The sequence below is a fragment of the Parasteatoda tepidariorum genome, chromosome 10 (assembly GCF_982258835.1).
Source record: "Parasteatoda tepidariorum strain Cologne lab strain chromosome 10, Ptep-v5.0, whole genome shotgun sequence".
Taxonomy (NCBI): Eukaryota; Metazoa; Arthropoda; class Arachnida; order Araneae; family Theridiidae; genus Parasteatoda; species Parasteatoda tepidariorum.
In genome coordinates, this window is record NC_141764.1 from 98,887,029 (window position 1) to 99,031,207 (window position 144,179).

General features: G+C 30.6%; 2 protein-coding genes and 3 long non-coding RNA genes across 10 annotated transcripts; 2 read left to right on the forward strand and 3 right to left on the reverse strand.

Annotated features, from left to right (window-relative positions):
- Positions 1 to 7,337: 7,337 nt before the first annotated feature.
- On the reverse strand, positions 7,338 to 22,700 carry LOC107449686 (uncharacterized). 2 transcript variants are annotated; one of them, XR_011637476.2, is made up of 5 exons: positions 22,538 to 22,700; positions 19,204 to 19,525; positions 11,857 to 12,005; positions 10,144 to 10,234; positions 7,338 to 7,449 (listed from the first exon to the last, which is right to left on the reverse strand). It is a non-coding gene; the product is annotated as an uncharacterized LOC107449686 (long non-coding RNA). The 2 variants fall into 2 exon arrangements; XR_011637475.2 differs by lacking the exon at positions 10,144 to 10,234 and having other exon boundaries at positions 22,538 to 22,697.
- A 6,569-nt stretch (positions 22,701 to 29,269) lies between these two features.
- On the forward strand, positions 29,270 to 30,852 carry LOC147803140 (uncharacterized). Its single transcript, XR_015429796.1, has 2 exons — positions 29,270 to 29,686; positions 30,069 to 30,852. It is a non-coding gene; the product is annotated as an uncharacterized LOC147803140 (long non-coding RNA).
- A 2,993-nt stretch (positions 30,853 to 33,845) lies between these two features.
- On the forward strand, positions 33,846 to 93,456 carry LOC107447646 (sterol O-acyltransferase 1). 2 transcript variants are annotated; one of them, XM_087153468.1, is made up of 14 exons: positions 33,846 to 34,033; positions 59,795 to 59,893; positions 64,470 to 64,600; positions 73,077 to 73,136; positions 73,219 to 73,326; positions 74,460 to 74,611; positions 77,027 to 77,154; positions 78,111 to 78,186; positions 83,154 to 83,250; positions 84,652 to 84,925; positions 87,734 to 87,832; positions 89,236 to 89,368; positions 91,210 to 91,352; positions 92,907 to 93,456. In XM_087153468.1, exons 2-14 carry the CDS (start codon positions 59,822 to 59,824, stop codon positions 92,970 to 92,972), a joined length of 1,539 nt encoding a protein of 512 aa, XP_087009594.1. In that variant the 5' UTR covers positions 33,846 to 34,033; positions 59,795 to 59,821; the 3' UTR covers positions 92,973 to 93,456. The 2 variants fall into 2 exon arrangements, with proteins under 2 accessions (XP_087009594.1, XP_087009595.1); XM_087153469.1 differs by having other exon boundaries at positions 34,004 to 34,177.
- A 5,724-nt stretch (positions 93,457 to 99,180) lies between these two features.
- LOC107439455 (uncharacterized) lies at positions 99,181 to 122,242 on the reverse strand. 3 transcript variants are annotated; one of them, XM_071184331.2, is made up of 5 exons: positions 122,065 to 122,242; positions 115,067 to 115,131; positions 107,890 to 109,444; positions 102,415 to 103,835; positions 99,181 to 99,403 (listed from the first exon to the last, which is right to left on the reverse strand). In XM_071184331.2, exons 3-5 carry the CDS (start codon positions 109,439 to 109,441, stop codon positions 99,359 to 99,361), a joined length of 3,018 nt encoding a protein of 1,005 aa, XP_071040432.2. In that variant the 5' UTR covers positions 109,442 to 109,444; positions 115,067 to 115,131; positions 122,065 to 122,242; the 3' UTR covers positions 99,181 to 99,358. The 3 variants fall into 3 exon arrangements, with proteins under 3 accessions (XP_071040432.2, XP_071040434.2, XP_071040433.2); XM_071184333.2 differs by lacking the exon at positions 115,067 to 115,131; XM_071184332.2 differs by lacking the exons at positions 115,067 to 115,131; positions 122,065 to 122,242 and adding an exon at positions 112,419 to 112,556.
- Positions 122,243 to 124,475: 2,233 nt separating this feature from the next.
- On the reverse strand, positions 124,476 to 134,872 carry LOC139426245 (uncharacterized). 2 transcript variants are annotated; one of them, XR_015429798.1, is made up of 3 exons: positions 134,721 to 134,872; positions 127,535 to 127,582; positions 124,476 to 124,742 (listed from the first exon to the last, which is right to left on the reverse strand). It is a non-coding gene; the product is annotated as an uncharacterized LOC139426245 (long non-coding RNA). The 2 variants fall into 2 exon arrangements; XR_011637479.2 differs by lacking the exon at positions 127,535 to 127,582.
- Positions 134,873 to 144,179: the final 9,307 nt, after the last annotated feature.

Here is a 144,179-nt window from a genome sequence, read left to right on the forward strand (position 1 = left end):
TCTTAATTTTTTTTTCTCCTTGTGTTTAATATATTTTTCAACAAAAAAAAATTATAAGAGGATGTTTTCCGTTCTTTTGTCATTAAAAAGAAAAAAAAAAAACTCTTTTTGTAGCACAAACAACAAATTTTTTGACCTCAGTTTTTTTTCTCATTATGTTAAATATTATATTTTTCCGCATAAAAAATCTAAGGGATGTTTTTTTTTTCGATCATTAAAAAATAAAATACTTTTGGGTTTTTGTAACACAAAAACAGTTTCTTGATCATATATATTTTTTTTTCCTGACATATTTCAATACAAAAAATATTAAGAGGGTGTATTTTGTTTTGATTGAATTACTTTATTTATAGAACGAATCTCTTGAAATACTTTAGCTAAAAACCACAATACATTTTTCTTAAGGCAGCCTTTCGAAGATTCCGCCGTAATATGAAATGCCTTCTTGCGAATAATATGCTACTTTTATAACTGCTTTGAGTTTGCTTTTGTTACTCATGACTGCTATGTCAAGTTAAACCTATCCAAAGCCAGCTTTTATTTTGAAAAAGCCATAGTTTTGTGAAAAGGAAAAACGTTTGTGGTCTAATTTTTTGCTATTTAAAAACTTACTCCAATGCTGCATTTCCTGGGCTCATATAACAATTTGCAAAAACTGAGAATAAGACAGTGGTTTTGATAATTTTCATGTAGGAGGAAAAATATCGCCAAATTGGCGATTTTTAAAAAAGTTTAATAACTTTTAAGACAGATAATTCTTCATGACAAGATTATACATATAGTTTAAAATCATAGCATTGCTTCAAGTGCCATAAGTTCAGTGGTACTTAAAATATGACTTGTTTTTTTCCCTTGGTGACAGAGCTTCGAAAAACACAATGACCAAAAACAAAAAAACACCCTTTTGTCTTATTTATGCTGAAAGTTATAGCATTTAACATTGTGCGTAAAAATTGAGATCAAGGAACTTTGTTTTTGTGCTATAGAAAAAAAAATTTAAATATTTTTATTAAAAACCACTTTTTGTTTTTTTAATGATGCAAAACACCCTCTTGATTTTTTTTTATGTTGACAAGTATGACTTATAGTGAGTCACCATCTGTACTTACTCCATTTTGTTAAACTGAGTAAGATTTCAAAATGGTCCCCTAATCGTAATTTGGTCTAAAATATTTGAAATTTTTTTAATTGCTAGTGATAACTAAAATATTGCACAAATGTTTTAATAAATTAGATTTAAAAGAATGTTGGTCACCAGTACATATAAATTATGTGAACAGTTGTATAAAAGACTAGATGGTCAAACTCTGATAAACGTCTTAAATTTTTTTTATGTATTTCAAAATTTTTGCTAAGATTAGAAAAATATTGCGCCCAAACCTGAAATGTTGGCGAGTATGGGATATGTGTGGATTTACCAACTTTAAAAAAAAAATAAAAAATTGAATCCAGCTTTGTTTTTCTTTCCATTAATCAATTTAATTTTTCAATTAATCATTCGGACATCAGATGATTAATTGACGCTTATATTTCCCTTTCATATTTCTCCCCGATTTTGATATTTTCTTCAAAAACTAGTTCATTGTTTCTATTACTGTGTTTACAATAAGAAAAATAATTTATAATTTTTTTTTAAATATTTTAATTACCTAGTTCCGATTGAGGTTTGGCGAGAAAGAATTCATGAAATTGGCAACCTTTAGTACCAGTCTCGGGCTTACGTTTGTTGTGTGTCACCTCAGGTTTTTCCCGTTAACGCGCCAACAGTGACAGAGGGCGCCGGTCTTCTGTTTTTGTTTAAAAAGTGAAACTAATACTTCACCGTCTAGAATTGTTTCAAGAATTAGCAGGTGTTTTGATTCCTTTTTTTTTCTACCTCTCATTTCGTGATAAACTTGACACTGATTTGCGTCTACTGGCATCCATAAAACTAAATAGCCTATAAGGTTAATATAATCAGTCATTTATGTGTAAGTCTTACACGCGATGAGAAATATTAACATCAAAATACAAATGAAAAACTAGCTACGTGAGATGCTGTCCAGTTACTTTTACAGGGTGCGTAGCCAAATTATTCAACAAAAAATAAGCACCTTTTAAGCACTCAAAAAATATTTTTAAGCACTTTAAAAAATTTAAAAATTATAATTAGGCATGGTTGAAGGTTTTTGACAATCGACGGTTTTATCTTCTTTTAACCGTCATGTCAAAATAAAGAAAACCTTTTGATATTGTTTCTGACAATTGTCAAAAACCATGAAATTTTGAATCATGTAAAACGAATGGCGCTTTCATACGCTACGAACTGACTATACGCCGAAATAAATTGGGGTTGAATTAATTATGAAAACGTTGAATAGAACAATGTGAACTGTGTCTTTTTGCATGATTCGAAGCGAAAATCAACATAGTAAAGAAAAAATCTCATTTTGAAAAAGGTAAAATTAAGCACTTTTTAAAAAACACCTGAATACGCACCTTTAAGGGCTTTTAAAAAACGAAAATAAGCACTCTTTAAAAACGCTACGCACCCTGCTTTTAAGAGGGAATATGCCACGTGATATGGATGGGGGGGGGGAGCAACTCTTAATAAAAATGTGAAATATATTTATAGAACATTAATAAATTAAAATGTATAATTTAGAAATTTATTCATTGCGAATTATATGAGACTACTTTTTTTAAAAAATCTTATTTCAAAATATCAGGCATTGTTCAAATATTACGTATGCATGGTTTTGGCAATTTTAGACTCCCCCCCCCCCCTCTTGTCAGCAAAAATAAACCAATCTCACTCCCCCTGTGATGCATGTTTACACAAGAAAGTTGCAGTATCCTCTCTTTGTTTTTTGCTATAACATTTACTGTCAGGGCCTGACTTAGCCTAATCGGGCCCCCCTCTGCTTCATTACTTCAGTAATAAAGAACCAAACTTTATGGAGGTATTTAAATTTTTAAACTCATTATAGATAACAAGATTGACCAGAACCTAAAATAGCTATAAAGTCCTCCCCCCCCCCTCCAATGGTCAGACTAAATATCGTTCTGTCCATTTTATTGATTTTCTGACAATACTATGTCCATCATGACGGATGCAGTTTTCTGATACTTAACTTAGTCATTTAGCCGCGAAAAATTCATATCTTTGCTGACATAAGGGCGGAATTCAGCCTAAATTTTCGGAATTACGATGGCTCTATCAAAGTTAATCAAAAGTCTGTATTTTTATAAACATATCGCATTTTGCGATATGCAAAAAATACAGGCTTTTGATTGACCCAATTTGTCCATGGTAATTGCGAAAATTTAGCTGAATTCCGCCTTAGAAAGTCATATATTTTGAAATATAGATTGTGTTCATACGATAGATTAATGAAGAAGCTAACATAAAACTGACGAATTTTACACTACATTGATTTTTTTTTTTTTAAAAAAAAAGTTCATTAGAGAAGGATACGTAAAATAAACTTTCTACTCGATTTGGGGGCGGGCCCCCTCTGATGTGGGGCAACTGCCCCTGCCTTAGTCAGGCTCTATTTATTGTAGTAATATAATTAGAGTTTTGAATTCAAGTAAAAGAAGTAACTTTGTCCAAAACAAAATTTATGTTTTCATTCATTTCATAAAATTTGGAGTCTAATATTCATTTTTGTTTCTTCTCCTGTGGTTCTTGACCTCCGAAACTACTATTTCGCAACTCTTTCTTTACCCCCGAATTTAATTCGAAATTTTTCTAAAGGTAGGTTTAGAATAAGCCAATCACGAACTCCATTATATGCTTATGTAATTTTGAAGGGCTCTTAAGTAAATTTCAGTTGTTTTGAGGAGATTATATTATAAACGGCCAAATGAAGAATAATAAACCTTGTTCATTTTTTTCTTAGTAGCAACTTGTTTGAATTTTTTCTTCTACATCTCTCTGTTTCCCTCCTTTCATTGTGTTTCGATACTGAGGAAGGTTCGTGATTATGGAAGCAAAACTAGAGTTCTTCTGTTTTTGTGGCTTCATTCGCGTTGCCTAGCTTCATTTTTATTATTATAAATCTCTTTTAAATTATGCATAATTTAACAACCATTGATAATAGATTGGCTCGTTATTGAAAACCTGTTGCAATGCTACTTGTTTTATTAAGTAAACAGTATATCAAAGTAAAGAAGAAATATTTTTTTAACAAAACACTGAATTTATCTGAGTGGAGAAAAAAAAAATTTCTTTTTCTTTTTAAAGTTAATATAAATGAACTAGGAGGCTACGCCCCCTGCTCGCCAACCCCCGGAACTGCTTTAGCAGTTCATTTCGGATTGCTTCGCAATCCAATGCTCGCGCATTGGATACGTTCTTAACGTCTACCTTTGTATACTTTTTTGAATACTGAAGTTCCGAAAACTTTTCACTGTAGAAAATTCTAAACCTGTACATTTCAATATTATCTGGGCATTTGGCGACACAACACTTACAGAATTGAAGGATTTGTTACGTCAAGCACTCAGGTATCATAATTTTGATCTAGTTGCGCTTCTATGTCATTTTGATTTATGTTGCTAAGTTAACTTTCAAAAAATTCTATAGCTGGCAACAGCATTTTTATTTCTTTTAGAATTGGGTATAATATGAAAAAAACACAACTACTTCCACTCCGAAAATTTTACTAGGAATAATATTTACCTTTTAGTTTAATTAATAAGCTGAGTTTTAAATATGTTTACTAAATTCATAAACTTAGATAAAACAACAAAATAAATTATTTCAAAAGGAACTAGACTAATACATTTCCAACCTGACGAGTAGCGACTCATAACAACACATTTCGTTTAATGTTAGAAATCAGGTTCACAGTAAATGCTGTTTACTAGTTAAATTTAGTAGGAATAGAGCCCCTGAATTAGACTATAGTATACCCAATTCGTTATTTTTTTAGCGAAATGTTTTTTAACCTAACAGAATTCTTTGCCGACTGTTCTCTGTATATATGAAGAAAATAAAGTAAATATTTAAGTGTTGTGAAAAGAATCTTATTTAGTTGTACAAAGTACTTCTTTAAAAATTAAAACTGTTGCCACCGGCGGAAAAGAAATACAGCCACGTAAGAGAATTAAATATATTAGATTATAAGTCTTACCATAGTAAAACTTTTAGCACACATTAAAGTGGTAAATTTAGAAAGGAAAAAAATACTCAATTTACTGTTCAAAATTTATTTTCAGGTTGTCAATTCTCACTGTTTTCCAACTTCATAATGAAAGATAACATTATCTGAATAATGTTTTTCATGAATGTATGACTGAACGACTTTATTGTAAATATACTAATATTAAGTAAATAAAATACAAAAAAAAAAAAAAAATTACAATAATTCTCCTCTCAAAAAGCCACTTTGTTAAGTGTTACAAAAAAATAAATAAATAAATATTATATTTCATTATAGTATGTTTACAGCTTTAATTTTTTGTTATTTGTAGACATTAACATGTCACGCCAGTGGATATAAGGTAGAATTAACAGTTCCACTGGCCACAAGGTGACTAAATATAACAAATGGCGATTCGAAAATTGTCATCGCCACTTTTTGACCAAAAATTTTCCCCTTGTGCTTTCGATTATTATTTTTTTCAATAAATATGGAATTATTCGGAATATTTTTTGATATTAAAAAATTACTTTATTTCACGTTTTTCTTTTTTAATAAAGTTTTTCTTTGTTTTAGAAATGGACATAGTAATGTTTACCATGTTTTGAGAAAGGCTTAAAAAGTTCTTCAAACTTTCTCAAGTTCTTCATTGGATACCCGCAAGTGACTTGGTATGGGTATCTCGATCCTGATGGGTTGTTGAAACGCGACATTTGTTTACATTAGCAACTGTTCTTTCCATTCGAGTACTTTCATTATATATTTACACTGAGAGTTAACACAAAGACAGATACAAAGCCATGTGGAACATAAACTAACTAATTATGCAAAGTTGCCAGGTACACAAAACAAAAATATATCATGTTTACAAAAAAAAAAATCCAAAAAGAAATAATAAATCTTAAGTAAACTAGACCTGAAAACATTTAATACATGTTTTTGCTGACATAGACAGTTGATTGTGTTTTAATGTAAATATTTTTGTAAAAACTAACCGAAATTGAATTTTATAAAAAGTTTTAATGCTTGGTTAATTTGGTACAGCTGGGTCACAGGCCCCATCATACCTTGACTGTATTCAATTTCTTTATGATAGGCGTTGCCATGCAACCACAATTTTGTCGACAAATAAGTACTGTGTACAGCAGTGAGATATAACACAATAAAGACAAAAAGGATAAAAGAAAAATCAGATTCATTAACAAAGAAAATTAAGAAAAATAATAAGTTTTATTTACTGGGATAAGCTGCAAGTACATAAAACTCGTAAAATAATTTAAAAATATGTGCATAAAAAAAACATGAAAAAATATAAAGAGTCTTTAAAAGAGAAGAAACAATTATTAAAATAAAGTATATTTAAAAAATTTTTTAAAAAGCTGGAGAACAAAATAAGGAAAATATATAATCTTGTCTAAGTCTTCAAATTCTTGATTACCCTTTTAGTGTTTTTTCCAGGAGTATTTATAATGTTATGTTTCCCAAATGGGAAACTTCTACTTTTAACTTTTTTAGAGTATAATCTAATAGCCGGAGGATGCTCTTCTTAGAGATTGTCGAATAAGCAGCTTCAGAAATTTTTCCTTAATTTCTAAAAAAAAACATTAGGTCCAACTTTTCTAGCTTGCAATTTTAATGCTTCACCTTTCTTAAAAGGAACAGGCATTGATGTTAATTTAACTAAACAAGAAGGCCATCTAAATAGAAAAGAGCTAATGTAAAATTCTTTTAAATAATCAAAAGCTACTTTTTCAGAAAACGAGAAAAAAGGAAGAGAAGATATTATAATCAGAGGAGGAAAGAGCCTCACACCAAAATCAAAACAAAACCAGTCATTCGGCACCCCTGCTCAAAGGGTCTTGTTCTTCGTAGTCATATTAACTGGAAACCATGCAAGCCTAGACGAGTTCTCATAAAAGCCAAACATTATTCATACGTTATTAAATTTTATTTGTGTCTTAAACTAATGTTTTAAATACACTATAAGAAATTAGAATGCATTATGACATTGGGATTATGATCCTAGGCTTTAAAACCAGTTTTTGGCATTTAATATGACAAAAAGAAGCTCATGACTATAACAATCAAACGCTAATTTTTACGATACAATAATTTGCGAAAAGTCAGTTATTGAATTCAAAATACTTTTCCATGTTTATACTTTTAATAGGTTGAAAGGATTAATGGGACAAGGATTAAAACATCACCTAAAAAAGCATATATTTTATTCAAAGTAGATATAAATTTCAGAATAAGAAAAATGATGAGAAATTAAAATAACTTCACAAGATGCACTTTTGTCTTCATTAACACACAACACCTATGCATGAAGAAAAAAAAACAGAATTAAAATGAAATAAATAGTCAAACAAATATCAAGAATTTTAAAAGTTAATGAAATAAAACAATATACTCATTGCCTAAAAGTAATAGTTAGGTTTTTTACCACATTGAGGCACTGAATTCATTCAGTCGGAAGATGTCGTCATTTACCACTAAATTAAAAATTCTATAGATATTCTTCTGTGATATAAATATGTGTATAAATAAATTGTATAATAGATAAATAAGTGTGTAAATAAGTTTAATTTCGGGGATTGTTTAGATATTTGCCATTAAAGTTTGTTTTAAAAACACAAGGATTTTTTATTTTATTTAGACTATATATACTACTATAGCAGATTTGTATTGGAGCTTTGCATGTTCTTACAAAATGGCACGCATGACATCGCATCATTAAAATGGTTAAATCAAAGGTATTATTTATAACAATTTTCATGAAAGTTTTTGCTGTAATTATTGGCAGATCAACAAAATTTCTTTGGCATACATAAATCTAATATTAAAATAAAAAATTTAAAATACATACTCCCAAATTTTTTTTTATCACCCATAGAAAGTTGAGTCTATGACATTTTTTTATTATTACTAATATCAGATTCACTTTGTCTATATCAATAAAATAGTAATAACAGATAAATTAATTTTCAAATATTATTAAAACATATATAATTTAATTAAAATAGGTACCCGAATGTCCGGCTCGTAGTTATACGGCTGAGTAAATATGAGAAAAATTGGAACTGGCAGTTCGTAAAACTCGTTGTTGGAGGCGGAAGAGAAAAAAATATGGAGTAAAGGGCAAAAGGACAAAAACAGTCATCTCTTGATGAATTCTCCTCAAAGTACTTTTTGACACTTTTTATTGTCAAAACATTTCACGTTCTAAAAAGTTTCGCAAAGAAATCATTTGTTAAAAATACTTTTACCATTCTAAATTTATAAAAGTACGCTAAGAATTATAGTGAATTAAAAAAAAAAAAAAAAAAAGAGCAGTCATCACAAAATGTCATGTGATATCTATTTCTTAAAGTGTTTTGGCAACACCAAGTATGCAAACACCCAATTTGTGAATTGAAGATTAGTTTATCCATCATCATCAATAAAGATATGTTTTAACATACTTATTATTTAATAATTGTTTAAAATATAGTGTTCAAGTCTGTAATTGTCACAACAAATAATATTACACAAAACATTGCTGCTTGTTATAAAAGACATAATCATTTAGATTAATTTCTTATTAAAATATTTCAAAATAATTAAAGCACGAATATTATACTCTATTACTTTTCTAAAAATTATCGATTATTTTTAAAATAATAAAATAATTCAGCATTTTGATAAATTTTGTTTTTAGGTTCAAATCCTTTCTATAATCTTTAAAGCAGTTTTTCAATAATTTTGAAATGAAAAATCATCAAGTATGTGGCAACTATTTTTGTGCAAAAGTAATTTTGAAGGCACTTGAAGCTCTTCATTCAGAAGATTATAAAATTCTTGATTTAAACCAATTCCTTTTAATCGAATGAAAGAAAGTCTGACACTTAAATTTCTCATTTTAAAAATCTCCCAACATAAAATTGTTCAGTAAGTTAATCCTTGGGGGGGGGGGGGAATTCAAAGTTTTCCTTGGTTATCTCGAGTAATATTGCCCTCTGGGCGTGCTTTTGCCCCGAATATGCAATGAAGGCTTTTAGGGGAATCTATATGGGAATTTAAGGTGTGTTAGGGATTTCTAAAAAGTTTTTGACAAATTATAGATAAAATTAGTATTAGACACTAAAATTCATAAATCTTTTGGTTTTGGCATTGAAGAATAATTAATAATTCTAACTTAGCACATTTGATATTAAAACAGTTAGGTTATTAAAATAGTTTATCGTTCGAAAAAAATACTTTTTTACAATGACATGAAAATACTGTAGCACCCATTTTACAATATTAACATTAAACCAAACTGTGTTCTTCGTATGAATTTGAAAATTTTGTACCCCAGTGCCTTCCCTATATTTTGTATTTACATATTCTTTAACTTAAACTTGATTTAAAAAAAGCATAAAAATTAATCTTTTGAAGTGTTTACATTTTTGTTCATTTTCCCTTCACTTTCGACTCTTTTTATAGAAGAACTTTAGTGCATTAAGTTAGTTTATTTGTATAATTGGTATATTTTCTTCTTTGTTTTATAAATCAAAGGCACATTATTGAAATATAACTACTTTTGAATTTCTAATTGTTTATTTATAAAACATTACTAACTGATAAAATTTTTCTGTATTCACTCAATATTAGCTGTACTAAAAAACAAAGGCAATGTGTTACAAGTTGATCTGATTACATTTTAAAATGAAATTACTTGTGCCATATAAGAAAATTTTTATTTAATTATTTCATTCAAACCATAATGTGATTTGTTAATTTTATTTTCATGCAAACACTTTTAAATTTTACATATGAAAAATTTTCAACAAAATTTGTGTAATAAAAGTTTCCGATATAACAGTAGTCGTTAGGTGTATTTTCAATAACAAGGCATTATAACAGATGTATAACAACAAAATAAATTCTAAAAATGGCACAAATAAAATAATTATTATTTTATAGGGGACGCTAAAAATATTTTGATGAGTAAAGTGGACAGTGATTAGGAGGGGAAAAAAAGGTCACGCACCAATGACAGAGTACAGCGGTTCTAAAATGATGTTCTGCTGAACCTTCAAGAGTTCTAAGAGTTAGCATTTTTTCTTAACGTGAAAAGTGTTCTGAAATATGTAGTTATATTAATGTCTAATTATAATAATCCCTTATCTACATAATACATATTTTGGTTATTTTAAGAAATTATACAATCAAAATGTCAGTTAAAAAATGAAAATACATTTATAAAAAGTGGTATTATTTGTAATTGAAGTAAAATTAAAAAGAAATATGTTTTTCTGAAAATCATTCTTAATGTTTAAAATAGGTTTTTTTTTCTCATTTCACAAAAACAATAAATCATGTTATTTGTTTCAGCTTATACATATATCCAGGAACAAATTCAGAAATGGCCTAGATGCTGCTTAGACCTGAGAATTCAATTGTTGAACATAAAATAAAAAACAGTAATTAATAAAAAGATGAAAAAAAATTTCATTCTTTACGGCTAGTTTTTTCAAAATAATTTGTAAATCTTTTTTTGGTTAAAGTGTTCACACTTGGGAATGAACGTTATTTATCGAGCTCTGCTAAAAGAAGGTCGATCGTTTAATGTTCATTAACCAAAATAAATTAGGAGCAACTGATTTAGAACAACAATTCTAAAAAATAATGTACACAGAAATGCAATACATGAGTCAAAAAAACACGAGATTACCATTGGTAAGCAAAAGACACCAATAAAATTGAAAAAGGGGGAAAAATTAAAAAGTTATGTGCCAGTATTGTTACAAAATCATCATCATTCTTACATATTATCTGATTCTATTATACAGTATGGTACACCCATACATAAATCAAACTTTTAAATCTATTCCCACCATTTAAAAGAATTTCAACCAAGAGACAAACCGCATCCTTAATCATTTACAAAAAATATATATATTTTTACAAATACTGTTATGCAAATTTAAAAAAACAACCCGAGTGCTTTGTGATAGATTTCGAGAAAAGTGGATTGGCAACGATTTACCTTTATCTTGCAGTCAACACTATAATAAAATTCAAGATATTTGATTTTTTTTTTGGTGCCAGAATATATAAATCTCAATATTGAATTTTTTGTGTCACTTAAATAGATTTTCTGATTACACAGCAAAAGGTTTCAAAAAGACAATTGAAAATTACAAGTAAATTTTTAATAAAAGCTTTTTGTTAAACTAAAATTGCTATAGTAAGTAAATTTTCATTAAGTATACATAAAAGCTCTTTGTTAACCTAAAATTACTGCATTAAATAACTTTTCTTAAGTTCAATTTAAAATTTTAATAAAACATTTTGAATCTTGATATTGTTGCAATAAAGTAAATTTTTAAAAAAATTCCAGCAAAAGCTTTTCATTAACCTCAAATTGCTGTGTCAACAGAAATGACCAAAGTTGTAAAACATACAATTTTATCCGTAAGATATAAATAAAAAATTCATTGAAAAAGCAAAGTAAATCAAATTTAAATATTTACAGGTTGAAAACAAAAGTTCTTTCTTTTTTGTAATCTCAAAGATTTTTAAGTTAATTTTAAATTCCCTGAATTTTCAGCTTTTCCTTAAGAAGTATGAATGAATTTATGAATTTATTTTAAATGAATGTTTAGTTCGTAATTAATTAATCATAATATTCATACAAAAATTACTATTCATAAAATATATAGTATCAAATTTTAAGAAATTATAAACAGTCACAAATTACCTATGTTTGTAAAGATGAATTCAAATAAGTTAAAATATTGTGGAATACTTAAAATTTCATTTATATATTCTCCATTCTTGTGGCTAATCTTACATTAATTCTGTTTCCAGCTAGAGTATTTCTAATCTTCCAACTGTTCTATCTGGCATCTGAAAAAATATAAAAATTTCACTTATTGTAAGGCAATTAATCAAGCTACAATTATTCTAATGAAACTAAATAAAAAATTCAATAAAACTAAATCGAATATTTAAAAACGTGCCAGGAGCTTAACTAGTTCTGAACTATTTTGAGGCATTTTTCGCTATCAAAGTCCCCTCTAAGGAAAGCAGATCTGAAAGTAACAAAACCTGTTACATTACCAACATAAAATGAGGGAGGTTGAAAAAGGGTCCGAGAAACAGCTTCAAGTTTGGTCAGGCATTTAAACTGTATTTTGCTTTTTTAGTCCCATATTCCTCAATAGTGAATTGATAAGTGTTTAATTTTTAAGAAACCCCTAATGTTGTGTATATTTTTTTGACTTCCCAATTGGCTAATACTCTAATATTATAGTATACTGAAAGCAATTATTTTCGAACACCATGTGCAGGCTATAAAAAAAAGTAATGGTTGTTATATTGCATATATCTTTGATGTAACAAAAAAAAAAAACTTGCCCAAGAATTTTGAATAGAGCAGTTCAAACTTATTTTGCTCATTAATTGACATTAAAATATGTAAAACATTGCAAAATTACTTACATTCATTTTTAAATACAAAATCTAATTTTGAAATTCAATTCTAATTTTAATGATAATAATAAATAATAATATAATAAAAATTATCAAGTACAAAATATAAAAGATTTAATTTTTCTAAGATTTAGAAGTTAGAAAATATTTAAATCTTTTTTTTTTAAATGTAAAAATCAAATTAGTGCAATAACACTTTAATTATTTCGTTTTCAATGACAGTAATTGAAATTTTAAAATTTAGGACCCATTTGGAAGTTATTAACTTATAATTGTAAATTTTCTTACCCACAGTGTATAAAATTTTAAAATTAAGAGATTAATTAAGAATATGGTACCTTTAAAGCATTGTTATTTAAAAATATGTTTTTTATATACAATTCTTGATATTTTACTAATTTTTGTTTTAATTTTCACAACTTCTGCCTCATTAAGGGACGAGAAGATAACAATTTAGAATTTTAAAATTTTGCATACTTCTTAATAATGATAGTTATCAACTTTTCCACAGAGCTGCTGAAAGATTTTTTGTTTTTTGAATAAATTGACAATGACAACTAAATAAAATAGTATGTTTACGAAAATTTTAAAAAGTAATTACATACAATTTAAAGATAGTTTAAATATTGCTTACAAGGGAAAATGATATTTCTCTACTTGTTTGTAATGGCTCTATATCACAAACAAGTTGTTTGTTTATTTGACGTATCAAAATTAAAAATTTAACTTTAGACCAAAAACATAAATTTTAAAAAATATAGTTGTAAATGTAAATGAAATCGAAAATTTTTCTTTTATAACAAATAAAGCATTTCCTAATTTATAATAATAAATAAAAATATATTTTTATAAATTTTCAGTTTTAAAAATGATTATTAATAATATACTAATTACGTACACACATCTTTTATAAATGACAATTATTTAATGTTAAAAAAAAATAAATTCATAATTATAAGTGAGGCTTTTCCTTTAGAAATAAATAATGATTGTTTATTTAGTTTTTATAAATAAAAAACATTTAAAACACTTGTTTTTTATAAAGACGAAAACATAAAAACTTTGTTTGCATTATAAACAAAAGGGCATATAACGAGATATGTGACATATACGTGAAAACATCTCTTATATAAATTAAATATTCAATTAAAAATAATAGGTCAAACACATCGTTATTTAATAGAATTTGATGTATATGATATTAATATATGAATATGAAATTAATATTTATATAAAATTATTAATAAAATAAGAAAATATAACAATTAATAAGAACAGAAAATAACATGTTTTAACATTAAAAATGTTTTAGTTATTAAAACATGCTTTAATTATTAAAAAATAGTTTTGAAGTAGACGTTTGGCTTATCTATAACACAGTGTAATTCAAAATGAATATAGCAATTACAAACAGCTATAACTATTTAATGAAAAATAATTTATCGATAAGATAACAAAGAATGCAGATGAAACTTCAAAATTTCTTTAAGTAAGAAATTAACAGACGCAACTCCCTTATGTTTGATCAAAAGCGTAAAATATTTCAGAGCACAGAATAAAAAATTATCAAATAAAAGAAGGTTTAGAATTGAAAAAGGGACGAAAGGGGAACATAATTCTAATTCAGCTTGTAGACAGCTAAAACATTAAAATATTTCAATTCAGACATACATATATAACATCATTGCCGAGAGGAAGGATTAAAACAGGTTTTAGGCCGGGAAGGAGGGTACAAAATTTATTTATTAATTATAAGACAGAGCAGTCATGAAAGTGTGTACGAAAAGTTGTGTTTCTTCATTATATGTTAGGGAAAATCTTGCAAAGTAAAATCCGTAAAATGTTTCAATTTAGGGAAAGAAGGAAATCTTAGTAATTGTAATTGGTTTATCAAATAGGTCGAATGATTCCCATAGAGTGCAAAGGGAAAAATATCCTGCTTTTAATTAATGCATAGTTGAGCCAAAAATACATTTAAGGACAGGATGCGAATTTAAAAGTGTGAGAAAGTATTTCGATTAGAATAATAAAAGAAAAGGATTTAACATAAAAGTTTAATTGATGCTTTTTATGTTACATATATATATATATATGGGTCATTCTCACAAAAACAGTCATTTTCATGTCCCCAGTATATTTTATGTTTGTTTTACAGCTTACGAAAAAAAAAAATTCAGGGAAAGTGTCCTTCGGCATGCAAGCTAACAAAAGAATAAAAATAAAATTATCAATTTTTATTTTTTATTTATTTTAGGTAATTAAAATATACCAACCCAGAAGCAGAAAGTGCCTAAAATTGCGACGTACGTCGCAGAACAAACGAAGTCCTGCAGAACAATTTCTATCTTGATAACTATCCCTCCTCCTCCCACCTGCCCCCCCTCCCGTAGTCTTGCAGAACTATCCCCTATCTCATACATTCTTCTGTAGACCATAATGACCTTGAAGGCTTAAAAGCTCAATTCCCCCCACTTTCCCCTCTAGTGATGAATAGATAAGGATATGACACTTTCCCATTGGCTCTTGTTATATGGGAATGTCCTAACTGGTCATCTGCTCAATGTATCACACACAACTTGTTAACACCAGCTACTACAATCTTCAATAAAATGTCTGCACGTGAGCGTGATAGAGTTGCTTGCTTTGAATGCGACGCGCATATTATTTTGAAAAATTTAAAAATTCATTTCCAGAGACAACACCCTGGGAAAACTGTAAAATACAATTCGGTTAGCGAAAAAAATTTATTTACTCTTATTCAGTTGTCAAACAAAAGAAAATTGAACAATGAAAGCGGAGATATTTCTACAAAAAAAGCACATGTGAATGACTCTGCATTGTCGGAAGCTTGTACGAGCAATGAAATATCCGTAATTAATTCGGCTGGTGTTGAAAGTGAAAAAAGGGAAGAAATCAATCTTGCAACACAGCAAAAAGAAGTCACATCATCTAGAAGCAATTCAACCATTGCCATGGATAAAGATATAATAAGTCAACTTATGAATTCCATAAATGGTAAGTAAACATTTTATCTTTAGTTTTTAAATATTTAGAAGAAGTTTTCAACACTTTCATCAATGATTACAAAGCCCTTGTTGCTGCCTGTGAAACAAGTGGAAATGATAGCCTCAGAGACAAATTGTTGTGTAAAAGAAACTTATTCCGTATTCTTTTATTTTCAGATGTAATTTCATTATTAGCATGTACATCAAAACTGGTTCAGACTTCTGATCTTTTACCATGGGAATATGCAGACCACATCACTAACCTGAAATCTTCATTGCAGATTGTAAAAGAGCATTTTATCCTCATTGCAAATGCAGAAAGCAAGAAAGAATTCCAAGATATGGTGAAGTCATTGCCTTCTTCATTGTTTAAAAATACAAAGAGTGCATCAGAAATGTTTGGCCAAAAAAGTATGTTTCAAGGAGTTCCTCTGCCAGATTTGCCTGTTAGCTCCAAAAAATTACGCTCCGTCTCAAATAATTCTGAGCTTTCTATATTTTCCTCAGATGCAATGCAAATCATAATCTACATTGATTCCTTGTTGGAGCAGCATAAAATATATTTTGGAAAAGAGGAAAATGTGGATATTGTCATTAAACAAATGAAAATTCTCTTTAGCTTTGACCACTTGCTGTTTCCCAAGAATGATGTTGCTTTTGAACAGGAACATTTCAGCACATTTATAAGTAATGTCCCTCTCCCATATCTTTGCCATTCTGAGGAGGATATTAATGAATTAGCTTTTGGCTATACTATTTTTCTAAAATGGGTACATAAATTTTCAGCTGACAGCAGAAAAAATCAATTACAATTTTCATCAAGTGAGCTTCTAAAGCAAGCAGTAAAAGAATTGAAATCAGAAATTCCCAATTTTATAAAGTTTATCATTTTAATATTTTCAATTCCTATTTCAGAAGCGATCTGTGAATCGTGGGGATCCATGATTGACAGAATTGTTTCAAAAAGACCAAATGCTTATGATGGAGATGAAGAAGTTGTTGGTACAACAGATCAGCGAATGTTTGTCTTCACAAATGGTGCACCACCTGGACACTTGTCACTGCGAAAGATTTTCAAGGCAGCCCTAATCTTAATGTTTGGACCCTCTTATCATAAGCATTTTATCAATAACTCATCATTGTCATTATCAAAATTTTGTACATCAAAAGTAATTGAAAAAGTCACAAATCAAGAATGTTTGCCTTGGTTCAAAAAATAATGTAACTGTTTTAAATCCTTTATTTAAATAAATGATGATCCTGTGTTTAAATAAATGAAAATTAAGTACTTTAAAACGTGAATTTTTTTGCAATACTTGCAGAACATTTACATAAATTAATAAGTCCTGTTGCAGAACGTTTGAAAATATTCTGCTTCTGGGTATACCAATATGTCATTCCCTCACTTGTCCTCACTGCTGATTTAAAAAAAGAAAAAAATTGTTTCTGAAATAATTTTTTTTTTTACAAATTCGTGTTTTTTATTTCAGAATACTGAAATATAGAATTCAGAAAATCAATTTTATATTTAATTTCTGATAAAAATATTAACACAGCACTATTTTAAACTTTGTCCCCAGTGTTTCGCATCATTCCCTCACAACAATGTTCTTATCACCTGCAATCTTCTTAGAATAAAAATATTTTAATAAAAGCTTCAGAAGTTAACAACTGGCATCATAGAACAAAATTGCAGTATGTTTCCATCTTCAACTTAAAGAAGCTTTGCTGTGGAATAAATTTGAATGAATCAAACCAGGTAAAATTTTTTACATTTGTCACTCACTCATGTCATTTTTTAGAGTAAAATAAAATACAACTTCATCGAGAAAGTGGATAATTATATGTTGCTTTCTTGTATGAATATAATTGTATGTGATTGACTTCAGAAATTAATTAGGCCTAATTGTTATTTTTAAATTTCATTGAATTCGTCATTCCCTCACTAGTGTATAAAGTGAGGGAATGACGCTGAAGTGAGGGAATGATTTAAGATGAGTATATTATCAAATTTTTTTTTGTTCAATCGTGCCAGCCAATTTTATTTCCCAAACCTGTAAAAACTAAAAACTATTAAATATATAAGACTAAATTATAATAAATATTAGATATACTTAGTATGTTATCATTTTCAAACTTTAGGTTGATGTAACTTAGATAAAAACATGTATTAAAATAAAATATCATTCCCTCACTATTAGTGTCATTCCCTCACTTTTTAAACAGTGAAAATAATTAATTTGAAAAATAAATTAAAAAATTAATAAATTAATTTATTAAATTAATTAATTTATTTATTAAATTAATTAATTAATTATTATAAATTAATTAATTTTAAATTAATTATTTAAAAATTAATTAATTTAAATATTAAGTATTATTAAGTAATATTAAGTATAGGATATATACTTTCTTTATAATGCCATTACATATTTCTATTAATATAAAAAGTTTCAGAGCTTTTTATTCACTTTACTTTTTTGAGATTTTATGAACTGAAAAATGACAGTTTTCGTGAGAATGACCCATATATATACACAGTAGAGTCTTAATAGTTTGAGTTTCCCTTAGATCAGAGCTAATGAAAAAAAATCACTCTTTCTCCCAAATAATGGCCAGCATGCACACAAGTAGAACGATTACTACGCCTGAATGCTGAAAAATGAAATTACAGTTAGCGATCTCGTCATTGATGCAGACTATTCCAGGTTCCAGATTTCACATGATAAAAAAAATTTCAGATTGTGAAAACACAGACAAGACAGTGGTAAACCAATGGCTAAATAGTGATAAACAATTAGAATTTACAGATGGTGACAGTGTAGAAATGATAGAAACTCTGGCAATAAGAGAGGACAGTAAAAAGGAGAATCTGGCAAATTCCACGGAATGAATGAGTTATGGCGAGGATCTCACTGCTCTAGAATTTGCAATGCGATTAGTATGTAGCAACAGCTCGAGGCAACTCCAGGCGGCATTGTGCTACTTCGACGATGAAGGGAAGCAATAACATTATCACCATTTATTTAAATGTTTAATAAGTTTTATATTTGCGATAATTTTACTCTCAGAAAATTCGAGGAAGCTACAGTCCCGTCCACCTTAACTTATCAACACTCTACTGTACATATAAAACAAAGTAAAATTTGTTCTGCAATGTCCTGAAACTCGACATTTAATTTTTGAAGTAACAATCTAAATTTAAAATGAAATTTAATTTATTAGATAAACAAAAAGTTAAAAATATAAATAGCAGTCTTATTTTTCTGAGATTAACAAGTTGGAAGAAAAGTTAAAAATCTTATCAAAAGTAAAAACTAATTAAAAAGCAATATGTAAAAATAAAATCTTTATTTATTTAAATTTTTCAATGACAACAATTATTTAAAATAATAAAAAAAGAAATCTTAAACCATTTTTCCTAGGAAATAGCTTTTTAATAAACAACTTTTCTTAATTAGAACTAAAATATAATGGACATTTTAAAACTTCTCATCAAAAGAATAATGCAAGAAAGCATATCTGGATTCATACAGGTTTACAGCCTAACTTTATTTAGTACATGTGCAAATTTTACTCTATGATATTTAGCAAAACATTTTTCAAACCTTAGTTTCATTTTTGTACTTTGGTCTCCAAAAGCCAACGAGCTTGGCTTTGGTTAATTTTCCTGATGAATCATCTAATTCTTCTTCATCCTCATAAAGATACCACCCATAATTTCAGTATGCATCCAATCTCCAATCTGACAGAATATTAGGTAGTTGTGTTCCAAGTCTTTGAGCCATCTAACTTAGTTATTTCTTTAGTTTTGTTACCAAATTCCTGAATTTCAGGTAAACAAAGACATTGCTCAAACTATCATGAATCTCAATGAAATAGCCACAAACCTAGTCTTCCTTGCAGTCACATTTTCAACTTCTTTTGGAACTGTAAAAAAAATACTAAATAAATAAATAAAATTTAATACCAAAAACTTTAAATAAGAAACATGATTTAATAAGCATTTTATTAAAATGTAAGACTGAAAATTTTTTTTAGTGAGTCAAGAACAGAATTATATCAAACTAGTGGGCTGTGCCCCCTGCTCGCTAACGCTCGCCAACCCCCAAAAATTGCTACACAATCTTATATGGTTTGCTTCGCAAACCAAGCTCGCTTCGCTCGCTACTAACTTAGGTACATTGCAAATGCACAAAAATTTAAGAATTCAAAACAATCATTCAAATCCATATCACAACTTTTTTTAAAAAAAAAATTACATCTTTTTAGTAAATACTTAATATTTTATATTATTATTTTAATAAAGTCATTAAAATAAATTTGAATTCAAATAAATGTCATGTAATTCGCTAAACCTATTAGAAATGTGCTATAGTATAAAATCTTAAGATAAAATTTCTAAAACTAATATCTCTTTAAAAAGGTTAAAATTTTGGCTATAATTAAGCCTATTAAAAATTGAAATAAGTGAATTGCAATGGAAAAACATTGAATTTCGGAAGAAATCTCATTTGGTGAGAATGCTCTCTCTTGTAAAAAAATACAAAATAAACTGACCTCAAATAAAACTCCAAGGACTTCGAATCAAATAATTAATGAAACTACTATCACGTTTAATATAAAAGAAAGATTTATTATCTAAACAATAAAATTACAGCATCGCAGTTCCAAAAAACAAATCTCACACTCTCTCAAAAAAACAATTTACATTCTAATTAGTCACCATAGCAACCACAAAACTCTTCTCGTTAACATCTATAAACTGATATATAATAAATTATTTAACAAAAAATACGATGCGCATAAGCACATAATATTTTACACTCTGGTTATTTCAGTTTCCGTTTTTATAAGCGCTATATGTTGAGCCATCGCATCGATTTAGCATGTGACATTTTTAGCTGATTTTCTAGCGTTGCCATTCGGGGAGTTGTAATGAGGCTATTTTTTATCGCCGTGTAAGAGAAATATATATATAGATGTTCTACAACAAGGGAGAACACTCCTATGTAGTGTAGTTAGGGAGAACACTCCTATGGAAACGAAACAAACTCAGTTTTTGAGTCCCTTAGGTGCAACTTGGTGTCAGATTTAAATGGCTATTTTTTTTTTTTGGAATCCCTTTAATTTTTCAATGTACAAACTTAAAACAACTGCACTTGGTATTTTTTTACTAAATTTTAATTTGCAACTTTAAATAATAATTATAACATAACTTCATAAACTTCCATTCGATTCAGTATAAATTTTAACAGTATATGTTACTAATGTAGTTTCGTTTACAATTCAATATTTTATTGAATAACAAACGTTTTTGTTACATTTTTCATTCAACATCTCGGCAAATTTGTAAAAAATAAGGAAAAAAAAAAAGATGTGCAAAAAAATACAATAGTAAGACATCTTTCTCCATTTTAAATTAACTAAAATAAATTAATAAATATATGTTATTCAATTTATCCAAAAATTTTGGGGGCTACAATTAGCAATTGAAACTCGGAGTATTGAAAAGCATCTTTTAAATATTTTACCCAGAATAGATGTTCCTTTTTGCTCCCCGCTAGCAACACACAACTAACAATACTTGATCACTACAGATGATCCGCACCGCAGACATTGTCGAAAATTGTCAATTGAAAAATTATTAAATTAAACAATATCAAATTAACAATTACTTCCACAAAATATGGCTAGTTTAAATATTTATAAATTTTTAAATGGTGAATAAATTTATTTTTCAAACTAAAAAACAAATCAAGTGCTTTTATTAGTTTAATTTCTTTCAAATTTATGAATAAATGCCCACAAAATATACAACAAAAATTATTAATAGCATACACAACTTTCATTACTATTTGAACATAAAATGCCTTTGGAGTAATTTTGATATGTGACACATGTTGCAATTTTGAGCATTTTTTTTATTTTTCATATTAGTGATAGAAGATGGCTTGAAACATGGTGTAAGTAAGATATATGTTGCAGAAATTAGTGAACCATTTTCAACTGCAATAAAAATTATAAGTATCTATAAGATTATCACTAAACAACATGGAACATAGAATAAAAATTATAAATATCTATAAGATTATCATGAAACAATACAATATAGAATAAAAATATCGATAAGATTAAAATTAAACAACAATGAATACAGTAGGTAAGGATGAACAGTGTAATTTAGCAATCAAAGCTATTGCAACAGTGAAAGAGTAATGGAAATTTTTTTTCATTGTTATGCTTAAAATGTTCTCATTAAAGAAAAGAATAATGAGTCCTGTTCTCACTTAACTACTTATACAAAAATTGCATTACAACTTTATGGAAGCGACTGTAGTAAAAATAATACATTTTTAGAAAGCAGTAATAAGCATTTATTAATTTACAAAATAGAGAATTTTTAGATCTTCAAATAAAATAGTTACAACAGGAGAGGACATGCAAACAGCTTAATACTAAAGAATTTTTTTTTCAGGTTTTTTCCTAATTTCATTAGAAAACAAAATTTATTTTAAAATAATATGAGAATAATAACAATAAAACTATTAACTCCTAGGTACATAAAAAGAGATTTCTAAGAGAACTTCTAAGACTTGTAATCACTATTCTGAAAAATTACTAGCTGCATAGCTAAAGAAAAACATTACAATTTGCCAGTGCTTATAATGCAAACTTTTACATTATCCTTTCATCATAACAAAGGGCTTAGCTCTTAGATACTTTTAATTTAAACATTTTTTTTGTTCCTTAAATTATGGGAAATTATTGGCGATTATGGGGAATTACTGCCACAAATCAGGATACGGAAATCTCCCCCACACTTTTAGATAGTTTACATAAATTTTAATATTGTTTCTGTAACTCATATTTTGTTTCATAATTATTTCGTTATCTAAAATTCAAATAGATGCAAGTGAGTTTATCAGTGAAAATGCATACAGACTAGTGACAACTTGACAGAATTATCATAATTTCTGAATCTCAGCCAAAATAATACAAAAATCTTATGAAGATATTTTAATATTTATATTTGACGCATAAATATCAGATAAAAAGTAGATTTCGAAAAGTTCGCGGAGTTTGCCAACTGCTGCCATTATTAATTTACTATAAAATAGTTCTGAAAAACTTATACAGACTAGTTACGTATGACGTCATGCAAAAGCTAGGGGCCATTTTTGCTGCATGCTGAAATTTCGTAGAGGTCAATTAGGGGATGCAAGTGAAAGCCTAGTCGGCACAATATATTTGCCAGAACCAGCTAAAAATTCGCTAATTAAGTTCATATTCGTTTCTATGAATTTTTCGCATGTAGTGAGAATGGTCAGTTCCAGACTGATTTCATTTCCTCCGATTTGAGTACGGGATAGCACATGAATGTAATTCGCACACGTGTTAGCAAATGAAACGCACATCAGGGGACCATTCTCACTGTATACCATTAAAATATGCGAATGGTCTACATAACCTGGTTTGTAGAGCGTTGGGCCCTTGTCCAAGATTAGAGTTTTATCTCCGTCGGCCGAAAACATCCCTTGCAGTAAAAGGTAACTGGTGCACGTTAACTCTGTTGGGTCACAAAGCACGTTGGGTCCCACAACAAAAACGAAATCAATACCCATGGGGGTACTGAATTTGAGATTGATCATTCTCTGAGGTCAAATTTTGATCTGCGGATGAATGGATGTATGAATGAGTAAACGCTCTTAGCCAGGCTGTGACGAGTGTTTGGCGGAAGTCATATTCTTGATCATAGATGGCACCACTGAAAAAGAAGAAGCGCACCCTCTGCCTCAAATTCGCTGTCCCGCAGTGGACTGATTGTTAAGTCACGGTTCCCATCAGATCATCGAAGTCAGGCATCACTGCTTGCGGTCAGTGTGCGGGTGGGTGACCACTTGGATTAGTCTGCGTAGGGACCGAGGATGTGCGGTATTGGTCCTCGTTAAACTGTGCTACCGTAAAGTGCTCGACTTTGCGTGCTGGTCGTCGGGCTACCGAAGAGGGGGTGCCATCCCTCTGCAGTGGATCAAAATTGTGATGGCATGTCTTCGGATCATTCTCAGGGATGTTTCCCATACCGTCCCCAATAGACCCTTAAGAAGCTCTAGTGCGACGTAAATGAACAGCAACAACAACAACTTAAATTCGCTTGATTTCACCAAGCTTACCGGTTAGTATTGGACCGTAGCATTAGTAAACAACAGCAGCAGAATATGTGATCACACTTATTATACGACTTTGCGCATTGTGAACATTTCGTCTCCCTGCATACTATTCACATATACGATCACATGCGCTCATTATAACTACATTCACATGCACGTCTAAATTGAGTACAGTGTGAATGCTCACTAAAATAATGTTTCTAACAAGAGCATGAGCTATTTCAGCCCACACAGAAACAAACAGCTCTGAGGGCTCACAGGGGTTGCGAGAGTTTAAATTTTTCAAACCAGTAATGATTTTTGAAATCTTTCACTATATAATACCCACGGATACTCGCTGATAGTTTATAAGCAAAATGGCATGTTAAAGTTGAATTATGTTTCACCACATAAATTGAAATGTTAATTAGCGTGAAGTTAATTATATAGAGGGCCGTATTGCACATTGAATTTATTGAAATATAATTCTTTCTCAGCTACGACGTCTTTTACTTAATTTTGATTTATTATTTATGTATTTTCCTGTAGACTTGATATATGTTTGTTTTCAGCGTCTCTTTCAACTTCGATGCATAATTAGTTTGCTTATATTCTTCATGGCTTCATGCCCGTATGTTAAGTAAGAAATATATTGTGAAAGAATTGGAATCTTTGTAAAAGAATTTTTTTGTAAGAATATGGACTGTATCATTTAAGAGAATTGATGCTTGACGGGCTTGGCTTACTCGAAATAGAAGGGAAGAAACAGTTGCTAACGTAAGCAAATGCCACGTTTCAACAACCAATCAGGATCGAGATACCCACAATACGTCACTTACAGGTATCACATTGTTAAAAAAAAAATCATAAAAAAAACTTTGTTCTATGTATCAAATAGTTTTGTAAGTTTCGTGACTCCTTTTCTCTGCGAGAAATTGTATCTTAATAACTAAATTAATTCAACAAAAGCTGCTGAAATTAAAAAAAATTGAAGAATTTATTCTTTTAAAAGTATTATAGAGAATAAATAAATACAACGTAAGTAAACGGAAATGGAAAGAAGCAACAGTGTCTCCAAAATTTAGTCTACTCCATTTTAGCACTAAAATAAATAAATAAAATATGTCTTAATGCAAAAAATTCTATGTAATCATTACTTTATGGTTGCGTTCTTATTCGTTTATATTAACTTGTAAGATAGTTTTAAAAGTATAAATTTGTATTTTAGAATGAATAAAAAGAATACTCTCTCTAAATATGTTTTAAAGAAAACAACAACATTCTAAAAGTTCATTTATCTCATATAGCAGGAAATCATTCAGTGGATATCCACTAGAAGTCATCGCAAACATCCACGAAGATCCATGTGGTCGCCAATTGATCTACGGAAGGTCGAGTAGAAGTCTAAAAGCCATCCATAAACGGATATACCATAACTTTTACATGAATGGCATATGAATAACCTGATCCATAGCTTATCCTGGGATGGACGTCTCAGAGACAACCACAGGAATTGTTCCTGATCTGTTGGAAGACGTGTAACGAACATACTCTTTGTATATCGTTCGTATATGAACTCTATTATTTAGAATTTCGAATTTTTATATCCTCAATACATCTAAGAGTGTAAAAAAAACCAAATTGTTATTTCACTCTCACATTTATTGAGACCTAAAAATGCGAAATACTAAATTACTGAGTTTGTATATGAACGATATACAAAGGACAAGTTTGTTACACGTCTTCACTTACGTTTTTAAAAACTTTTCAGTTATACCTAAGCAAATGCTCTCGGTTTTTTTTTTATATATAAAATTTTAAAAGAATCGAATGTTTAAGATGATTTATAAAATTTTTCACCCACCTTACTGCTCAACGAATAAAAAAAAAATTGTCCCAATTACTAGATTTTTGGAATAAAAATGTGCATTTAAAGCATAAATGTAATGTAATTAGCATTAAATTTTTTTTTTTAAATCATGAATTCTCTTTGAGTTAATACTATGAACATGAAAAGATTTATCTATGATTTGAGTCAAATCAGTAAAAATCGCTTGTATGGTGATATTGACCATTTCATTAATGACTATTTGTTTATTTATTGACAATTTGATTTAATGAATAAATGCATAAACTGATAAACATTTTTAATGTTTGGTCAATTATCTAGACTAAATTTAATATAATTAGTGAATATAACTTAATGTAATCATACCTAGAGAAGTACTAATGTGTTTAAAAATTAAATTACAAATCAGAAGCATACAAAACTTCCTGATTTTATCCCTAAATGTTATTCACAATAAAATGATTACAAAATGAAATATTTCATTATAAGAAATGCACAATAGTGAGTTGAACTTTCATAGATTCTTATTTTCACATTATAATGGGGAACAACATGGGTGCATAATTACCTCTTGCTAAGCCAGGTTCTCTACCTCACGTAAATTAGTCTCTAACAAAATCATAGAGCTCTTTTACTGATTTTCTTTGATCGCAATCTTTTTGGAGAACGACAGAAAGTAGATGTCTTTTAAGAACTTGAATGAATAGCTTCCCTCTTCCTAATCTACTTTTAAGTTGGCCTATAAGCCTTTTCTATACCTATCTCCATTTGGAAAAAAACTTTTAATCAACTCCTCAGCAATTTTTCCTGTCACATTGTATAGCTTGTGATAGAAACGAAAATTTATCATGATTCTCCAAATTGAGATATTTATCAATTTTTTGAAATTTTCCCCAAAATCTAACCAGTTTTTGTTATCTTCAATAAAAACTGGGCGTTGGATTTTAGGATAACGTAACAATGTATTTGTTGTTGTTGTTAATTTACGTCGCACTAGAGCTGCACAATGGGCTATTGGCGACTGTCTAGGAAACATCCCAGAGAATGATCCGAAGACATGCCATCACAATTTTGATCCTCTGCGGAGGTGATGGCACCCCCGCTTCGGTAGCCCGACGACCTGCGCGTGAAGTCGAGCACTTTACGGTAGCAGAGTTTCACGAGGACCAATATCGCACACCCTCGGTCCCCAAGCAGACTGATCCAAGTGGTCAACCACCCGCACACGGACTGTAGCCAGTGATGCTTGACTTCGGTGATCTGCTGGGAACTGTGTCTTAACGATCAGTCCACTACGGGACACAATGTATTTGTAACAATGTAATGTTGACAAAGCTTTCTCACCAAATACAGATTCTTCTTCCGCAGAAGTCGCGAATATTATAAGTTTGTTCTAAAAATCGCCAACGATCCATAAGTGTTTCCGATTCATCAAATTCAGCCTCGTATGTTGTTTCATCAACTTCATTAGCATTAAGATTACCTCTGTTTTTTATTTCAGTGTCTATCAATAAGTTCGCTGTTTGTTCAATAAGTTTAAGTTTAATTAAATTGTCATTAGTTTCTTCTTCATCAAAATCATTGAAATTCTTAAAGAATAATCTTCGATATTGTGTTGAATTGAAGACTTCTTTAATCCGTCAGTATTTTTAGAAGCTACATTAATGAAAAACAAATTTTTACTCTAATAAATAGTTTAAAAATGTAGATTTGACGGTACTGCAAAGACGCCAGCAAATGTTTCTAAATTAGGTAGACATCAAAGCAAAATATCAAGAAGTAATCATAAAACACTTTATTTGACTACAAATACAGAATATAAACGAACAATGACGAACAGACGATAGACACTTAACAAATATAATTTCGTGTAAATAACTTAATAAAATGGTATATATTAGCTTAAAAATCATGCTTCTCAAATAAATTATAATAGTAAATTACTCATTTATCATATTAAACTCGGAAAAGTACAATAGTAAATTACTACTATTACACTTTTATAACAGTAGTATAATAACAGTATAACTTATAACAGTAGTACTCTAAACTTTGAAGCTTTTAGAACACCAAAAACAATTGTTCTTATAGGTACAAATAAATGAGGTTGGTTTATTGATACAATATACATTTGCAGGCTTGTGTGCTCAATTAAGGCTTATAAACCTTTGTCAAGTGGAAGGACAGATAGCACAATACAGAGAAGGACATCACAAAGAATACATCCAGGGTTACGGCGGGATTCGAACCCGCCACCTCCACGCTTAACAGAGCGTTTGGCGTTCGATACCGCTCGGCCAGGGAGGTCCCTAAAAAAATGAGCTAAAGCGAGCCGTTTGCACTTACGTGAAAAGTAAATATTGTTTATGCTAACCTAGAAAAGAAGGTCTCAATTTTCTGCTGCCATGTTTCTTCTGATAATTAACCAAGATTGTCTGAAAAAACATCTATGTCGCATCAACGTGGTTCATGATCCCTTTTGCACATTGTGTTACCTCCACGAGGTTGTCTTCGGAAATCTATCTGGGAACGCTACTGAATTGCATCGCTCTTATTTATAGATTTATTCTTATTTTTTTGAAGCTCAATTGTCTTTTAATGTGCTATTAGAAACTTTCATTCGTAAATTTTGAAAGTTTTTCTTGTTGTTCTTTTTATTGTGTTTTTGTATTATAAATATTTATCGTAAATATTTGATGCCAAATTAAACTGAAATGCATTATGTATAAATTGCAAATAAATTTAAATAGTACTAGGAGGCTCCGCCCCCTACTCGCTAACGCTCGCCAACACCCAAGAATTGCTACGCAATCCTATGTGGTTCACAACGTGAACCATGGCTCGCTGCGCTCACTCGCCAATGAACACAATGTTCTAGCACAAAGACATAATATATTATCATCAAAGACATAGTATTTTATCATCAAAGACATAGTATTGTACTTATGTAGAAGAATTCTACCAATGTTCTTATTGGCTTTTAAAAAAGTATATTAGCTATTTAGATTGTACATGGTGGAAAAATCAAAACATTAGCTAAATAAGAAACATATTAACAAAATAAATTATCAAATATTGCTTCACTAATATTCTGCATTTTAAAGCGTGAAAATTCAATGCATAAATAAACGCGAAATATAAAAAAAATTCAATGCATTCAATACAAACACTTAAATGTTTTTTAGACGTTTAAGTAGCTCCCAGTAGAAAAATATCAATTCAACAGCCGCCTTTTAAAGCATTCTCACTTCAATTAATTAATTAATTCCTAATTGAGTTTAAATTAAATATTGTCATGTTTTTAGTGCATGAATCTGAATTGAACAACCTGATAATGCTCACTCTGGTTATTGTTATCTGGTTGCTCACTACGTGCTCTTGCGCGCCGAATGCAATAAATTAAAAATGAAAACTGTTGCCAGCGCGAGAAAAGAAATATCATCGGTTTTATTGATACATACATACGTACGTATTAGCGTTTTATATAATAAGATAGATTCTCTAAATGTGTTTATTCCTCAAGCTATTCATTTCACTTCAATCCTACGTCCGATTTTCAACTACGAGAAACATTCTAAATGACGTTTTTTGATAGTTGCTTCTTAGACGTCTCCCACGATACACAGCGTGTTTTATCAATACCTCCTAGAAAGGAATCAAGCCTCACGACGGGTTACTATAGGCGATGATGACGTAGTAGAGTTAGGCCCAGAGGGAAACCAGTCAGGGTAGCTATTTTTACGAAAAACTCCGAATCTGATCAAACGAGCCATTGGCGATATTCTCAAGTATTATAACCTGTGTCGGCATTCAGCCAATTGGCGAATATTTTTGATTTGAATTTGTAAACAACCGTGTGTGTTCTGGTGTCAACGTTCTTCGTAAAATTTATATTTATTCAACAAATGTTGTAAATGTCAGCATTAATTTAATTCTTAGTGTTATGGATAATTGCCAATGAGTGCTGTGTACCAAACTGCAGAGGATTTTACAAAGTTGATGGTACAAAAGCATTAAATTTTGGATTTCCCAATACGTAAGAAATGGCTTGCCGCCATGCCAAGAGATTTTGAAGTTGCAAAGAATTCTAAAGTGAGTAATATTTGTTCTTATTTTTAAAAATTTAATTATGCTTCTTTATTATATTTTTACTAAGAGTAAATTATTTTAAATTGTGGATAAATTATTTATAATAATTAAGTTGTTCTTATCAATCATATCGCAAACTATTGTAATATATAGTTATTTTTATAGAGTTTTATTTTATAAAAATATTAATAATTTTAGTATTTTATTAAATTTTTGCTCAAACTTTAAACATTTTTGTTTGACCATAATATATTGTAATTTATTTGATTATGAAATTTAAATCTATTAATTTTTCTACAAAAATCTATTAATTTTTCATACATGAATATAGTATGTACTATTTATTTTAAATGCACATTTAAATATTGTATTCATTTTGTTATAGGTATGTGAGATGCATTTCAAGGAAAATGACATTAGAAAAGAGATATTAAATGACATTAGAATTATTTTTAAATGCTACTGAAAGTTAAACATATATCAGTAAAATTTATGTTTACATTTTATTTATCATTTTTTGAATTTGCTATTTAATAAAATATTTATTATCTAAGGTTGCTTACTTTATTTTAGTTTATCAGTGTGACGGGTAAAAATTATACTTTTTTAAATGTTACTGAAAGTTTAACATATTTCAGTAAAATTTGTGTTTACATTTTATTTATCGTTTTTTGAATTTGCTATTTAATAAAATATTTGTTATCTAAGGTTGCTTACTTTATTTTAGTTTATCAGTGTGATGGTAAAAATTATACTTTTTTAAATGTTACTGAAAGTTTTAACATATTTCAGTAAAATTTGTGTTTACATTTTATTTATCGTTTTTTGAATTTGCTATTTAATAAAATATTTGTTATCTACGGTTGCTTACTTTATTTTAGTTTATCAGTGTGATGGTAAAAATTATACTTTTTTAAATGTTACTGAAAGTTTTAACATATTTCAGTAAAATTTGTGTTTACATTTTATTTATCGTTTTTTGAATTTGCTATTTAATAAAATATTTGTTATCTACGGTTGCTTACTTTATTTTAGTTTATCAGTGTGATGGTAAAAATTATACTTTTTTAAATGTTACTGAAAGTTTTAACATATTTCAGTAAAATTTGTGTTTACATTTTATTTATCGTTTTTTGAATTTGCTATTTAATAAAATATTTGTTATCTAAGGTTGCTTACTTTAATTTTAGTTTATCACTTCTAACAATCACACTTCCACAGGAAAAAAATACAAATTATAATCATGCTTTTGATATGTTTTTTTTTACTAGCTAAACCTTGTTTGAAGACTGCATTTGATTTTCTAAATTTTTTTAAGCTCATTTTATGTCATTGTTTATAAACAATTTCTATTTTATTTCGTATGCTCTAGTTCTAATAACATGCAAAACATAATCATTAAAATCCAAAATAATCATCTACTAAAAATGTAAGTATCATATTATAAAAATTAGACCCCTTTCTTAGTTTTATGTCAAAACTATAATAATAATAAATGTGTAAAATCCCTTTAAAAATATATTTCTTTGTTTTTAATCCATACATTTTATAACAAAAAGTTAGATAAAATTTTCCAATTTATAAAATAAAACTGATATTTAATGCTTAAAAATATATTTTTTTTCATTCACACAACAGTTATTTTTGTTAGAATTGATTTATTGTTAATCATTTCTGAAAACAAATAAATATATTAAGCATTTTTACACAATTTAAGAACATTTAATCTAGACAAAAAAAAAAATAATAATAATTTGTAGAAAGTAAAAAATTAGTAGAAGAGTAACGAAAAAGTGTCGAGAAACAGAAGGGAAAAAGAGAAGCTTCGTCAGAAGTGATCAGCAAATCTGGGCCTAACTGTATGAGTCATCGTTTTCCGTCCTTCGGCTTTCTTCAATCTAGGAGGTATTGGTTTTATCCGCATTACGTCTACAGAGTTATCTATAAGACGTCTACACTTAAGCCATTGTGGATTATCCCTAAATAAGCTATAAGAAAACGTCTAGTAGACGTCGGTATTCGATCCACGATGGGAAATTAATTCTGGACGTCTACTGGATAAATTGTGCTCTATGGGATATAATAAATAAAACAACTGTTATTCAAAAATATGATAAACTAACCTACCTATGAAATGTCCTTCCAGGGCTCGAAAAACAGTCCGTCCGCCCGTCCTCGACGGTCAAAAATTATCCGCGAACAACGAATTTCTCTAATCCGACGTCCGCGTGGACGGCCATTTTCCCGTTAATGTTCGTGATACATTTTCAATTTTTGTTATCTTACAAGAGTCTTGTAAGTTACAAGGCAGCAAAATGACCCACAATACAGCAACATACTGCGCATATATTGATGTTTTCTCTGTCTGGGATTACTGCAGCGGTTGAAAGGGGCTTTGCAGTAATAAACTTACAAAAAAACACAATACGTACTGGTCTTAAACAAGAAGCTTTAAAAGCAATTATGAACATCTAACTAAATGAAAAACCCCTTTCAGATTTCTGTTCAGAAACCTCTGTAAATCATAGGCTTGATTGTGGAACTGGCAAACGTCATATTTGATTCATTTAAAAAACGCAGTACCCTCGGATAACTTGACATTCCATATAACTTGACCATTGTCATTTAAATTATTACTGTATAATGTAATCCTGGAAACGACTAATTCATTGTGCAATTTATATAAATGTTTGTAATAAATAGGAGAAAATTATATTTTTATTTATTTAAAAGCGATGAGTCAGTTTCAACGGAGGACGAGTGCATTGTTGGACAAGCCGTCCTCGGGGACGGGTAAAATTTCTGAGTTTTTTCGAGCCCTGTGTCCTTCCATGGCCATCCTTTAAAAAATGTTACTGTACAATCATATGCAGCACAGTAATTAATATTTTTTATTTTTACTAATTTTAATATTTACATATTTTAATATTTTTACTAAAAAATTTCTGCATCGATTTTCTTCCATTGAAATAACAAGGGAAAACAGAAGGTCTTACATTTCCCTTTTTATTGGAATCCATTGTTGCAGAAAATTTTATTTATCTCTCTCGAAATCTTTGTTTTTTGTGCTCATGCCCTAAGTTGATGTTTAAAGTAAAATTAAAAAAAAGTATATAAATATGTAAAAATAAGATAGAGAGAGATTAGTATAGCATCTTATTATTTATCAGTTTAACCAGTTAGCATCTTAACATTTTTAAAGTAGGTAAAACATAATGAAAGAGTTCAGTAGTCATTCACAATTTGAATTGATATAAGGAAAGAAGGTTATGATTAACTAGTAAAATGGCTTCTCTTTTATATATTCTTATTCTATAAAACATTCTAATTTTCAAAAATAAATTTTTAAAGTAAAGTTTATTGTTTTTCATATCCAGAACATCATTTATATTGTTGTGATAAAAATTGTACTTTTAAAATTATAACAAAATGTGCTTACATGAAATTAGGTATAATAATTGCATATTTTATTAAGTGTTCTTTGCTTTATTGGAAAAATATATTTATAATAATATTGTAATATATAATTTATAAGAAACATTGATAAATTAGTAACATTTATGAGGGTTAATGAGCAAATTCTTCTAATTTTTTTTACTTAATTTAGTTTTAGAGAGAGAGAGAGAGAGAGAGAGAGAGAAAGAGAGAAGAGAGAGATAGAGAGAGCGAAAGAAAATATAAGTAAGAAATATGTAAAGAGTAATCTTTTTTAAAAAAATTTTAAAATAAGTTTCTCCCCCACTTTTAAAAAATTTTTTTTTGTAAAGGTATTTTTATTCAAGTCATGCTCTTCATCTAGTTTGATTACAACAAGTTACAAAAATATAGAATAGATCAATTAGAAGTCGTCAATGGGTTAAAAATAATATGACAATTAATGCAAAATTTAAATTTCCCACATGTTTTTAAATTTTTAATAGCATCTATAATTAATTTCAATAATGATTTGAAAACACTAAACATTAAGAAAAATTGAAAAATTTTCAAACACTTTTTAAAAAATAATTTAAATCATATAATGGGTTATGTTATTTGGAATATTGTATTTTAAAAATAAGATAAGAATATTAATCATGAAGAAGCAAAGCTAGATAAAAAAGAAGAAAGAAAGAGGTGATTTTGGCGTCTTGGCAACATTTATCAATTCCCATCCGCCAACCCTGTTCGCCGAGTGCAAAGGTACCCGACTGTGGATGACCTGAAGTTTCCAAACATAAACACGTCAACTTCATATGAGTTCGAAGCGTGCGGTAAAATTAAAAATGACATCCTATGTTTTATTCAGTTTCTAGTGCTTTAAGTCAACAACCCAAATCCTTATTTTATAGTGACTTTTGAGTACATTTGGTGGTAAGTCATCCTATCTTTTCAGTATTTATTAAACTAGTTTAATGTTATCTTTGATCGCTTTCTTTATCTCATTCTTCAAATCTCAGCACAAAAAGTTTGTATGTAAACAAAACACTGAATAGCAGTATTAATTTTTTTTAAATTGTAAGTATTTCTTTAATATTTATTAAAAATTTCTTTAATATTTATTAAGTATTTCTTTAATATTTATTAAATATAAGTATTTCTTTAATATTTATTATTAAAAAAATGATTCGTACTTCACTGATTGAGGTACTTTATTACTATATTGGCCGATAGTTATTATTTGTTGGCTTTTTACTGCTTGCTTAATTTGGTACTTTAAGTATCTGTATACAAATCTTACGTATAAACAAAACACTGAATATAGATATTTTCTACATTTTTAATTAAATTATAAGGTTTTTCTTTTCGTTAATATTATTATTATTAAATCGAAGTTAATTAAAATACTTTACTGATTGGTTTATTTTATTGTTCGATAATTTGCTTTCATTTGTGGGATTTTACTGTCTTCGTAATTTGGTGCATTCATAAAAATGTTATATATAAATAGAATACTGGATAACAGTATTAATTTCGACATGAATTTGCTGCATATAAATCGAGGCATTAATTTTTGATGAAACAGAAAATCTTAATTTTGTTTAAAATATAAGAAAAAAACACTTTAAATTTTTTAAAAGATATATTTTTCCAATATTTATATTTTAAATTATAAAGATTTTAGTTCTTTAATATTATTATTATATTTAAAAAATATTGATTGATACTTTATTGATTAAGGTACTTAAATATTTTATTGGCCGATAATTATTACTTGTTTTCTTCCATTTTCTCCTTTTAATTTAAGAGATTTTTTTTCTTAAATATTATGATAATTTAATCAGTAACTAATATTTAACTGATTATGTTAATTCTTCACGAAGTGTAACCCTTTTAAGTCATCTGAGGAGATAGTTAAATGTAATTTTTTTATTATATTATATTATTAGAATTGAAGCCACATTTTTAAGCTGTTTCATTTCTCAAGAACTAGACGATCGATTTTGCGTTTTATAATTTAAAATTACATTAGTTTAAAATTTTTTAGTATCTTACAATTCTTAAATGTATCGATCATTATCAAATAAAATAGGAAATAAATATATTTATAAGAAGTCTATATTGTTTAAACGAATGCATATAAAAATATATATTGTATAAATAAATTTAATGATTGTGTTAAAAAAATGTTTTCGATTCTCTTAAAAACTGCCCGAAATGCAGAAAAAGTGGAATTTATATTAAGGGCTCGAACTGTCGATCGTTTCCTTTACTATGTTAGGATTGCATTTTACAGCTAACTTCCATGTTTTGATGAACTAAAATCAAAAGGTGTCTTAAAAAAGTATGTTTAATAAGAGAAGGCATATTTTTTATATGATTTCTTAACTTAATAGTTAGATCTACTTAATTGCATATTTGAGGTTCAACCTTTCAAGTTCGAACCTAGTTCTTGAAAATCTGATCATTTGAGCAAAAGTTATTCTGGATGATATTTATTTTTCGTACTATCAATTAATTTAAACTGAAATAAGTAGTTATATTAGTTTACACTGTATTGGTTGGTTGTTAGATATATTCAGTTAGTCCTTCATTTTATAAAACTCTAAAATGAAAGATAGTACAGTATACTCTCGATATAAAGTTGAAGGGACGTTAAAAAAAATTTCGAGATAGCGAGTTTCCGCGAGAACAAGTTCAGAACTAAATATGTTCTAAAAAGTAAAAAAAAAAAAAAAATCCAAAACATTGCTCTAAAAGTCTTGAAACATAAGAATAATAACTATTAAATATGTAAATGATAGTTGACTATAAGTCTAAATAGAACAATGATAATTTTGTTTTAAAAAGTAAGGCAAGAACAATTATGCATTAAATTGTGATTTTTCCGAAAAATTCCTTTTCAAATTCCTTTAAAACTTCGTCATATCAAGGTTTTGAGAAAAATCCTTCGACATAGGAATTCAAATTAACATTAGGTGGATATATAATGGGAAAATATTTTTTAACATAACAAGGATTCCGAGATATCGAGAGTAGCAATTGAATTCTATCAAATGTAGGTAAAAGTGCTTTTTAAATAATTTAAATTTTAGTTTGAAACTCGATACTCTATTTATACTTTTAAAGATGAATAGAATACTGTGAATTTATAGTCAAATATTATTTTAAATGTCACGAAAACATTATTTTATAATATAAATCCCCGGTATATTGTAAATACCGGATAAATATCTAGTGAAAACTATTATCAACATCGATTATCGAAAACCAAATATTGAAACCCAATTTAATTTGAAGTTCACTTGTCATTTTTAAAAGACATGCATTTAATGAATAAAAAACTGCAGATCTAAATCAAACTATCTCTCCCCAGACAACAGTTTTGTTACTCACCTGCTGCAAATTTTACAAAAATATATCAATAGACACACACAAAATTATTATTTTACTACGCTAAAAATATTTTGTAAGATTTCTGATGTGCCGGCCTGGTGGCCGAGCGGTTAGCGTGCCTGACTGCGAAGCCATAGGCTGCAGGTTCGAATCCCGCTCTGGGCATGGATGTTTCTCTCTCTCTTTGTGCTGTCCTCTGTTGCGTGTGTGTATGATGTGTGAATGTGGCCCACCCTATAAATGGGTTTGTGGCAGTGTGGCGTGGGTAATGTTGCTCGCCTCCGTGACTTTGGTACGCAGGTGCCCACTGGGTAACGCGAAATGAGCAACAATTCTGGCATAGTATAGCAAAGATTCAAATTCAGTGCCTGCCATTGGAAAAAAAAAAGATTTCTGATGCAGGTTTTTAAAAATATCGTAAACCGGGAGTAGGTAGTTGCCAAATTTAGTTAACTTACAAAAGTTTAAAATTTTACTATCTATTCCTACGTTTACAAAACAATATTTTAAATCCCTAAATAGCTTTTGACTATCTGTTGTATTGTTAAGTTATTAACCAAATGATTTTTAAATTAAAGTTTAGTTTTCGTTCAAATCCTTTCAAAGCAATTTTAAAAATTTGTTTTTAAAAAATTGAAAATGTTTAAATTAAATAATAAAAAAGACACAGTGAACTGTCTTTTTTTCTTTGAATCATCTTAAATAGGTAAGTTTTAAAAATAGGTTTTTGGGTTTTCGACTCTCAATGTTCAACTCAGTAGCCCTGTAATTTTGAACTGACTCAGAAGATAAGGGAACTCCTATAGGTTTTTAATGGAACTTTTTAGACTTTGTTGATTGAACTATATAACTCGCATTTACGTTGCAGGGAGAGGAAAACCAAGAGGGCAAGAGGATTCTATCCTATGATCCGTCTATCACTGTGAATGTTCACCGTGGTTGGCCAACACCTCCTAGAAAAGAGCAGTCCTCAGCACGGGTTACCATAAATATCCTTTAGTAGTCCAAACGTGTAATGACATATTTCGTATTTTCAACCACTGCGCAGCTTAGTACCCCGAACGTAATGACATCTTTCGTATTTTTCATCTACTGTGCAGTTAACTTCGTCACATCGGACTACTAAACTGATCCGTGCTGAGGCCTTCCTACTTCTAGAAGGTGTTGGGTTGGCGCGAGCTGAAGGCAGAATTCATATCGACTAGTAAATGATGGGATTCGAACCTGAGTCAGTGTTAGACGGTAATAAGCACCCATTTACTGAACACATTACAGGGTCAGAAACTTTACAAAATGATGAATTATAGGACGCAACAGAACATTCCTAAAATAGGAATTTAATAAGTTTAAAAAAAATTTAAATCCTGTTTTTTTTCGGAAAAAAAGACAAAAAAGTATATAAATTACAAGATTTATTAATTAATGTTAAATCCATCTATAGAAAGGTCACTTGAATGTAAAGTTCATTAATAAAATATTTAAGTGATTACTAGTTGACGTTATATTATTTTAAATCCGGTAGATTATGAAATTATTTCACTCTTTTAGAGTAGTTATAATGCTTTGAAGTTGCGATTGAAGTTACTTTAATGTTTATCCTCACCAATGTATTTTAAGTGCAAAAATCATATCAGGGGTCTGTCCAGACATTTTGTGAAAGGTCCTGTTTTTGTAAAATTGTGAAAAAATAAGTGGTAATTTGTCAATATAAAATAAACGTTAAGTTGCATTCTCTCAACCAGGGTTCGACTTTTGTAAATTTGTGAAAATAGTCCTGTTATTGTGAAAAAAAATTTCAGAGTTTTTTAATTGTAAATAGATACAAGATTATACCCAACACTGTAAAATTATAATTAAAAAAAAATTTAATTTTCAAAAATAAACAGCAATTGCTGCTACTAAATTAGAGGTGCAACATATACAAATAGTATTTGATATTTAGCCTAATATTGCTGAACGCGGGATATTCATTTCGGACGAATAAAGGAAGAAGCGTCTGCCGAAGACAAAACTTAGTTCGTTTACATCTGTCTTTCACTCCCCCCCCCCCTTGGGAAGGGTTTATTCAATTAACAAAACAATAATGAAGATAAACAAATCTGTGACCGGTCCGATTAAAAAATTAATTATTTTTCGAAGGGTCCGTTTTTAAGTTAAAATAGTTTGTGTAGGGTCAGTTTTTATTAAAAGATATTTTGTGAAGGGTCCGTTAACGGACCCAAATTTCTTGTAAACAGACCCCTGCATGTAAAAAAAATCACTTAGCGGACATGTGTGAAATTTGTGATATTTATTGCAGAATAAATTTGCGTTTTTACAAATACTTTTTTACTCTTAAAACTTAATCGCAGTAAGCAATTGATAACTTGTATATTTATATCAAGCTCTTAATGGAGAGAATGCCTGAGGCAAAATGCATACTATTTATGTTTAACCTTTATTGACTCTAGGAGAGTTTATAATCCCACCTTGCCTTTGTAAGGAATCTTATCTTAGAAAAGTATCTCGTAGAGATAATTTCATTTTTATCAGCCATTTTCCTAAATTCAGACAACTTTTAGCAATTGTTTATGTTTTTAAATCAAGATTATTACAGTTCTAAAAGCGTTTTTACAGACTGTCGTGACTGTTTTATAAAAAGGTATAAAGAAACTATTGATAGATTGATATCTTTTATTTATTTCAGGTAAAACTATGAGTTAGACAAATTCAGTTGCGTAGAAGTGCCATTTACTAATATATGATATAGTCATTATTATTTTAATGAAAAACACAAATTATTAGTAAAATATTTATTAGATACTATACAAATTTGTTATAATTACATTTTTCTAACTAAAAACGGATAACGTTTACTAAGAAATGGCGGGAAAGGCTCAAATGTGTACTGTGAAAAAAGTTAAATGAGACTGACGACATTATTATTTTCGGAAATGTGAACAGTGGTTATTCCTGATTTTTTGTAAAGGGTCCTTTTTTTGTGAAAAATCTATTCATAAATTTGTGAATCTGTGAAAGAAAGATCCAAATTTTGTGAAAATTCACAACAACCAGACTCAAACTTTCTGTGAAGGGTCGGTTTTTGTGAAATAGTGAAAAATCAAATTTTTTTGTGAATCTACTAAATTTAAGGTCCCATTTTGCGAAAAAAACACAAAAAATAAATAAATAAATAAATAAAAAAAAAACACTTTTTTTCAATGAGTTTAATTTTAAAATTATGAATTAAAGATGTCATTGACTCCGTTTTTCAAAAGAAAAATTTTGTGAAAGGTCCCTTTCTTCGTTTAAATATTTTGTGAAGTGTCAGTTAACGGTCATAAATGTCGCTTTATTGAATCACCCATTCTAATTGGAACTTTTTATAAACTTTAAATTTGTCATTGTGATTCATTATAAAAGTAGTCAGTTAGAGGAAGCTCATCAACTTATTGTCAATTGGAATACCGTGAAATGACCTTCGATGAAATTCATTATCTACCTGAAAAAAGTTCGTATTGCCTTCGGAATTATTCGTCACATGCTAGGTCACAATTATTGCCTTCATGATGAAATACGTGTCGAAACTGAAAGTGGAACTGCCACTTTTTTTAACATGTATGATAATTTTGTACTTTTACAAAACTATGAAGTTTCATTTTTCCTTCAAAGCTTAGGGTAAATATTTTTTTAAATAAATTATCCGATAAATGCAATTTTTAATTGTCTTACATTTGATTGATAAAATAATACATATGTCATATAATATTGTGTACAAATGACTTTCAAAAATTGTTTTAGACATTGTCAACAGATTGGTTTGAAGTTTCCAGTAAAAGTTTACATTGTTAAAAACAACTAATTTATAAAATTTCAGAAAAGTTTTTTAAAATTTAAAAAAAATTAAAATTTGAATTATTTTGTTTTTATATTATTCCTCTCGTCAGAAGTTTTGTTAAAACGACAAAATTCTTTCAAAATGCTATAGGTAGGATAAAAAAAAACTGTTGGGAGTAGTTTTTCTATTTTTTGCTATCGAAACAAATAACAGTAAAGAAGTAGTTAAGAAACAGCATTTTCGGAAGAAAATCATCAGATCGCAATAAAAGATTCATAAATAAATGTAATACTAATCACTAAAGTAAAAAAAAAAAAAAACTTTTCGAGCAACGTGTTAATAACATTCATTCATAAGTATGTAGTATCAAATTCTTTGCTCAATAGAATAAAAATTCATTTCGCTGGATCAGTTTGAAATTCAGAAATTTTCAACAAATGACATTTTGAAAAAAAAAAATTTTTTTCCCTATATATTGCAAATTCTACTTTTGAACAAATATTTCCTTTTTTTAATATAAATAACTGTAAATATGATTTTATGAACTATTTAAATAATTAGATGCAGTAAAATTTACACAAGTAAACACAATTTTCAAAAACGAGCAAGAATGTACCTAGCTGCAGGCAAGGTGATGTGAACAAAAAGGCGTCGTTGAAGCAAAAATCGCCAAAACTTTGTTAATTTTGCTTCGATTCAAAAAGTATTCGTTTTAAAATGTTCAGATAAATGCCTAGATATCGACAATATAAAAAATAGAAAATGATTTTTGTGATGAATTTTCGTTCATTTGAAAGTTCGTGACCTAATACTAACTTCAACTGAATGCGAAGAACTATGAAGTTCAATTTTTTTTTCTTTCAAAATGTGAAAGTTTCTATAATTTCTTTCGCTTGAAAATCCATTTTAATTTCTATCTTTTATTTTTTATATAAATTCAATTATCTTATAAGTTTAAAAATTACATAAGTATAAAATGCATTTGGTAATTCAGCGTTTCGGTCCATGCGTGACACATGAAATTAATAAGTATCAAAATAAAAAAAACTAATTTAAAAGCATGTCAGTATGTATTTATGCCTAAAATTTCTTATTATCAAATACGTTTGCATTAAACTAATTTTGTTAAACATTCACAAAAATACTCATTCTAATTGCCCCTACATTTCTGTCTAAATAATTACTATTTTGTTATTTATCCCTATTTGTTCTTAAAGAATATATTTTTAGTGTAAATTAGTTTGGTAAATACTTCCAAAAAAATGGCAGCATAAAATATTGAATTTACATTAGCTGTTATTATTTTAGTGATTTTTTAAATTGTTACTGAGTTCAATACAATGAGCTTAATTGATTTACAGAGTAAGCTTTAACTGCCCTACTGGTATTTTTCATATCATACAAATGTCTGATTGTAACTAGGGTTGTAAGTTTATCGCAAGAAGAAAAAAATTCGCATAAGATTCCTCAGAAATTCTAAAACTTTCTCTGGAACTCATACAAAAATATATAGAGTGTTAATAGTTTGGAAACGGTCAAATATCTCGTGAAATATACATCGGATCGAAAAAGTGAAAATTGAAGCAACCAATAATTTTTTTAAAAGCTATTCAATGATACCATGAGCTAAAAAATGAATAAATAAATTAAAATAAAAATTTTCAATATTTTCATTTTTTTTTTTTTTTTTTTTAAAATAGCCTATAAAAAAATTAAAACCTGTCGATTTTATGTGTGTATTCTATTTTAGTTCTTCTCGGTTGCAGTGCCATCTGTGAAGCAAAATGCATTAACCCACAGGTCAAATAGTTACTTTTTTTCTGGAGAATCCGAATCAACAATATGAAATATGGATTCATATTTAAGATTTTATAGTCCCCTTCCCTACACTTTCTCTTCCGGGAGGGAATGGAAGATCGAGTTAGATATCATTGGATATATATATATATATATATATATATATATATATATATATATATATATATATATATATATATATATATATATATATATATATATATATATATATATATATATATAATATATATTAAGCGCTTTATTTTCTCTTTTTTGTTCCGATATATATTTCTCAAGATATTTGTCCTTTTCTAAACCTTTTTCTTTTATTTTTTTTTTTTACACTCTATATGTGCTGAAAGACTTGCCCATGCATAAAATAAAAGCATGTAAGAGCTGAAAAAATTGTATAAATTAAAATACATTTTCTTTTTGTTTTCTTATGGCATTTTAAGAAGGCATGGTATCTTTATTTATTTATAATCAAGAGAATGAAAGACCACCTTACGTTATAGAATTTGGGCTAATTCAAAACTATTTTCTTGTCTTTTTGTTATTCATCAGTTTTGAAGCTTCAAAAATGTACTAATTGTTTTTAAAATCTTAACAAGACTAAATAAATAAAATAAATAAATAAAAATAAACAACCAAAAAATCTTAAATGTTTAATTTTTGTATAAATCGTAAAATTTCGAACAATTCGCTTTTTTTTTTTAAATTTTGAATTTTAGAATGAATATTAGTAGAAGTAATATGATAGAAATTCGCGACGTGACACTATTGCAACCCTAATTATAATTCCCATTCCAAGTGTGAATTAAGGGCGTGACTTATCATTGTCTTATTGTCATTAAAGATCTCTTAGTGACACACAGGTTTTCCGAACTTATCTAAATAAAGTTATCTACTATCTGAAATACTCCAGTGTCTGATCATGTTGACTAGATGTTAACTGATAATGCGTTCTTGAAAAGTCCTTTATTTGACTTGAGAACTGTGAAAATGCATCCCGTCGGTAACAACGTTTTTCAGTTAAGAAATTTGTACACTGAAGATAATATTTGCATAAAATGTTTGATGTTGAAACTTCGTTTTTATGTCAGCGGCAGTTTTTAGAAAAGAAAAAAAAAATATTAATTTACACATTTACGAGTACTTTTAGAACAATTTTTATTGTTTTTTTACTAATTTCAATCTAACACTTATGGTAAGATTTAATCATCAAAAGGAATTTCAACAGTCTCAAAGCAGTCGTAATAATTTCAAAACTGTCTTAACAGTCTCAAAACAGTCTAAGAAACTTTATATTAGTGGCATTTATCTTAACCTTTTAAGGACGGGATAGTCATAAATGTATTCGCACGGAGTCAGAATCAAGATAGTAAAAAATAAAAAGTGGTAGCTACAATGGGTGTTAGCTAATTTGACAGACTTATTTTTGCTTTCACTTGAAATCTGACACATCCAATCCTTGTGTGTTAAAAGTGTAACTCATACCTGCCAACCTTTACGTATTTTACATAAAATTTTATTTCTGTATTTAAAGTGGTAGTAAAATGTATGCTTCCGTGCATTTATAACCCTATTTTATAACCTTTTTTATGCACCACTATTTTTTTAAAAATTAATCATTTATGTTAATATGTAGTACTGTTTTGATAATCCGCATAAGCTAGTTCAAAATACTGTGTATGTTTCTGCCTAAAATTGTAATTTAAATTCCATTTTACTACCACTGGGGAAAATCATCCTCGAAATGATTAAAAGTTGGCAGGTATGGTAACTATACATTTTTTAATTCGCACTAAGTAGTGGTGATTTAAAAAAAAAAAGCAAACTATTATTATCCCTCCCACAAATAAACTGCTATAAAAATAGTTTGCTACCAGTTTAATATTTTTTTATCCTGATTATCGACACCCTGAGAATGACTCACCCGTCTCGAAACATATATGACCCGTCTGTCTCGAAAAGGTTAAAGTAGTAAACAACCCGTAAAATAATAGAGCTCTCTAGGCAGACAATTCCCCGAAAAACGCATTTGAAAATTTAAGCATACTTAAAATACTAGTTAAATTTTTGCTTCTTTATTGGCGCGGTAATCGGCAGACAAAGAACTTGCCTAACAACGAGACGTGCAGGTATTAAATCTTGCATTGGGACTGTTTTTTTTCTTCTGTTAACAAACAGAATTAATTTACTTTTAATTATTTATTTTTTAATTAAAGATTACTTGACTCTGAAATTACGGTATTTTTTCCCTTTTTTCAACGAAGATTCTTCTATATACAAATGGTAATAATTTAAAAATAAATTATTCTGTTTTTATTTTAATTAAATAGATATTACTTGACATTTATATTCCACTAATAGTAATAATTTTTCACTAAACGGACACCGGTTGAAATAATATTTGTAAACAGTGGCTATAATAATTACTGATAAGTTAGGTTTTAAAGCGATTCCTCCGAAGTGTTCTAATCTGGTACAACTTTGTGGAGTTTATTTTTATAGACAGGAACATGACGAAAAATTCACAGCCCATGTAAAACTGAAATGCAGGCATTTTATGCAAATTCATAATCATCTTTTAACTTCATTTTAGTTATAATATTAAAACATTAAAAAAATTTTTTTTTAAATATTTTGTGGGGAAAAAAATATTTTCGAAAAAAGGTGTAATCTTTTAAAATATCGCGCTTTGGAAATTAAAATAATAAGAAAAGAAAAGCCCTGCTGAAGTAATATATATTCTCACGAATTGTCGTGACAGAAAAGGAAGCATAAATCATTGAGAGAACAAAGTGAGTTATAAAACGTCAAACACCGTTATTCGATTTGAAATCTCATAAATATGTCTAACAAATGAGGCCTTTTCCTCGAATATTACAGGAATAGGAAACAAAAATTTGTCTGAGGGGGAAAAAAACCTATAAAGCAATCTCGTCCTATTGGATTTTAGGTAATATTTTTTAGAACAGTTCTGGATGAGCAGTAATTTAATTTTGTGCATCGCCCATTTCCAGATTTTTTTTTTACTAATCAAAAATTTACTTTCGATTTAGTTGATCAGGATCCGAAGCACAAAAATCTAATAATTTTATTTTTTTAAATTTTATTACTATTACAGGGAGCTTATAAAATAAAGATGTTGAGAGGCTCGCCTGAGTGGTATGTAAGAAATTTGGATTCGATGCTCAGAGCACTTCCCATTTCTAAATAAAATAAAATAACTACTAAGGAACGAAAAATGAGTAAAATTTGGTGCTTGAAACATAATATTGTAACTGCCTTGTATTTGTACTAGAATTTCGATTATATTGAGCTACACACACCACCCAATCATAGGACAGGTACCTGTTTTAAGTGCTATATCTCTTAAGGGCCATGGTAAGAATATCACGTTTTTGGCCCCTGTCAAAAGAAAGTGCATAAAGTTGCCCCTCTCTCCAAACTTCTACGGTCGGAAATAATGCACTGCAAGTAGTGAAACTGTCGCTACTTTTTGTTGTAGTTTGTAGTGTAGTATAGCGCTACTATCTAAAAAAATAGTGTCGTGAGTAATGTGATATAAAAAAAAAACAGTACGTAGTTTGTAGTGATTTCTGGCAACTACTTTTAACGTTAGTTTAGAATAGTAACACGGCGTAGTAGTAGTAATAGTAACACGGCGAAAAATTTCCTCTAACGTAGGAAATTTTTCAAATTTGATAGTTACAAATCTTCGCGGGTCTGTATGACCCCGTGGCTGAAGCTGAGCGTTAACATGAATCATGTATAACTAATATTTAAACTTTTTTTCTTTCCAACGCCCACTTGTGTTAACATTCGTCAATTCAGGCATATACAGGACAGTTTTGTTGGCCTCTCTTTCAGGGGCACCCTATTAGGTGGGCCAGCGTCACTCCCACAGTGAGGGCAGATAGTACAAAGAAGAAAGAACATCCATGCCTTGCCCGGGATTTGAACCCAGAACCTTTCTGATGCAAGGACAGTTCCCTGACCCCAACACTGGCCGGTCGGCATATTTAAACTAGCTAATACGAAAAATAGATAAACTGTCATTTTAGTCACACTTTCACGTGCGAATGTACAATCTTAAAACATGGATGCTATTTTAAAGGAAGGGAACGTTCTTTCGACGTTTTCTTAATTTCTTAGAGGAAATAAGAGAGCATTAAACAATTAAAAACTTTCAAGTATTGGATCATTTTGCATTTCTTAAATTAAAAATTCGCTGTCGAGAAAGGTACAAAAAGTTGAAGGTTATAGGAACGAATTCGAATAAAAAATGTTTTGTAATAACAAATTAGGTCATGTAAACATGAATAAATATTTCTTGAGTATTCCCTCACATTGAATGTAAGTTGGTTTCCATAAAGTAGTGAAGTAGTCACTACAATTCCAAATTAGTTTGTAGTCCCTACATTAAAAAATGTAATCGTGGTTAACTACATTTGTAACAGAGTAGTTGTAGTAAACTACAAAAATAATGTAGTTTTTCTAACCACTACCCACAACACATATGAGGACTTAACATATGGGGATAGATTTAATGTGCATATATAGGCCGCCGGTTGTTCAGCCAGGATCGAACTCATATCGAGCCAACTTGGCAAATTCTATTAGATACTATCAAATAAAAAAAGCTATTTAAATCGTCAACTTTTTCAGTGTCGTACATTTAAAGAGTTTAGAAATAGAACCCGCATATTCAACAATCTGCCTGTACGATAAATTGTTTTACATTTCGCCTTGTATATAACATGTTATAGGATTCTAAACACCTCACGTTAATTTATGTGCACCCTCTAATATTAAAAAATTATGTTACTAACATATATACGCATATATGTTACTGTGAATGACCGAAATCAAGAGAATGTCGACTTTCACTAGGGGATGCCACCCATCACATAGTCGCTTTGGTGAATGTCCGAAATATTTGTTATATACGATTTAATATTAACTTATTTGTTGATATTATTATATTTATTCGATATTTTATTATCTGCTGAGGATTGATTAGGACAGTTCGGAGTACCGGTTAAGTGCATAGTAGGCAGTGTCACTTAACTAGACCTAGTATATATTTTGTACATTTACCAAAGCGACTATGTGATTGTCAACATTCACCGTTGGAAGTCAACAACCGCCCATTTCTGTCATTTACAGTAACATATGTTATCAAAATTTCTTTATCAAGTAATTACCTTTTATAAAAAAAAGTATCTCAATTTTAATGCAAAATGAATTTTCCTTTCTCCCCTGTATTTGAACTTCAAAGAATTGAAGAAAGCTTTTTTCTGTGATTGTTTTTTCCAGACTTCAAAACGATGCATTCTCCAAATTCGGTTTTAAACATACTTTATTTCAATAATTTAATGTGTCTCAAGGAAAACTTGAATTTATATTTCACATTTCAGTACTTAAATTTATAAAATTGATAAATCTGCCTTATAAATTTAAGAAAATCTTCTTATTTTTTTTTTGTTAATCTAAGAGTCAAATTATAGATATTTTTATTTAACACAGTGTTTCTCAAACTTTTGTGTACTCTTTCTGAATTTTTCGTTACGCTGTGTATCACTAATAAAAAAATGAATGTATTTTTTACTATAAAAAAATTGCCCAAAAGTTAAAAATCACAACTGGCTGTAGGCACCACTATTTATTAACTATTAACTCTACAAAAAATTGCCAATTGAAAAATAAGTAATCGTAAATTTTCATGGCTAGCTTTATTTTTAAATAAAATTTTTTGAAATTTTCGTTTGTTGCAAGATATTTCGCATAAAAACGCGTACCCCCGCTAAACTGTTCCCATATCCCTGGGGGTACGCGTACCTTACTTTGGGAAACACTGATTTAACATAACAAACAAATTAACGGACAAACTGACAGGTTAGATATTTTTATTTAACATAAATTGAAATTATTAGTTTTAAGGCATTTTATTTTTAGCAGCATCGCAGTTTAGATGCGTCAAATATTTAAACATTTTTAAATAGTTAATAAAGCATTTTTAGAACATTTTAGTGTGCATATTAAAAGATACAAGAGACTCACAATAATTTAAATAAAAATACCGATTACATAATATGAGGTTCAAATATCACTTAAGAATGTTTTTGAAAATTTAGGACTGCCTCCCTTTGACCCCATCTCCACATGAATAAGAAATTTCCAAATTTCTCTCCTGATTTTTCCTAAAAAAGTTACAACATTCATCTCCTACCTTTTTTTTTAAATTTTTTTTTTAAAAAAGTTTGGTGTTTACTGTAGTTGTTACTGTGAATGACCGGGTGGTTGTTGATTTCTACCGGTGAATGTTGACAATCACATAGTTGCTTTGATAAATGTACAAAATATATACTAGGTCTGCTTAAGTGCCTCTGCTCGGTATACATTTTTCCGGTATGCCCTACATCGATGTTTTTTTTTTAAGGTCAAGTGCCACTGTTTGGTATGCATTTAACCGGTACTCCGAACACTGATGTTTCTCCTAATCTACAATCTCAACAGTTGTTAAAATATCGAATAAATGTAATAATATCGACGAATAAATTAATATCAAATAGGATATAACAAATATTTCGGACATTTCACCAAAGCGATTATGCGATCATTGACCAGTGAAAGTCGACATTCTCTTGATTTCGGTCAAGCATGGTAACTTAGTAATGATTTAAGGATTAAATTCAAATAAAAGACATAACTTTGCAAGAAGAAAAAAATTACGTTTTCATCCATTTTATAAAAGGTTGCGTAGAATATTCAAAAAAACTTTCGTGTTTTCTCCCTATTGTTAAATCTCTTGACTTGAAAAATATTTTCCCAATATCTTATTAATAAATTCAACTTTTTTTATAAATGTGAGATTTTTTTCGTCTTCAATTTGGATTTTTTGTAACTTTTTTTTCATTGTCTTTTAAAAGATGTTGGAAACTAACGGATTTTAGTGCCTTGATAAGTAGTGCTCATACCCCTCCTTCCCCCCTTATCAAAAGCTAAGCGAATCATAACTCCTTTTTTAGGCGCTTACATAATATTATTGAATATCATGTCTTTCGATAAATATCGAATATAAGATAATAAACGCAAACATTATCGACAAATATTTATATCCGATCCGTAGTGGTTCGGGGGTTAGAGCGTTTGAGAACCCAGCCCCATCGATACGAACTCCACACCAGGCACGAACCGACCACAGTGCGATGTGAAAGATCCTCAGTTTTAGTGGTTGACGACGGATCATGGTTTAGAGTTCTCTTGCCGTCACGCTAACCGTGGGAGGTTTTCGTCGTTTTCCACACCATGTAACACAAATGTGGGTTGGTTCCATCAAAAAGACAAATTTCTTTTCAAATAAATTTCACTTGGTAATTAAAATATTGACTAAATTAAAAATGATACAAAATAGTCTAACTGGGAAAATACAGCGATACACCGTGAAATATTGATATTTCTTGGGAATATATCGTGATATTAAATTTCCGATATTGTACAGCACTTTCCTTTCAATAAAATAATAAAATAAGTAAAATAATACTATATGGCAGACAACATCGTAAATAACTTTCCCTATGGTTATACAGTCAAACCCCGCTATAGTGAACCTTCAAGGAACCGAAATTTAGATTCACTATAACCGGGAGTTCACTATATCCGTTACGCAGGCAATTTCACTAATGGTTCCCAAACTCCTCCCTTTTATTACACATTATTCATATAAATGACTGAAAAATATTATGTAATAGCAAAAAATTTGTTATTTTTCATCACTCTTCGTCTTGCGTACTAATAAAAATTAGCTGATGAGCAATCCTCAACATAATTTACCAGATAATTTTTCCTGAATTTCTGTTATTCCGCTTTTTAAACCTGTCTAACCAGCCATTTGAGCACATAAAAGTAGTTTCTATAGATGGTTTTAAAAATCGGTATATGTATTCATTTTGAAACAGAAATTTTAAAATTATTGCAAAGAAAATGGGGGGGGGGGGAAACAGTGGCGTAGCGAGCTTAACTCGCGCCCGGGGCACAATATCCTTTTAGCGCCCCCCATTCGAAAACCACATAATCTTATATGTAAAATATACTCTCAAATTAATAAATAAATAAAGTAAAATAAATAAAGTCATAGACTCTAGCTAGGTTTTAAATTTGAGACAAAAAATGTAGTTGAGAGAACAAGACTAGATTTTGAAATGTATATGATCATCTAGAATTAGTTCAAAAGATACCTATTATTTATTTTACATATTTATAAAGAAATATTTTAAAAACACGCAGTTTTAAAACAATAAAAGAATAAATATTTATTATCTCTAAGGAGATACATATATTTAATGATCATATGATTATAATACATTAATAAAACTAATTACTATGTCTAAATTTTCCATGCTTTTGATGAAGCAAATGTATCAATAATATCATCAAAATTGATCATTTAAACTTTTACTCTTTCCATACTTAAAAATGCTAGGTCACTTAGGCGATCTGTCAAAATTAATTTTAATTTGCTGAATGAACGTTCGCAGCTAGCAATTGATACTGAGATAGTCAGGAGTATTTGAAATGCCACTCTCAGATTTGGAGAAACATATTCTCCATTCGAGATTGATTATAAAAGTAAGAAATTCTAATGGAGTTTTAGGTTTAATTTCTTTTCTACCGCGGAGTAACATTTTGCTGTCACATATTTTGATAATAAGTTCGATTACATTGAAATCTGTATTATAAAATTCACCCAGATTTTTACAAATTTTTTTCAAGGTCGTTATCAACATTATCCTTGTTTAATAAATTTTCAACGTCCAGCAGAAATCCAATTTGAAATTAAGGTCACTTAATGGTGTACACATTTCTTGTTGGAGACAATCAAGAGTGCTTTTCATAACGCGAGAAATTTCACTTTCTGCGGAAAGCCCACCATAGCCAATTCTCCAGGCACGTATTGTTGTATCCATATCCCATTTTTCACAAAGAGACTCTGCTTTTTCTATTGCCTCTTTACAGAGCTTGTCTCAAATTTCGGCTAGTTCAGTCGCTAATGATTCAAGATCATGGAACACTTCTTTAAAATTCATTCTAGGATCTTGTAATCTGAGCTGCACACGATCAATCCTTCTTAAGATTTCATACCAGAAATGAACTAAAGTTATAAAACTAAAGGTTAGTATATTTTGCAACAGAATTGTAGCTTCACTTCTGTTGTCACTTGTAGTGGTAGTGTGCTCTGCTAATTTTTCTATTAGTTCTTTTATATTCTCTAGCTCATAGATGATAACGATAACCGCTTGTATTCTGGCGCTCCATCGCGTTTCAGATGTGTGACCTGCCATCACGGCAGCATTATCGTAACATTGTGATCTGCAGTTTGTTAATGAAATTTCATCGTAATTTAATTTCTCTAAAATTGTATTTTCGATCGAGGCTGCATCTTTAGCATGTATTTCAATAAAACTCAAAAAAGATTCTTTGATGGAAACTTTTTTATTGATAAAATCAGCATCTACATACCTAGCGACTTGGGACATTTGTTCTCGATGAGAGATATCAGGAGTTGAATCAAATAAAAGTCCATAATATTTATTTCTTTTGATATCGTTTATTAGTTGATTTTGAACTGTAGATGCCAGAAGATGAATGAATTCATTTTGAATCTGTAGTGACAAGTATGAGAACAGAACAACAAATTTTTCTGTTAACAAGTTTTTTCATACTCTATTCACTTAATAATAGAATCGTCGAGTAGATGTAGTAAGCAATCTTATTTGATTTATTACTTACCAAGAATGCCTTGAACTTGAAAGGTTGTAACATAGTGAAATATGCAATATAATTTATGCTGACATTAAACTTATATATAACATTTAATATTTATTAACATTTCATTTTTATTCTAAGCAGAGCTCGATGACAAGGACGTGAATTCAATATTGAAATATATTTAATATGAATATGAATTTAATATAATATTTAATATGAATTAAATATTAATTATTATGAATAATATTTATGAATTGACATTTATTATATTACACTGGCACTAAGTTAAAATATATTTTCCAGAAATCAATTATAATAAAAAAAAAATTATTCAGCAATTTTTTGTTTTGCGGACCATTTGGCGCCCCTTTGTGAGTAGCGCCCGGGGCATGATGCCCCCCCTTGCCCACCCCTCTCTACGCCACTGGGGGGGAATCAGTCGAAGACAGAAAAAAGTTCATTATATCCAACTTCCTCACATTTTTGGTTCACTATATCCCCTAAAAATAACATTATACGTGTATAGCAAGGCACGGGACCGAGCATTTCGTTCACTATAAGCCGTGTTCACTATAGCGGGGTTTGATTTTTTTTTCCCTTTGTATTAGATACATGCAATGTAGTTATACTCCGTTTCAAGTTAAGAAAAGACCAAAGGCTGTATTGGATTTAAGTAATCATCCGCGACGGCATATAGTTCCGTTTTATTTAGCTATCAAATTATATAATGATGCTTTCAAAACAACATAAGAACTTTTAAAAGTAAACTCATCGGACAGATATTCAATTCGTACTATTTTTTTTGTAAGCAAAAAGGAGGCCGTTTTACGTCGTTTTTAAGAGTTGGTGATGTTGATATTCGCTCGCGCTGAGAGCTTGGCATCCATTTAGATGCAAACTGGCTCTCTCCATGTTTTCTTCTTCTTTTTTTCTTATTAAACTTGCAACAGAGTATAGAAAATATTAAACTTTTTGTAACGTTGGGTCAAAAACATAAAAGAATAATCACCTGCAGTTCAAAGCATTCTCAAATTATTGAACTGTATTATTATTATTATTTATTTTTTGTATCTGGGACGGTAGACTAATATAAGTTTTCTCTCTTAGTCGATAATTGAGAGAAAGAGGTCAATTTCTTTGCATCCATGTTAAACGGTAATTTCTGAAGAAATATTTAATCTTTCTGTTTAAAAGGCTTTGACCATCCCGCTGCGAAATATGCTTCCGCCAATGAATCACGCTTTCAGATTCCAAAATAATGAATCAATAATTTGCGAAACAATTTTTCTTTTACTTCCGCTTGTTGATAACATCAATATTAAAGAGGATTTAAGATTAGCATAATTTGTTAAAAATAAATTTCCTTTTCAAACTTCACAATTAAAAAAAAAAAAAAAAACTAAAAACTGAACTTAAAACTGAATGCACTTTCTTAAAAGATAAATAAATAATTATTTGTTCTTGTCTACACTAATTATATTTTTATACAAACTAATATTTGTTTTTGTTTTTTAATAACCTTTTATTTTATTTTTTTAACAAAATGAAGCACGAAGTAAAATAATGCAATCGTCTTTTTAATTGTGTGTTAAATTTTTAGTTCATATCATCATGAAATATTTCGTTTACATCATGACAGAAAATTATTGTATACTAATGTTTTTTGTTTTTTAATGACTTTTTATTCTTCTAACAAAAATGAAACACGCAAGAGAATAATATAGAATAATGTAATCGACTTTTTAATGATGTGCTAAATTCATAATAAAATATTTCGTTTATATCATGAGTGAAAATTTAAAAAGTTGAAGAGTATTTACGTTGTCTATAGATAAATTCTTTTTACTTAAAAAGTTCTATTGATAAGTAATAAAAAATTTAAAACTTTTTCCGAACAGTAATTTTTATTCCTTACTTCGTTAGATATTAATAAACACTATTTCTACCTCTCCCTTTAATTTTATGCTTCACTTACTGTCATAACGTGTGTGGTAATAAAAAAAAAAATGCGAAATAATTTTAAAAGTAGAACGTAACTCGGATATGTCTGCTATTAACAGAGGTTACAAGACTGTTGCAAGCAACAAGTGGTATGGTGTAATTTGTCTTTTAAGAACGAGTTTCCATGTCACTTTAAATATAATTCTTTGCTTTAATAATAAAACTTAGAAATCGATTACTCTTAAATATGGTAGATATGTTATCGCTAAAGTGTAGGAATCAGATACCCTACACATTATCTAGATCAGTGGTTTCCAACTGGCGGCCCGCGAATTAAAATATATTAGTTGTCATTTTTTTTGCTGACAAATTTCGAAAAAAATCTATATGGGTTTCAAATACTTTTCTCGTTAATAAAAACCTAATTTCTTCGTTTCTGTGAAATTTATCATACCACGGTGCAAAAAAAAAAAAATTATTTCTCAGGTTTTGCATCCAAGAAAATATTTATTCAAATACAAAAATAATCGTGTATGTAGCTCATTTTTATTTAATTTTTTTGTATTTTGTGAATATAATTTAGCATGTGTGTATCAGAAATTTTCTCGAAGAAATTCTCCGATTTAACTTTTTGAAACCACTCGTTTTAGACGAAAATATTTACACACACATTTGTAAATTTAAAATGTAAATATCTATTCTCTGGTGGTTGCAGCAGACAAACCTCAATTTTCTCATTGAACATTTTGTGTGCTACTATGTAAGCTTTAATACCAACGTTTATAAAGTTGTACATCTTAACAATTAGATATCTGTTGCACATTAATTGTCTAATACATGGGTGCACATTAAAGTTATTGTAGCCAGAATTTTTTAATATGCAATTAAATATTTTCTAAAATCTACTTCTTATTTTAATTTTTAATTCAATACTTTTGTTTTGAACAACATGGTAAAAATCTGACTGTGATATTTAATGTTCCTTCAAACATAGAATAGACTTATATAAAATTTTGATAAAGTTGCGGCCCGCCATTTGATTTGTGTTTTTAATTGTGGCCCCCGGCCTCATGTAAGTTGGAAACCCCTGATCTAGATTATGTAGCTCACCATCTAGTAAATTCGTTAAAGTGTCAAAAATTATTTTATTACTCAAATTACATAGGTAATCTGTAAAGTAACTATATAAATCTGCACATTACACTCAAAAGGCACTCGTTCAATTGAAAATAAGATCTTTGCAGGATTAATAGTAACGTTTCTGTACGTTTAAATCAATATACAAAAAATATAAACAAAATATTCGAAAAATAAAAAATGTTGTTTATTTTTCGCAGTCTGAAAAATCCAGTTATTGCAGTCTAAGAATCTACACTTTAGCAGTGGAACTCAATCATCAATTACTTTAAAAACTATAATTCAAGGAATCAAACGGTTTGAAATATTATTACAATTAAAAAAAGTAGCGCTTCATTTTTTTTTTTCGATATCTGAAAAATCGAGTCAAAACAAATAGTCAACAAATTAGTTGATTGAAGGGGAGAAAAACCGTTAATGTGGTTCCCGTTAATGCGTTCGGAAACCGTTTATGTGCACATTACCTAGGTGAATTAACGGAAAACGTTTGATTCCGCTCTTTAACGAATTACACTAGTAAATCTGCAGATTACCTAGTAATGTGCTTTCTAACAACTTTCGAGTTTAACGATAGTGGATATATCGTAATTATGCTCATTTTGTGTCCTATATTTTACTGGGCCATACATTTTTTATTATATTTTCATTTTGCAAAAAAGAATTTTTGTCAAAATTTTTTTCACTTTATGTCAAAAAATTTTTTTTTTACTTCTTTCCCTAATAAAACCCTAACCTACAATACCAACATAAAAGTCAGCTGATTTATATAATATTTTAAAATTTAGCAACCATAAATTGTGTACATCGCTTAAGATTTCTATTAAAATTGATTTACGCTATTTATCTCGTATATTTTTTTAAAATATAATTTACTAAAATTTAATCTTTGTGACACAATGAGCTTTTATAAAATTTATTTCATTGCATGTATTGGACCTATTGTTAAAGTTTGAGTAATAGTAAATATACCATTTATTTAACTTACAAAATTAAAATATTTATCTGTTTTTATCTTATTTAATTTGCGAAGATAAGTGAAAAGAAAGATAAAGAATCGTTCTTGTGGTAAAGTGTGCTTTTATATAAATTACTTGTATCTATATGTTTGATCTGACTTAACCGATTGACTCACTTAACCCTTTTATAAATTTTTTTCTGAATCTCTGATTACAATCAAAAATATATTTTGGTATTTTTTAATTACAGTCTAATAGTTACTAAAAAACTATTAGATTATCGGAATTCGTACGAAAATCAAAAATCCAAAAAAAGTAGTTTAAAACTCATATTCAAAACTTTATAAATTTTAATATTTTGTAAATTAAAGAAATTTCAATAATAAATGTTTCGCTTCTATCTGAATAACTGGGAAAATATGAAAAATTATTTTTTAGAAGTGAGCCGTGTTTGGAAAATTTTATTAAGGCAGAAAGAGAGACTGGTGTTTCATGCTCTATTTCAAAACCATACATTTTTAAAATGCTCAGTGTAATAATTTATCACATATTTTGACCTAAATGAATACAAAATAACAAAAAGGTTTCGAAAAATGTGTTAAATAAAAATTCTGCATCAAAAGTTTATAGTAGTCTAAAAAAAGGAATATTCAGCAGTGTTTAGGGAAGAAACTTAACAAAAAATTTCGTTGCTTAGTAAACATGGGGGAAAATGAGAAAACATTAGAAATTAACTAAGAGGATTTTAATAACATTTTCTCTGAACAGTTCGAGGCAGTTTCTCCTAAACACTGCAGAGAGTTGATTTTGAATTACCATGATTCAAGCATGATTCATGATAGCATGAATATTGTCTTAATCACTGTTTATGTTTCTTTGCTCAATTTCTGTATAAACATGTCCTTTTTTTTTCAATTTTCATTATTATTACTTTAGCATTTTAAAAACAAGTTATTTAATACCGTGATTCACAACAAGTTATGAAATTTTAGTTTCTTTATTTTTCATTTATGAAACAATCAGTTATTTTGTGTCTGGACTACGCTTACATTTAGCTCCAAACTTACGAAATTAACATTTTCGAACCTTAACTGATTACCGAAATTCGAATGCTAGTCATTAAAAGGAAATGAAAATGGAGTTTTAAACCAAGTCAAGTTTATATCATTACAGGTAATTGAATATCCTGTTATTTAAAACCTTTTTATCAGTGGATTAAAAACGAAGTTAGTTTAAAAATTAATTTGCGATGTAGGAAACTGGTAAAATGCGTAATCCGGTAGTAATTTTTTTTTGTCTTAGTTATCAGTTTTCTAATCTAACTTTAAAAAGATTAGTCATGCGAATTTCCGCGTGATAATATAAATTCTCGGAATAAGATAAAATAGCAATTTTATACCTTTATGAACAGATAAATTACGGAAATAAAGTATTATATCAGTCTTTACCTCAGCTGTAACCTTTATTTTTAGGATTTTTTTTAACATTGGGATAATAATAAATGTTGTTCTAATTAATTAGTTCTGCTCATATATTTTTTCTTAAGTATGTTAGAAATATTTAATGCTTTCATTGTTTGATTCCTTCTAGACAGCCGCCTAAAAGGTAGACCTAATTGCGCCCCCATGCAAGAACTTTAATAGCGTTCTATTTTAGGCATAGTACAATTAGTTTTAAGTTATAAGATAAGAACACTATGAAAAGACATTCGGGTATTTATAATCATTCATTTTTATTTATATTAATTTATGGACTTTAATTTAAATTATTTTAATATGAATTAATAAAGAATTAATAATCGCGATGAAAAGGTGGAATTTACAAAAAGTAATAAATTGGAACATTGTATACACTTACAGATTGAAAACATTGAAATGAAATTTACCTTAATAATACAAGGAAATAACTCACAATATTTATATAAAAAGAAGATTGTGAAATAACATGGGTGGACGATGAACTCAGCAGAAATGAATGATTAAAATGCCTGATTCAAAAACCCCAAGTTATTTTAATACCGGATTAAAGATATCAGGACCTTAGAAACCGCGTGGAAAAGCCTAGTAATATCTGTTGAAAGAACGATAAGAAAAATCTCTCAGATTTACAATTAAATAGACAAATAAAGCGCATACATTTAAATGCACGTTTCGAGTGTCGTATTAATACATATTTAAAATATCGGTATTTCCAAAGCCATGTGGAAATGCGTAGTGCCGAAAACAAACAATAGAAAAATAGCTTAGATTACGGATAAAATTGACACAAATAAACCACGTTGAAGGTTTATTACTATTTGCACGATTCGAAAGTCGCGAATCGTTATAATATCGTATTAAAAAGATCTGGATTTTAAGAAACACAAGGAAATCCCTCAAAATCGCAATCGAACTTGGATTAACTATGAAATGGACTCAAAGAGCTTTCAAAGTGATTACTAAAATTCGAAATTCACGAATCATCATTTTGTCGTATTAAAATTGTTAGGATTTTTAAAACTTTGGAAATTCGTTGTGATAACCACCGAAAGAAGCTATCAAAAAACAACATTGATTTGGAATTGACGCGTTCAAAAACTTAAATGCGATATTCAAAATTTTTGATTTCATTTTTTTTGGGGGGGGGGATTATAATAGTTTTTTTAATGTGTTCAGATGATACCGTGGGCTGCAGGTTGTGCACCCCTATAAATTTCTGCATTTGCGCCCTCAAACTTCATGCTATCCTCTACGCAGCGGGAGTATTATTTATGTCACTGCCTATAGACACTTTGATTCAAAAAGCATGTGAAATTAGGATTTAATATGCAGTTCAGAAAAACTGTACGCAATCTTGAAGAAAATTCTTGATTAGAGATCAATATTTTTCGTGACATACGATGATGCGTGGACGTTATGCATGAACTCTGGTAAAATAAATACTGAGTTCTACCTATTTGCGTTCTTTTTTTTTCTTTTTCTTGATTGACTTATTCTCGGAGACTCTATTCTTCCGTCACATGAAATTATGTTTTTTAGCGAATAATATACTACTTTTTAATTGCTGTGAGTTTTTAAGTTATTTATGACTGTTTAGCTGATCTTTAGCCAGCGGCATTTTCAAAAATAGCATAGCATCTTTAGCCTGCGTTCTCTATGCTGTTTTTGAAAACTGCGCAAGACGGTTAATGTGGTCAATAAAAAAAATTAAAAATAAAATAAAATATAGTAAAAGTCACAATGAAAATGAAAAACATTTGATAAATAATTTTTTAACATTTGATAACACACTTAAACGCTACATTATTTAGACTCACAAAACGTGACAAAATTCAGAATTATCAATTTCGATGATTATTCAAAATTATTAATTTTCATCTAGGTAGCAAAATCTCACTAAATTGGCTATTTTTAATAAGGCTTAATTGCTTTTTACATAAATACATTATTTGTTCGTTGTGAAGCTAAGATAATTCTTTACGACAAAATGTCTATTAATAAATTTATAGCTTTGATTTGAAAGTAAGGACTTTTAATTTCCTTGTCAACGAGCTTAAGAAAACATCCTTAAGAACATTGTTGCCAAATTATACAATAATCAGAAACTATTTTTCAAAGTGTTAAGGGATTAAAGCGGGGCGAGTTTTTTTTTCTAAGCTACCTTGCCAATGTCTAAAAGAATTAAAAACGAAACTGCATGATTATAGGTCTTTCAATACATATGTTTGAATTATTGGCTTGATTTGGTGGGTATGAATTCGAATTCTTCCGAAAATTTTAAACAATGAATATATTATTACATAAATGTAGTTCTACGATCTTACTAGCTACAAATGTATAAATATGCTTTGAATTGTGTTGCGTTTCTAAGTATTTTTGTTTTTCTATCTTTCAGAAATTCGTCTTTTGATGAAATTAGAAGATGCCTCACGGAACAATGGACGCCAACCAGCCGCTGAGTCTTCACACTGGAGAGCTCAAAGTTTTCCTCCAGGTCCGTAATTTGTACTAAACTACATTTTATGTAAACGCCTTTTGTTCAAACAGTTTGATTATCATAAAAATGTAATTTTTTTTTGTTACTGTGGAATAGTAGAATAATTCCTTACGTTCCAAAGGACAATGGGATAAATGCAAGTGTCGTAGTGTGGGTATCCTGATTCTGGTAGAAACTGGTAGGTTTGTTTACGTTTGCAACTATTCCTTCCATTCTATTTCGAGTAAGCCAAGTCTGCCAACTATCAGTTTTCTAGAGCGACGCATTCTATATTCATTCATAAAGATTTCAATTCCTTCACAATATATTTCTTAACACACAGAGACAGACACGAAGCCATGTAGGACACAAACTAATTATGCATAGTTGCCAGGTACCCGAAATAAAAATATATCACGGTTGCTATAAAATGCATAAACAAATAATAAATCTTAAGTAAAAGATGTAAACAAGAACGAATTATACTTTAACGAATTCGATGTGCGATGCGGCTTTGTATTTAATTAACTTCACGTTAATAAACATTTTAACTTGTTTGGAGAAAAATAGCTCGGATTTAACTCCCCATATTACTCGTCTTCTTGTTTATAAACGATCAGCTGGCGCGTGTCTGTATATCAGTGATCATCTTCTCGAGTGGCAAGTACCCAATTCAGATACCGTTTTTACAACTTTGCACTTTCAGCTGTATTTTCTCCCTATTATTAATTTTTCATTGGAAGTCGTTTTAATAATTAAGCAGGGTGGTAAAAATAGTTTTGACATTTAGATTCCTTGGTCACTGAGACTCTTTGGAAACTAAAAATGTGACTTCCAACAGGATACCACTCCAGCAAACACTTCTTAACACTCTCAGAAATGATACGAGACATTTCTGACATTTTTCTGACTTTTTATAGCACTAAAATGACCACCTGTTGTTTTATGCCACTTGCCAACCAATACCAGTAAGCCTATTTTAAACCGGGGCGACTGCGTTGCTATTTTTTCGCCAGTTGCGCCAGGCCAGTACCCGTAGAGGTATTGTTTTTTATAGGAACTTAAAGGACTTTGTGACCCCGACAGATTTAGCGTGCACCAATCAAAATTTTACTTTTTACTCACTGAGAGTCTTCAGATGGCGGGATTCGAACTCACGAACATATGGGCTCCACGACATACCAGCCAGGGTACCCTGGACCTAAAAATAGCCACTTTTTAATCACATTTTATCCAATGGATTTTTCCATTTGATTCATTTTAGGTAACATATGTCTTACAATTCTTAAGATGTAGGCATTCCTAAAAAATTCTTTATGCAAGAACAGTGGAAAATGTAAATATCGGGTAGTGAGTAGCTGTTTTACAGCAGAAAGTTTTGTGAGTACAATTCTGCATTAACGCTGAATTTGGTCACTTTATAAAATTTTATATCTCTGTTACGGTGGTGGTGTTCATGTTTATTTGAAAATTTGGTTACGATGCGTTTAAAGAGCATTAAAATTTGTTAGATGTGAACAAGTTATTTCTCCTAGCTTTGTATGCTTCAATTGGTCTGTCAAAATCTCTTTCTGAACATATAATTGTTTCAGAAAATTGTTTACAAAATACATTCAATTGCGATGAAATTATTCAATTGAAGTCCTCAGTTGAAGGTAAAATAGCATTTTGAAAAATGAAATCAGAATACAAGCTTGCATGTATTGATACATCAGAAAGCAGTTGACAAATCATTTTTTCTCGTTAAAAAAACGTTTTACTTGAAGATTGGTAGGAATGAAGTCATATTCTTTGCTTGCTATCGACCATAAAATAATTACTTGTGACAACATATTAATAAGTCACATTGTTTTCAAATGTTTTGAAAGGTGAAAGCATTAAATAAAGGTGAGCCATTCAATATATGATGTATATGAAAACAATAGTAAGGAACAGTTCAATTCCAAACTGCTCCTTACTATGGTTTCCAGAAAGGTATTTTGCGAGATTTAAAGAATATCCGAATTTTTATTAGATAATAGCGCAATATACAGAGAAATATCTTATTGATAATCGTGGAATTTGTCAAAAAAAATGGACGAGTTGAAAATGTGCCCTATAATAATATACTGTCTCAAGCGTTTCAAACGATCTGTTGTCCAGAAATCAATGTTTGAAAAGTGTTAAAAAAAATTTCCAATCAGTTCACTCTGCCCCTTTACAGAGAAAATAAGCAATTTGACTGATTTATTGGAATTATTAACAGTGACGATCTGATTACGTTTTCTTGCGTAATTACGTCATCTTATCGTTATCTCTTAACAGTCTTTTATCTCAAGCTGACTTGTCAGATTTTAAACATTTTAATCGTCATTTAGATTTGCTTAAACAATGTTTCTGCCTTCATTTAATTTATCTCGTTATTTTCCATGCACAAGTAAGATTTATTTTTGCTGTTTTATTGCTCTTCTCTAAGTAAGCAAAATGTTGTTTTAATTTATTTTCTTTGTTCTGAGCTAAAGAACGTTCAAAGAACTATATAATTTAAAAACCAAATGATAAGTGTTATCAATGTCATTTTATTTTAAACACTAGCGAATGAAATTTTGTTTAAAAATGGTTTTATACAAATGAGCGGAATCTCCGCAGATACGCATCACACTTTCGCAGGTCCCGATCTCTAGGAACTATTTTTTCCCCCTCTCATTAATCATTAGTCATACATGTGTCGTAAGTGCGTTCAAAACTAGAGCTATTTAATTTTAGTTTAAATTAAAAACTAAACGATATTTGTTATCAATATGATATTTTATCAATGTGTCGGATCTATTTGTTATCTAAACATTGGATGTGAATTTAAATACTGGCACACATCATTAAACCTTCCTGTCTCACGCTACAGATCATTATATGTGGTCCAATATAATAGTTTGTATATCCCTCAAATAGTGTTCGTAAGAGTTATATTCAAATTAGAGGAAACACAAATAAAAGTATTATAATGTCAATAAATCATATCCATTATAGTGACCCTCCATAAGCATTGCTTTAATAATAGGCTTATTTTTAACAGTTTTTAGTGTGGTGCAGTTGGTTAGGGTGCCAGGTTATATATCCAAAGGTACCTGGTTCGAAACCCGGAGTGCTCTGGTCGTAACATAAGTTAAAACAAAGTTTCTTTTTGACAAAATTAAGCAGTAGAGCAGTGGTAGCTCAGGGGATAGAGCCTATGAAGTGAACTGGTTTTGAATCCCAGTGATGGCTGGTCGTTATGAATTCTACACCTGGCTCGCATTGACCACAGTGCTGACGTCAAGATATCCTCAGTGGTAGATGGATCTTGGGTTAGAGTCCCCTTCTCGTCAGATTAACCGTGGGAGATTTTTGTGGTTTTCCTCTCCATATAAAGCAAATGCGTGTTAGATCCATCAAAAAGTCTGCCACGAAGGCAAATTTCTCCCATTACTTCATCTAGGTCTTGACCCTTGTCTTCTGAATTGGGTTTAAAATCACAAGGCAACGAACAAAATTACAATGTTCAACATTAGTAGTCGTAAACAAAAAAAATTAGGTTGCCTGTTCAACGACGGTAATAAAATAAAAACTAAAGCAGTAGAAGTATCGATGGGAGTAAAATTTAATAAATAATTTTAAAATTTTTTTTGATTATTTAATTTTTTAAAAATGAATTCAAACAAATGACCACCTCTGTTTTTTATTCAATTTTCAACCTCCAAATTCTACATAAAATTGCTCAAATTTTACATAAAAATGCACTTATTTAAAAAATTACGTGAATTAATTTGATTTTAATGTCATAAATTGTTTGTGCTTAGCTGAAATAAAGCAATGATTTTGATTTATCATATCCTTAATAGAAACAAAATGTCCAATGGAGTTATATATATTGCATAGTCTGGTTGCCCGGTTTGGATCAGCATTTCCGTATTATTATATTTAATAACCGTCGTTGAACAACTGACCCAATTTTGGGTTTATGACTACTACTGTTCAACCACGTAGTTTTGTAATTTTGAACCCAAACCAGAAGACAAGGGAAATCCTGGATTAAGCATTGAGTGAAATTTTTCTTAATGGAGAATCGTTTTGATGGAACTAATTCCGGTTTGCGTTACATAGGGAGGAAAACCACAAAAACCTTTCACGGATAGCCTGATGGTAAGGGGATTCTAATCCATGATCCGTGTGCCGCTGAGGATATTTCTACTTCAGCACTGGGGTCGATGCGAGCCGGGTTCGAAATTCGTATCAACCAGCCTCGCTGGGATTCGAACCCGGTTCACCTCATTGGAAGGTGAACGCTCTATCTCCTGAGACACCACAACTCTGTGTCAGTACATCGGAAATTATATATATATATATATATATATATATATATATATATATATATATATATATATATATATATATATATATATATATATATATATATATATATATATATATATATATATATATATATATATATATATATATAAATAATTTCATTTCCCTTTTAATTTTACCTCCGACTTATATTATAACACGGCTTTTTCTATTTCGCTCAGTATTTAAAATAGTTGTTTGTTTGGCTAATTTCAGTTATTTTTTTCAGTCCCTTCGTAGTGATATATTAAAAGACGTAGACAATCACATTTTCAAAGCTATTGACAGATTAATTATGGATCTGGAGTTAAAGCAAAGAAAACCACAAAATGGAACAACCAAAGAAAAACCTCCTACCAAGTAAGATTTATCAATTTTTCATCCTATTTATAAAGGCTATTATGATGTGCATCCTACGGTACCGATTGCGAAATGGAAGATTCAGTTAGTATAAAAAAAAGACATTTATTTAGAGGTAAGGAAAATTTTCATTTCTAACGAAAACAAGATAACACTTCCATAGGTTCAGACGATTTTTTATACGTTGACAGAATTAATTCAACATCAGAATATTCTTTAGGTGATGATATTAATCAAAAACTTTTATTCTCTTATCGCGTAACGACTAGTTCACATTTTTCAGCAAACACTTTGACTTATTTTTTCCCGTAACAGATTTACTACCATTCTTCACTACAATTAGTCCCAGAATCTGTTAACTCTGGAACAATGGGATACTTGTAAGTCAGTGTTTCCCGAACTTATGATTTTTGTGTACCCCTTCTGAATTTTTCGTAACGCTGTGTACCACTAATAAGAAAATTAATGAATTTTTTACTACAAAAAAATTGCACAAAAATTAAAAAGCACAACTGACTGTTGACACCACTAATTATTAACTGTTAACTCAGCTAAAAGTAGCCATGAAAAAATACGTAATCGTAAATTTTCATGACTAACTTTGTTTTTAAATACATTTTTTTAAAAATTTCGTTTGTTGCAAGATATTTCGCATAGGAACGCGTACCCCCTCTAAAATGTTCCCGTACCCCTGGGGGTACGCGTACCACACTTTGGGAAACACTGTTGTAAGTGATATAGTTTGGGTATCTCTATCCTGATAGGTTGTTGAAACGTGGCATTTGTTTACGTTAGCAACCGTTTTTTCTATTCTATTTCGAGTAAGCCAAGCCCATCAAATATTAATTCCCTTAAGTGACACATTCTATATTCTATCACAAATATTTTAATTCTTTCAGTATATATTTCTTACTTTATATTAAAGATAGGCACGAAGCCATGTAGTACATAAAGAAAATAATTATGCATCGAAGTTAACAGATACAGAGAACAAAAATATATTACGGTTTCAATAAAATAAATCAAAGCTCAGTAAAAGACGAGAAAGAATTATATTCCAGCAATTTCGATGAGCGTTACGGCTCTGCACGTCAATTAGTATTCTAATTTATGCAAAGAAACTTAGCTCCACCTTAACACGCCATTATGCTTATAAAAGATCAGCTAGTACTGACGTCATAGGTCACATGTGTGGGTATCCTTGATCCTCTTCTTCTTGAAGTGCAAGTACCCAATTCCAAAAATGTCATCTGCTTTTTTAATCTACTTTGTTGTACCGCCCTTCGTAGTTGCTGACGTCAGCCTTTGTTTTTCTTGATGACTCTTATAGTGCATACTAACTTCAATGTTAGGTGAGAATTTTGCTGTTAATTTATAAGGATTGAAGGTTCCTCTCTGCATCCCTTATGCATATAAAATATAAGGGAGACCAGGATCAGTTTAACTGGATTCAATCATTCCATGATTAGTATTAACGGGGCCAACTACATAATTATACTCTAGAGTTGGCAAGATAAAGAATTATGTTTATAGTACGAAACAGATGCTTGCTTTTACTTTTTTTCTTCTTTTTCTTCTAATGCATCACCCATCCATGTCCAAGCACTTATCTTGTCTTTCAGGGTTCTATCTTTTAATGGCCATGCTAGGAATTCCACGCAATAGGGCACTTGCGCTTCAAGAAGATCACAGATACCCACACAAGAGTTTTCTTGTTGACTCTTATAGTGCATACTAACTTCAATGTTAGGTGAGAATTTTGCTGTTAATTTATAAGGATTGAAGGTTCCTCTCTGCATCCCTTATGCATATAAAATATAAGGGAGACCAGGATCAGTTTAACTGGATTCAATCATTCCATGATTAGTATTAACGGGGCCAACTACATAATTATACTCTAGAGTTGGCAAGATAAAGAATTATGTTTATAGTACGAAACAGATGCTTGCTTTTACTTTTTTTCTTCTTTTTCTTCTAATGCATCACCCATCCATGTCCAAGCACTTATCTTGTCTTTCAGGGTTCTATCTTTTAATGGCCATGCTAGGAATTCCACGCAATAGGGCACTTGCGCTTCAAGAAGATCACAGATACCCACACATGAGACCTTCGTAGTCAGCTCCTTTGATAATCTTATTTCTGAGCAAAATGACATGTTAAAGTTGAGCTAAGTTTCTCCACATAAGTTAGAATGTTAATTAATTTGAAGATGATTAAATACGGTACCGTATCGCACATCGGATTTGTTGAAATATAATTCTTTTTAGTCTGCGTCTTTTACTCATTGTGACTTAGATTTATTATAACCGTGATACATTTTTGTTCGCTGTACTTGGAAACTTCGATGCGAAATTAGATTGTCTATGTTCTATATATCTTCGCTCCTGTCTTTGTGTTAAGCTAGAAATATATAGTGAAAGAATTAAAATCTTTATGAAAGAATCAAAGAATGTGTCACTTAAGAGAATTGGTACTTGACGGACGGACTTTGCCTACTCGAAATACTATGAGAAGAACAGCTGCTAACGTATACAAATGCTACATTTTAACAACCAATCAGGATTGAGATAACCACACTACGTCACTTGCAAGTATCCAATTCCAAATGTTTAAATTATAACTTCAATGCGTGACATCACACTTTTAACCTTCCCCTCTTCCTTGTCACAAAATAGATATTAGCAGATATTAGGTACAGTCCGCAAAAAAAAAAACGAATCACTCTGAATAACTTTCGTTCTAATGATTGGATTTTCACGAACTAAGTGTCAATCTTAATGGTTCCTGGGGGTGACCTCAAATATGCTAATTAATTAGTGCTAACTATTAATTTAGTTACGAAATCAGACACAAAAACGTACTTTCTCTGAATAAACATATATTTTTTTTTACATATTTGGATTTTTAACCTTCAAAATATAGGGGGTAGCCGCAATCTGGGAAATATGGTCCCCATAGTTTGGTCAGGAGAGCGATCCAAAGTTCGTACCCCTTAATGTTAATTTCACTTTTTACGTTTTTAGTCATATTTTGAAAACTATTAAAGCAATTCAAAGAAAATTGCACCCACTCATAAAACTCAATTACCCAAAGATAATTTCATGAAAAAAATAATTTTTAATAATTATTAATTATTTTTTATTATTTAATTAAATTGAGGATGAAAAATTTTTGAATTATAAGGTATGAATTTTTTTATACCATATTAATCTACATATTTTTCAATTCAAAAATCTAAAGTTTCAACTGATTTCATTTATTAGAAGCTGAGAAAAATTAAAACTAATTATTTTTAAAAAAATAATTTGGCGACAGTAAAGAAATAATTAAATGGGGCGATTAATATTAAAATGTGATAAACTTGAGAGGAACTTGACTTCGCGCGCGTAGCGTAAAATTTCATTCATATTTTTTCGCTAATAATCGTTTGCTAATCGTTTATTTCTTTCAAACTATAAAATAGGATATTTCTTTTTTAGTCGTTTAATATTTTATTTTTCTATTTAGTAAAGAAATTTGAATGAAAAATACTTTATTAAACGAATGTCTAGTTTTATAAAAGCGTGCTTCTGATAGAATATGATTGATTATACACCAGATTGTGCTAATTTAATGTGATTATTTTTTAATTTTGTTTTTCAATAACTGATACAATTTCAATAATATACATACGTATGCATAGATTTGGAGTAATATATTTATCAATTTCTTGATTATATATTTCATAAATATTAATAAAAATATGTAGTCAACATTTTTTAGCACCTCTCACAACATCGCAAATTTCTCAACATATTATAGGGTAAACTAACCAATGAAGGAACACTTAAGCTTAGCTTGCCTTTAAAAAAAATTATAAAAGTTTCTAAATTTGTTATTAAATGCAAATTATGTAAAAAAAAAATTAGAGAACTTACATAATATTGTTTTAAGCTTTTGGTAGTTTAAATAATAAGTAGTAAGATAACCAAGTGAAGGAACAGCTCTTACCAGTGAATAAACACTAAATTTTCAAGTGAATGAACACTTAATTTTGAGAATGTTTGATGCTCGTTAGGAATCCATTGGCCACACAAATGTCTAAAAACAAGATTTTTCTTGGAATTGCAACATATAACCACAGTTAACGTGGAAAATGTTACTTTTTTTTTCAGTCATGAAAAGGAAAGTAAAATATGTTTGAATACATAATTTTAAAAAAAAAGTTCATCTTTTTCCACACAGTTTAATAGTCAATTCTAAATTATGAATGTTTATTAATGTGTAATCCGATGATGCTTTTATTATTATTATTATAATTAGATCACTTTTTTGTTTACTCTTTTCCCCATATTTTTTGAACTTCTTTTTTATCTTAAGTATTTTTTTTCTCTTCGTTATACTTTCTACTTTAACTTTTTTTCAGCTCTTTCAATCTCTTAAAATTTTCGTTCTTTTTCTGAAGTCAATGCAAAAAAGTAATTTATTTCTTTTTCTTTTAATTTAACCTTCCTCTTTTTTCCAAATTGTTGGCCAATGTAAATGTATCTTCGAAATTTCTTTTGATTTTCTAGTACCATTTCTAGAATTCCTCACTGGATAATAAATGAGAAAAAGGAGTTTCGAAGTTTGAGTAAAATCCATCTCTCATTGATTTATATCTAGTGAGTCATCAGCAGTACTTACCATTTACTTATGGAACCGATTGTTTTTGCAACTAACAATGCCTCAAGAGGACTTATTTAAAAATCAGTTTTCAAGATACTTTCATTATCAATGTTAGTTGTATCAGCTTCAGTGCCAAAATTTGATTAACCAAATGTTCTTTTTGAAATAAATTCTTCAATATTGAGAAAAGCACAGGCTACTGGATATTTGGGAGATTAAATTTTTCTGTCAGTGTTCCTTTAAAAATTTGCAGCATAACTTGTGAGATTTCCATCTCAAGCTTCTGAAGAAATAGTGCATCTTTACTCTCAAAGCATGTGTTTTGTTGATAAGCTGTCTTGCTCATTAACTCTTGGTGTCTGTTTTACATGCATTTGTTCAACGTTTTCTACATCGAATGGAAAAATATCACATTTCATAAAGGCATTTTAACTTCATCAGTTGATGCCTCAAAATCTTATTTAAAAATGGATGTAAAATTTTCTCGACATATTGTTTTACAATTCTTTTGTTTTCAAGATCTAACGGGAGACTTCAATGAATTAAGTAGAAAAGTAAACCAGAAAATTTGCTTTGATGAACAAAACTTGCTCAGTTTCAAATTGATATGAGATTTATACCTATCCATAACAAGCAAAATAGGGAATTTGATAGCATTTTTAATTAGCCATGGGTAGAAACATATGCAATATATTTGTAAAATGTTGCTGCGATCATCGTTTCATTTCATGAATCGCTTTTTCCAATGAAATATATAGCAGGGACTGATTCTGTAATATCTAAAAGAATTCTTCAGTAAGGAAAAACTACCAAGGGAGGTACTTTTTCTTTCCTGGGTACTTTGGAATATAAATCCTTATAATTTTTAGGGAGAAAATTTTTTCCCGTTTAAGGGCAGTATTCAACTCTTGCTTCATCCGCATTGTAAATGCAATCACTTTCTAAAAGGATGCCAGGGCTACTTCCCTCCTAAAGATTCTTCTAAAGTTCTTAAAATCAGTATTTCGAATATTATTCTCTAAGGAAAGTTTTGCTTTTTGAAATTATCTTCGCATTGCACTGAGTCATCGGTGGAAGTCGCCTAAAAAAAAACTTCACCCATTTTTACCTGGATGATTGTCTTTAAATGGATTGATCCTATCAGTTTCCGTCAGGACATTAAAGACCGCAATAAGATAAAAATTTAGCTAATTATTGGCACAAAAGCCTGCAAAGAAATTTTCCATTCAAGCTTTTATTATTATATTTAGTCAGTATACATAGTTTATTAAGGTGTCTAAGGTATGATGTAATAACTGATCACTATGTTTATAAAGATAATAAATAATATAAAGATAAATTTCAATTGTAAACGGAATTTTTTGATGTCCTTAAATTAAAATGTTAAGGCTTGTAGCAAAAAAAAAAAAAAAAAATTACTGCATTGATTATTTTTACAAAGTAGTGAATTATTATTTTTTCAATCTAAGAACCTGTGCCTATAACTTATGTAAAACTTATTTTAATATAGTGTGAAATAATTTAATATGCTGTGTAACTAAATGGATAATCCCAAGAAACTGAATCGAAAATATAATAACGTCAATGATTTAAAAAAATAATGGATGATAGTAAAAATAGACATGTTTTGAGCGTCCAATAATAAAAGTCACAAGTTATTCAAGTCTGACAAGTCTTGAGAATGGGCGGTAATATTTGAACGCTCGAAACATGTTGACTTTTGTTTCCCTCTTCATATGTTTCTAAGCCAGTTGATTTTTTATCGTCAATCATACTGTTTTGAATTTGGGTCTTGATCATTATTTTGATAAGGATTTTACACTCGTTAAAGTAAACATATGCATTTTAATATTATAACAGGATTTATGTGGTCTTTAAAAACGTAATAGAATCCATATTGTAAAAGTTATATTTAACTTAAAAGTTAAAATTTTGAGACCAGATATTTTGAGTTAATGAAATTAAATATTTTATCTTTTAAGTTTTTGTGCCCCCATTTCAGTATCTTAAAGATCTTACGATCTCTGTTTAAAAAGAAAGTATCAGATATATATAAGAAAGCAAATTAATCATAGTAGCAGTATTTGATGGTAAATGTAGCGTATCTTAATTGAAGAATATGCTGTGCGACATTTTATGGTCAATTTGCGAACGTAAGTTTCAGAATATATCGAAACATGAGGATGCTATTTGCTAATCATTTTTATCCGAAGAAAGCCATGTAATCTAATTATCTAACAGAATGAAGCGATTTTTTAAGCAATGAATGTGCAACATTTTATTTCAATATCTTATTCTTAAACATAACATATTTCAATGTTTTTAAAATGGCACGAAACATTCAGCAATTCCTTGAGTTATAGAAAAAAGAAATCTCGTAAATTATATAAAACCTTGTGAATTTGCATTAGAATTACAAAACAATTTTTTTTCTTTATTTAAAACTTTCTTGCCTAGAAGACTCGATTAAAGCTGTAAAAATGATTATCCCTAAAATTTTGTATATAGCTATAATAAGTTATGTTAATTTAATTTTAGTATGAAATCCTCGAATAAATATAGCAAAAACAGCATAATCTATATAATATCAGATGAAAAGTTCATGTATTTAAATTCTAAAAACTTAGAAAATCATAAATAATTTATAAATCGATACAAATTTTCTTTTCAAAGGGGATTAAAATAATTTTTTTTCCTTTGCTTTTTGGACAGAAATCAGCTTAAAAATTGTCTATTGCTTAGAAACTTTGAGATATTTACTGCTAATAATTAATTAAACCTCTCCCAGCAATCACAAACATTATTTCAATTGTTTTTACAGTCAGAGCGTGGTTGCCTGGCAACCTAGTAAAATGAAGAATTCCTCTTTTGAATTAGTCAATGGGTTATCTTAAAATATTAATTTGCACAGGCGACTTTTTTTGGCGGTTTTCTGGACTATCGCCAAATATATAAACCTTTATTGCTGCCCAATTTACCACCCAATTTTTTTAAAATTTTGTCTACCCCCCCTAATTCAAGTATCTAGATTCCAAATATGTAAAAAAAAATATATGTTTATTCAGAGAAAGTACGTTTTTGTGTCTGATTTCGCAACTTAATTAATAGTTAGCACTAATTAATTAGCATATTTGAGGTCACCCCCAGGAACCATTAAGATTGACACTTAGTTCGTGAAAATCCGATCATTAGAACGAAAGTTATTCAGGGTGATTCGTTTTTTTTTTTGCGGACTGTACATTTTCCGGTGTGTTTTTTTCACTCTGATTTGAATGAGATAAAATTCGAGTCAATAGAAGAAGTATGTTTAACGTTATAAGTCTAATTCAAAAGTATAATTTTTTTTTTTTTTTTTACAAAACGAATTTAAACTTTTTTAGGTGTTTTCTGTCATGTTTTGTCTGATTGAATTCTGAATGTTGAAATACATTGGAAGCAATGCCTCACTTGCTTAGATATATCAGATGCGTAAATAAAGATTAAGTGCAATATTGTACTTCGAATGCATAAGTGCAACATTGAACTTCTTAAATAATAGTCCGATCTTCTCGAAATTTTTTTCATTCGGTTACATGAGAAACAATACCTCAGTTACCTGTCTAGAAAAAATTCAATTCGTCTTTTTAAAACCACCGCCATTTTTTAAAAGGGTACAGAAGAGAAGTGGGCTAGTTTTCAGGCATCATTTACAAGTATATAAACAAAGCTTTCTATGAAAAAAAATCTTGGGTATTACTTTTTCCAATGAAAATCGTCCTATTTTGTTGAACTAATTACTGTTTGACGTATAATTTTGTTTTTATGTACAATTTTTGTTTTGTATTTTCAGAAAAGAGAATCCCAAAGAATTACCACCGAAGGAATTTGAGTTTCGAAATTCCACACTAACGTAAGGCACTGATATTAATTATTCTATAGAGTCTTGTACTTTGCACCTTGTCATTGAGACTTATTTATTTATTTATTCTTAGGAACCTTTGGGAAGTATCTCATGTAAGATCTGTCTATAACATTTGTCTCGCACTCTTCGTACTTTTATACTTGAATATCATTACTTTCTACTTTATTAATCCACAAAAGTAAGTACAATTTAAAGCTTGTATTTCATATGTATATGTTACCCTGAATGAACGAAATCAATGTCGACTTTCACCGGTGAGTGTAAACAATCACATAGTCGCTTTGGTGAATGTCCGAAATATTTGTTTTATCCAAATTTGATATTAATTTATTCGGTAATATTATATTCATTCGATATTTTAATATCTGTGGAGGATAGATTAGGAGAAACATCAGTGTTCGGAGTATCGGTCCAATGCATTCTGGGCCGTGACACTGAACCTTTAAAAAAAAGCATTGATGTAAGATATACCGGGCAGTGGCACTTAACTAGACCTGTTATGTATTTCGGACATTCACCAAAGTCACTATGTGATTGTTGACATTCACCGGTGAAGGTCGACATTCTCTTGACTTCGGGTATTCGCGATAACATAGATATATATATTCATTCTAAATTTACTGTTCTATCAATTGTATCGCTAAAATAACTTTACTGACTGTTACGTGTATCAAATTTTACTGTATAATACTGTAAGAAATTTTACTACAGTAGGGAACCGATTATCCGGAACGAACGGGACCATCGCTATTCCGGATAACTGATTTTTCCGGTTTTCTGAATCGTTACAAAGAGCCGTTTTTTTATTGTTAAACCCAACTAAAAAAAAAAAAAAAATATTTGGAAATAATCTTAAAAAGAAGAAAAAACGATGAAGTAATACACTAATGATTATTTCCAAAATGATGGTAAGGTAAACATCTTTCAAAAAAGAAAGAAAAATCCTAAAATCTTATGAAGAAAAAAACATTTTTTTAAAAAAATGGCGGGAAAATGTATCGAATTTTGTTCCGGTTTTTTGGTTTTCCGGTTTTCTGATTTCCGGATAACGGGTTCTGTACTGTATTATAAACTTAACTCTATATTAACACCAAAAATGATGTTAAGATATACCATTTTCTGACGCTTCTGCGCTAAACTTTTAAGTGCGGTGTTTAACGAAACATACATGTTAGATCGCTGTATAATATCTATGGAATTTCTTTTATCTTTTGTAATAGTCACATGTTAAGAAAAGTAATTAATTCGATCATTTTTTTTTATATGACATATACAAAAAAAAATTTTGTTAATTTATTTTTTTCATGGAAGGTTATTTCAAGATTTGTCTGTGGTGTCATGGACGTTTGGGAAGTTCCACATAGTGACTGCCTATTGGTTTGGAATCAATGCCTCCATTCTTTTCATATTATATCCCACTCTCAAATACTGGGCAACATCTAGAATTACTACAAGAAGAAAAGGTAAATGAGTTTGTAATCAATGAAAACTATTTTGTTCTATTGCAAACAATATTCCTTTTTTAGTGTTTCACTGGTGTAAGAAGTTAAGAGAATTTGCAGACTGCGGCGATTATCTCTAGAACTACTAGACCGATTTTAATCAAATTTGATATGTAGGTACATACATTCATACAATACACAACAAATAACTCTACAATTGTAATACACACGCATGATCATGCGTAACACTCATTTAAGTTGGAAGGTAGGAAACAGTGGTTGCAGAATTATAAAAAAAGTTGGTTAATAGGGGGTACAGGCCTTGCAGCGTGATTTCATACTTGAAATAAGGCAGTTTATCATTTCCTGTGGCAATGGGTCCCATTCTTTCTGCAACACGGTTTTCATTCCCTGGAGGGTTCTCGAAGGGGGTAGCAAGTTGCAATTGCCCTCTCCAGAGCATCCCATATATGAGGTATGAGGTCTTGAGATCGATAATTTAATATGCCCCGCCATAATGGTTGATTTCGCGAACATTGGAGGGTAGGTGGTAGGTCCCTGGTTCTTTGAAATAGGAACGTACAGCGACAATCGGTGTTTATGCTGAACCGGAACTCATCAATGAAGAGAATGGTCGTCCATTAATCCACACTCCAATCTCTATGCACCATGCTGAACGGACTCTCCTGTTCGTAGAAGTGGGCGGGAGACAATCAGCAGGTCTTCTTGTAAACAACGCTCTCTCATGAATTCGTTTGGAAACAGTCACCCTTGACACAGGGGCTCCTGTGGCTGCATACAAGTCATTAGAGGTTTTAGGCATTGCTATAATGGACAAATGACCATCAACTCTGGACGTCGTGGCTCTTGGACTACCTTGTCCAGGCATTCTCTCGATGGATTCGTTATCCTGGAACTGTTTTCATAAGTTGCACACGACGCTGGGCGTTAAATTGAACTCTTTATAAATCTGGACCTGAGATTGGCTTGCTTCTACTTTAAAATGATGTGAAAAATTTAATACCTTACAATTCATTTTTTCTACTGTTATTGAGTAAAATAATAAAAAATAATAAATACTTACTGAATTTGTTTTTTGCATGGAATTATCTTTACCTAAAAGAATTTTACAAATGTGAGAACAAAAATTTTCTGTTCGCTTCAAACTTTATTAAGATCGAAATGGCGAAATACGCAAAAAGTGAAATTAATTTAAGGGGTCCAAACTTCGAAACGCTCTCTTGACTGAACCATATTTCCCAGATTTCGGCTCACCCCCTATATTTTTAGGGGGGTGGGGAGAGGTCAGAAATCCAAATACCTCGAAAAAAAGTATGTTTATTAAGAGAAAGTACGTTTTTGTTATCTAAATCTAAATAACAAAAACGTATATTAAAGTCTAAAAAAATCGCTTGCACTTATTAATTAGCATTAATTGATGTCATCCCTTCGAGACATTGAGATTGAGTCCTAGAACGTGAGTATCCGATCATTACATCAAAAGTTATTTGCTTTTTATTTTGCGCACTTAACACGAAACAGTGCAAGGAATTTAAAACAGATCACGTCAATAAATGTAATTTTTTTATTTAATTTTCGTTTCTGTAGTACGATTCAATCAATTCGTTAAAATTTTGGATTTTACTATTGAAAATTACATACTTTAAAAAGACGTAAAACTTTATGTCCCTCAAAATTCAGAAGTTTTGGATGATCAATATATTTAAATTACAAATAATCATAAAAATTTAAATTTTGCATGATATCACGTTTGGTTGAACAAGCTTTAAGTGCAAAAATAATAATAATGAATAAATAAATAATGTTTTTTGATTAATGGCTCTGGAGATTCTGAGAAATACACAAAAATTTAAATTAACATTGAAGGATCCAAACTTTCGAGCGGTTAGCGTGCGAAGCCAATGGCTGCTGGTTAGAATCCGCTTAGGGCATGGATGATACTGTCTTTATGTTGTTCTGTATTGTGTGAATGTGGTAAACGGGTACCTGTGATAGTACGGCGTGTTTAATGTCGCTTGCCTCCACAGGCGCCCCCTGGGTAACGTTAAATGAGCAACACTGAGATGAGAACCGAAGTTTAGTACCTGCTGTTTGAAAAAAAAAGATTTTTTTTTAGGGAACATATTCTCAGGTACTCCTTACATTTTGAGTTTTACAAATCTAAATTCTTCAGGAGGGGGTTATGTTTATTCAGAGATAGTACGTGTTTGTGTCTGACTTAAAATACCGTCTGCGTTTATTAATTAATATATAAATTGTTAACCTTGTATCATTAAAATGTCACCTTAATATCTAAAAATACGATCAGTGAATCAAAAGTTATTGAGTTGTTCAATTTTTTTTTTATGTTGCGCACTGTATACCTTATTGTTTGGCGGAAAATAGAATACTTATTATTAATATTTCTTTTTTTAGGACTGTACGACACCATATTCTGCTTGTTATTTATTGTTTATCAGCTATCGATCTTAATTATTCCTGCTAGAATAGTTGTTGTCTTCAATTTGCCGCCAGTGTCTTCATTCGTGGTGTTGGCTGAACAAGTAAGTTAGGTCTAACTTTCGAAATGGTGGGTGAAAACTCTTACAGTCTTTCTATGGAAAGAACTCCCCTTACCATTCGTTATGAGCAGTAGCAGTGACTATAATTACGAGGTTTAACAGTTTTGTGGGGGTGTTAGGTTAAGACAGATTTATACTCTGATCGGTGTAAGAAAGGGAAGAGAGAGTAGATCCTCTCTTTGAAATGCGCTATTCCATGTTTCTTGTTTCCATACGAGCAGACGACCTGAAACTTTGTGGGAAGGGAGTTCTTTGCACAGACAAACTATAACTGTTTTCTCTGTAAATATTTTCTTTTATTGAAAGGGGTTTAGCCAGTGCTGTTACTCAACGAGGTATATTTGTTTCTTTGTGGTGAAAGGAAAAAACAACTTTCAAAACTGGTATTTATTAAAACAAAATTGCGGCAAATATATTTACATTTTGGCTGTTTGCTCGGTACACAGAACAAAGGTAACGGAACGCTGTTGAAATTTTTAAAAGATTAAAACATTAGATCACAAACTTTTTTTAAATATTTTTTAAACTGTGGTTTTGCTTCACTTTGTCGTTTTGCGTCATTGCAGTGACGTTTTGTGTTCGCAGTGACGTTCAGCGTCAGAATGCGCTTTGAGGGTGCTGCTGAAAGATAGGCTAAACTTGGCCTAACTGCCATGAATAACTATTGCAGACTCGCATGAGCTATAAAATTTGAAAATCATTCCCTGAACAACGGTATTTCATATGAGCGCAGAAACAGCAGTAGCATTAAATAATTAAAACAGCATTAAAGAATTAAAACTGAACAAATAATAATGATAATAATTGTTTTTCAATCATCTTTTGAATTCTTTTAAAAGTAAAACACTATCTGAAAGTGTGTAACTAGTTTACTTTTGTTTAATCTATTTATTTTTGTGTATTGTGCCAAAACTTCATTCTTGGAATTTTCAATCTAGGCTAGGCTTATTATGAAAACCCATGCTTTTGTTCGAGAGAATGTCGCAAGAGCTTTAAGATACAAACCTCACCAAGGTAAAAAAAACCTTTTTTTTCTCTTTTTTTTATTCATTTGATTTAGCCACCAATTTCACCAATGTTAACAATTTACTTCATGAAATAATTTCATTTAATGTGATTAAGAAAATTTTTTTTGTCAGAAATATTGTAAAATTGCAGTAAATTATGAACAGAGACATGGTTAATAATATTAGGTTCTTTTTGTGCTATTTTTTGATTTATTTCGAACAAAAATCATCAGACTTTAACTTTCCTTTATTTTTTCCTATTAGCGTTAAAAAAAATTTTCTAAATTAAAATTTAATTTTTTATTGGGAAAAGTATGAATCAAAATCATAACACGATTTATGAATCTCAAATAATTAAAATAAAATTACCAAAATATGTAAGCTACAAATTTCCTGTAGTAATCTAGTTTTGAGTTATTAAGTTTTTAAATTTGAAAAAAAAAAAAAAAAAAAAAAAGAAAACCTGCTTGAATTATCAAGGAGAAAAGTCGACATGAAAAGATTTAATAATAATAGTAGAAAAATGAATGTGAAAGATAAATAATTTCAATATTTTTTCAGCAATAACAGAAAATTACAAATTTTCATTTTTATTTTTATCATGTATCTTAGTAAAGGTAAAGTAAAGATAGCAAAGGTAAAGACATTTCAGTAAAGATAACTCATAGATATGAAAAATTATGATGTATACTTGTTACTGTGAATGACAGAAATGGGTTGTTGACTTCCTCCGGTGAATGATGTCATCGCATAGTCAATTTGGTCAATGCCCGAAATATATATTAGGTCTAGTTAAGTGCATACATTTGCCCGGTATGCCCTACATCAATGTTTAAGGTCAAGTGCCACTGCCCATTATGCGTGTTACCGATACTCCGAACATTATCTATTCTCAGATATTAAAATATCGAATAATTATAATAATATCCACAAATAAATTAATATCATATACAAGAAATATTTTGGACATTCCCCAAAGCGACTAGGTGGTGGTTGACATTCACCGGTGAAAGTCGACATTCGGTCTTGATTTCGGTCATTCACGGTAACATACTCATTGGAACCGGAAATAAAATTCGACATGTTTCAAGCGCTTGATAATTAGGAGCTCATTTTCAGGACTTGCCAGGCGTGAATGAGAAGAAACAAAAGTGATTTGAAATATAAAACGTAAAGTTAACAAAAATGGAAAAATAAAGGGGAGAAAACAAAACTAGAAAAAACCACAGTAGCCGAGAGAGGAAAAAAGCAATAAAAAACACAGTGCCTGATTTTGGACGTAATTTCAATTTTGACATTGCCAAGAATATTTGCACTCCATTCACATCAGAACCCATATTGATGCCCTGGAATCTTGTTTTATTCATCTGAATGCTGATTCCATGACGATTCCATTCCACCTCTCCATGACGCTTGGATATGCCTTTTATCCTGATTTGTCCTCTCGACCACTGTGATTTTTCCTGTTCTATTTCCCAGCTTTTTTCCCACAAGACTACTGTGATTTTTCCAGTTTTTTTTCTCGCCTTCATTTTTCAATTTTTCGTTGGCAACTTGACCTTTTATATTTCAAATCACTTTTGTTCCTTCTCAATCTGACGAGTTTTGAAAATGGGCGCCTATTTTTTGAGCTTTAGAAACATGTCAACTGTTATTTCCAATCTGTAATTTTTTGAAGCGAAGTTTTTAATCGAGACTATTGTTTTGATAAAAACCTACTGTAGCTCAGAACCCTAGAATTCCACGGAATGCCATCCCATCACAGCTGCATTAGATTGCATTAAATATACAAAAGGGAGAAAAATCAATTTATAATTTTGGCTGCCACACTGTGAAGCAAAAATAATTTTTCGCGGTCAAAAATAAAAAAAAATGGAGTTATAAGGAAAAAAATCTCAATATGGTTTTTTGTAGTAAAATGTCCAAGGAATATGACGGTGTATTTTTTTTTAGGTTTATTAATGAAAACAGCAATTAAATGAAAACAAAGTCAAAATAAAAATAATTAAATTTTTCAGCTAAATTTTTATTAATATGATAAATCCTTATTGTAAATAAAAATATTAAAACTATGCATGATTCATACATAAATGTATTTCTAAGATATATATGAATTCAATATTTTATATAAATACTATTAAAACCAGAGCCATTTCCCTATTTCTGCCTGTACAATGAAATTGTAACTTTAGGGTGCTCTATAAAAAAAGCCTTACGTTGCCGAGGTAAAAAAAAATTGCGTACATTTGTTTGGTATATATACTCAAGAACTAAAAAAAAATGAGCTGCGGATATTTGCGAATTTGGCTGATATATCGATTTTTATAGTTCGTGTCATTTTTATAATAATGATAAAATTAATGAAAAAATTATAAAAATAAACTTGAGATTATTATTTTTGTTATAACATTTTCAAAATTTTTTATATGTAGCAAAATAGATTCATTATTTATTTTAAATTCGATAATCGAATATGTAATTAACAATCTTAAATATTTTGATTCAATTAATTTAGTTTAAATTTGTTTTGATAAATATTTGCGATTTTACGTCCATTACTTTATTAATTAAAATTATTAACCACAAATTTGTAATCAAAGATCTCAAAAACTACTAGTAAATAATTTGTATTTATTTATTTACAATTTTTTCAATAATCATCCGCCATTTTGTTTTTTTGAAATTTTGACTTCATATTTGAAATCAGCGCCCCAAAAAACCTATAGGTGATAAATTTTTAGAACATTGAAGTTAATTTTCTAATTTTGGCCGCATTTTTTTGATTTTGTCCCATTGTGTGCCATCAGAAATTCGTATTTCTCTCCCGTGGAGTTGGTATTAGAGATATAAAAAATAAATCTACGGTATCTATTCCCGACCAGTAATTAAAAAGACCAAATGGGTTTTGTACCTAAACCTATCTATTTTATTAAGGAGCGGCAATCAGTTTCCTCACTTACACTAAGTAAAAAGAGTCATTAAGCATCATAGGTTATCATTTGATTTTTTTTCGGTTCTGTGGTTTAAAATGAATTTCTGACGGTTAAATGACCTTCTTTCACAATCTTATGGGTAAAAACCAGATTTTGATTGTGCTTTTAATCGTTACTTTTTAGAAATGTTTTGGAGTCATTTTCAGTGATAAGAAACATTCTCCAATTGACATTATTGTAATCAGCAATATTTAGAAAGACGACGTTATCTCGGAATAATGTTGCATTACTTTTCTTCCTTTCATGTATCTGGATTTATTTCAGTGATAAAATAAACATTATCTAACTATTCTAATAATATTCTGGGTTATTTCCGTAGTTATTATTCCAGTTATGATTACTTTAAGTTAAGGATTTCAATTCAAAATGCTTATAAAATGAGGGTTATTTAATTTTTTTGCTTAATTCTTTCATGTAAAATACAAGATTCTTTTTTTTTCTTCCTTCATTTTTCTAACAGTTTGATGAATGAAGGAAATCCCGAGTAACAGCTCAAAAATTATTTAGAAGGATTTTTTTCCCCAGCCTCTAAACGATTATAAGTAAGATTTAATAGTTCCCCGTACGAAAAAAAAACGTGAAAAACGATATGCTTATAGGAATTTTGTGGTTAAATTATTTTATTCTTTTGTACAAATAAATTATTTTTATTAAAGACGAACATTAGGGACAGATTCTTAATTTTTTTTCTTTTTTTTTCTTTTGCACGATTTGATAGTAGAGAATAATTTTTCTTAAAATAAAGGAACTCATTAGTGAGGAATTTCCCTGCCAAGGGTCACAGTGAGCCAAAAAGGAAAGATATCTCTCTAAATAACTGTTATTCTTAATGATCGAATTTTCACTGAGGTCCAAATATTAATGTTTCAGGAAGGTGAACTCAAATATGCCAATTAATTAGTGCTAAAAGAAATTGTATACAAAACGTATATTCTCTGAATAAAAATACGCATTTTTTTCCCGACGAATTCAGATTTTTAACCTTTAAGGGTTAATTTTTTACCCGCGAAGGGTAGAAGAGTATCCGCATTTTGAAGAATATCTGGATCTAATAAATTAGGCAAGAAAGCAGTCCCTTAAGAAGTCGCCATACAGCGGGAGAAACTTTTCATCGCATATTCTATTTCACCTGAATTTTTATAACCGTCGTTGAACAGTCGACCCAATTTTGGGTTCACGATTACTTAGGTTAAACTCCGTAGTTTTGTAAATTTTGAACCCAATCCAGAAGACGAGGGAACTCCTTGATCGAATATTGGGAGAAATTTGCCTTCGTGGAGGACTTTTTGATGGAGCTAACCCGCTTTTGTGTTACATGGGGAGAAAAATCACGAAAACCTCCTACGGTTAGCCTGACGGCAAGGGGACTCTATCCCATGATCCGTCTACCACTGAGGATATTTCACGTCAGCACTGTGGTCGGTGCAAGCCGGATGCGGAATTCGCATCGACCGGGATTCGATCTCGGTTCACCTCATTGGAAGGCGAACGCTCTATCCCCTGAGCCATCGTGGCTCCGGAATTTCTATTTAAGGAAATCACATATCCAATTTCGAAGAAAAAAGTAATGTGTCTTTAAAGATTATCTGGTTTGTAAGCTTTTGGAAACTTCAAACGCTAGGTGCTGAAAAAAAATAGAATACGAAGTTTCTACACCTTAGGTACTTTAATTTCGTCGCACTAGAGCTGCACAATGGGCTATTGGCGACGGTCTGGAAGCATCCAAAAGGATGATCCGAAGACATGCTATCGCAATTTTGATTCTTCATAGGATGTTACATCACAGAATTGAAAAGTTAACTCATTTCTACTTAATTTGTACCTTAAAAAAATATTTCTGTAATTTTTATTTTTCATTTAAAGGAAATCAATGCCTTAAAATTGCTATTTTCTTTCAATTTTAAATATTTACTTTAATAATGTAAATTTAATTATTTATTCATTATTTAAAATTAGGAATTAACTGAAATAATTCATTTAGATGGCGATAAAGAAGACTCTACTCCCTGTCCTGAGATTGGAAAACTTATTTACTTTCTCTTTGCTCCTACATTAGTTTACAGAGATAACTATCCACGGTAAGACAAACTCATTCTTTTAAATGTGCATAATGTTCTAATGTACTAGATAAAAATAACATGCAGAAAATCTGTAGAGGAAAAAAAAACATTTTTGAAGTTATTTTAATGAAGGAAAGCAGAAAAAGTCCGCACCTTTTCTTCAGTTTAATCTACAGAAAATATTTTTCTTTAAATATTCCGCAGACTTTTGAAGACAGAAAAAATCTGTACTTTTTTTTAAAAAATTTTATCTGTATAAAAACTACAACAAAATTTTGACATTTTTTTCCCCGAAAGTTCTGTAAAACTTTTTAAGATAACGAAAAATTCTTCATTTTGTCCCCAATTTAATTTGCAGTTAAGATTTGTGCATCAATTAACTCAATCAACAATTTGAAGAATACATTGATGCAATTTCATGATTTACAAGTCTGTAATATTATTTATGTGTAACGCATAATAATTAAGATACAAACCTTAATAGTACAGTTTTATTTTAGAAATTATGTTAAGCATTAAGCATATTTCCATAACGTTTTTATAAAATAGCTCCTTAGGACTATTAGTAATCATGTTGCCAACTATTCACCAATTGTTATTTAAAGAAGCTTAACGAGAATTAAAATTTATATATGTACTTGGTCTCTTAGTAGCAACGAAAATTGTACTTTGAAACAACCTATAACTCCTTCCAACCCACTATACTGTACATTCTAAGGTAAGCATAGTCTTTGACTTCGATTATGCATGTGTTGTTATAAACGCTTACTTTCTCTCTCTAACTTTATTTATTATCTGATTAGTTCGTCATGATTTTTATTTCTATGCGAGCTAAAAGCAGAATTTCTTTTTTGGATAACTTTCAGATATCAGGTCATACCCTTCCAAAATATTCTTGAATTATTCTATGAGAATATGGGTGATGAGCAAAATCACAGTGGCTTAGAAGTATTTCTTCTTATTGCTCCTTAGATTACATAATACTGTTAATTTTGGGCACCGTAAAGCCGATTTTTGCTTTTGTGCCATTAAACTTTACTCACATTCAGATGGTAGCAAGTATGGGGAAGTGAGTATATAATAGAGTGTGTCATATAATTGTGATGACACTATTGGATCTGAGAGAATATTAAATATATATTAAATAAGTTTTATTATAATGTTAAATTTCAAATGTCCACTGTATTCACCCTATCAACCTTTGATCAACTTTAACTGGTATTTAAAAGAAAGAAATTGTGTCTTTGTACAATAAAGTGGCTATTCGCTTCCTGGGCTGAACTTTTACAGCTCCACTTGGTGGAGAACTGCGGAATAAACAATCCTACCTAGAAAATGTTACGTGATAAGCGAATTTTGTTTATAAGTATTGTGTAATAATGGTTTGTTCTGATTTTTATTTTAACTTCTTTTTTGCAGAACTTCTAAAATTCGCTGGAGTTACGTGTCCTGGAATTTCTTGCAAGTGTTTTGCTGTATTATAGGTGCTTACATTCCATGCACTTATTTCATAGTAGACACTTTCAACAAAACTGGAATCGAATCCATGCCACTCGTCAAGTTTATTGGAACGTTAGCTACATCCATCTTCGCCGGAGGAATCCTCATGTTTTTAGTCTTTTATGGGATGTTTCATTGTTGGTTGAATGCATTTGCAGAAATGTTGCGTTTCGGAGATCGTATGTTTTACGACGTAAGTATCAACTTTGATCGTTGTTATATTTCAATACTTTATTTTTATTAAGTCGCTTTCGCGTCAGTGAAATAGAGCAGTCAAAATTTTTTTCTATTTTCTGACGAGCTATAGCTCTTAAATCTTGATTGGAGTTCTGTACCTCATAACAATGCTAGTTCTAACCAGTCCGCTATAATCAGAAATTGTTGTTAGTCGAAATTTTAAACCTTTTCCAAATACTTGCAGTGTCTAAATTTCAACTGGAGCTAAGTTATATATTACAATTGTTTTCAAAATTTATTTTCTTTTTATTGCCATCAAAATGTTGAGTTTTTGTCTAATTTGTACAAATTTCCTAGCGCAAAGCTTTTAAAACAAGAAAATAATAAAGTAAGTGTTTTAAAACATTTTTTTCGAGTAAATTTAAATGTAGAAAATAATTATATTTTTGTCAACCTTAAACGAAGAGCGTTGGGACGCATTAATTAGCTATTAAAATTTTATTTCATTATTGTAATGTTATTTTGCTAATTTTGTTATTTTATAATAACATTATCTACTCAATTTTACATTAATTATGTTTTGTTACATCTTTAGTTTAAAAAAACTTGAATGAAAAAAGGATGTAATAATTAATAAAAATAAAAAGTAATGGAAGTTAATCTTTCATTCTAATTAAACTAACAAGAATGTAATTATTAATAATTAAAATGCAATTTACGACGATGAAATAATGCTTTTATCAGGTTAAGGAGTTAATCAGTCTGTAGGGTAGCAGGAATTTAATTAGTTAATTAGTTAATGAGTTAATCAGTAGGTAGGGTAATAAGAATTTAATCAGTCAATGAGTTAATTAATCAGTGGGGTAATGAGAACTTTATCAGTCAATGAGTTAATAAGTCAGTATGATACTAAGAATTTCATCTGTTAATGAGTAATCAGTCAGTAGGGTAATAAGAAATTAATCAGTTAAAAAAAATAAGATATAAATATTTTCTCGAAACGTGGCATTATCTGGGTGCCCTTTCATACGGTCCCCTGCTAATAATATAAAACTTTTTGTTAAAAAAATTAAAATCATGGTTAATTTCAAAGATATGATTACAGGTTTTTTGGCATATCATTAACATCTTTTAGACTGTCACGTCTTTTTCGTTGCGTCCCGTATGAAAATTTTAATACTAAAACTTTTTAAAAATTAGTACTATATTCGAAAAGATTAAAATGAACGCTTTCATATCTTAAAACGATGGTTGCAAAAGATGAAATAATTTTAACAGACCGCATAAAAGTGTTTTTTAAAATGAGGCATTCTCTCTTCAGGCAGAGGCCTTTTGTAGGTAAGTCATAAAAATCCTTGACCAACTTCAGAGAGTGCAATCGAAACCTATTGTGAGACACGACCACATGATGGGGGAATACCTTCCGGTGCAGTTGCACTCACCGACCTTGAAACAAATGCCAGAAATGAAGTTTTATCTCCTTCTTTGGCGAAACATGAAAAAGGTCATTGCCCTAACAATAAATATTTCATCGCTTATTACTGAACCTTAGAAAAATTATTTTTTTTTCCTGAGGTAAAGTTCAGAAAATAGAAAGTTTAATTTATTTTTGCTTAAATTCCGGTATGCATTTAAATATACAATTACATTGTGTCTAAGTTAAAATTTCGGGAGTTGAAAAAAAAAAACGTAAAATTAGAAAAATACATTTAATAAGTAAATAAAAAAAACTTTATAATAAATTTAAAGATATGTTATGAAACTGTTGATTAACCTTCAAAAATTAGAAAAAAAATTATAGTATATTTTTGATGGGAGAAAATTTGTCACTTTATTTGTTAATTTCACTTTTATTTATATTTTTAATATCCTTGTCTGGATTTGAAGTATAAAAAAATGAGCACATTAAGAGCCTCATTAATATATAAACTAGAAAAAAAGCGTACTCGAAATCTAATGAATCACTTCGAAGAATGGCAGAAGTGAAGACATCAAAACCTGTTTGATTGTCTGAAAAAGGAGAGAGGAGTTGTAAGGCAATTACGAGAAACACCTTCAAGTTCAGGGAAATTAGTAATCATGGGAAAATAGAAGGAAACTAATAAGTTGGGAAATATATGAGCACTATAATGATCATGATCAATAATTCATCTTTACATATTCATTGACTGGATTCCTTTAGTTTCATCTGATTGATCATTTTGACGATTTTATTTCGTTAATTTTATTAATCTTTTATTGGGCCATATTTCTAGCAATGCTATATTAGTTTATTTTTGGAGGATTGAGATCGATTGACAAAAAGAAATTCATTCAGCAGATTGTCTAAAATTATTTTGGTTTTTAGGAGCAGTTTTTATTTATTTATTATTATTATTTATTTTGTTAGAACGGTGGGTGGTATACTTAAAATTTTACATTAAAAAATCGGCTATGTGTTCTTATAAATCGCCGAGTAAATAAAGTCTGTGTTTATTGTTACAAAATGAGAAACGATAAAATAAGCAAATGAAAATAGCTTCTCTTCCTCGGTCTCACTCCTTGACCCCACACAAACCTTTACTGTTATTCCCATTGATGTAAACAAAGCAAAGCCCTTCATTGATTTTTGGAAGTTATCCGTAGATGGCCACACAAACCATAGGTAAGAAACATACTTCCCACTCCCGTAGTCCACTTCCCACTCGCGAATTGTTAATAGTAAGCAAATTGTTAATGTTTAAATTTAAAAATAATTAATTAAAAAGAGTTTTTTAGAATATAATTAATTGGTAATCCGTTTATTCTATTTGCTCATTAAATATGTTTTTTTCCCCCTCCAAAGGACTGGTGGAACTGTACTTCTTTTGCCAAATATTACCGTTCCTGGAATATGGTTGTGTATGACTGGCTGTACTCTTACATTTATCGAGATATGTATACAGTAAGTCTATTGATGTTCATTCATAATTTTATTTGTCTTCAAAGTCTTTTACATAAGATTTCGGTATACAGGGGTTGGACAAAATAATGGAAGCACTTCGATACTAACACATTTTTTGACATTTCGCAAAAAAAATACGTTGAGAATCAATTTATAAATTTCGAGGTGTTAAGGTAGCGCAATTTCCTATACATATCAATGAAGCTTAAAACTTTTTGAGGTTTTGAGGGACAGACAATAAATTACAAACGGAAAAAAATATTTTTGAACTCCTTATGCCAGAGAATGTACTAATAAATTTATGTCTGTTACTAATAAATTTATATTTGTTACTAATAATTATGCTATTAATTAAAGCCCGAATGTGCTAATAAATTTATTACTAGCAATTATAGCGGAAAATTTCGTAAACCTAGCTTAAATATTTATGAAAATATGGACATTTTAATAAAAAAAAAAATTTTTTTTTGTCTTACGTTTCTACTTTAAAGATAACATTAAAAATATTCAATAGAATGATACAAAGCTTTTCGATCGATTTAAAATTTATTACAAAATTATTGCTCTAAACTTTGAGAAAAAGTGGTTAAAAACTGCACAAGATATGAGTCATTAAAGTAGTTCTTCTGTACTGAGCGAAAAAAAGTTTAAAAAAATTTTCTTAATTTTGTTGAATCGTATTTGGCAAATAATGAAAAAAGTCCTATTTGAATATCTTAAAAATTTATAAAAGTTTCAAGCAATTTTCTAAGTAGTTATCTTACTTTCTAAGAGAAAATGTAAAGTGATAAGGAATGTTCCACAAATTTCATTTTGTACTATTAAACAAGATTTATTAAAAATGGAATCGGAAAACCCCTTATCATATTTAGCCTTCTTTTAAAAAGCAAAAAAAAAAACTGCTCAGAAAATAGCTTACAACTTTTTACATTTTTAAGATATTCATATCGTACATTTTTTTTATTAGTTGTCAATTACGATTTTTGCATTTTTAAGATATTCATATCGGACATTTTTTTTATTAGTTGCCAATTACGCTTCACTACAAAATTAATTGAAAAAAAAAATTTTTTTTTTAATTTTTCAGCGCATGCGCAGTATAAAAGAACTACTTAAATTACTCAAGTTTTTAACGAATGCTTATCAAAATTTAAAGCAATAATTTTGTAAAAGTGGCCTCTCATAAATGTTGCAAAAGACCAGCTGCGAATTTTCCTAATTTTGCCCTAAATAATTATGGAACACTCTGAAAATATTCCCCTCTCACGCATAAATGTTTCTTACGATGATTTCTCAATGAACAGAGAAGGTAATTAATAGGTGATATTGAATAATTTTGACTATTATTTTATTGTAATTTTCAGAAGTGTTTGTTGTAATAATTTTATCTCCGTCTTTTTTAGCTTCTCGGTCGAAGTAGAGTTGGAGCCATGTTAGTTGTCTTTCTCATATCAGCCATCATTCATGAATACATCTTGGCCATCTGCTTCAAATTTGTCTTCCCTCTCCTCTTCATTTTGTTTTCCAGCTTCGGAGGTAGACACACATTCAACTTTTATATTAGCTATAAACTTTTCATTAATTGAAGATTATTTATTTTCGAATTTATTAGGCAACTAGCAGGAGGGGAATGTACCGGTACGACGCTCCGTTATTTTTCTCTTAATTGAAGCATCGTTCAGGGACTTTGTGTATATGTGAATGACAGAAATGGGTGGTTGTTGACTTTCACCGGTGAATGTTGACAATCACATAGTTCGCTTTGGTAAATGTCCGAAATATATACTAGGTCTTGTTAAGTGCCACTGCCCGGTATACAGTTGCCCGATATGCCCTACATCAATCTTTTTAAGGTCAGGTGCCACTGACCACTATGCATTTAACCGGTACTCCGGGCACTGATGTTACTCCTAATCTATTCTCAGCTGATATTAAAATATCGAATAAGCATAATAATATCAACGAATAAATTAATATAAAATCAGATATAACAAATGTTTTTGACATTCACCAAAGCGACTATGTGATTGTTGGCATTGTCTTGATTTCCGTCATTCACGATAACATTGTTTATACATTATTTGGAATATTGGTCAAAAATGAAGAAAAAACAGTATACTCGTTAGAGGTTGTAAAAAAAAATAAAGCAAGGAAAAAAACACTTGATGGAAATCTGATGGGAACTGAAAACAAAAACAGTTAAGTTTCATTATGAATCTTAAATGTATTTTTTAATAATCACTCTTACTTGTAATCTAACAAAATTTGATGTTTCAGACCCGCCTCTTCAGTGGTGATTTATATATTCATTTAAAACACTAAATGTGTAAATTTCTTTTGCTTAATTATTAGCAGGAATTCTGAATGTACAAATTAAGGCCAGTCATTGCCGATCATCCTAAGTATTTGATTTTGTGAAAATGTCCGAATTCATATTTCAATTATAGAATTTAATCATTTTCTAGAATTATACTCCATATTTGATACAAAACATGCTAACAAAGTTAAGTTAAATTTCTCTTTCGTCTATCTTCATCTGGTGAACTGCCTTTGTGAGAAAACTTTTTTTAACACAATAACACTGGCAACTTATCGAAATTAGAATAATTTAATTTCTAAAAGGTATATTTCTTTTGCTTAATGAAAGCATTTTTAATACTAGATTGTATTAAAATAATGCTATTAGTCCTAAAGCAAAAAGTACTTTGCACTTCAAAAAATAAATCTTTATTTATTTTATAGCTTTATCCTTATCGTAAAGAAAAACATTGAACAGTGTTTATAAAAAAATATTTCTAATAAATAAATATTGCTCTCAGATCAAAAACATGATTGTTTATCTCAAACAGAAGTTATTAAAAGTTTGTAATATAAATCTATGCTGGGTAAATGCATTTTTATCAGTTTTTAATTTTCATAAAAAGATTATAGCTGTTGGAAAATATTCCTAAAAAAATTAATTTTTAATGATTTAATCTAATATGTAAATACAACGATTTATTTTTGTTGCAAAATTAGCAATATTTATATTAAAAACTGTTAATTTTACTCAAAAAAAGAAGCTTATAAAGCCAACTATAACCCAAAAAAATTTTAGTCAGTAAGTAGGAAGATGTATTTAAATGTTTGTAACTTAGGTTAGAAATTCAATAGAAAAAAATTGTTTCAGGTAGAAAAAAAGAAATTCATATTAAAATATAAAATTATGTATCAATCTACTAATGCATAATTTTATATATTTTATGCTTGGTATTTTAAAGAATCTCTTTAAGATTCTTGAGCCCATCTCTATTTCTATTAAATAGAAATATGATATTTTAATCGAAACATTTCATTTTGAAAGGATTAAACTAATTTCTACTATTTTTTTCCTCTAGTGATTTTGGTATTCATTACTCGTCGAAGGACATCCCCTTTTTGGAACGTATTTCTGTGGATTGGTATGTTTCAAGGTTGGGGTCTCTTAACCGTATTTTACAGTTTAGAATGGTATGCCAGAATCAATTGCCCAAGAACTTTGGTAAGATACTCACTGATTTTACATTAAAAACTATTGTGTATCCCTTCCGTAAAAAAAAGAATTAAAAACAGCCATATTTTAACAGTTTTTAGCTGAAACCATATAAAATTTATATTTGAAAGACAGATCTTTTGCGAAGCTTGTCAAAAAAAAATCTTAATCTTGTAAAAAACTCATTTCCAGAGCAAAGAAAACTCACAAATTACAAGACTAACAACGATCTGGAAAAAAACAGTATTTGTAAAAAAAAAAAATTAAAAAAAAACGTTCCAGTAGGCAATATACAGGGTGGTCCTAAAATATATGTCAAAAATGTAAACGTAGGTACAGGGGACATAAATAAGCATATTTGGATAGGAATGTGTGTGCGGTAATGGGACATTAAAGCACTAGCTTGTAAAGCAGTATGAATCAGAGAAAACTGAAAAGACAAGTAAAGACAAAAGAAAATAAAAATTTATCAACAATTTACAAAAGGTGCTCGAAAGAGCAGCCACCAACATCGATACAAGATTCACAGCGACGGCGCATGGATCGGCGTACATTAGAAAAGACGTTAGGCATGTCGAGCACATGTAAAGCAGCAACAGACAAGCGGGCAACCAGATCTTCTTGATGGGACTCTCGTACACCAGGCTTTTAATGTGACCCCAAAAGAAAAAATCCAAGCAGGTTAAATCAGGAGAACGCGGTGGCCAGGGAACCTGACCACCCCGTCCTATCCAATGCTGGCCGAAGACAGCGTCCAGGTGATTTCTGACGCTCCCTGTACATCCTCTAAGCAGCTAATTCGTTTCCTTGTGCAGCCTCATACATGAAATGCACATTGGTAAAACGATGCATGCTGTTTGAGATCCGTGCGGGAATCCAGCTAGCAAGCGCTTTTATACGCCGCAATCATCAGCGCTCCCTACCGGCTCAATGCGGCATTACCGCACACACAATCCTATACGAAATATGCTTGTTTAAGTCCCCTCTACCTACCTTCACATTTTGACACATATTTTAGGACCACCCTGTATATCGTCCTCAGTGCTGCGAAAATTCTCAAACAACGAGACTGTGCGTAGTTCATAATACGTACTATCGTTTTATTTGATTCTTTTAATTAATTAATTATTCTTGGTATACGTCGTGATTGCTCGAAAAATAAGGCGCTAGTTTCCCATTAAGATGATCCAGGTCCAAATTCCTGTGATTTCTGGTCAATTCATATACTGCTCGTGGCATCAGAAGGTTTTTTTTCTCCTTTTTTTCTTTTTTTTTTTTTTTTTCTCACTGAAACACAAATGCTGGTTAGTTTCACATAAAACGGGAAGACTAGTTTGTCCGAATACTTGATGTTGAGAAACACTTGTTTTCTTGGTTCAAAATTACGATTTATAGCCGCAAATCCAATATGGATCGGCTGATTTTTTAATCAAAAATCTCTTAGGTATAAATGTGCCCAACTAAGAAATGGACTACGGCTTTATTTTGAGCATCGTTTTTAACATTATTGGTCAAGTACAGATTTAATTTGCTGAAAATAATTTTAAGCTTTTAATATTTCAGGATTCGTGGTTTGATTACGTCTTGCCTCGTTCCTTCACTTGCAACGTTATCACATGGCCTGCGTGAAAGAAATGATTTCAGATGGCGGCTACAATAATAAAACTGTTGCGAATCTAGAAAAAGTATTCCGAAAATGGTTACTTCGAAATGGTTGAAGTTGCTTTTACTGAAATATTTCAGGATGTGGGTTAAAGACTCTTTGCCGATTTAAAGTATTTCATTTATCATTTTCATCAACCAAAAAAAAAAAAAAAAGGTATCCAAGATTCTTTGGAATGTGTCATTTTTTGAATGGTCATCAAAAGACTATTTTTGTACTTTTATTATTTAGAATGACTTCATATGTATTTTTCAAAGGATTTAAATATTTATACTATATGTGATTTTGTTTTTACAATCTAAAAAGTAAATCTGGTGCCTCAATTGTTTCTATTTTGTAGTAGTTCGTAAATACACAATTAATGTATCTCTTTAACAAAGATTTATAAATTGGTACTTGTAAATTTAAAATTAAATGGTTTTCACAAAGTAATAAATAAATCTAATGTCTTTACTTTTTTTATTTTATAATAATTTTCAGATGTGTACTATCAGTCATGTGTACTATTGTGTAAACTTGTCATGTCAACCCTCTTCTTTCTCCCCTTTATGTCGATTTATAAAATATTTACTCAATATTTATTTTAAAATTAATAGACTTTTACAAAATATTAAAATTTTGTGTCTTTTTTTTAATTCAGACTTAGCTTAAGTTTTCAATTATTTTCGAGTTTAACATTCAATTAAAAATTTGTTAGTTGATCTTTTTCTAACTTCATATCGATTAAGTATTACTAATGAGCAAAAGTCATAAGTAAACTTTATATTTTATAAGAGCTGTTAAGGGAGAATGATTTCTTATTTTTGCTAACAAGATCTACAATTCTAAAATGCTGACATAATATTTGAACAGTCATTTATTGAAAGTAGTTTTCAACAATAGGTTCTGATAAATAGTTTTATAAACTTGAGTGTTCAGGAAATTCTCCTTGTGTCTTTATTTTAAAATGATAATTAGTACTTTTTGTGTTCTTACTGTCAAATATGTTTTTTGAGCTTTTTATTATTTTATAGACTTGTAAATAAGATGTGTTCCTTCTTTCTTTTCTTAAATGTCAATTCATAAATTATTAGACAACATTTATTAAACCATTCATGATTTTTTTTGTTGCAGACTATAGAAGAAAGGATCCCACACAAATCTCACATTTTCTGTCAAACTTTTTGAAAATTTAATTTGTTGCAGTTCAAACCATTCTGATCAAAAGTTCTTATGAGAAGCCCAAAAATGGATAGTTTCCCAGATACGAAACTTTAAACATACAGTAAACGGTCACCGTGGTAAAAAGTGCTAGATTGTGAGAGTGTTGTGCTATTTTAGGATATGCTCGTTACAGAGATAACATCGATGAGCCGTTTACGAAATTAAAAGAATGTATCTGAGATGCAGCATTCCCCAACAAAATATAAATAATATTCAAATAATTAATAAATACTTAAGTTCACGCGTAACTATCAATAATTGTATACATCCAAGTATCTTTTCATTTAAACAATCAGCCCTTGTAAGGGTTATAACATGCGCAAAATCTGATCCGTCATCCGTATCTTGGTACACATTAGTTAATGCTTATTACTTTATACTTATGTCGGTATTAGAGAATTGAGAATTACTATTTATCTTTGAAGCTTCGTAACTTGGAAACTATGAATTTTTGGACTTCGTGTCAATGAGAACTTTTGATCAGAATGTTTGAAACTACAACATATTACGTTTTCAGCTAATTTAACAAAGATTTTTTTTCCATAAGATTTGTGCTGGTAATCTTTCTAAAAATCAAACAATATTTTTTATTTAATATATTTGTATTTAAATATGATTTTACGAGATCTTGTATTCTTGAGTTTTTTTTATCACCTTCAATTTTATTTTAATTTAAAAAAATTTTTATTCGTTACAAATTGAGGTGAGTAATTTTAGTAACTCGAGCTAATTTTAGTAACTATTTTGATGCTATTATATATTTATTCAGTGGTGTTCATAGTGTTCAAGTTTGTCATTTTATAATTTTGTGTGAAGATGTTTTTCCTATTTTTATTTGATTTATAAAAAATTAAAAAAAACTTAGTAATTTACAAAATAGTAACCAAGTGTAATACTTTTAATGCCTCCTATTTTTTCAATAGTATACTATTTTAATTTTCTAATATTTCTTACTTTAATTTGTGTTAATGTTTTCTATTAAGCCAGTTATTTATTTTCTATTGTTATTTTAATTTTCCGTTTCTGTTTATCAATTTCTATTTTTTTTAAATATACTATCTACTTTTGATATGAATTTTTTGTTTTCCTACTGTTTAATACAAGTTATACATTTAAAAAAAATCTTGTAAAACTTTTTCGAGAAAAAAAATAAGTATAATTATATTAAAAATTTAACCTTAAAAGTTATTTTTTGAGCAAATTTTTACATTATTTATATCAAAAATACACTTATTTTTTTATATGCGATCATTAAAACAAAAAATGTTATACTTATTGTGTCATCTGTGTTGTAATTTTATTAAACATTATTTATTAATGGGACTGATCCTATTTTTTGTATCGATATATATTGTGATAAATATTTTTTTTAAAAAATATATTGCACATTATTTGAATTTTGTCTCATTTTTGAATGTCATAAATACATTATATACTAATAATAGAAATTAATTTTGAACGGAATGATCAGATTTTACAGACTGTTTCATACTGCTGCAAACAGAATTTGTTACCAATACATATATTGATATATATTCTGGTCATAAAAGAAAACTTTTATGATGCAGAGAAAGTTAAAAAAAAAAGAGAAAAAGTTAAGAACAACGTTTTTCGTGTGGCATAATATGATACATAAATTTTTTTGTAAAAATATATTTTATGATAAATATTTAAAACAATATCATTTTTGCATGCCATCAACACACCAATAATAATGTATCAATACACCATTAATAACAATAATGGAATTAAACAGAGATTATACTGGATCGAAGCTTGAATATACCGCCGATCAGAACTTCTACCTTTGCCAAAAATAATAAAACAATCAAAAATTTTATACCACGTTTTTGAAACAGACTGATAAGGAGAAAATAAATTTTTTTCTTCAACTACGGCTTTTGATCAAAATGTTTAGCCATTTTTGAAGCAGAGGAAGAGCAACTTAAGTAAAATTCGAATTAAGAGATTTCGCATTTTGCCTCCCCCCCCCTCCTAGGGCATTTGTTGCTCATGTATTCTAATTGTAGGCTTAAAAAGAGTTTTTTTTTTAATAACGAAAAGCACAATTTCTATGCAAGTAGTAAGATGAATCTATAAGTTATGCCGTGAGAAAACTCAAGAAGCTTGCAAGTACCTGTTTAGAAACAGTACTATAAACAGTTTTATCTAAAAATAAATGTGCTTAACAGTATATTGCAACAAGCCTTTCATTTTGATAAAGTGATTTGTGATGTCTTTTTATTCGATACAAGTTGATCTTTAATATATAGCGTAATGTGTAACAAATTAAATATCGTTAAAGGTATCTTACTATATATAAAAATCTAATGATGGTGTCTCTGTTTTCCATTGTTGACCGTGCATTTTTATTGGTCAGAAAAGGTTCTTTTTTTATTTTTTTTTATAACCGTCGTTGAACAGCCGACCCAATTTCATGGGTTTACGACTACTTACGTTCAACTCCGTAGCCTTGTAATTTTGAACCAATCCAGAAGACAAGGAAACTCCTGGATCAGTACCCCCAGAGGTATTGATTTGTTGTGGGAACATGGAGCACCAACAAAACCAATTATTTTTATTTTTTGAAATGCCGGATGTTATTTAGGTAAAGTATGAAATAATCGTTCTGATGAGGTTATTATGTAAATGATGTGCATGTTACTGTGAATAACCGAAATCTGTGGTTGTTGACTTTCACCGGTGAATGTTGACAATCAAATTAGTCGCTTTGGGGAATTTCTGAAAATTTCTTACATCCGATTTGATATTAATTTATTCATGGATATAATTGCATTTATTCGATATTTTAATACTTACTGACGATAGATTAGAACAAACATCAGTGTTTGGAGTATCGGGCAAATATATACCGGGCAATGGCACTTGACTTCAAAAGAACATCAGTGTAGGGTATACCGGGCAGTGGCACTTGACCTTAAAAAAACATCTGTGTAGGGTATACCGGGCAAATGTATACCGGACAATGGCACTTGACCTTAAAAAACATCAGTGTAAGGTATACCGGGCAGTGGCACTTGACCTTAAAAAAACATCAGTGTAGGATATACCGGGCAGTGGCAATTGACCTTAAAAAACATCAGTGTAAGGTATACCGGGCAGTGGCACTGAACCTTAAAAAAACATCAGTGTAGGGTATACCGGGCAATGGCACTTGGCCTTAAAAAACATCAGTGTAGGATATACCGGGCAATGGAACTTAACCAGACCTAGTATGACTAGACCTTTGGTAAATGTCCGAATTATATACTAGGTTTAGTGCCACTTTTGCTATAGCTAAAATATTTTAAAAAAAATTAAACAAAGCGTTTGAATCAATTTTAAATTGATAACGAAATTATTGCTTTAAAATTAAAAAAATGATAATAATAATCTGCGCCAGATAAGAGCATTCGAAGTAGTTGCTTCATACAGAGCTTGTGCGGAAAAAAATTTTAAAAAAATTATCCAGATGCATCTAAAAGTGGATGAATATCCTAAGACACCGTCGCAAAATCACGTGGTAGGATCCAGTTTTTCCTCATTCATTTCCATATTGTTTTGATTGTCGTCATTAAAAAGTGATAAAGGTATTGTTTTTCTATAAATATTTTTGTATCCCTAATTTAAAGTTATTCTCCCGTACTGCTATTATTACGATTTTAATTCAAGAGTTTTAAACTACGAGAATTGTTTTTTTTTTTTTTTTTTTAAATTATTATTATAATGTAATTCTACTCTACATTTTAAGATAAAGTTATTTAGAAAGGTGGTTTTATCTTATTAACCGTTTTACAATTATTATTTTTGTGCAAATAACGTTAATATTGTTATAAATTACAGTTAAAGAGATCTGTTAAATGATTTAGAACTTAACGATATAATAAATAAATATTTAATATATCCGCCCTTTTGTTATGCGAAAACATTAAATGACGGTTGTGAACTCATCCAATTTGTTTGAATAATATAATGTTATAACACAATAAATGTTATTTTAAAAAATGATTACTTTGAAAAATTACTTCTGTTCTAATCTAAACATTTATAACACTAATAGATAATAATATTTGGAAGTAGGAAGAGAATGCACAAGCGTAAGCAAACAGAATTCCCTTAGTGCATACATGTTTAGTGAATAATTTAGTAAAAAAACTGTTTTCTTCCAAGAAACAAAACAACCCAGATGATTGCAAATTTATCATCGCGGTTGGTGAGCGGGTATGAACAGGCGTCTTAGTTCCCTAGGGATCTAAATTAAAACACTCGGTTATTCTAATTTTTGTAAGTTTTCAAAGATAGATTTGGAAAGAAAAAAATATCCATCTCTACATTTAAAGCACTGATTTTTAGAATTTTTGGTAAGGTGAAGTTCATCTGCAACCTATATTAATTTGAAAATGGAAGTTGAAGTTTCATGATTTAATTTAAATTGGATTGTATAACTTTAATGGGATTCGTCGTAACGTTATAAACTTTGATCACAACTTACACTTTATTAACTTTTAAATGGTATATTGTATGAATTAAGAAAATATTTTCAAGAATTTCCGGTTTGAAATTTACATTCTTTGGAAATAATTATTTTCCAGGACATGAGTCCGTCGTTAAAAATGGTTCTAAAAACTACGTATTCGAACAACTGAACTGAGAATGGCAGTTGATATCTTAACGTTTGGAAGAAAATGTGATTGAATTATTGACATTAAAACCATTTCGAAACTCATTTTAAAATATTCTATTTGAAAATCTACATTTTCCAGATAGCAATATTTTCTAAGAGCTTCATTTTTTAAAAAGCGTGCTTTTTGAAGTTTACTTCTTAATTCATTTGAAAATTCCAGTCGAAATCTCAAATTTACGTTAAAATAAGTATAGCATTAGTGAATAAAGTATACACTTTTGCCGATCATTTAACAAAATCTTTTAATGACGTGTTTTATATATAAAGAAATAGAGGAAACAACATGCAACACTCTTCAAAGGCTTTTATTAAAATTTTCACATAAGTAGATTTCATAAAGTTAAGGAATAGCAGAGTTTAGGGTGTTTATTGCAAATATAATTTTGACAATGTTATTTTTCAATTTAAAAAAAAAACCAAGGCAATTCTTGGAATGCATGTTTAAATAAACAACAGTTCAAGACATTATCTCTTTTCAAACAGTATGTCTCCTTTAAGACCTGACGCAGTCTGGAAAAAAAAGAAAAGGAAACATTGAAAATTACAGCTTTTACAGTAAGTAAGTCATTTACAAAAAAATTCATTTCAAATACAGAGTATCTGGAGAGCCAGTGCAACATTTCACTCTCAGAAGCGGAAATACTTTTTTGAGAGGATATTTTTAGGAGGACCCTATAAATGAGAAACATTTCCTGGAAAATTCTGTTTCGTTTACTTAAGGGACACTGGACGTTCAAAATACAAAAGCACAATTTTTATTCTATAATTTTTAAATTGTAACAGAATATTGGTAGCATTAACCCCTTCTCTCTCGAACCCGTCAAAATCACGGGGGGAGTTTCGTCTCCTATTTCTCGTGACCGTGATATTTCCGGTGTGGAGCGTTCAAAAGTAATGCACCATAAGGTTTTAAATGTATCCATCTCTTGTGCCCGGAATTATTTTTATATCATATTTTGCACACTAAATGGCTGTAGCAGACTATTTTTAATGTAACTGGAGTTAGTTTATATTAAACTAGTTGTCAGCACTATCCAATTCTAATACGTATTTCGTACTCTTAGCTACTCATGCTCTTTGTGAGTTTATTAATATTGTGTACATTATGGAGTTTCAAATTTCCATCTAAAAATTTTTCCAAAAGTCAAAAATAAATGCATGTATTATACAGTGCGTCCAAAAAAACTGACCACCCTGAATCACTTTTAATCTAAAGATTGTTCCAGGACTCCATCGTAATGGTTTGAAGGGATGACCTAAAATATGCTAATTAACACTAGAAAGACGGAAAATTCGTATATATTGCCCAAAAGCAGTCAAAATGACTGGATTGTGAATGCGTAAATAAATTTGTTTAAAATTAATTTTTAAAATTTTTTATATTATTTACAGTTCTATAACAAGTGATTAGTAAATATTAACAATAAAAAAAATTATATGTTGTACAAAAAGTCACAAAATTCTAAGAAATTGTGTCATTATATACACCATTGTTTTTCTAATTGAAATTAAAAGCAGTCAAAATGACTTCCTTAGGTAATCTAGTGTTAATTAGTGCACTCGATATTTTAAGATACAAAATTTTTCGACGGATTCTGATTTTTGACCCCCAAAATATGGGGGTCAAAAGCCGCCATCTGGGAAATATGGTCCCTACAGTTTGGCCAGGAGAGCGATCGAAAGTTTTGACCCTTTAGTGTTAATTTGACTTATCTCGGAATATTCGCTATAACTCGAAAACTTTTAAAAGCGAGTTGAAAAACTTTTGCACACAATTATAAAATTCATTTATCCAAAAATAAATCCATGCAAAAAAAATAAATCTTAGAAAATATTATTTTATTTAATAATAGTTAAAAAAAAATTTAAATTGCAAGGTATACAATTTCTTTCATCATTTGAAAGAACATAAATTTGCATGACAATATGCAAAATTCATACAATATACAAAGTTCATGAGAAATTGAATTTCAGAAAAGTCAGATATTTAAAATTCGTTTTCTAAGGAACTATTCGACCGATTTTGCACAAAGTTTGTATTTTACCATGTAAAATTATATTCTTTAAAATGATGCAGAAAATTGTGCACCTTAAGTCTTAAATTATTTTCGACCATTATTAAATAAAATAATATAAAATAATAAATATTTACTTAAAGTCATTTTTTGCATGGAATTGTCTTTGAATAAACGAATACACTTAGTTACATACACTTGGAAATTGCGGCTACCCCCTATATTTCAGAAATCCGAATCCGTTAAAGAAAAAAAGGTCTTGCACTGTACATTGAGAGAGTTTTAAAATCATGTGATGTAATATGAATTAACTACTTGCACTTCAAGAAGAAGAAGAAGACAAACCATAACCACACATGTGACCTATGCCGTCAGCGCCAGCTAATCTTTATCAGCCAAATGACGTACTAAAGTTGAGCTAAGTTTTTCTATATAACTTTGTTAATTAAAGTTAAATTAATTAAATACAGAGCAGTATTTCATTGTAACCATGCTATATTTTTGCTTTTAGTACCTTCTAACTTCGATGCTTGATTAGTTTGTTTAGGTTCAACATGGCGTTCTGCCTGTCTTTGTGTAAATATAGTGAAACAATTGAAATCTTTGCGAAAGAATCTTTGTGAAAGTATATAGGCTTTGTTACATAAGAGAATTGATACTTGACGGGCTTGGCTTACTCGAAATAGAATGGAAAGAACAGTCGCGAGCGTAAACAAATGCTACGTTTCAACAACCAATCAGGATAGAGATACCCACACTACGTCACTTGCAGGTATCCCATTGTCTTTAAAACAATTCTCGCATGCTATATATTTACTAAAAAATAAGAGACGTTCACATAGAATTTTCGAAACTACGATTGATGACAACACATTATTAACCTCTTGACATAGAAATGATCTTTGATTGCACTGTAAACAACAACTCGCAAGTTGACAAAGATGCCAACTGCTGCGGACATGCCAAAATAATTTTAAAAAAAACGGTAAAAAACTACAAACTAAATTTTGCAAATATTTAACTATTTTTGCTTGCTTTATAAAAGGTATAACATGACATAACTACTTGAACTGAACTCGTGTACAGTGTACCTGTCCACGAAGCGGACACTTCACACTTTCATCTGTAGTTGTGCCAGTGGGCATCTGTAATAACGGCGGTGAATTGCAGGGGCGGTGGTCAGACTAAATCTACATTTAATCTATACGCATGAAAAACTGTATTTAGGGTTACATAATTACAAAATGGCAAATTATATAAAGGTTACGAATTAATTGGAAATAGTGGTGGATAAAAAATCTACTAAATTAAATTCATTAAACCAAAAATCACAATTGATAAACTACCACTTTAAAATATTTATTTGCTGTCCGAAGCAAGTTGGCATCTCTGGGTTGAAGACGTCTGAGACACGTCAGTTATTGTTTTAGCATAAGAAGCAAATAACGTCTTCCAACCGTCTTCGTATGTCAAGGGGTTAATTGTATGAACATAGTATCAACTTACCGTTGCTTTCGTGTTTTCAGTATTATTCCCTTGACTTGGATTTTTCTGTTTATGAAGTTTATCCACTTTACCTTTAAAACTAACCTCAGAGATTTTCTCTCCACCATTTAAAAGAAGAGGCTTCTGACCACTCTCTTTGATGCTACTTTCGTTTGAATCATTCGAAATTTGGCCACCGGTTGCTGAAGTCTTGTACTCACTATGTTTTGAAACGTTATCTTTAGTGTCAGCTTTCAAATCAACCGAGCTACCTGTTGCATTACTCTTCTTCGAAAGCAAACTTCGTGACTCCAAAATTATCGACTTCGGAGGATAACTTCCCTCTTCTTCGTATGGTTGGTCATCACCTTTAGCCATCACTTTCGACACGTTGGAAACTGCTAGTGGTGCGTTTTTATCATTAGCAATCATTGATGGATCCTTTTCAACACTGGCAAACATCGTTGATCCCTTCTCAACACTGGAAGCCAATGGCGTCACTTTTTTAACGCTCCCAATCGAGAATGGCTCTATCTCAGCATTATCAACCAACGGCAACACTTTTTCAACACTACCAGCTGCTGAAGGAACTTGTTTAATATTGGCATCCATTTGCAAGTTTTTTTCAACATCAGAAAAAAACGTTGTCAAATTTGTAGCATTGGAAGGCAATGCCACAACTTTTTCGACATTAGTATCCGATGGTGACACTTCTTTTACACTAGCAACTGATGGCAGCGCTTTAGCAACGAATGGCGATACTGATACATCGCCCTCAAGTGGAACATCTCTTAATCGTATTTCTGAAACGCCATCTTCAGAGTTTGTGTTCTTATAAACTGGTAAAACTGGGTCGGGAAAACTTCGATAATTTTGAATCAGTGTTAATTGGGATTCTTCGGCATGCAGTTGATGATCTTCGGCTGATTTTTCTCTACCCCCAGCAGTATTCTTGTTTGTTGTTTCTGACTCATCTTCACTTCCGGCAGAATGGGAAGCAGAGTTGCTTGTTTTCAAATTCTCCCTCGTTCTTGCATCTAATATACCAACTGACATGTCTTTTAAGTTACCACCAAATTCCTTCCCTGCCGAATCATCCCCTTTTTCTGCGTCCGATACAGAAGTCCCCGTATCATTCTTGTTTCCCAATTCATGAAGATTTCTGGTATCCAGAGAACTATTTTCTTTAGATGCGATTTCAATTTTGGAGCCAATAGTCTCCTTTTGGATTTCGTCCGTCATTACTCCTTCGTGATCATGTTTTTCTTTAATATTTTGAGGTTCTTCGATGTCTGATAGCACATCTCCTTCCAAAGGACGTAAGGACATGAAGCGGAGGAAAAATCGGCCATTTCTTCCATTGAGATGAGTCATCTTTGATTTCATCAAGAATTGTTGCCCTTGCAAATCTACCAATTTTGAATCTTCACCACTTTCAGTATCTAATAAGTATAAACAAAAAATAAAGCACTTATTTAACAATACTAATACAAAGAAACTGGTCCAATTTAATTAATTAGTGAAATCTGTTTCCATTAATTTAATTTTTATTTAATCGGTTTTTAGTCGATTTGTACCGAGAATAATCTACAATATGCTTCACTTGTATTTAGCTTTCCATTTTTCGATATGCACAATTACTTTATAATTAGTATTTTATCTGAGAAAAAAAAAGGTATTCATAATAATCAAACTATTTTAATATTATAAAAATCTACACACATATCTAAATTTATACTGTTCTTAGTGTGCTTAAGAAGAAAATAAGTGACAACTTATGCAGAAAAGAATACCTTCTTGATTTAAATATAGATGCAATATTACCATTATTTAATTGTTAAAAATAAATATATAAAAACGTCCATGAATGGGTTATTGAGTCTAATTTATCATATACTAGCCCAAAGCGTAAAATTTCAGTTCTAAAGTAGTAGCGAGACTGAAATTTTTGTCGCCACTATTTTTTGACGAAAAATATGTAAACAATTTTCAAAACGTTAACTGATGAATCATTAAGAGCTTTTTAGTGACCAAAACCAATAAAGAATGCTGAAAATGAAAACTAAAACACGTTTATTGTTTTAAAATAATGCTGATATTATTTTAAGAAAAGTCTCAATGGTTTCAATGTTATTCACACATCATAAAAAGTAAGGTCAGATTTTCATTACCCGGAGTCAGTACGGTACTTTTATTTACACTGCACTGTAGCCACACAATGGGCTATATTCGACGGTCTGGGAAACATCCTGAGGATGATCAGAGGAGGACAACATACATACTACTCATCCCGTTTTAGATTGAAGACACATTCACACAACGATCCATCCATCCTTAATTTTAACCAGAACCAGAGCACGATCAATCTCCGATCCAGTACCCCGAGGGGCATTGATTTGTTATGGGAACTTGAAGGACTTAGTGTACCCCGAAATATTTAGCTTGAATCAGTAGCGGCGATTCAGATTTAGTGTGCTCACAGGGAGTCACGGAACTAGCAAGAGAATTTCACTACCTGGTTTTCAATCTGAAGACCCGGTATCCGGACTCGGTCAATTTTACCGGACACCCAGTCCCTAGAAACCTTCATTTATGTTCGACACAGCCAAAGTAGCCCATTTAAAGTAGCCCATAAAACAATTTTTTAATATAGTTGTGATGTAGGAACTCCTGTGCATAATTTGTACTCAGGAAAATCTCGATAAAGTGGAAACCTTTAGGATAGAGAAATATGTTCGTTAAAGAGAGGTGTCCGCTTAGAAGAAAGACAAGCAAATTCAGAAAACTAGTGCTGAAAATTATTTTAGCTAAATAGGACGTACGTACCACGCCAGGTAATAAATTAGCATTTTACTGGATTCCTGGAACCAACGCGTAACAAAAATAAAAAATAAGTGATGGGTATCCACAACCGGGCGGAGAAAAAAAAGATTTTTTCACCGGGTACCCAGATTCGGCAAAATTTAAGGACCCAGTACATTTCCAACTAAAAGTCATTGAAGTACAAAAGAATATCAAGGCATTAAAACATCAGAAATGCCTGATACTTGTTTGTATACCGCTACCTTGCGACACTAAAATATTGAATGCCAATTTCAATCTAATATCAAACTCTATTGGGGAGAGGAAAGGTTCATTTTATTTCATTCTTTATTTTATTTTATTACCAGTGCTGAACAGCCTACCCAATTCTGACTACCAATGTTCAACTACCAATGTTTACAACTACCAGTGATCAACTTTGTATCCTTTGTTGTTTTTTGAACCTAACCCAGAAGACATGGGGATTTCTGAATTAGGCACTAGCTACGCTTCGTGGAATGCTTTCTTATAATATTAACCCACATATACATTACAAGGAGAGGAAAATCTCTCACAATTAGCTCGACGGCAAGGAGATTCAAAACGATGATCCATCTACCACTAAGGATATATTTCACGTCAGTGTGTTCGGTGCGAGGGCAGAGGACCCGCCACAGCTAGTATTCGAACCTTATCTCATTGGGAGGAAATCGCTCTATTCCCTGAACCACGACAGCTCAGGGGTTAGAATTTATAGAAAGTCTGAGCAAATTATCAAGTTCTGCAAGCTTTCTATCTTGCAGCCTCCCTCAAATGAAGATGTTGTTATACAGCACAAAAATGTTATAAATCTGGAGCATATTTGGGGCATGAACTTTCTCTCAATATCAAACTTATTCAACACTTTTCCCATTCTGCCAACACAACATCCATTTGTTCATTAAATAAATTTGGGTTTAAAAGAAGATTTTCTGTCCCAAATTGAAAAAGGAAAGCCAACCTAAGACGTTCAGAAATATTGTTAACACATAGATTTTTCTGTGATGCACATCTTTGCATATTTAATTTAATCTCGCTCTCTTAAAATCTGAAACTCTAACATGTGTCGAGGGAAAACTTTAGGGAAAATGTGGTAGTTTGATTTGTAACACATAATATCATGCTTATTCACCAGCCCTAATTTTTTAATACTTTTATGAATCTTATTAACACTCAATCTATATATTTATTTAATGTATACCCCTCAATACCTTTCAATACCTGGTTGCCAAATTTGAGAATTAACGCACTGAAGTTTGACAATTTTAAAGGTCTCCCGCAGACAGAAAAGAATTTTAAGTCCTCCATATTAATTTACGAAGAACATTATACATATGAACATTATTTTTTTATTAAAGAAAGAAATTAATATTTTTGTATATATTTTGCTCATTGATATTTGTACTACTGAACCTAGTCTCCCCTAAACTAGGTCCTAATAAAACGCATTTCAATGAATAAAATGTAGCAGAAAATGTTCGAAAATTTACTTAATGAATGATGTAATTACTTTCGGATAATTTTCCGTAGGTTAATAAAAAAAGGAAATAGAATCACTTTTCGATTTGAATACATTTAAGAAATGGGATATTATTAGAAATGCTGAGTTTTTTCTTTTAGGGATATTAAACACCTATGAATAGTAGGGGAGAGTGGGGTCAATTGTAACAGGGTAAGATTGTAACAGAGCAAAAATTTCGAGTGTCGGGTTCTAGATTTGGTTCCTAGGTAGCGCACAAGGTGTATTTAATAAATATACATGTACACACCTGCTGGCAACCATTTTTATGTAGTTTTGAAAGAGTTAGATCACAAAAGATATTTTCACGCTACGTAAGTACTTTTTTTGGTATTAGAATATTATATTGTAACAAAGTAATTTTGTTTAAACAAATAAAAATTATTAACCGAATATGTAAGTGGACACCTTAATTAACATTTCAAAAAAAATTATTAACTTTGTTAATTAACTAGCATTGTTTTTAACAAATGAAGCTGAAATGGCGTCTTGGGGACAATTGTAACAATAAGTAAAGGGACGATTGAAACAGCTGAAAATAAAATTCATAATTTCAATTGCAATTGTTTAACCCCTTAGGCCCCATTTCTTATGTTTACAAACCATTACTTAACTCTTTAAGAACCACCAATAGTTTCCTATATCATTTATATTATGTTGCATGTGCATTATTTTATTTGTCACCTTTCACAGCATAAATTGAAATTTTTAACCCCTGAAAATTAAAAGTTTAACCCATTAGGTCTCTGCTCATTATTATTTTTACTCCTAAAATATCACTACTATTTTGATCAATAAAAAAATGTATCTCAACTATGATAATATGTATAATTAACTATGCTTTAGTTGAATTTATGAACTGTTACAATTGACCCCGTAAGTGGGGACAATTGTAACAAGTGCACGACTGTCAAAAATTGTTAATAACTAATATAACAACATTTAAAATAAGGTATTATTTTCTTCTAGTAGAGGATAGTCTACTTTACTCGTCTGTCAATTAATACTAATAATATATTGGATTTTTTGTTAGTTAAAAATAGTTAAGTAAAAAGTGTTACAATTAACCCCACTCTCCCCTATACTTAAAAAAATGTAAGGTTACCAGAAACCTGAAACTTTCATAAATCACTTACCACTTGAATTTCCTGCTGCTTTTGAAGAATTAGGATGAAGTGGTAAATTAATTCTCGAGATGCTACCGAGAACATCCGAGATTAAACTTCTCATAGCACTTTGAATTCGTTGAGGAGAATCTTCAGCAGTAGATGAGTCTTCGGAAGTCTCTGCGTCATAAATGGGCAGTCTGTCCGATATGTGAATGGCCGGTGGTGGTACAGGCTGTACAGAAATCCTCTCGAGGGGTGGAATAACGAGTGGTACAAATGCTCGGAACATTATTGGTAGAGGCGGTAAGATTGGAACACTTAATTCTTTTTCTTCGTCAAATTCTTTTGAGTTTATTTCTGCTCTCTTATCATTGTCATTCGTGTGGTTGATAACTTTACTCGAGATTGCAGTGGACAGTTCTTCACGAAACTCCTTATCTTTCTCATTAGGGAAAGCACCTTCTATTTTCTGTCTGCTATGAAGTTCCTTATCCTCCGTATTAGAGGAAGCACCTTCTATTTTCTGACTATTATGAAGAAGCTCTTTATCATCCTTACTTTCAGAAGCGCCTTCTATTTTATGTCTGTGATGAAGTTCCTTATTCTCATTATTGGCGGATGCGTTTTCCCTTTTGTGTCCGTCATGAACCTCCTTATTTGCTGAAATGCCTTCTCTTTTCTGACTGTTATGAAGCTCTTTATCATCCTTATTAGATGAAGCACTTTCTATTTTCTGTCTGCTATGAAGCTCTCTATCCTCCTCATTAGAGGAAGTGCTTTCCATTTTCTGTCTATTATGAAGAACCTTATCCTCCTTATTCGAGGAAATACCTTCTCTTTTCTGCCCGTCATCAAGCTCCTTATTCTCTTTATTTGCTGAAGCATTTTCTCTTTTTTGATCATTCTGAAGCTCTTCATCCTTCTTATTTTCCAATTCAGACTTCTCTACTGGTGCAACGTTCGTGGAAATTTTAGGTTCAATCACACTTCCAGTTACCATTGTCACATTTCGTTTCGATTCAGCGCTGTTTTCAACGAACCCACTGTCGTGTGTTTTTCGTGAACTGTTAGAGATAGCTTTAGGTTCCATCAATCCTTTCCGTTCAACGTTATGTTCAACGACTTGACCATCATTTACTTCGTGCGTCCTGTTATTGATATTTTTTCTTTCAGCTAAATTTTTATATGACACATTCACATTGTCCTGAGATTCAGCATTACGCGCAATGACACTGCTATTATTTGCTTTTTGTGCACCGTTGGTGAAACCTTTAGGTTCAATTAATTTTCCATTCGCCACTGTCAAATTTCTTTTCGATTCATCGCTAGGTTCAATTGCACTACTACCGTTAGCTTCGGGTACAAGGATCTTTGAAACCAGATGCTGTGCGGTTGTATTGACGATCGTTTCGTTGTTTCGAGAGTCTGTTTTTTCATCTTTTCCGAAAGGCAGTGCAGCAGAATCACTATTGGTATCAACAACGGTACTGACGTTTGGGATTTGATTCGAGGATCTGCTTAAAGTTATCAAGTTGAACAGCAATAGAACAGCGGTGACGCTCTTTATCCAGATTAACATATTCTAGAAAAGAAAGAGCTAAAATTAATATTTAGATCTATTCATATTGGCTTATATGTCATTCAAGAGTGCTGAGGGGATCACCTCCCAGTGATGTCCCCCATGTGAACAATTCCTATACTTCCGCACCGACAAACACGGTGCTAACTAAAAATATCCCAATATTGCTTTATACAATCGCCATACAAACCATGGGTTAAAGCAGCAGTCGGAAAAACTACATTATTTTTTTAGTTTACTACCACTACAACTACTTTGTTATAAATGTAGTTGTAATGTAATATAAATCTACAATTACAGCTACTTCTTTTTTATGTAGTGACTAAAACCTACATTGGAATTTAGAAACTACCTCACTTCTTTAAGGAGACGAACGTTGCTGCAGAACTTAATTCACACCTACGTTCAAGAAATTAGCTTACATTATAAATTACATTAAATTACATTATATACATATAATTACATGTAATCATTATAAATTACTTAAAATTATATTAAATATAAGGGAATAATTAAAAAATATTCCTTCACGTTCATACGAGTCTGTTTGTTATTTCAAAAAACTTTTTTTCGAATTTGTTTATTTAAATTTCAACTTTTTATGACTTTTTCTACAACGAATGTTTAATTTAAGATATGTAAAATTGTCAAGTACTTGCAATTTTTTAATTGCTTAATGCTATTTTATTTCCAAGAAATTAAGTATATTGAAAAAATAAGTTTCATTTCTTGAAATAACATCGATGTTTCACGAGCGTACATTCGCATGTGAAAGTGTGACTAAAGTTATTAATTATCTATTTTTCGTAATGGCTAGTTTAAATATTAGTTATACGTAACTCTAAATAAGTAATTTCTGTTAGCATTTAACTGCAGTCAGAGGATTATTTTCATAGCATCCATTGACAGACCCGCGAAGATTTGTACAAATCAAATTCGAAAAATTAGTGTTTCTTTTCTAAACTGACGTTAAAAGTATTGTTTTTATACGATAAGAACTCCCTCCTTAACAAAGTCTGAGGCTATTTGCTGCTATGGGAACAAGAATAGCGCATTTCAGGGAAGGTAGCTTCTCTTCAGTCTAGGGCTAACACAGACCAAAGAAAAAGATTCCCTTTCTCTCGTCGACCGGAGCTGAAACCTGTCCTAAACACTGACCCCACACCCCTACTTGAAATAGTTATTACCTCGGTACCATAGTCACCGCCACGTGTCCAGACGAATGGCTAGGGAAGTTCTAACTTTAGACAAACTATAATCACCAGAAATAGCTACGAACTACTGTTTTTTTCTTATATCGCACAACTCGCTACACTACAATTTTTAGAAAGTAGCACACTACACTACAAACTATGAAAAAAAGTAGCGACTACAGTAGTTTCACTACTTGTGATGCACTACTACCGACCATAAAGTGTTAATGTTTCCTTTTCAACGGTCTAACCATGGGTAGGCAGCAAAAGGGTGCTCCTATGAATTCACACACTTTCATTTTAAGATGACTACAACAATTGATTATTATTTACATTCCATAACTAACAAAAATAATAAAATCTGCCTCGGATCTGCCAAAAAGACAAATTTAAAAGAGAAAATGTTACGCTAGTGTCGAATTTAATAACATTCTACGTGAAAAAAAAGAGCTTAATGTAAAGTATAGCCAAATAGTAGTAAATTATGAGTCGAATTCTTCCTTGCAGTTTTGCTTAAAATTAAGCAAGAAATTATACTCACAGTGCGGATCAGTTTTTCACAAACTAAGATGTAATCTTTATGGTTCGAGGGTCTGACCTTAATCATACTAAAATATTTGTGATGACGACATTTCAAGTTATGCCAAAAAAAAAAAACTTTATTGATCTGAATAAACGTGCCTTTCTGACGGCATATTTACATTTTTTACCCGAAAAATATGTAGAGTAGTTGCAATACAGAAAACACGACCCAAATAGTTTGAAGCCCGTAATGTTAATTTCATTTTTTGCGCATTTCTCCACCTCAAAGAGGTCATATTTTTAAATTTTTATTTCTCATAAACTACTCAATTGATTTCCTTCACACTTTGAATTCACACGTAGATTAAAATTGTGTAAAAATGTGAATAATTTACATTTAAAATTTTTCCGGTCATTAGTAAATTAAGTCCTAAAAAATAATAATTATTATTTTTTATTTAAATAATCATTTTAATTAAAAATAACAATAATTATTTATAAATAATTATTTTTTAAGTAAAACTATCTTTTTATCTTCAGTTCTAAAATCACGTGCAAAAAGTGTGTGATTCGCTTAAAACGCTCAAAAGATATAGGGAAATATGGAAAAAGTAAAATTAACATTCAGGAGTTCAAACTTATGACCACTGTCCAGTTATCTTTCCCAAATTGCTACTCACCCTTCCTATGTTTTGAGGGTCATGAGTTCAAATAGGGATGAAGAAAAATATTTGTTTAGAAAAAGTATGTTTTTGTGTTTGATTTCGTACATTAAAATAGGGTTTACACTAATTAAATAGCATATTTAAGGTTAAGTTCAAAAACTATTTAGACTGTCATAATAATTTTTTCCTAAGATGACCAAAAAAATTATTTTTTATTTATTTATACTATCTAAATAATATATTAAATATTCTAAGCATTTTTCTTTTAAAATATAATTTTTCTAAGTATAATCTAAATATATTTTTAAAAAGTATATTTTTAAAAGTGCAAATGCAAAAGAGAAAAATTTAAGTTAGAATAAAATCGCTTGCAAATTTATCAAAAATAAAGTCATAGCTAAAGCGAAAACTATCCTCAACACATAATATAAATTTACAACCCTTTTTACTATTGTTATCATTATAATTTTTCTTTCTTTTAACGCACAACAAAAAAAAAGGTAATTAAAATCGGTACTTAAAAATAAGTATCAGCAAAAACTTTAACACTTTAAGTTAATAATTTTTAATACAAGCAAATACATGAAAAGTACTCACTTGGATAAAATTCAGCTACTCATTTAAATTCGATTAGTTGTTCGAACAGCTTTTAAAAAAAAACTATTCCAGAAAATTCTGAGGAGCTTAAAGAAAGGGAATGTGTTGCGTTTCTCTCCCAAGTATTTAATATGTCAGAAAAACAGTTTCAAGTATTTTTCCTCTCTGGGCGAATGCTTTTTTGATTCATTTAATGCTTGAATAAATTCGGAAAGTCTCGGTCATTTGTACAAACGGTGTTACACTTTCTTTGGATATTTATCTCTCAAAAACACATTCAGACAACCTATTTCTCGTCTCATTTTACTTGTTTATTTTATCACTCGCTTCGAGGCAATTAATTTCATTTTGAGAAAGTAAATCAGTCAATTTTTTTTCGTGGTTTAAATGAAGCGTTTAATGCTTAATGCAATTAACAAATAATGATTTTTATGATGACAAATCGCTAATGTAAAGAGAGAAAAAAACAAATGAAACGTTTTTCTGTGTCAAAAAGTTAATTTTCAGTCATGCATTTAAAAAAGTATACACTTAGAAAATCCGAAATGGAAAAAACTACAGCAGTACAATTGACCTTGAATAACTTTTGTTTCTATAAGCAGACTTTCAGTTGCAATATTAATGGTTTGACCTCAAAGATCCTAATTAATTAGTGCTAACTATTAATGAAGATAGGGAACCAACACGAAAACGTACTTTCTCTGTGTAAGCATACATTTTTTATGGATCATAATGGCCATCAAATGCTTTACCATCAAAATATGTGGGATAGCTGCAATTTTAAAACTTAATAGTTTATCTTAATGGTCTTAATAGTTTAGTCGAGACAGCGATCAAAAGTTTGGGACACTTAATTTTAACTTCAGAGCATCAAAGAATTATAAAGCTCATTGATCAAAAGATTTGACTAGTAGTGAACGCTAAGATTTCACAAATATCATTGGGCTGAGTCGTGGTGGCTCAGGGGATAGAGCGCTCGCCTCCAACCTGGGTTCAATCGATACGAGTTCCGCCCCTGGCTTTCCCCAACACAGCGCTGACGTAAAAATATCTTCTGTGGTAGACGGATACCTTGAACTAATATTGTTCTTTTTCTCTATAATTGCTGTAACCTTAATATCGTACTTTTTAAACTTGATTACTTGATATTATGGTTTAGTTTGAAGGGAAATATGAATCAAATTTAACATCTTATAAAAATTGCAGTAAGTTCAAGTTTCAACGAATTGCTATGGAACAAAGTTTAAAAAAAATTTTTTTACACCGTAGTGATTAAAATACAATGCCACACAACTTTAACGAAGACTTAAAACCAATATTATTTTTAAGATCAACAAAGTTTATATTGCACACTGACTTTTGCGATGACTATATAGACTTTTACAATGTTATAATGGACTGACAACCAGAAAATATTTTTAAGCTCATAACGTAAGCAATTGCTCTAGATGCATTTCTATTGACCTAAAAAGTTTTACTTCATTTCATTAAAGTAATTTTTTTTACACTGTGATAAAATTAACAAGAATATTTTTTTAAATGAAAAAAAAAGAAAGAAATATTCTTCCAAACTGCAAAATATTTCGTGTACGAAACGTGATAGTCTATGGTAATTGCCAATGCTAGTAGTTAAGATAGTTTTATGTGTATAAGTCAATTGGAGACATGATGGCGTATAATTTGCAACGACTATCAATGCAATAGAGAATTTTCTTCTACTAGCAATAGTGATGTTAGCAAACTTGGTGGATGATATAAAGAATCTTACAAGCTTTAGAAGGTAAAATCGAGAAAAGGTTTTATTTTGGAAGAATTATGCTATTGAGTCTCAAAAAAATAGTTGGCGAAAAATCCTTAAATCTGGTACTTTAACAGCATTTTCATCACAATGACCCAATTCTTAATTTATGACTACGAATGTTCAACTCCGAAGCCTTGTCATTTTGAACCCAGTCGAGAAGACAAGGGAACTCCTGGATCAAGTATTGGAAGAAATTTGCCTTTACGGAGGACTTTTCGATGGGACTAACACGAATCTGCGTTAACATGGAGAGGAAAACCACGAAAACATCCCACGGTTAGCCTGTCGGTAAGGGTACTCTAACCCATGATCCATCTAGAGACTGAGGATATTTTACGTCAGCACTGTGGTCGGTGCGAGCCGTGTTCGGAATTCGTAACAATAAGCCATCGCTGGGATTCGCACCCGGTTCACTACACTGGAAAGCGAACGCTCTATTCCCTGAGCCACTACTGCTCTGAACACTCGACTTTGCACATGGAACTGTATTTGCTGTATTAATTTAGAACTATCGTCTTTTCATTTCTCGGCAACTATAATTGAGCACTAATTTTTATCGCCAAAAAGATTTCCCGACAATAACGACCAACATAAAATGAGTATTTAACCGTTGTAAAATAATAGCGAATTAAAAGTTGTGGAAAAAAATTAAGGAATCTTTGATTATACGAAATATAGCTTTAATCTGAAATTGAAATCTTCAAAAATATTCTATAAAATGCTGATGTTGTTATTATTAAGAAGTTTCAAAACTATGATGGAATTGGTGAATGCGAAGCAATGACTAAAACATTCCTTTGCTAATTGTAAATCAATAAATAAAATAAAAATTAATTATTTTCATTACCTTTCCTGTTATTAAAACTTCGTTCAGTCGGGTACTTTTTTCATACAAGTCTTAAAATATTTCTTCTGGAAAACAAATAATAAAATTTTGTAATTTTCTACAGAACAGCAAATTGGTTCGCGTGATTGAAAACTGATCAATTAGCAATTAGCTGAAATTCAAATAATTTCAATGACAACCACATTATGATTGTGGGATATAAAACAGTTATGAATTGACTTTAAATGAAAATGAGGATTTCATCAAACTATTAACTTCAACTTCAAAATTCCTTAGGTTCCAAAATCTCTATGTGCTAACTATCAACAAAACAACACATAGTTTTCAGACTTGTCAACATTCCACGCTATTTGAGAAAATTTCTCCTAGTGTTAGCTAAGTTTATGTTTGGTACTTTGGGATTATCCCGTCGACCTGACAAAACTCTCGAAAATGCGCAAATTATTTAGCGTCATCATAATGCAAAGCAATTTCCAAAATAAACATTCTAAAAAGATTAAATTTATCAACTAATAATAAAATAATAATATCAAAAATATGTGAGGATAAATATGCGTAATTAAAAAATTGTAATAAAAAGAATCAACGCAAAGTAAAAACCTCTATTTTTCCTTTTTTTTAATAATTGCACATTGAATTATTATTGAATCTAACCTTATATACTTTATTATAAATCATTTCGGCGGGCAACTCTCTCGCTTAAAAAAGGATTAAACAGAAAATATCACAAAATTTGCGGTTATTGGCACAGAGGTTGCCTTTTGGCGAAAATTGTCGACGGGATAATCCCAAAAAACGAAAATGGCTGACGGGATAATCCCAAAGTCCGAAAATTGTCGACGCGATAATCCCAAAAGACGAAAATGATCGATGGGATAATCCCAAAAGACGAAAATTATCTAAGGGATAATTCCAAAGAACCGTTTTAATGTAGTACTCCTTGTCTTAGAAATTTGATTTATAGGTATTTTACACATCACTACATGTAAATGTTTCAAATATTAGTTCTCTCGGGGCAAAGCTTTTAAAATGTTGGCAAAATTACCAAAAGGTTTAAAAGCTTTAGTATTTAGTTGTGTACCACCATACAAAATATTTTGCAAAAGGCGTAAATATATAAAAGGTTATGTACTTAAAAGGCCTGCCTTTAAAGTACGTCACCTTGTCTGCCCGCATGTCACGAAAATTATCCACGCTTCAATTTCAGGTATATATTGCTATATTAGAATGATTTAGCGGCAAGCCGCTTGGTGGCTCAGAGGACACAGTGCTCGCCTCCGTATTAGGTGACCCAGGTTTAAATCCCAGGGATGGCTGGTTGATACGTATTCGGCACCCGGCTCGCGCCGACCACAGTGCTGACGTAAAATATCCTCAGTCGTAGGCGGATCGATCATGGGTTAGAGTCCCCTTCCCGTGAGACTAACCAAGGTAGATTTTCGTGATTTCTCTCTCCATGTGACGTTCATCAAAAATTCCTCCACGGAGGCAACTTTCTTCTCCCAATACTTGCTCCAGGAGGTTCCTTGTCTTCTGGATTAGGTTCAAAATTACAAGGCTACCAAGTTGAACATTAGTGGTCTTAAATTCGAAATTTTGTCGGCTGTTCAGTCTGCTCAGATTCGGCGACGGTAATAAAATAAAAAAAAAAATGATTGAGGGATTATTAACAGATAATAAAATTTATGAAAACATTTCCAAAAAATTATGTTTTCTAGTTTTCTAAATAACTGTTCTGCACAAGGAAATCTCGTTCAATAAGCTGTGACATTTTTTTAAAAAGAATTCTAAAAATCCATTTTTTAAGATTTTTTTATTTAATAGTCGCAAATATTTCCCCAAAGTAAAGTTAATCGGAGTAAAACTTGAAAAACGAAATGACACCAAGGGTAATAAAAAAATTTCGTAACAAAAAGAATTTTTATGAGATTTTGAAGAATTTGAATACATAATGTATTCCTTAAATGGAACGCAACAGGACGCTATACAATGGGAGAAACTTTTTATGGCAAATACTGTTTCACATCTATTGGTAATTTAAAATTTATAAGTTTAGAGAAAAGTGAGTTCAAGTAAATTTAGAGTAAATCATGAAGTTTCAAATTCTGAAAAATATTTTTCAAAATATACGAATGTAAACAAATTAGACAGGATTATTTAGTGAAGTAATTCTGTATTAATTTGTGTGAATTTGAGAATTTTGAAAACATTTTTCTAGCATTTGAACCTTAATATTTTTTAAAATTATGTTGAGTTAAATTATGTTGGTAAAATGCCGTGAATGGGTTTCTGCCACTGTGAGTGGTCGGAAAAAACAGCATTATTTTTGTAATTTACTACAACTATTACTACCTTGTTAGAAATGTAGTTGACTAAAATCACAACTACTTTTTTTAAATGTAATAACTACAAATTGCTTTGGAATTGTAGTGACTACTTCACTATTTTAAGGAACCGAACTTTGCTGGAAAAATTAATTTACACATTATGTTCAAAATGGATTTCAAATGGTTGAATTAAACATTGGCTTACATAAAATATAAGGAAATAATTAAGAAACATTCATTTATGTTTACACCAGTTTGTTATTTCAAAACACTTTTATCGAATTTGTTCATTTCACCTTCAATTTTTATGCATTTTTAGACAGGGAGTATTTAATTTAAGAAATGCTAAATTATCAAATTTTTAATGCTCCTTTATTTCCTCTAAGAAATTAAGTACATCGAAAAAATAAGTTTCTTTTCTATGAAATAACATCCATGTTTCACGAGTTCCGTGTTTCACGAGTCTCGCAATCGCTTGTGCAAGTGTGACTCAAGTTATTAATTATCTATTTTTCGCAATGGCTAGTTTAAATATTAGTTATACGTGATTAAAATTTCTGTTAGCATTTAACCACAGTCAGAGGATTATTTTCATAGCAACCATTGACAAACCCGCGAAGATTTGTACAAATCAAATTCGAAAAATTAGTTGCTTTAAACCCGTTTTTCTTTTCTAAAGAAAAGTTAAAAGTAGTATCCAGGATCACTACAAACTACTGTTTTTTTGTTTTGTTTTTTTTGAGTCGCACTGCTTACTACGCTACTTTTTTAAAAAAAGTAGCGACTACAGTAATTTCACTACTTGTGTGCGCTACTTCCGACTGCTGATTTAGATCTATTGGTTCTTTTCTCAATCGAGACAGCTGATTGGGTAGCTTCCCGTTGATGTAAACCAAGTGATCAATTCCTATACGAGTCTGCACTGACAAACACGATGTTAACGAAAAATGTCTCAGTGTTGATGTATACAATCGCCATACAAACTACTGGTTGAAGTTTCCTTTGCTATGGGATAACCATGGGAAGGCAGCGAAAATATGCTCCTATGAATGCACAAGCTTTCATTTTGAGATGACTAAAATTGACTATTATTTACATTCCATAACTAACAAAAATAATTAAATCTACTACATTGCTTATCGTCCTTTCAGGCTATTTTAAATAGCCTAGCGTTCCTGAGACTTATAGCTAAAACAAATGCATAGCTCATTCATAAGGTCTATCATTCACAAGTGATAGTCGATAGAATCGCATTAAGATTTCTTGCTTTATTAAAAAAATTATTCTTCAATTTTTGTTGTATTTTTTTGTTCAGATTATTTATTTTAGTTTTTTAAATAAATTTAAATTCATATTTTTTATTTTTTAAAAACAGTTCATCTAATTTTTATGAATCATGGACCCTTATGTCAGCTTTTACAGTGATCTTATTCTTTTATTTCCACTGACATACAAAAAACATTAATAACAAGAAACAGTCGTTTGGTTGCCTAGCAACCAGCTAGAGTTAGAATATTGCAATTACAAGAGTTGCCAGCCGTGTTAAAACAATTATTTAAACTAACTGTCCATTGATGTCGCAATACCTTATGCGTAATAAATGCAATTTACACCTTATGCAATTGGTCAAAATGTCACTGGTTCAACACTAGTCAACAAAATTTTTTCGTTAATGCTTTCTTTTTTTAAATTTAAATTGTTTTTATTGGTTTTTAAATTTTTGATTTATTCAATTTGATTTTTATCAATGATAATTAAAAATATCTATTTCATGATGCATATAAAGTAAACAGTGTCAATTGTATACCTGAAAGCGATGTCATCGGAGATACAGATCCTGATCTGCTGCTGAATCGTGGCATTTGTTTATGTTATCCACCGTTCTTTCCATTCTATTTCGAGTATGCCTAATCCGTCAAATATGACTTCTCATAAATGAGACGTACCGCAGTGGACTGATCGTTAAGACACGGTTCCCAACAGATCACCGAAGTCAAGCATCACTGGCTACGGTCAGTGTGCGGGTGGGTGACCACTTGGATCAGTCTGCGTAGGGACCGAGGGTGTGCGGTATTGGTCCTCGTTAAACTGTTCTACCGTAAAGTGCTCGACTTCGCGTGCAGGTCGTTGGGCTACCGAAGCGGGGGTGCCATCCCCTCTGCAGAGGATCAAAATTGTGATGGCGTGTCTTCGGATCATCCTAAGGGATGTTTCCCAGACCGTCGCTAATTGCCCATTGTACTGCTCTAGTGCGACGTTAAATGGACAACAACAACAACATAAATGAGACATTCTATAATTTTTCGCAAAGAAATATTCGGTTTATTTCCTATTTAACAGAAAGACAAAGGCCGGATAGCCTGGTTGGTAGGGCTCTGGGCCCGTGTCCAAGAGCTCGTGGGTTCGATCCCAGCCGGCCGAAGACCGTGTAGTAAGTGGTGACTGATGTCGAGTAGTAAAGTCCTCCATGTTCCCATAACAAATCAATACCTCTGGGAGTACTGATCCTGGAGTTTCCTTGTCTTCCGGATTGGGTTCCAAATTACAAGTCTAACGGAGTTGAACATTAGTAGTCGTAAACCCAAAAATTGGGTCGGCTGTTCAACGACGGTTATAAAATAAAGAATAAAATAAAGACAAGCAAAATGCCGTGCAGAAAAATAACTAATTGATTATGCAACAAAATTGCTAGATACACACAAAAAAAATCGAGATTACAATAAAATACATAAACAAATAGTAAATGCAGGTTAATTAAAAGCCGTAAATAAGAAAGAATTACATTTTAACAAATTCCATTCGCGATACGGCGTTACATTTAAGTAACTTCACGCTAATTGCCATTCTAACTTATGTACAGAAACTTAGCTCAATCTTAGCCAGTAATATTCAAAATAATTAACACGCCATCTAGTTTATGATTAACCAGCTGACGATGAGGTCATAGCTCAGATGGTTGTGCATCAGTGCGTTCTCGAGTTTGGAGTAAAGTTGAGAACATTTTGTAAGCACAATAGCACATTTTATAAATTGTTGCACGAACATTTACAACAAATAACTGAGTAAAGTTGAGAACAGTATTTTCAAAATTATGAAAATGATCCTATTCATAACCAGATACTATACATTGAAGTAATAAAAATCCTGAGATACCCCTTCATATCTTGTCGGACCTCCTCTAGTCCTCAACTCGACGTGGTATGGACTCAAAAAGTAGTTGGAAGTATCTTGTAGGAGTATTTAGCCATGCAGTCTCAATAGATGTCCATTATTACGAAGACGAAACTAAACTAAACTCAGTGGCGTGACAGCCCATAGAGGGCCAAGGCCTACTGTGCCCATCTTAGTTTCCTTGACCTTAGTCTCTGGGGTACAGAGTAGATGCTCCTGCCGAACGCGAAACCTCCACAGTTTAGTTCCCAAGCATCCTTGGTACTCATTTATCGACCCACTGAAGGGATGAAAAGCTGAGTTAACCTTGCCCGGCCCGAGGATCGAACCCAGGACCTGTGGCACAGGAACGCGGAGGGCTACCACTCAGGCACCGGGCGTCCGAAGACGATACAGGTGTAGGAGTTTTTGCACGATCTGGGTTCTCGATTGTATCCCATAAATGTGCAAGCAATCTAGGAGGCTAAATCATTCGTTGGAATTGTGCAGATTGTTCCTTAAGCCAGTCGCGAACAATTAAGACCCGGTGACATGGCGCATTGTCATCCATAAAAATTCCATCGTTGTTAGTGTATATTAAGTCCATGAATGGCTGCAGGCAGTCTCTCTAAGTATCTGAGCCATTTCCAGTCCATGATTGGTGCAATCGAACCATAGAAGCCAGTTCATGCCATGAAAAATCAGTCCACACCATTTTGGAGCCCCCCACTAGATTGTATGGTGCCTTGTTGTCCATCTGAGCCCAACCAATAGGATCACGAGCCCAAGAGGAGCTGGACGTTATGTCATGCTGTTAGTAAAAATCCTCGAGTTGGTCTTCTGCCAAATTACCCTCTCTGTTCTAAAGGCCACGTCCATTTCCCGTCCCGCATGGATGCTTTCGGTTATTTCACGCAATGTTACTTGTCTCTAAACAGCGACAATTCTAAGCATAAGTCGGCGATCATCATTAAATTCAGGGGGTCGGCCATTACGCTGTCCATGGTGGGAGATTCTGCCTGAAATTTGTTACTCTCGGTAACTTTTGACATCGTAGATCAAGGAATGTTGAATTCCCTCACAATTTCGGAAATGGAATGTCCCTTCCGTTTAGCTTCAATTACCATCTCACTCTTAAAGTTTCTTAATTTTCATCTTGCTATCATAAATTTCACAAGAAACATTCTAAGATTTTGAGCATATAGTCCCTGACCATATTATTAGGCGCACTATAAGATTCTGTGTGAAATAATAATTAAGATTTTACACAGACTTCGGAACAAATGTTTTTAAAACAGATATAATGCAGATATTTTTTCGTTATCTCTGTTTTTTAAAATCGATATTACAGAAAAAAAATTTCCTTCATCATCTCTATACTTTATTTATATTTAATGGAGTTTTTTTTTAAAAAGAAACAGATATAACACAGATTTTTTTCATCATCTTTGTTCCTTAGTTCCTTTTACAGGTATTTTTTAAAACAACCTTTATATTATAAAAAAAAAATATTTTTCATACCTGACTAGTTCCTGGTTCCGTTATTAAATCTTTACTTGTTTTAGAGGATTTAATTTCATTGTAAGACAAATCTCTTCCGGTTTATATATTCGGCAAAATATTTTCAATAAAAATAAACTTAAAATATCATTAAACTTCATCTACGTCAAATCGATTCTCGGAATCACAAAGAAGTATGAAATTTATTTGAGTTAGAATATGTTCGATTCAGATTGTGAATATTTATAAAAATAATTGAATTATTGCTATGTAAATAGAATAAAAAGTATTCCATTCCTAAAAGTAATATTTTTACAGAAACGAAAATAAAAAAATAAATAATTTTTTTCAACTCTGTTGAAAGAGAGAGTATATGTTTTTCCATCGGAGAAACAATAATAACACAAGTCTGCAGTTAAAAAAGTATTGAGAACCCAATGGCTGATTCTAATATATTTTTTAATGCTTTTTCAGGAAAATGTTCTGATTTTAGGAGAAAGAGGGGAAAAAAATTGTATCCTATGCCACTTTTTGACAAATTGAAAATTTCGAGTTTGGATTATCGTTGTCATCGATCTATTTTATCGCAATCTACTAAAGAAAGTAATAAGAATTCAGTGTCATAAGAGTTCATTACTGGGTAAAACTTATTTAGGCTAATTCTAATGCGAATAAATAAAACCGAAATTTGAAAATATAAAATTTTTATTTTCTGCTTTGATAAATGTAGAAACGGCTTTTATTCGAGGGATTGAAACTTAAATACTTCTTTCTATACAAATGAGGTATAGTTTTTAATGCTTATTATCTCGCTAAATTCAATTAGATTAATCCCAAATCGGTAGGACTACTAGTTTAGAAGTTATAAGTGTTTTATGCCTGAAATGTTCAACAATGGATGAGTCATGTAATGTAATGCTGTAAGTTATGTAAAAAAGAGCCTTCATTAATCTTTTTGCTCTATCGGCTAACTTTTAATTTCATTGAATTTTGCGTAAAAAAGTACATTAAAAACAATGACGAACTTGTCTGGACCAGCGGCTCCCAATTTTTTTCGGCTTCGGAACAATACATAATAAAATTTTTTAGCTGAACTGTATCTTTATAATTAAATTTGAAGGTAATTGTGAATGTTATAACCTACAGCTGAAGATTTTTCATCGTTTTATCATTAATAACCTTAAATTAAGTTTTATGCCCGACAGTTAAATTTGCAATCTTTTTGCTATATCTAGTCTAGTTATGAATTTATTTCTGGCTTATGCATAAACTGAAATGGATTAAAATAAGCCGCATTATGTTTAACTTTTGAAAGAAAACTCAAAAGAATAGCTATAAACGTTGAAAATGGTTATTATGAACACATATTTGTTTATTAAAGCATTTAGTTATTTCTTATTTGAAAAGCGCTGTAGGAAATACTAATGGACTTTTTCTTTAAAGAATATCATTTTCATTTCACTTGCAATAATTTCATACAGGCAACCTTAAAACTAAATAATTTATGAATTAGAGGTAGGGTCTAAATATAGACAGATGTTTCAAAATTCATCACAAGGTAATAAAAAGAGCCAATCAGCGGAACCCCATTCCCTCTACCACGGTACTCTAGGGCTCCGTGGAGCACCATTTGGGAACCGCTGGTCTAAGGACTACCAATATATATATATATATATATATATATATATATATATATATATATATATATATATATATATATATATATATATATATATATATATTTATATATATATATTTATATATATATATTTATATATATATATTTATATAATATGTAAAATGCTGAAAAAAATGCTTACATTGTCTTGGAATTGGTCACTTGTAAAAGTATTTTAATAAAATTGAAGAGTCTAAATATGAACAGTGGTTTCAAACCTCATCACTGGTTATAAAAAGAGATAATTCGAGGAACTCCTTTCCCTTTTCCACGGTACTGTAATGTTACTGTAATGTTCCGCGGAATGCAGCTGGTCTAGATAACAAAGCCATACGTGTCAATGTGTAAAAGTCAAAATTGTTCTTTGTACCACTGAACACTTATTACTCTCTTATAACTTTTAAAATTATAAACTTATAAAGTAAATTTCTACCACTTGGGTTGAAAGAAACCTATTTCTTCCGGTGCAGTTTTTTACATTCTTTTCTGTCTTTTTTTCCCCTGTGGAAAACACTTGCCAACTTCGCTTAAAACCTGATAAGTTGTTAAACTGTCTGTTTAAGCTGTACCATAATATTAATGATGCAAATTTAGAATATGCTTAGAATATCTCTTTTCATATGATTATATGCTTCGATTTAGCAATAATTTTTCAGCAAATGCACACGATATTAAGGTTTAACTCCCTAAAACATTTCTAACAACATAGCTTACTTTATCAATGCACAAGGTTGTTTAATAACACAAAACTTAATGGCCATAGACAACCATTTTAATTGTAGTATACATCATATTATATGTAACAATGTAACACACACGTTCACGCGTGAACAGTTGAAGATATTGCATTAGTTCATCAACGAATCTCGCTGCTTGACTTGTGTATAAGAGAGTGCCAACGGATCTTGATCGTCATCATCTAAATCTTCACAAATAATCAGTGGGACTCTTCGGTGGCCGATTTTCCTCACAAGAAATCTACGGAATCTTCGACAGAGAGCTCTAGGTCGTCTCATTCTGTCTAGTGAAGAAAAAAAAAAGAATTTAAAGGGAATGTCACGAAGTCGCTAACTTGTAACCATTCAATTAGACTTTTCTCTAGAAGAAATTGCATTCTTAAACTCAGGGGATAAAATACAACTTATAAACTATCTATATTCTTCATTGTTGTTTTCCGAATTATATAGATAAAGAAATGTATACTTTTCTATGAAGAAGAAAAATATTCTGTAACTATTACAGTTCTGCACGCTCTGAAATCACATTTATTCATTAGACTGAAGTAAGCAATGTGACTTCACTTTAATTAAATTGAAAATTTAAAAAAAAAAATTGCCGTCATACACATGTCTGTAACAATATGCGATCACGAAATCGGAAGTTATCAGTTACAAGTTTGATGTTAATAGAAAGGAAAATAATAGAAAGGAAAAAATTAATTGAAAGGTTAATAGAAAGGAATAAATTAGTGAGAAATTGTTCTTCAAATGTTGAGAGCGTTCTATTTTAGAATGATTTACCAGTGTTTTGCGTCGTTTTTTTCAAGTTTTTCTGTCTTTTCTTAGAGAAACTTTGTTACTTATTTGCTGCTAAAAAAAAATGCTTCCTACTCTACCAATGATTCAGATAAAAGTAAATGAAAACTTAATAAATAGTAGCCTGAAAATATCTTCCCCGCTAGTGGGCGTATTCAAGTGTTGCGATCGCGAATAATAACGGTACGGGTAATTTTAACTTTTAAATTGGGGAAACAAAACTATTTGAAAGGAAACAATTCGCAATCGCAACGCTTGAGTTTGCCCTCTAGCAGGAGCCTGAAAATATCAGGCATTTAGTTCTATTATAATCATTGGCAAAGTCCGATGCCATTTTCTTAGTAGCAAATAAGAAGCAAAATTTCCCTAAGGAAAAGGCAGAAGAACTTGAAAAAACAACCCAGTACATTGGTAAATCTTTCAGAAACAGAATGCACTCAACATTTGAAGAAATTTCTCAATAATTTATACCTTTCTATTATCAACAAACTTGCAACCTACAACTTCCTTACTGTTACTGATGTGTGTATTACCGTAAAATCCATTTTTTTTTTGTCTTCAATTAATTACAAATTAAAGTAGTCAACGTTGCTTAGTTTATTCCAATGAATAAATATGATTTCCGATCGTGCAGAACTGTAATAGTTTTAGAATAGTATATATTTCTGAACCTATATAATTCGGAAAACAACAATGAAGAATCATCCGAATTATTTGAAATAATATAATTTATGTCGATTATTACTAAATTTTTATCATTTTCTTGGTAAATATTTTTTAATTTTGAATGATAGATTTCAACTAGAATTTAGCTATTCTATTTTTAAGTTACATATTGAAATGCACATCGAGATCTTGCAATTATAAAATTTTATTGTGTGGTATGTCATTTTAAAGTAATGAAGGGATAATCTAGTATATATTATTTGAGAATAAAGTTTTCAAACGAAGAACATATAATTTTGGAATTCTCTGGAATTATATAGCAGGTAACTGTTACAATTTTTAAAATAAAAAATTTTTACCTGCAAATATTTTTTTTTCTTATTTGATGGTAATTTCCTATAGAATTGGTTTCTACGTCCGATTATGAATAAAAAAACAACAAAAAGAAACATGAAAGTTTTTTATTTTAATGTGAGAAATTTTTAAAATCGTTGTTATGTTTCGTAAGCATTCTTTATTTTACGTTATTTAGTTTATAAATTATGTTTTTTTATTGAAACTTAAAATTTTTCGATAAAAATTCTTGCCAAAAAACCTTTTTTTGCAAAATTAAATTATATAAAATTATGGGCTTAAATATACTTTTTGCTTATTTAAATGTTTGAAGTAATATGATTCTTAAAACTATGGAATGTAAAGTTTAAATAGGCCTTTCATGTTATATCATTAAATTTAGTAAAACTATTTCTCAGGTTTTAATTCTAATAAGAAGATACATATGTTTTTTTTTTCTTTCTGTTTAATTACAAAGATTTTTCTGGTGTGTTTTGGATGTTCCTTCTCTGAAAAAAGAAATGCCATTTTGTTTTCGCTTGCATGAGAAAGAATATCAAACATTTTTCTTTTTTTTTTTAAATTTAATAAGCTACAATAAAGAAGTAACGTTACATTGCTACACTGAAGACATTTCCAAAGCAACTGGATGACTGTTCTTATGGAAATCGCAGGAATTCGTCTCATACAACAACGCCCCCTATAGTTCATTGCAATCGCAAATAACTTAATGGCTTATATCAATTTTATGCTGATGACAACCAAACCAATTTGAAAATTAATGTGGGAAAACTGGATCCTACCATGTGATTTTCCAGCTTATAAAAATGCATTGACAACCATGGAAAACTGCCACACTATCATTAGACTTCTATATATAGTAAGATTTTGCTTTAAAAAATTTCTAATAGTTTACCGAAATATTAACTATATAATGGATCATTAAGCTGATCTATATACAACTACAGGTTTCAAAATTTTTTTTAATTCCTCGGAACCCCATTACTCTTCCACGGAACCATGGGGTTTCACGGAGCACCATTTCAGAACTCCTGCTCTAGATTTTTTTTTTTTTTTGCTGTTTATTATAAAATTTGTTTATTAAAAATAATTCCATGTAAAAAGTAAATTTTTATATTTTTTTTTAAATTTAAAAATTATTTAGAACTTTTTGAATTGTAAGTTATACAATTTTTTGCATTATTTTAAACTATGTAGTTGCGTTTTACGTAATTTTATTATATAGTTTCACGAGATCTAAAAATCTAAAAATACGTACCGTATGTTACTTTGAATAATTTTTTCGAAGTTTTTATGAAATTTAGACCTGTAAAGTAAGAAATATTGCATATAAACTTTTCAGATTTGATGTATTATTTCTCATAAATAAGTGATTTTTGTTAATGAGTGATTCACTTAAAGTTCAAACAGCTGTTCTAAAATATTGGATCTAACTAACCACCTCTTGCGGCAGCGTTGGCCGAGTCATTCGGGAGATTTCGCTCTTTTACATCATCTTCCGTACACTTCCGTACGTTAAGGCTGCTATAAGTATGTACTCTAATTCAGAGGCTCTACCGTACGTAAGATTAAAGCAACTGTGCGTTTTCACGTTTATTTTAGAAGTTACGCATCTTTACGTTATGTTGGCGTGATTTACGCTACAAAGCTACAAGCACGCTGTTTATAGCTGTTAAATGTTAATTTCTGTTTAAGCCAACTTTTGAACAAAAAATTCGAATTGGAAAAAATGCATTGAAGAAATATTTAGAAACGAACCGTGTGCTCTTACAACCTCTTCATTCAATGAAAAAATAATTTTATTATCTTTTGTTAGACATTATGGTTGTCTAATTCAAAATTATATATATTTTTTTTATGTTTGCATTTAGTAAGAGAATTTAAATAATTAATACAAGTTCAATGAATATATATATAAATATATATATATATATATATATATATATATATATATATATATATATATATATATATATATATATATATATATATATATATATATATATATATATATATATATATATATATATATATATATATATATATATATATATATATATATTACTAATCGTTTCACATAGATGGCAGCACTAACATTTTACCTAAAAAATTTTATTCTTCTTCTTCGATCAAACATATATTTTTTAAATTTTATTTTATTCGATTCAAGCTATAAGCACAACTTCCAATATTTTACATCTTCGCGATTTTTGTTAACTGTTTTATTATTGTACTTTTAAACCTAAACCGCGTTTTAATTCACGCCGGTAAGTTTAATTTCCTTTTACATTTTTCTTTTATTTCATGATTTTTTACCACATATGGTTTTTTGCGATATCGACACATATAAGGAATAATTTTTATCTTAGGATAATTATTCTTTATTCAGAAATATCGCATTTATAGCAAATAGATGTGTCTTGAAAACGACTATTTGCCTTTACCATTCTTATTTCTTTACAATTTAGTTTTTATTTTATTCATGTTTTTAATGTTAATTTGTGTATATATATATATATATATATATATATATATATATATATATATATATATATATATATATATATATATATATATATATATATATATATATATATACTCCTCAAAAGTGAAATTGCAACACCAAGAAATAATGCACGTAGCGTCATGCAAATTTCAGGAGCGATGAGATGTATATGCAAATGATTAAATTTGCGCACGCATCTGATCTCGTGGTACTCATATTCGGGCTATAAAGGTCAGCAGCTTTCCCTTCTCATAAACGGCATCTGAGGTTTTGCGTAGCATTTGCGACTTTCGAAAAAGCGTAGAAAATGCCTCTGAGACGTCGGCTGGCTCAATACCATCAGTTAACGACCGGGGAACGTGACCGTATTATCGAACTCCATGAACTTGGTTTGTCGCTGCGCGCAATAGCAACTCGTGTTGGGCACAACGTGAGTACCATCCAACGTTGTGTCACACGATGTATTCAGGAAGGTCTACGTGCACGCCGAAGAGGAAGTGGTGCGCACAGGTGCACGTCAGAGCGCACAGACCGGCATTCGCCAGTTGACTATTCGAGACCCTTTCTCCACGGCACGTGCCATCCGAAGCCGGTTGCCTTCAGGAGCAGGTGGATCTGTGTTCACCCAAACCCTACGCAACAGATTGCATGAAGTACAGTTACGTGCACGGGTACCAGCAACAGTTGTACCGTTGACCGCTTTGCACAGGGCTAGATGCCTGGCGTGGTGTCACCGTCATCGTACCTGGACCATCCAATGGAATCGTGTATTGCTCACGGATGAATCTCGTTTCTGTCTGTGGAGAAATGACGGCAGTCGACGGGTATGGCGGCGACCCGGAGAACGCTACGAACCAGCCCATTACGCCGAGCGTCACAACGGTCCTACACCGGGCATCATGGTTTGGGGTGGCATAATGTTTGATCGCAGAACACCCCTGGTACACATTCACGGCAGTTTAACAGCGGACCGCTACGTCACGCAAGTTGTGTATCCCGTTGTTCTGCCCTTGTTGTAGGGCGCACCCAACACGGTATTCCAGCAAGACAATGCCAGGCCGCATGTCGCACGGCGAACTCTTAACAGCCTGACTGGATTTGACATCCTTTCCTGGCCGGCAGCCTCTCCAGATCTGAATCCCATAGAACACCTATGGGATCTCATTGGACGTGGCATGAACAGAGAACCAATGGCGCAAACCATCGATGATCTGCGCACAGCAGTGGATGTGGCTTGGCAAAGGTTACCTCAGGCAACCATCAATGGAGTCATTGATAGCATGCCTCGCCGGATTGAGGCCTGTATAGCTGCCCGAGGGGGCAACATTAGATATTGAATAAATTGCTTTGTAATGATTTTATTAGTCTGTTTTTAATCATTTGCATATCCATCTCACTACTATTGCTCCTGAAATTTGCATGACGCTGCGTGCATTATTTCTTGGTGTTGCAATTTCACTTTTGAGGAGTATATATATATATATATATATATATATATATATATATATATATATATATATATATATATATATATATATATATATATATATATATATATATATATATATATATATATATATATATATATATATATATATATATATATATATATGTATATCTATCTATATATATATATATATATATATATATATATATATATATATATATATATATATATATATATAATAATAATAATAATAATGATATTATTAATAATAATAAGCTGCATTATTTATCACTAAATTCCTTAAAATGTGTACTAAATTTTTCTGCGTGCAGATTCACAGTTTTATGTAGAGCAAAGCATCTTGAATCGTATGCTACAGCTTTAAAGAAATAGTAATTGTTTCCATCCATTTAAATGTTTGTTTTGATTTAGTGGTCAAATTAAAAATGATATTCCACAACGTTAGTTTTTTTAACTTACGGATTTTTCGAAATCTCTTATTTTCACTTACGTAGGCTTTATATTTGCAATGGGCGCATATTACCAAAACTGACGCATGCGCAATAGAAGGGCACGTGAGCAATTAATTGAAATCTTACGTATGGGAGCGTACGAGAAGCTAACGTAAATTTGCGAAATCTCCATATTCTTTTTTTATAGAAGCCAGGGCCCGAAAAGACTCAAAAATTTTACCCGTCCCCGAGGACGGCTTGTCCAACAATGTACCCGTCCTCCTTTGAAACTAACCCGTAGCTTCTAAATAAATAAAAATATAATTTTCTCTTATTTATTACAAACATTTATATAAATTGCACAATGAATTAGTAGTTACGAGGATTACAAATACTGGGATTACATTATACAGTAATAAAAGAAATACTAGGTTCCTATTAGTAACCTAGTATTTCTTTTATGAAATAATTTAAATGACAAAGGTCAAGACGGGAAAATGGCCGTCCGCGCGGACGTCGGATTCGAGAAATTCGTTGTCCACGGGAAATTTTTGACCGCCGAGGACAGGCGGTTTTTCGAGCCCTGATAGAAACACAGAGTGTTATACATACAGGACCAACATACAGTCTTCGGATCATCCTCCGGGATATTTCCCAGAGCGTCGCCAATAGCCCATTGTGCAGCTCTAGTGCGACGTAAATTAACAACAACAACATACAGTGCAAAAAATAAATTATAGGACGCCCTAATACCTTTTGATCCATTCATCAGACTTTCGCGTAATTTTTCGTAGTAAATGGTTCAATAGCCCCGATGGCTCAGTATATAGCATCGCCTTCCAATGAGGTGAACCAGGTTCGAATCCATGCGATGACTGGTCGATAAGAATTACGCATCCGGCTCGCACCGACCGCAGTGCTGACGTGAAATATCCTCAGTGGAGTCCCCTTGCCATCAGGCTAATCGTGGGAGGTTCTCGTGTTCCTCTGCGTGTAACGCAAATGCGGGGTAGTTCCATCAAAAAAAGTCCTCCACGAAGGCAATATTCTCCCAATACTTGATTCAGGAGTTACCTTTTGTTCTGGATTAGATTCAGAATTACAAGGCTACTTAGTTGAACATTAGTAGTTATGAACCCAAAAATTGTGTATGCAGTTCAACGACAGTTGTAAATAAAAAAAAATAAATTTTTGCGGAATGAATTGAAAGTTGTGGAATCATAAGTAAAAACGTACTTTCTCTGAATAAACATGTTGTGGATCCAAAGTTTTGATACTCAAAATATGGGATAGGCTCAATAGCTTTGTCAGGAGACGGATAAACTTTGGAGAGTTAATTTCGTTTCTTGTATATTTTGCTACGGATGGTTGACTGAATGTAAATAATAACAAGCTTCCTAAATCCGAAGGAATTTAGAAAACTTCTGGTGCATGTTATGCTAACGAGGCGATGTGTGAACAGGCTAGGAAACTTTATTATTGTGATTTGCCTTTAAATGTTCGCGTAATTTTACTAATTCATAAGAGTTTCTGTAATTTATAAAATCTAACAGGTCATGTGTTTAAAATAAATTTAACAAAATTAATATCACAGCTTAAAAAAGTGTAAGGTTAGCTATATTTGTGTAAAATAGCACCGTTTATTATTATCTTGCGCAATTTTTAACGAATTTTTTAAAAATTTTAAATCGATAATTTTGTAATTAATCTTAAATTGCTCCAAAAATTTTGTATAATTCAATTGAATATCTATAAAATTCTAAAGCAAAAACTTAAGGCACAAGAATTATTTTTAATAAAAAAAGTCCATATCTCCATAAATATTTACTCTAGATTTACGAAATTTTATGCAGTTATTAAAAGCAACAATTAAAGTAATCGATACGAGCTGCAAGCTTACTGTTTGATTTTCTGGCGTAAGTTGTTCAAAAATACTTATTTTCTTTCGTAATTTGTTGCAGGTCTCTCAAACCTCTGAAAGCTTTACATTTTAAGAAAAATCGCGGGAACTAAGCAATTCTAAAGTTACGAAAGAATCCTTTAAGTATTTCTGAAGAAATTTTTAAAAAATGCCGAAAACTGAAAGTGTTTTTTCCATCAATAGTATAAAATAAAATTAAAGTATAAATTTGGACAGAAAAAATTGAAGCAAGTAACATATCAGTGCTGCCATCTATTAGAAAAACTAGTAACAAAATTTTTTTCGGAAAAATTATTTAACAAAACCCACAATTAGAAGAAAAAATGTTATTTATTTAATTGCAATAATATAGAGTTAATTATTAAAAAAATCGTTGTGATTTAAATTACAGACTTAAATAAGGAAAAATTCATTCATTGGCATCCCATCTTTCATAGGGTGACTCATTTAAAAGTCAGAGCCTGCACACATGGATAGAAAGCCGTTTATGAACTTCATCCTTCATTCATACATCTTTACACAATTTTAAAGTCTACTCGTATATCTGCATTCATCGGGGATGGCTATTCATAAACCAGAGCCCATTTCATTCGTAAAAAAAAAAAAGAAACAGTTATATGCTGACGAAAATTTGCTGACGAAAATTAGCTGACGAAAATTTGTCGATAACGTTTAGAATATGAAAATAAAAAATTACCTTTATTAAGAAATATATTTTTCCCTCGTTGCATGTATATTAATATATGGGTGATTCTTTTCAAACACGACAATTCGGACCAAAAAATTTCTTCAAATTTAAAGTCTTCAAAATAGTCTAAAAATTTTTTTGCATACTTTAGTTACATTTATTAATATCTTACAGATAGCTGTGTAGTTTATTGACGTTTTCTCGAGAAAAAAAAATAAAATAGAAATTCACCAAATCTTGAAAGCCAGGAAAATGACATATTAGCTTAGAAGTTTAAAAAACAGTCATTTCAAGTTAATAGTAAGAAACTCAACTTAAGTCTTTATGCTAGATGGACCATAAATTGCTTAAATAAATTTTTTTTGCCCACTGTCGAAAGAATCAATTTTTTTTTTTTGGTGCTGATGTGTACAGAATAAAATTGTGTATAATAATCAATCATTAAATAAATAAATAACTTTGAATACATCCAACCATACTACAATCATGCATAAACTTGGTATTAGATTAATATTTGTTTTTCCTCCTTACAGTACTAGCTGTTAAAAAAAATTTCTGGTAACACTTCTATGCCCTGGAATTCATAAGCCAGGATAATGACAAATTCGCCATTTTATAGCATATAACTTTAGTTTAATTTAATATTTTGGCCTAAGACGTTTACATTCTACAGAAAACAACAGGGTTTCTTAAAATAACTCAGATAAATCTATGTAGTTTATATTATTAATGATTTCAAGAAGTCAGGAAAATGACAACACAAAAACCTACTCATTTTGAAAAATTTTTTGAAATAAATTTTGAACCAGAAAATTGGTTCTTTATTCATGCAACAAGACGTGTTCCTATAGGAGGGTATCTAATCAATCTATTAACATAAGATATTGATTGCTGACTCTATCTATTTTGGTTATAAACCACTATATAAAAGCAGCCAGGAAAATCACATATTTTCTTGGGACAGACAAATTATTGACAGAAAAATTTATTTTAAACGAATTTCTTGTAAATAATACCCTCTGCTTATATTCTAGAAATGCTTACACCGGTTGAGATTAAAAAAAAAATTAGATATTGAAAAATGTATGGGAAGTTTTGAAGCTATTTATTATTGGAAACATTGTTTGGGACATGCCAGGGGAAGTTTTGAAGCTATTTATTATTGGAAACATTGTTTGGGACATGCCAGGAAAATGACATTTTGAAGTTCAATTAAATTTTTTAACGATACAAAACAGTCAATGCTAGTGCACAGTCATTTTAAAATGCTAACAGCAAAGCAATTTATTAATTTCTTTCAAAACAAAGTTCTTTTAGTATTATAGCATTAGATCTTAGAGCAAGGAGCAGTGAATTGTAATATTTCGTGAGAATCACCCATATATATTAAACTGAAAAGCAAATTAAAACAATAAAAAAATAATACTCACATATATTATAAATTCTGACTACTATTGTTGGTCTAATAGTTATAATGGGAATACACATTTTTTAACGTTTCTAATTAACCTTTACTTAGATATTTTTACAGCGAACATATTTTGGTGAACATTTCCTTTACTAATTTTGAGTCATCCTTTCATCATGTGAGCAAATTTCGGTAGAAACATCCTTTTATTAATCGATTTTCGCGTTTCGATCATTGAGCGTTAAATATTTGACGCCTTCAACTCAAAAAGTTAGCTTTCTTATCTACTCGATATTCATTATTACCTTTCATGACTAAATTTAAATATATCTTTAGTTAAAATCAAATATAAAATTGTAAAATGTTGTAAAAACAAGTAACAGCCATGACATTTAAATGTGTAAAAATAAATAAGCAAACAAAAATGTTAAGAGCTTTCAATTAAACTCCATTGACTTGAACTCATATTAAATATTCATTGCTAAAAAGAAAGTTCGAAATAATATATTTTTATTTTATTTGATGCATGATTTTAGTTTTTAGTACAATTTTCAATTTATTTAAAATTATTTTTACCTACATGGATTAATTTATATGTGGGTTTCGTCATCATTGCTACTATCCAAGTAATTTCTGTCTAAGTCATCATTCTTTATGTTATTTATAATGAATATATTTTATAAAACAAACTTATATTTTATGAAAATAGTGCGATATACAAATGAATTAATTTTCATTTGTGTTGAATGGGTGAATTTTATTATTAAAACAATTATAGAACTAGTAATACACGATAACTTTATCTTTTTAAAGTATGTTGCTCCTTTACTCCTTTGCAGCAGAATTTTTATTTAACATATTTCCCATACTTTTTTTTTTCGTTATTTCGTATTAATTTAATCCAAAATAAGTATATGTAGCATTTTAATAATGAAATACAGCATGAAACTCTTTTGCTTTTTTCTACGGTAAAGGTAAAATCTTCTAAACTCTGCTCACTTTCAAACAATAATTTTTCAAATTTGCAATTATTTAGATATGAGAGAAACAGTTATTCTTCATTGATTTTTCCTTAATTAAAAAATCAATTATTATTAAATTTCTGAATATGAATGGAAAAAAGTCCTTTTAATCTAATTTTTTTCGGATTCTATGTTTAAGTACAAACATAATTTCGATAATCTAACAGATTTTTTTCATAACTATTTGATTGTTTTTATAATTAAAAAAAATACCAAGATATATTTTTATTTGTAATTAGAGTGTCAGAAAAAAATTTATTAAAAGGGACATAAGCGTCCTATCTCAGTCAAAGGGTTAATAGAGAGATTTTGCAATCTCACTTAGCATCTCACGGGCGTAAGATCTGTTTAGTGAAATTAAAGTTCGGTTTTACTGCCGATTTTGGTTCTCTTCAGAATTTGCTCAAAATCTATGTATAAATGAATACATCATAAATGTGTTCATATGACGATTAAGGTGGTGCCACTTCAGACTCGTGAATTAAACTGTCTGACATAAAACTGTAGTTCTAAGACTAATTGTGGCAACTCGAGCCACAAATACAAATTTTTAAAAACATTTTTCTCTGCTTTCTCTATTGAGACTGATATCGTGTAAAAAGAAAGTAATCTCGTAAAAGAATATTTCTATGTTTAAATAGCTAAAGTAGGCGATAACACTAAGATAAGCTTGTTTCTAATATTTTTAGAAACGATCAGTATGATACTCAAAATGTTTCTAAACTTCTTGCTGATTAAAAAAGTGTGTTAATGCTTGTAATAGATTAACAATCCATTATAAGACCCATTCAAATTTTTGTGTGATATAAAATAAATATAATCTTTTCAAGAATATGCTAATAAATGTATTCAAGACAGCTCGTTTCATTATTTAAAAAATATGTATAACATTCAGACCTTATTATTATACTACATATGTATTACATTACATTCTGTATTACATTACAATACATTCTGTCTAAAAATTTTTAAAGAAAAATCACCTTATTGTAAACTTACAATAACCCACATAGATCATATACGTAGTTTTAATTTATTAGTTTATATATTTTAAGGTTTTTAAAAGACGCGATTAGAGTAGGGCAAAAAAGTGTGTTTTCGCTTTGTCAAAAATGTCTATGGTCAAAATGGATGATTGACTGAATGTAAACAATAACAAGCTTTCTAAAACCGGAAGAAATGTAAAAAACTTCCGGTGTATCCCTCCGCTTGTGTTATACTTACGAAGCGATGTTTCAAAAGACTTAATATTCTAGGAAGTTTCGTTATTGTGATTTGTGCATCGTCTGTTAATATTGTGTTTTCCTATTTTGTAATAAAAGATAATTTTTATATAGGGATTTCTTTAATAAATCCATATCAATCGAAGCACAGTTACTACACTGGCGCAGTCGACGGGATTATTTTCTTTTTTTTGGATTTATTTGAATAATAATTATATTCGATTTAAAACTGTTCTTGTTGATAGTTAAAAGATTTCGTTCCTTGCGTGAGGCAAGAAAGAAGATTTGTTGACTATTGCTATCGAAATGGGCTTTGCGATCTCTGAAAATTTGAAATTATTTGAACTTAAAATATGCAGAGTAGAAAATGAAAATTACGAGGAAGATTTTGTGACAGAATTCTTGAGTTCACTCACGAATGAAAGAAAAAGTAAATTAGACAATAAGAACTAAAAACGTAATGATAAATTAGAAGAAAGTAAGGGGAAAAAAAGGAGCTGAAATAATAAAAAGAAACTCAAGAAAAAGAAGCCTGAGGAAGAAAACGAACTCAAATAAATTTTGAATTAGAAAAATTGCTTCCACCAAATGGAACAAAACGTAGTGAAAACGAGAGGAACGAAAAAAATCTAATAAAACCGAAATCGGAACTTCATAATATTCTACAAAAGTTCGATCCGAAAGTCAATGATATCACCTTATATCTGATATTGTTCGAGAGACAAGCGAAACGATTAGGAATAAAAAAAGAACTGTGGGTATCAGCTTCGATAGGATTACTGCCATACGATGTCATCCAAATTATCCGAGAGAAGAAGAAGAAACCACAGATGATTGCTGTTAAATAAAATAATTCTTGTTAAACCACTTGAATGACTTAATTCGAACAATAATTAGAACGACTTGATTTGATCACTGTTGTGAATCTTTCGATTAAGTGATCTGAATTTTCGAAAATGCAAAGAGCGAAATTTGCTCTGACGAAATACTAACTCATTATGACCCAAACCTTCCTATTTTATTATCTTCTGTATGGTTCGAAGCAGTACTTTTTCATAAATTCCCAGATGGTTCAGAACGACCCATATCATTTGACTCCAGCGGAGCAACGTTACTCTCAAATTGACAGCGATGCTTTGGCAATCGTTGGAAGTGTTACCTCTACTTAAAGGGAAATATATTCATTTCGGTTACTGACCCACAGCCCCTGGTTTCCACCTTTTCATGTAAAGAAAAGTTCTCCTAGCTCTTTCCGCAGCAAGACTTTTATATTTTCTTGCAGTGGCGTACGCAAGGGAGGGGTCTAGGGGTTTAAACAACCCCCTTGAGCTCAGACGAAATGGCAAAAAAAAGAAATTTTAGTAGAAATTTTGCGAGCTATTATTTTTTAAGACTATATATTTTTATCTGCCTTATGCCTACTTTTTTTTCTCACGGTATTTCTCAGAATACTGAAAAAACATTTACTATTATAGGGTTGTACTTTTGAAACCAAATTCACGTGATACTGTTACGGACTGGTTCCTTTCTGTCCTACCAGTATGGTTTTCGAGACTGGCTGCCATTCGCGAGGTCTTTACGCGATGATTTTGGAATCCTAGACGTTCTGTCGTCTTTGAGACAATTCGAGAATTTTGGAGATGCCGTGAAAAATCATATAAAAGGGGGAACGGAGTACAGTGGAGTTAGTCAGACTAAGAGTTATCTCTGCCGCTTGTCTTTCGGAGCTTGTCGCTAAATCTGTTTTGATTTATCTCAACAAAAAGTTCATTCAATCGCCGAACCCGTCGTCGCCACTATTTCGACTAGTGAAGAAATCAGTAACAATACCATTGGAGATACTGTGCTCGTTGAAGTTATTCATTCCAGCTCGAAACTTTGAGATCGTAGCATAGCGGATATTTCTGTACCAATTCATATATATACATATATATATTTGCTGTTCTTGGATCTTTATGATGTCAAAACGCAAGAATTTAAAAATTTTTAATTATTTTGAGAAAAAACCGCGATCTGAAATTAGTGAGGTGACAGCATCTAGTACTAATGTAAGTTTTTCTGTTGTACAGAAATGTGATACTTCCGTTGAAGAAAACGTTTCTAGCATAACAAAATCTGATGAATGTGAAAGTGGCCCTCAAAGTGTTACTTCCCACCCATATGACATTGGACTTTTTTTAGAAGGTATTACATTATGTTCTTAAACTTAAAAAATCAAATCAAAATTTAACTAAACAATGTTGTCTAAATAAAAAGTCAAAATTGTCTAGCTGTCTAAATTAGGGAAATAATAGTGCTTTATTACAGACTCGAATTTCTTTTAGTAGTTTCAGAAAATTATGAACACCCCCCTTGAAAAAATTCTGCGTACGCCACTGTTTTCTTGTTCTATATTTTTATATCATTTACCTCAATACTAAGAACCGCGGCAATGCTGACTGTTTATAGCGTTTACCATTAAAATCTGAAAAAAAAGATGATATTGCAATGTACCTAATTTTTCAAATTGAGACTTTACCCATTATCGCCAAAGATGTTGCAAAAGTCACTCAGTTCGAAGAACATATGATAAAACTTTTAAAAATACTGCAGTATGGAGGTCAGTTAGAAGGGAAGGAAAAGTATACTTTGCAGGATGGGTGCATTACATATGAGCAACAAGTTTGTTTTCCAGACTGCTACAAAGAAAAATATTAGACGAGTTGCATTATAGGCATCTTGGAGTATTATAAATAAAAACAATTGCTAGGTGGTACGTGTACTGGCAAAACATCAATCAAGACATAGAAATTCTGCGAAAAACTGTTAGGACTGTGCTAGGTTTGAGCGGTCCCAGCAAAAGCAAAAGTTTATCATTGCGAATATCCCAGTATGCCACGGTAAAGAATGTATATTGATTTCGCAGTGCCTATATTTGAGCTGATGTTCCTACTCATCGTTGTATATCATTAAAATGAATGGCCTAAAGTTTACCCTATGAACACAGCCAACTCGTTCAAGACAATTCAATGCCTTCGAGATTGTTTTTCACGTTTTGTAGTTTCAGTTTCCGACAACGGCACTCAATTCACTTCCTAAGAGTTCCAAACATTTATTTGAAGCAATGGCGCTAAGCATAAGCAAACCGTTCATCAATGGACAAGCAGAGCATTGTGTCCATACATTAAAGCAATCTCTCTATGGTATGCAGAATTTCGCATGAAATATCCAGCAAAAGGCCAGCACATTCGTCATGCAATATCGCAAGGTACCCAATAGGACAACCATGATTAGCCCGGCTAGGCTTTTTCTCCAGAGAGATATTAGAACTAGAATAGATCCTGTTTACCCTGACTTGATTGGACGAGTCAATGAGAATTTCAGGAAAAACCTGTATACTTTCCAAGATCGCATCTTCACGAAGGGGCGAAGGGGCTATTCGAGACTATCGTTCACCCAACTCAAGGTGGAAATTTGATCAGTTATGAGCAAATATGGAATTCTTCATTGCACATTTAATATGGATAAGACTGTTCACGTTCCATGAATAAGTTTTAGCGGTGAAACTCAACACATCTGCACTTCATTGATCCTGGTTGCGGTATCCAAAAACACTCCGGACCAGCCCTACCTACACAGGAAACTCGCCAATTATCTCTTGCCAAGAAATCAAGCCCAGCTGCTTTGACGAGAAGTACACCATCTTCAACACTCAACGAATTCCACTTCAACGCAAACGAATTTAGACTTTCCTTCTTACTATTCGGAAAGTTTCAGTTTCCCTTTAAATTCTTCACCTGCTAGTCACGATCGTAACTTTTTAATACGCTATCTCGAGAAAAGACTGGCTCCATGGCTTGCCCCTTCCTCTCCTTTTTCTCCGTGGTACAGGGACGTACCAAGATATTTTCCCTTTTCTTAATATTTTTCGTATTTAATTGTCGCCCCGCAATGGACTGATCGTTATGACACGGTTCCCAGCAGATCACCGAAGTCAAGCATCACTGAGTGCGGTCAGTGTGCGGGTGGGTGACCACTTGGATCAGTCTGTGTAGGGACCGAGGGTGTGCGGTATTGGTCCTCGTTAAACTGTTCTACCGTAAAGTGCTCGACTTCACGTGCAGGTCGTCGGGCTACCGAAGAAGGGGTGGCATCCCCTCTGCAGAGGATCAAAATTGTGATGGCATGTCTTCGGATCATCCTCAGCAATGTTTCCCAGATTGTCGCCAATAGCCCATTGTACAACTCTAGTGCGACGTAAATGAACAAATCAATCAATATTTAATTGTTAAAAATATTTCTTAAACTTTCCACGACCCTTTCTTTTAGAACTATGGTCGATGTAGTTTTCAGTTCTATATAGTTTCCTAACTGAAGAGTTTTCAATATATTTAAAAATCAAGACAGAAACTAACGTACTTCCTTCTCTTATGCACTCCATATGATTATGATAAAAGCATGCGAAGTTGCTAAGTGTTGCCATTGAATTCTGTTCTTCGTCACCTGTAGCCCATTTTGATCGCCAAATGCGTTAAGACGCATCTTCTGTATTCTAAATTTTAATTGTTTTAAATTGTTCTTGTTAAATATAAGAATGTTCATTCTAAAACCCCTAGCTAAAGGAACATTTCAGCGGTATTTCTAGCTTCGATGTTTTAGTCAATGGGATGTTTTAACAGTTTTTTTTGTTGACGAATTTGAGGTGAATTAATTATAGACTATTTTAACCTTCATCTATCAAAAGATACCTCAAGATTAGTGATGTGCGAAAAACGAACGAATCGATATTTCAATCAACTCTTTTTTGTGAATCGATTCATCAAGTTCGTTTTTGAAAAAGAATCGATTCTTTTTTTTTTTTTTTTTACAATATTTTGTACTCTACACTTTATAAGCTTATTCAGAGTTAGTACTTATACTTACTAAACATCCGCATATGCACTTGATACAGCATTTCGTTTATACAATTGGAGCTTGATAAAATCCTATCTCAGTCGAATAGACACAGGTCCATTCTCACTCGAGTATCATGCGAATGACAATCTGATTGGTTGAAAATATTTACATGCGAACAACTAACCAATAAGGTACTCGTATGTGTGAGAGTTTTCGCAAGCGGAAAAATCGCATCCAATGACAATGACCCCGATGTCAACGTTAGCGCACAACCGGTTTCCGGAGGAACTTGAAGGATGAAGCGAATTGAAAATGCTATTAATGCAATACGTACTGTATGCATCACTCTCTCTTTTTTTCTTTTCATCTACGAAATTAATAAATTCTATTGATAAACAACAATTTAAAAATGGCAACAACAACTGAAAAGCTGTCTTCTCCAGTTTCGGTTCTTCCTTTCAAATAAAAAAGATATTAATGCTGTAAAGCTCAGCATTATTACTTTTCAGTCCTTTAATATTAAAGAGCGAATTTTTTCATTCATATGTTTAATTTTCGATTTATAAATTTCAGTAAATATGAAGTAAAGCAGAGTTTTATGTTATCGTTTATTCTATGCCAAGGAGCGAGAGCCATAGAAAATGAAATCGCTGCGCTGATTGGGTAATGAACTTACGTATGAATGCAAATCTCTGATTGGTTGAAAATGAGTTGAATGAGACAAAAAGAGTCGAGAATCGAATGAACGATCCTCTGATTGGTTAAAAATGAGCCGAATGCGAGAAAAAGAATCAAGAGTCGAATAAAAGACTCAATGAACTGTTTGCCTATCTCTTAGCATTAAAAGAATCATAAAGCCAAATGAATCGATTCTTTTGAACTGTTTCCTATCCCTTAACATTGAAATCGGCTCAAAGAGTTGAATTGAACTTCTAAATGATTCATTTGAGTCGTTTCGTATCTCTTAACATTGATATCGGCTCAAAGAGTTGATTTGGATTTCCAATCAGTTCTTTTGAGTCGTTTTCCTATACTTTAACATTGCATTCGATTCACTGAACTGTTTAAATGATTCATTTGAGCGGTTTTATATCTTCTAACATTAAAAGAACTGTTTTGAGAAACGAATCGATTCTTTTCGCTATTATCTTTTTTTCTAAAATTAAAAGATGCCTTCAGAGGGATGGGGGTTATGAAAAGGGGCAAGTAACTAAAATTTTTCAGAAAAAAGACAGGTTTTTTTTATTTAGTTTTTTATTTATTTATTTATTTATTTATTTATTTATTTTTTTTTAAGAAAAGATAAAAAAAAATATTTATTTTTTTAATGATTGAAAAACTGTTTATTGCGAAAAATGTGAGTATTTAGAGTAAATATTCTTTTACTGCTGGGGGGAGGGATATTTTTAATTTTTTTATTTATTTTTCCCCCCTTTTCTTTTTTTTTTTTTTTGTTAGGAATACTTTTAGACAAACTTATTGAATATCAATGCATATCCTCTCACTTTTTCAAGTTTCAATTTTTTAAGTTTTAAAACGCAATTGAACTATTTTTTTATTTTGTTTCACGTTATACAATTTGAATTTTTTTCATTATTATAAGTGAATTTAACGTTTTATTTTTTTACGAATATCTTTATTATTCATTATTGGTCTTTATATTAACAATTTTTTTTTAAAAAATTATTATTTTTTAATAAAATTGATGAATCAAACAAATATTAAAAAAAAAATAAAAATATTAAAATTCTAAAAAAATTATTAGCATTGCCTAGATTAGCAGTTCCTAAATGGTGTTTCGCGGAACCCTTGGGTTCCGTTTAAAATTACAGGGGTTCCACTAGTTAGTACTTTTTATAGCCACATTCAACTGGACCACCCAAGTGGAACATTCTGCTTTTGAACCCTAGAGCCCAAGATCTAGATTAATGGTTCCCAATTGGTGTTCCGGGTAGCCCTATGGTTCCGTGGAAAAGTTACAGCGGTTACACGAGATAGTACTTTTATAGCCACCCAAGTAGAACATTCAACTTCTGACCCCTAGAGTATAGGATCTAAAAGAGTGGTTCCCAAATGGTGTTCCATGGAACCCTAAAGTTCCGCCAAGAATTGCAAGGGTTTCGCTAATTGGTACTTTTTTTAGCAAAATACGGCTGACCACTTAATTGGAATATTCCCCTTCTGCACTCTAGAGCCCAAGATCTAAATTGATGGTCCCCAATTGGTGTTCCGGGAAGCTCAATGGTTCCGTGGAAAAGTTACAGCGGTTACACGAGATAGTACTTTTATAGCCACCCAAGTAGAACATTCAACTTCTGACCCCTAGAGTATAGGATCTAAAAGAGTGGTTCCCAAATGGTG

Bases quoted from the DNA above. Each gene is read 5' to 3' on its own strand.
- LOC107439455 (XM_071184333.2), bottom strand. From the start codon at position 109,441: ATGTTAATCTGGATAAAGAGCGTCACCGCTGTTCTATTGCTGTTCAAC. The intron at 103,836-107,889 runs GTAAGTGATTTA...TATACTTATTAG, and splicing joins AGCAGCAGGAAATTCAAGTG to ATACTGAAAGTGGTGAAGAT. The intron at 99,404-102,414 runs GTAAGTTGATAC...TTTTTTTTCCAG, and splicing joins CTGAAAACACGAAAGCAACG to ACTGCGTCAGGTCTTAAAGG.
- LOC107447646 (XM_087153468.1), top strand. From the start codon at position 59,822: ATGCCTCACGGAACAATGGACGCCAACCAGCCGCTGAGTCTTCACACT. The intron at 64,601-73,076 runs GTAAGATTTATC...TTGTATTTTCAG, and splicing joins AAAGAAAAACCTCCTACCAA to AAAAGAGAATCCCAAAGAAT. The intron at 73,137-73,218 runs GTAAGGCACTGA...ATTTATTCTTAG, and splicing joins TTTCGAAATTCCACACTAAC to GAACCTTTGGGAAGTATCTC.